The 144179-nt window shown below is 39.8% G+C and overlaps 2 long non-coding RNA genes and 1 pseudogene across 2 annotated transcripts, besides 1 other annotated feature; all 3 read left to right on the top strand.

Moving 5' to 3' along the window:
- Window positions 29551–30098: an enhancer, noted in NCBI's record as "NANOG hESC enhancer chr12:30483396-30483943 (GRCh37/hg19 assembly coordinates)". NCBI's record gives its function as "activates a minimal SCP1, AML or CMV promoter by ChIP-STARR-seq in naive H9 embryonic stem cells {active_cell/tissue: H9 hESC(naive)}" and the evidence as "EXISTENCE:reporter gene assay evidence [ECO:0000049][PMID:30033119]".
- LOC105369718 (uncharacterized) lies at window positions 39763–45066 on the top strand. Its single transcript, XR_931482.2, has 3 exons — window positions 39763–39876; window positions 40007–40561; window positions 44295–45066. It is a non-coding gene; the product is annotated as an uncharacterized LOC105369718 (long non-coding RNA).
- RNA5SP356 (RNA, 5S ribosomal pseudogene 356) lies at window positions 54037–54130 on the top strand (annotated as a pseudogene).
- On the top strand, window positions 63854–129782 carry LINC02386 (long intergenic non-protein coding RNA 2386). The gene is made up of 5 exons (NR_183469.1): window positions 63854–63943; window positions 72098–72152; window positions 116156–116226; window positions 127709–127785; window positions 129496–129782. It is a non-coding gene; the product is annotated as a long intergenic non-protein coding RNA 2386 (long non-coding RNA).
- Window positions 129783–144179: the final 14397 nt, after the last annotated feature.

The raw sequence follows: 144179 nt of genomic DNA, 5'->3' as shown, positions 1-144179 counted from the left end.
GGAGATCCAGACCATCCTGGCTAACACGGTGAAACCCCATCTCTACTAAAAATACAAAAAATTAGCTGGGCGTGGTGGTGGGCGCCTGTAGTTTCGCTACTCGGGAGGCTGTGGCAGGAGAATGGCGTGAACTGGGGAGGCGGAACTTGCAGTGAGCCAAGATGATGCCACTGCACTCCAACCTGGGCGACAGAGTGAGACTCCGTCTCAAAAAAAAAAAAAAATTCACAGATCTCCCCTGTGTCCGCCCCCCGCCCCTCAAAAAAAGACAGAAAAATAAAACCTGGAAAAAAAAAAGACTAGATCATAGTTTTTTGATGCATGGTATAGATCCAGCAACTTTTTAGTAGGTTTTCTGTGTATTTTATTACCATGTGATCAACTAACCACAATTTGAGATCCCTATTGGCCAAAAGCAATCTGATTACCTGTATGTTGCTGCTGACCTTTGTGATAACTATTCCCACCTTGTCTTTATCAGTGACATGCTGCCTCTTGGCTGCCATTACTCCAGGACTTTATTAATTCCATTGAAATCAGGGTAGCCTCCCCTCTGGTCACATTTAGTCTGTGAATGGGAGCGACCACTGAGCTTTTAAAGGATACAGGTGTTCCCTCACTATTTATAAACATCTTAGTGAAGGGAGGGCCTTCTAAGCTTTCTCAGAAGATGTGATTGGGAGATGGGTATGCATGTTACACACCAATATTTCTGTCTCCCTAAGCCTTTGGATTCCTTCCTCCACACCATGCATAGACATACTGGCATCTCATCCTCATTAAATGGGGGCACTGCTGAGTTCAAGTTTCAGTTAACCAACTAAGTAAGATCTTAGAGCCACTTCCAGCAGCATAATTTAAAATATGACATTTAGAATCTCTAGTCAGTGAACTTATATAAATGAATTTAGTTTGACACGGTGTTATATTTTACTCTTTTTGGTCTAACTCTCCTAGAATCCACTTCCATACACATTCCCAGGTTTCAGTCAATATATATGTTAGAAAATCTTGCAACTATTTTATTTATAATATTGGCTGTTTTCTCCAGGGTCATACTGTATATCTAAGTCCCAGAAACATGCTGCGATTTGACTCAAGTTGTGGGTATAAGGACAATATGGGATAATTACAGTGGGTCTTGAGGATAATTAACATCCCTTTGAAAGCATCTGTTCCAGATGAAGTTATCATAGGGTGTTCCAGCAAAGGAAGGCTAGTCATGGTAGAAGTGATCTACTGCCACTGTCAAAGGTGCTCATAGTGAGTTGTGGATTTGAGATTTTCAATTTCCTTTGAATCCTACTAGATTTCCCAATTCCAAGTTTCAGGGCCTCATTATTTCTCAATCAGTTCCCTAATGGTTACATGGAAATCTTGTGAAGGCCATGAATTCAACTGTTATTGTAATCCAGCCACTTGCACAGTTAAATTTTGTATTTGATTTTCAGCAATAGTGGCTCTGTGGTTACAAGAAACGATATATATGACTGCCACGGAAATGCTCTGATTCTCTGACTATGACCTTGAGCTTGTCCTTTCCTTTCTGAAAGTGCAGCAATGCACTTGAGAAAACCAAGTCCACACCACAGTCCTTGTTGTCATTACTGCTTCTTTAACAATCACGTTCCGCAGTCACTTGGGCTCCCAAGGCATTTGCTTTAGTTAGCACTTCATCACAATCAACCACAGGTGATAATATAACTTATTGGAATACCACATTATGTCACAGATAATTAGCATCCAATTTCATTTTGGCAAGAAACTCAGTACTGCCCTCAAACCTAATTATGTGCAGAACCCATTTCCAAATCCCATTTTTGAAAGTCTGTCTCCTCAGATGACTCCAAATACTAATTCTATATCAGGATTCAATCTGGGAACAGAAACTACACCAGTAATTTGAACAAGAAATATTTAATATAAAAAATTATAACTTGTAAATTGATGATTAACTATCAAACTGGAAGCAGCAAACAAAAAAATGCAGCTACTACCTCTAGGGCTGAAGGAAGATGAATTAAGGAGGAACTGAGAAAAAAAAGCTGTCGTTACCACCCACTTCAACACGATTCAGACCTTCTTGGAGAGGTTTGGCTGCCCTAAGTGCACACATTCTTCCGGTGGTGAAGAAAATTTCCAGAGAGCATGGGCCAGGCTGGCCCCTAGGAGTGGCCTACTGGGTAGAGGAGAAACTTGCAAGAGGGTACCAGTTCCCTGAAGCTGATCTTCAAGAGCTATTGAGATAAGCACAACTAGGCCTTTCACACACCACTCTACTGGCTGCCACGGTGATAAATAGCACACCCAAATTGGAAAGGAAGTCCCTTTATCCTGCTGTGGCGTTACAGTGTCCTTTCAGTGCCTTCTATTAACAAAGCCTCTAGTAGCATTGAGCCAGCTGGCAAAGAAGAAATGTTTATAGGATCCAGCTCTAGTATCACAAAGCAGGGTAAAGGGGTAGATTTAGAGTTGAGAGGCAATAAATTAATACGTAGGAACTGAAGGCTCAGCTGAACTGTCAAGCCGATGCCTACATGTGGTCTCTCTGGCATGGCATTGTAGAATGGCCTAACTTCTTTTGTGGTGGCTGAAGACTCCAGGAACAAACTCTCTCAGTGAACAAGGCTGAGGCTGCTGCACAGACGTTGTGCAACCTCACCTCAGCTGTACTGCACTTAAGCAGCCACAAGCTCACTGAGATTGCATGAAAGGAGGCAGAGATCCCCGCTTTCAATAAAAGGAGCATGGAATAATTTACAGGTGGTTTATAACCTTCACACCACATCATATTAATTATCTTGATAAAATTAACCTCATGAATAATAGATGTCAAAAGAGTGGTTCACCAATTATTTGCTATTTTTCTTAACTCAGACTCCATTTCATGAAAGTGGATGTAATTTAATATTTTATTTTCAAGGTTATTTCCAACTTTTGTAAGAGCTCCTCTTCTTTTCTCAATACTTTCTTCAATTCTTTCTCATATGAGTTTTCTTTGTCTAATGATATGTTACAGCACATATTGTCATAGAATTATTCCTCTTCTTGGGTGGTAGAAACACTTTGGTCTTTTGTTATAGACCTCACGATGGCTATGTCATTGAAACTTGATTTTTTTTGGAGTCAGGAAGGTGATGATGGCAGGACCTGTGGGAACAGTAACTTTCAAGCAACATTTGATATTAAACCAACTATGGTAATTATTGTAAAACCACTTATTAAAACAAGCTTATGTCAGTTTATACCAATGATCCTATCATCTGAATACAGTTCAAATGTCTTCATACCCTTTTCTGATCTTTAGTTCCATATGCAATCAAAGCTTTACATCATTTACTATATATATTTTATATATATATAATAACATAATAAAATGGCGATGGCCTCTGCCAATGCTTAGTATTCTTTAGTGTTACTGGAATGCAAGCATATTTAGTTCATTTTAAGGTACTGCAGGAAGAGGTTGGGAATATTTTACTAGAAAAGGTGTCCAGGTCTCCTCATTTTATAATCGGAGAGATAGAAATGGTAAAGACTGTTGGAAAACTTTTAAAAGCTGTTTGTTTTAGTCTAGTATTGCTAGTCTCCTTAATTATGGTCTGTGTTCATTGGGGGAGTGCCTTTAGAGAACAGGGTTTTGTCCTACAGAGCTCTCCCGACTTTAACGTTATTTAGGTTAGTTGATTTATCCAAGATGGGTTCTTAATTTCATTATTGCGTATTTATAGAAATACAGAGATTTCCAGGAAATTATTCTTTATTGAGGCTAAAAAGAGGGTTTTAGTTTGTTTTGTTTTAAAATCATTACTAATATTTCCTAGCCACTAGCAGAAAATGTTGAGATTCTTTCTAAGTCAGACTCCGGCATATGTGGTAAAAGAGAAATTACCTTGATGTATTTTCTGAACCCTTATTGCTTTGATGTTTGACCTGAGCTCAACATTAAAATGGATCGTTATAATGAAGTGCTTCTGGGCTTATTTCAGAACTTAGCACTGAAAGCTTTTCCAAATAAATCACATGCTAAGGAAGCAAATTTCTTTCAATTTATGGATGGCAGTGGGTGGAGTCCCTAGCTGCTGATGTCCTTGGATTTTGCTTAGTGTGGATTGGGAACTGGTGTTGGCAAAATTCAGTCTCTTGTGTGAATTTCAGCTAAGGGTTGAAGAGTTCTTTCTTTTCTCGAAATAGGCCAGTGGCTCTCAAAGTGTGGTCCCTTGGAATGCTGGGGATTGCCAAGATCTTTTCAATGAGTCCACAGGGTCAAAACTATTTTTATTGTAATACTAAGATGTTATTTGACTTTTTCACTATGTTGACATTTGCAGTGGTGTACAGAAGCAATGGTGGGTAAAACTGCCTTTTGCCCAAATCAAAGCACTGGCACTCATTGTATTTCCTCACTATCAGGTACTTGCAATCCCTGATGAAGCAATAAAAATATTGATTTTACTAAATCTTCACCCTTTAGTAAATTTCTGTCTAATATTTTGTGTGGTGAAGTGAGATGTACACATAAACCACTTATGCTGCATACTGAAACAAGATGGTTGTAATGCACCTGTGTAATGCTTGGATTGCAAACTAGCTGCTTTCTTCAGGGAATACTCTTTTTACTTGAAAGAATGACTGGAAGACAAACTATTTTTTAGATTTAGTTTAGATTTGGGGATTTGGGAGACTTTTTCTTGAAAATGAGTGAAGTGTGCCATCACTTCAAAGAAAATAACTGATGGCATTTACTGCCAAAGGCAGAAATTGTACTTTCAAGTTGTGATGGTTAATTTAGGTATTAACTTGACTAGATTGAGGGATGCCTACATGGCTGGTGAAGCATTGTGATTGGGTGTGTCTAGGAGGGAGTATCTTGAGGAAGGAGATTGGCATGTGAGTCTACCTGAGAGAGGAAGACCTGCCCTCAGTGTGGGCAGGCACCTCCAAAGGGCTGGGGGACCAGCTGGGACAAATGGACAGAAAAAGTGGTATTCACATGCGTTCTCTTTGTCTCTCTCTCCTCTGTCTCTCCCTTCTGGAGGAAGACGCTTTTTCTCCTTCTCTCTTTGGACATCAGATTCCAGGTTCTTCGGCTTTTGGACTGTGGGACTTGCACCAGCAGCCTCTTGGGGGCTCTTGGGCCTGACTAGGGGGTTGTACCATTGACTTTCTTGGGTCTAAGGCTGCTGAACCTGGACTGAACCATGCTACTGGCTTGAGCCATGCTACCAGCTGCTTTGGTTCTTCAGCTAGCAGATGGCCTGTAGTGGGACTTTGTCTCTGTGACCCTGTGAGTAAATTCCCTCTAATAAATCCCCTACCAGGCATTCTACTGGTTCTGTCTCTCTGGAAAACCCTGAATAATACATAACTGAAAATCAGAATTTTGGAAAATCTGTACCTGCACCATAAATTTCCTAGTACTTAAAGTATTTTCTGATAACATAGGTTGAATGTTAATGAATATGATTTTTTATATCATATAGGGAAATGGCTCATCATTTGGAAGAGCTGCATAACTCAGTGAATGAATAATGTACAAATGACTAATGCATGATGTAACAACATCATGCATTAAAAAAGATCTAATGTTTTAATGTAACAGGACACTAAAAATTTATTTGATAAGGTTTAAGATTAAATTGCAACTAATCTTCAAGCAATGACCACTTATCCATTTTTGGTGTAGTATCAAAGAAAAATATTCCTTTGTCAGATGAGTAGTTTGCGAAAATTTTCTCCCATTTTGTAGGTTGCCTGTTCACTCTGATGGTAGTTTCTTTTGCTGTGCAGAAGCTGTTTAGTTGAATTAGATCCCATTTGTCAATTTTGTCTTTTGTTGCCATTGCTTTTGGTGTTTTAGACATGAAGTCCTTGCCCATGCCTATGTCCTGAATGGTAATGCCTAGGTTTTCTTCTAGGGTTTTTATGGTTTTAGGTCTAACGTTTAAGTCTTTAATCCATCTTGAATTGATTTTTGTATAAGGTGTAAGGAAGGGATCCAGTTTCAGCTTTCTACGTGTGGCTAGCCAGTTCTCCCAGCACCATTTATTAAATAGGGAATCCTTTCCCCATTGCTTGTTTTTCTCAGGTTTGTCAAAGATCAGATAGTTGTAGATATGCGGCATTATTTGGTGGGACTGTAAACTAGTTCAACCATTGTGGAAGTCAGTGTGGCGATTCCTCAGGGATCTAGAACTAGAAATACCATTTGACCTAGCCATCCCATTACTGGGTATATACCCAAAGGACTATAAATCATGCTGCTATAAAGACACATGCACACGTATGTTTATTGTGGCATTATTCACAATAGCAAAGACTTGGAACCAGCCCAAATGTCCAACAGTGATAGACTGGATTAAGAAAATGTGGCACATATACACCATGGAATACTATGCAGCCATAAAAAATGATGAGTTCATGTCCTTTGTAGGGACATGGATGAAATTGGAAATCATCATTCTCAGTAAACTATCGCAAGAACAAAAAACCAAACACCACATATTCCCACTCATAGGTGGGAATTGAACAATGAGATCACGTGGACACAGGAAGGGGAACATCACACTCTGGGGACTGTTGTGGGGTGGGGGGAGGGGGGAGGGATAGCATTGGGAGATATACCTAATGCTAGATGACGAGTTAGTGGGTGCAGCGCACCAGCATGGCACATGTATATATATGTAACTAACCTGCACAATGTGCACATGTACCCTAAAACTTAAAGTATAATAATAAAAAAAATAAAATAAAATAAAATAAAATAAGAGAAGGAAAAAAAAAGAAAAATATCTACAATTATCTAAAGAGCAATAAAATACTGCTCCCTTCTCTAACTACATCTCTGTGAAAGGATGGATTTTTTTTTCATGTATTTCAATTAAGACAACAAATCACAACAGAATGAATGTAGAAACAGATATGAGAATCTAGATGTCATCTATTAAGCCAGACATTAAAGAGACTAGCAAAAAAATGCTACTTGCTCACTGAAATTTTTGTTTTGTTTTGTACAGCATAAAGCATACACTTTTAATATATAAACATTTATGTTAACATGTAATGGTCATATTATTATTTTAATGAATTAAATATTTAAAAACCTCTTTAAATTTTCTGGTCAATAGTGATAGATAATGATACACAAAAATAAGCACATTTTGGGTTCTCAATAATTTTTAGTAGTGTAAAAATTACAGACAGAAAAATGTTTTAGAATTCTTGGTGTAGGCTAACCTGCTTTTCAGTTGGATGCACTGGGGCACATGTTAAAACAGAAAACTATCAACAGACAGATACTTCCCCTTGGCACGCAAATCGGTTACTGTCATAAATGGCTCTTGGGATCACATCCCAGGTCTCATGTTCTTCTATCTGCTAAACAGTCACTATATGGAATTCTCAACCTCTGGCTTGTGTGACAATAATCTCAAACTTTTCAATTTTTTTGCACAATACAAGTAGGGCTCTTAAGTCACATTCTGGAAATTTACTTTGTGGTTGTTTTGTTTTGTACTTAATGCTACTAATGTCTAGGTTTGGACATTGATGTGCAGGTCTTTTTCTTTTTTCTCTTCCCTCCTTTTCTTTATTTCTCTTCTCTCTCCTTTTCTTTCATGTCTTTATTTTTGTTTTTTTCTCTCTTTTTTTTAAATGGAGATCGCTGAGGGGTTGTAGAGATTATAATAGTAGACTCATCTTTATATTGTAAGGATAAAAGTGCTATATTAATATTTCCTTCCCAAGAACATCATTCTACACCAGACGGTAAACGTTGTGATCCCAAGTAACTTGGTGAGGACTCCAGTTTGTAGCTCTGAAAATTATATGGCATGTATTTTTAACACTGACTAGTACTATTCCTTACAGAACGCATGTGACCAAATCCATAACATATACATGCTTGAAAATTAAAAGTAAATCATTAAGAGTTTGGGAGACCATTTTGTTCAACAGACATAAAAGAAGATGGCACAAATATAATTTTGAAATTACATTCCAATAGCAAACATCATGGTCATAATTAGTATCATAATGACTATTTTGACCATCATTATGGCTACCATGTATAAAAGGAAATTTTCAACTCACAACAGCCCATGCGTGGAAAATAGCAAACTGAAATATCCGTTGCATCCCAAATGGTTCTAACAAGCTGAAGCTGATCAAGAAAGATTAACTTTGAGTGACTTAGGATGCCTTTAGTGCCTTCATCCAAAACTTCTCATGATTGATGAACACTGGGACTGGTTTTAGCCAATCACATTCAGACCTATGAACTTCTTCCCTCCTAATCAGACCACTAGTTTTCAATCTTTATTTAGAATAACACCATGAACACACACACACATATACCCTCCTCTGCTTTCTAGCACTTAAATATCCCAGATTCTGTCACCTCACTGAAACTAGTCAATAAATTGCTTCACTGGTATGTTTACCTTTCCCCGACAAGTTAATAAACTTGGATTAGGTCTCCTTTAATTTCAGCTGTCTTTGTTTTATTTTTTGATAGTTGCTCACTAAGTGGAGGAATAGTATTAAGTATTTTACATATATTTTGACATTTCAATTCTTAGTAAAAGCTCCATTGTAGTCAGGTCACATGCTGGTGAAGATCACAAATTCAAACCAGAGTGCTTGAGCTCTGATCTTGCTCCCCAACTTATATCAACATGATCTTCTGCAAGTTTTTTCACCTCTATGTGCCTGTGTTTACGAGTAAAATGGCAATAATAATAGAACCAAATCCATAGGCTTGTTGAACACAGCAGCAAGATAACACATAAAAATGATTAGAATGGTGCCCAGCACAGAGTAAAGCATTCAATATTAACTATGATGAATTCCATTTACAGATGAAGAAATTGAGCCTTCCAGCAACTGAGGAATTTGCTTCAGGTCACAGCTAGTAAGTGATAGAGCTAGGATTTCTCTCAAGATTTATTTTATGGCAAAATCTTGTGCTGAAAAATTCTTAGTTATAACTACTTTCTACAATGCTTCCCTTTGTTTTGTTGTATTAATTTGTTAAAACGATATAGTCTTGCCTTCTCTTGTTTATTTTATTTTATTCCTTTAAATATAGCATTTTAGAAGAAAAAAGCAGATCATAATGAAACAGAAAATGAAAAACATTCTAAAGCTATGTTGAAAAGTCCATCATTGTCTACATGATGAAAGAATTTCTATATTAACATTTCATTCTTCACCAAAGGGTTTAGCTATTAAATTGATAAATACCACCCTCATTACAAGTTATTTGCTTCTTGAAAAAATTATTTTCTTATAAACATTCTCCGGTTTCTGAAAGTAAAATTTGACTTATTTTAAAATACTCCATTTGATCTATGTAAAGTACCTACTATAAAGAGACATCTGTTAATAAACAGGTTGAAAACCAAAATATGAATATCAAAATAATTTCTAACCTTTAGATAGATAAACTTCATAACCAGTTAAGAAGACATGTTTCATGTGAGTTGACTTGAAAAAGTTTTAGTATTTTTACACCTATGCAAACCATGGTAATCATTATTCATACATAAGGTAAAAAAAGGTCAATCTTGAAGTCATCCTAAGAAGCAGTTTGCATGAGGGAACTGACATTGGAGATTTCTTCTTAAAGATTTAACCTCCAAATGCATTGGTGAAGTGTTGAAAGAGAATATACTTATGTACTTATGGATTTTTAAGGAATAGAAGCAATTACTATATCAAACATACATGCACATGAGAAGTACGTACACACTGCACACACAAATCTCCTGCTGTAATCAGATGAACAGAATGGTTAATGCTTGTCTTGCCTTTGGAGCTACATGAGCACTTTGTACCCAATGAATAACTAATGTATTTCAATTACTGATTGGTAGAGTGTTATGTTTCTGATAGTTCTGTCAATATCACAGTTTTTATTTTTATACTTTGCATTTCACTTTCTTATGATGAGAAACAAACACTTGGAAAAGCTTACTCAGCTTTTAAGCAAAAGATACAGTGTGATCAAGGCTGATGACTAAAATAATAGAATGTCTTGAAATTAAGACATGAACCAAATGTTTCTCATTTCTGTTTCTGAAAATCTGAACATTGTCAAGCCATGGATTTGTTTTGTTCTTTTGTTGAAAACTAGTAATATAAAGAATAGATAGTCCCAAGTGTACCAGATGCAAAGAAAGAGGGGCAACACAGGGTGGAGAAGAAAGCTATGGCCCCCCGCCGCCCCCCCCCCACCCACACAGACAGTGAGATAGAGAGAGATAGTATACACACATATATTTGTTTGTACTATCCGCCGAAAGGGCCTAGAAAAAATAAGACCCTATATCAGTGGGCACACTGGTGCCCAGATCTCAGTTTCTGATGCCATTCTTTGCAAAAAGAAATAAGAACTTCTTAGGGAAATGGCTAATTTCAGGACTGAGGCAGGGAATATGCAGTATCAACCTAGAGGATCTTATAGTGCCAAAAAGAAAGAAAATGCTCAAAACAATGATTGGAATATGTGAAAGGGATACAGGAAGCAAACTAAAAGGGCTCCTAATTGCCAATACTAAAAGTTGAACAACCAAATAGATAGCATAGTATCGGACTATAACCTGAAGTATAAAATAAATATATTTGGCTCCATAATGATATGGACAAGTAATTGAATAAAAAAATAAATGAATAAGAGACAAATATCCCATATAGAAGAATTCCAAATAATTTATATAGATAATGACTGGGCTGGATGTGGTGGCTCACACCTGTAATCCTAGAACTTTGGGAGGCTGAGGCAGGCAGATCACTTGAGATCAGGAGTTCAAGACCAGCCTGGCCAACATGGCGAAACCCTGTCTCTGCTAAATATACAAAAAATTAGTTGGATGTGGTGGTGCACACCTGTAATCCCAGCTACTCAGGAGGCTGAAGCAGGAGAATCACTTGAGCCCAGGAGGTAGAGGTAGCAGTGAGCCGAGATCGGGTCACTGCACTCCAGCCTGGATGACAGAGTGACACTCTGTCTCAAAAAATATATAATAATAATAGTAATGACTGAATATATACAGAAATACATACTTACATAAGTAAATGAATAGGAGAGAATAGACAAATCTCCAGTGAAGAAGAATTCTAAATAGTTTAAGCAGATACTTCCTGCTCAAGGAGCATCCACCACCTTTCAGTCCCTTAAGTGTGGGCTGTATGTAGTGATTTCCTTCATGATAGGGAAAGAAAAAGGGAAGAATACCTTTACCACTTTATCATGGAGAAACCTGACAAATACTATCCCAGCCAGATCATCAAGGTGAACATCAGCAGTGATGAGTGCCGTTGATTCCACGTACCCTTTGTGTGATATAACAAAAATGAGACTTTACCTCTTTGGTATTTATCTCCCAAATCCCATAAATCCAGCCTAGCAAAAAGCAAAATGTCATAAAAATTCCAAGTGAGGGACATTCTACATAATACCTGACCTGCACCCCTCAGCACTGTCAAGGTTATCAAAAACAAGCAAAGACTAAGGAATTACCACAGTCTAGAGAAGCCTAAGAAGACATGACAACTAATGTAGTGTGGTATCCTGAATGGTATCTGGAACAGAAAAATGATATAAGGGAAAAACTAAGACAATCTGAATAAAGTATGAACTTTGATAACAATGTGTCAATATTGGTTATTAGTTATGACAGATGTACCATGCTAATGTAAGCTACTACCAATAGGAAAAGCTGGGTGTGGGATATATGGAAAGTTCTAAATACCACTAAATACCTTAAGGCAGAAGGATCCTTGATTGGTATAAATATCTACTATAAAGGCTTTTGCTGTTTAAAAAAGCAAAACAAAATAAAAAATTACCAACTACTAAAATTAAAATACAAGTATAATGAAAAATTGAAATAATAAAAAATTGCTAGTGGCAGTTCAACATAAATAGCATGGGGAATGTGGTGTATTCTGAAAGATTAATTCATCAGATAATTCTATAACGTGTTCCATGATACAGGTTTTTTTTTCAGTTTGGTGTTTACAATCATCCAGAAAGCTTGTGTTCCTCCAGCCCCAATGGGTTACTGAGGCAGTCCAAAGAAAGGGTGTGACAAAAATGAGTGAAAGTTGAAAGGACTAATATCCTGGGAAGGGGTCAAGGGTTCATTCATAGAATAAATACTCTGCCTCTCCTAAAACCCAGGAGAAAAATCAGATCAGTCCACTCTTTAGGTCAGCAAAAGTGTGTGGCCTTAGAGAAAGACTGAGTTGGTGGTTGAGAAGAAACACATCATCCCCACGGGAATCACACTTCCTCTCTCCTGAAATACAGAAGTCACGTGGAAGAGTAAAAAGACAAAATGTCATCCTGGATCAGCAGAATGAATCCTGGTTTTAGCAGCTAGCTTCTGGCTTCCCTGTGAGGCGACAGATGTTTCAACATATACCTTAACACATGCTATGCACTTAAGTAGAGTAAGAGATTAGCAGGTCTTCACAGTATAAAAAGGCACAAAGACTGGATCCTGGCTCTCAAAGGAAGTTGAAAAATCTATTTTCCCTGGTTAGTGCTAAATGTATGTTAAAGGAAGTTGAAAAGTTTATTTTCCCTGGTTAGTGCTAAATGTATATCATCAAGGAAAAATAAATGAGCAACTTCAAGGACCTCAATGTTCTGTGGAAATAGCAATGGGAAAGAAAAATGTCTTGATTTGTCAAAGCAAAAACAACAACAACAAAAAGGGAGATTCCCAGGATAAACAAACAATAGAGCAAGCAAAGCAATATCAAAATAGGTGCAAGAAGGGAGGTGCTAAGGACAGAAAAATTACTGTTGGCACAGAAACTGAGGGAAGGACTGTTGTTAGGGAGGGAGGGGTTGACTAGGAAAGTAGCTCATCAGCAGCTCAGGCTCACACTAAGGCATGAAGCCAACCTGATTACAAGTGTTGTCAGGTCACAGCTAGGAGAGAGGGGACAGATATGCCCAACAATGGTAATTTTGACTAAAATATGTTCCTTTGGAAGGAAAAGAGTGAGGTGAACAGCCAGGATCTCAGCCTGACTCTTTTTTTTAAACTTCTAATTTAAGTTCAGGGGTCCAAGTGCAGTTTTATGCCATGTGGGTTTGTTGTATAGACTATTTTGTCACCCAGGTATTAAGGCTAGTAGCCATTAAATACTTTTCCTGATCTTCTCCCTCCTTCCACATTCCACCCTCTGAAGGACCCCAGTGTGTCTTTGTTCCTCTCTATGTGTCCATGTGTTCTCATCTTTTAGCCCCCACTTATAAGTGAGAACATGTGGTATTTGGTTTTCTGTCCCTGCATTAGTTTGCTAAGGATAATGGCCTCCAGCTCCATCCATGTCCCTGCAAAGGACATGATATCATTCTTTTTTGTGGCTGCATAGTATTCCATGGTGTATATGTACCACATTTTCTTCATCTGATCTATCATTAGTGGGCATTTGGGTTGATTCCATGTCTTTGCTATTGTGAATAGTGCTGCAATGACTCTTGAAGCCTCTCTGTACCACTAGCAATGGCTAGCAGCTTCTGACCTTAATGATAAAACACATTATAATGAGTAAATGGCTTCCTAGAAAACACAAGGGCTTTCCCTTTATTATGGCTTTTAAGTCAACCAAAGATATTTTCACGCTCCATCTGTGACTCGGCAAGTTACTTAACCCTTCTAGACCTCAGCTTCCTCATAGGGAAAATGGGACTATACAGCATCTCTCTCATAGGATCGTTATAATGATTAAAGCAGACAATACCTAGGACCCGGCATGAAGTGGGCTCTGAAGTGTTTGTAGTGTAGCCACTGTGTCTGATTCTCTTTTGGTAAGATACTTCTGCTTTAATTATCGCGTTTAAGCATCACAACAACATATACAAGGTTCGCTTTTTATTATTTATATTTTTACATATGAGAAATACAAGGCTAAAAGAATAATTTTTTAACTCCTATCTATTGTTTGAATCCAGGTCTTTCCTGACCCCCAAGTCTTTGTTCATTGTACTTAAAGTTCAGTATATGAAAAGGTGCTGGGGCATTATTGAGAGCCTGCCACTGACTACAGGGGTTGGGGGGCTTGGTCCAGAGTCCCTCAGGCATAATGGAATGATGTGGCTAGGTACGAGGAGACCAGTTCAAATTCATGTGGTTAAGCTGACTTTAAACTGTATGAAAAGCCTGCATAAACGGAATGGGGAAAGAGTGTCCTCCTCCCTTTATACAGGGCAATGGGTGTTGTTTCCAAATGAATGATTCATCATATCATTCCACACCAAGACCTTTTAATAGTGACACAACAAGACCCAGACTCCCCTGGTGAGGCTAATAATAGAAACAAACTTTTTTTTTTGTCCCTTGATATGTGTTAAGCACTGTGATAAGAGTTTTTCCATTTAATATTTACATATACACTCTGAGGTCTGTGCTATTATTATCTCCATTACAAAGATGAGAAATCCAGCGCTAATGGTGGCAGAAACAGGATTGGAAATAAGATCTGCCTGGTTTTAGTGCAAATTCTAACACCTCCCATTCCGTCTTTCTTTTGGAATACACAGACTCTGAGTGGCCTTGCACTCACTTTCTGGCCTTCTATCTCAGCACTTTCCTTGTTGAGCATTTTGCTCCAGTCAGATGTACTCCTCACTGCTACTGAAAACTGCCATGGATACCATGAACTTTCTGTTTGCTATGGTTTTCCTGAAATGTCAGACACCCATATTCTTTCTTCTAGTCCTCCCAAATAATTTCTTTCTCAAGACTGAATACTCTATCTGCCCACCCAAACCAACCAGTTGCTCCTTATCAGGAGGTTTATATCACTGATAATTAGCTGATTTATTTTCCAATTATCATTTAATTGCCACCTTGTACTCTTAACCATTTATGTAATGGCTTAGCTAAGCTTAGCAATGCTTAGCATTGTATATGCACTGATCCATGTTCAATAAATGTCAAGTGATTGACTAATTGCAAAAGAAGAATATTCTGATCAAAAGAGGTGATATTAAAACATGAAAGAAAACAATTCTATCACAAAATTCCAACACATAGCTTATGAACATCGGAAAAGAGTGGCATGGTCATCTTGATGATCCTACTTAAAATAAAGTGGATGAACAAAAAGAAACTGTAGCAAAAAGGACAGAAATTGAGGAAACATACTGGGGAATGGGGAAGTTGACATTTCAGTTTTGAAGAATTACATTGACTGTGTGACAAATACCTTCTAAAAATGCAGCGGCCAATTTGAATATATAATTCTACTATATGGAACTAGTAAATAGCATTTCATTTTCCTTAAATGACTTTTACTGAACTTGATACCAAGCATGATTTTTTTATATTGATATTTTATTATATGACTTTATTCCAATAAAAATGAAAATGGAACAGAATAGGTAACTCAGAAAGAATAAGAAACCTTACCAAATCCTAACAGTTTTTGGTTCCTCAAAAGCTGTTTTTAACAGGTACATGGACTGAATTGTTTTCCTAGGTTTTTTTCTTTGTTTCAAGAATTTAATGCTTATTCCTTATTCTTTTATTTTGCTGTTTTAAAAATTATCTTCGCTAGACTGTTAGGCTATTATCTGACTCTGTTTAGTCTTTATTGAGTTGAATTCTCTTTTAGTGGAAACCAGAGTTCACTGATAGAAAACTATAGAATGTAGGTTGCCGTTAGCTTGTCTGTTCTCCTTCCTCCAAGTGCCAATTTTGATATTCCTCAAGGACATGTAAAATCTGCTCCTATTTCACTTATTACTGACAGAGTTAGGCATTAAAAACTAGAAATATCCCAGAGGTTTTTCTTTCTTGAATATCTCTCTGTCTTGCTTCTGGATGTTTTTAGAAAGTAGATGTGGTGTAGATGTTACTCTACCCAGAATAAAGCTGGAAATTAAAAGAAAAGCATGCTAACAATACCAAAATGGGATGCTAAGTTATTTATAAATAATGCTAGTGCTAAATGGAATTTCTGATTACAATTCCTGAACTTTTTGATTCCCCAAGTGGATAAAGAAGAAGTTAACCTTGTCCAAAGACAGGTCTGGCCTTTGCCCTCAGCTCTTGGGAGGTAATTTCTAAGCCCTTCAAATATCCCGCCTAAAAAGAATGTCTTTGTTTCCCAGGGATCTTGGGCCAAGCCAGATAGTTTAACAGTGTGATTTATGAGGAGGGCTTTGGGTCACATGATATCAGCTTGATCTCTGGAAGGGCTGGATCTAGGTTAGCCACATGGATAGTCAACTTTGTCTATGATATGAGCCTGAATAAAAACTCTGGACACCAAGACTCAGGTCAGCTTCCTTGGTTGGCAATACTCCATGTGTACTGTCACAAACATTGCTGGGAAAGTTGCCACTGTCCATGGCTTCATTGGGAAGTATGTGTGTGTGGACATGTTTTGGACTCTGCCTCATGCACCTCTTCCCTTGGATGATTTTAAGCTGTATCTTTTCACTGTAATGAGCTGCAACCAAAAATTTAACTGTTTTCAGTGAGTTCTGAATCCTTGTAGAAAATTTTTAAAACTGAAAGTGATCTTGGCAATCCTTAGTTGCAGTTGGTATCAGAAGTGAGAGTGGTCTTTGATATCCCAGAATATGCACTAAGTGAATATATTCACATTTTATCATTAACATGGTAGAACTTAAGAATCATAATTATTATCACTCACTCTCATAATATGTGCAATTTATTCTAATTTTGAAGAGCTAGGGGAAAGCCAGTAAAAGCTTGTGTTGGCATTAAGACATAATTGGGGGAAAGCCAGTAAAAATTTGTGTTGGCATCAAGACATAATTAGATTACCTTGGTGCTGGTATTCACCATGCTCCATTGCAGATGGCAATGCCATCATCACCCTCTCGTGCTATTTCTTGGAGATGGCTTAAGTGTAGAATTTTTGCTTTTCTGCTTGCTTGGGGGTAAATCTGATGTTTTTTTTTAAAGGATGAGTAAAAGACAGGATATAATAGACTTTTCTGGTTTCTTGGCATGAATATTATTTGATGAAAATCTCAGACGGATGTAAAAAGATGCCTTTGCAAGGTACTAGGGCTTAGAACATTAAGTGACTCATATTACTAATAAGACATTTAGCTTAACACATCTGCCTCCTAAGAAGTGTCACTGTTTTCCATAAAATATCTTTTTTTCTAAAAGCTAGCCAGGATATTTATGTGTGGGATAGTTCTTGAGGAGAGGGTGGAAGTTATGATGTGTGCAGTGATATGATCTGGTGGAAAAGCCGAGAAAACCAACTTTCTATGTCTATTATTATTATTATTATTATTTTTGGAGACGGACTCTTGCTCTGTCGCTCAGGCTGGAGTGCAGTGGTGCGATGTCGGCTCACCACAAGCTCCGCCTCCTGGGTTCATGCCATTCTCCTGGTTCAGCCTCCCAAGCAACTGGGAGTATAGGTGCCTGACACCACGCCCGGCTAATTTTTTGTATTTTTTAGTAGAGACGAAGTTTCACCGTGTTAGCCAGGATGGTCTCAATCTCCTAACCTCATGATCTGACCACCTTGGCCTCCCAAAGTGGTGGGATTACAGGTGTGAGCCACCACGCCTGCCCCTGTGTGTTTATTATTAAGATCTCACTTATTCAGGAAAAATATTGTAGGTGTCTTTCAATTTATTCAATAAAAAGTGGACTTACAATGAAATAAATATTGCTCTTGTTGCTGTTTGATCTTCTATGAGGCCTGCAGTCACTGGTTTAAGAATCCTCTTTTGTATGGCTTATTGCCAGTCCTCTTCTTACTCCCATCAGTAATATCCTCTGTATGTTACCGGTAGACTTTTGCCCACTCACCTGGCAAACACTTTTAATATATCATTGAATAAGAAAGCTTAATGAAAAGATGAATATATTCACCCATTCAAAATAGCACCTGCTCAGCTCAGACACTGGACAAAGTCCAAAATGTTAAATGTCAATTTCACTAGCAGGAACTTTCTCTCTAAATCTCTCTCTCTTTCTCTTTCTCAAGAATCTAGAATGTGAATGTCTAGAATAGTGTCTGGAACATAATTTTTATTGAATGAATGGAGACAAAGGGTATGGATCAGAATCACAAGAAAGAAAAGGTACTCAGATTAGGTTTTGGAGGGTATATTCACAGATGAACTGTTTACGCACATGAATTGGAAGGGGTCATAGGTGTAATACAAGGAATACTGCAGTAACCTCATGCACAAAGGAGCTATTTTCTGTCCTAGGTACAAAGGGAAAAGGTGAGGGAATGGTTACTACAACCTGGAAGAAGTTTGTGTAGAGAATGTTGCTTTGGGAGAGACAATGAAGAATCCAGATAGCTGAGGTCCCTTTCAGGGAATGAGCAGAGAAATAAATGCAAATGCCTTGGCATCACATCCCTCTCTTGCTCTAATTTACTCTTAAGATTCCCACTTGGAATCTAACCAAATTCATGAGAACCCGTGGTGAACACCAGAATGGCCAGTCTCTGGGGAAGGGTGCAGAGTAACCTAGAGGAGAAAAGGAGAGATATCTAGGAGGGAGTTTCCAGTGTGGACAGGGAGATGGGGCATACATAGGCACTTCCATATACAGCTTAATTAGAGCTATTCTGGGGGCAAGGACAGGGTGCTCCCGGATTCAGCAGACAAGATACCTGCATCATCAGGGTCCAGTCAGAGAACAGACGCTACACAGTAATTTGAACAGAGACAGGTTAACGTAAAGAATTCTTAACTAATAACAGGCAGGTAGCTAGCTATAAGGTGTTAAGAGAACTCTAAAGAATACAGAAATCACAGGCACGGTGGCAAATAGACAGCAGTTTCTACCCCTAGGCTGAAGCAGAGCACCCAAGTCAGGAACGAATGTGGAAGAAAGCCCTCCATCCAAGGCTGAGATTCACATCTCATTGGAGAAGTACGGCTATAGGGCCACCGATGGCAGAGGAGTTCACTGAAGCACGTGTGGCTGGCTGAGGCTGGAAAGCAGGAAAACACCCATGGAGGTGCTGAGAAAACATGCCAGGAATCCACCCATTGGGTGCTGATGTAAAAGCTCCAGAATGAGCTCGGCTGAGTATCCTACTCACAGTCTAAGTGCAACAGGAGCAAGAAGAAAGGCAAGCACAGGGAAGCATAAAAAGAAGCCCCTTCCCTTTGGGAGGCTGACGCGGGTGGATCATGAGGTCAGGAGATCAAGACCATCCTGGCTAACACGGTGTAACCCTGTATCTACTAAAAAAAAAAAATACAAAAAATTAGCCTGGTGTGGTGGCGGGCGCCTGTAGTCCCAGCTACTTGGGAGGCTGAGGCAGGAGAATGGTGTGACCCCGGGAGGCAGAGCTTGCAGTGAGCAGAGATCACGCCACTGCACTCCAGACTGAGTGACAGAGCGAGACTCCATCTCAAAAAAAAAAAAAAGAATCCCCTTCCTCCTGCAATGTCCCTCCAGTGTCCTCCACTGACAAAGATGAACATCATGCCTGATGGCAAAAAATATTTACAGGGTCCAGATACAAAAATCACAGGGTGGTGAAGAGTACACTTTGAGTTGAGAAGCAACAGCTTGGTAACTGACACTCCATCTAACCCAAAATAAGTGGGGTTAGGGTAATTAAAGGAGGAATTTTAAATGAGTTGGAGTTTTTTAGGTAAAATGTTTAAGGAAGAACAATACGCTAAGGATGCTGCATATTAAACAAAAAAGTCAGAGTTGAGAAAACATTCCACTGGGGATCATAAGTAATTTAGAATGATTGGAGTCAGTTATGATCATGAGAAGCTCCAAGCATGCTCCCTTGCCATGTGTAATGCCAAATATCATTTTACTTTTCCCTAGCCAGTGATTTATTAGGTAAGAAAAAGAAATAAAAGGCATAAAGAATGGGAAATATTTTGTTTTTCAATACAATACAGTAACTACCTGAAAGCTAAAGTTAAAGTAGCTTTTCTAGATTTATCTGATTATAAGTTATGGATAGATTCACTGAGTTCAACTTTCTCATTTTGGAGGTGGGTTGGGGAGAATGCGGCTTGCATTGCTGGTGTCCTAAGCATGTGCTTAGTGGGCTTGGTAGGTAATCCCAAACCATCTGCATGGGAGATGAAGCTGGAGAGGTTGACAGGAGCTAGAAAGTAAAGGGAAGCAAGAAGTTTCTGTTCTCTGAGGACATGGGGAGACACTATATTGTCTGTACTGTCAAGCATAGGTACATATATGTAGTCATTTTTATAGTTGGTAGAAAGCAAGGGGATTAGGTCAAAGCCATTGATCTCTTCTTCTTTTATTTACAAGTTACTTATAGTTAACTTTTAATAGATGAATAGCTGCTTTAATATTAAATTTTAACAAAATATACCAAAAAATAAAAGCTTCACATTATGTTTAGTAGATTTTCATGAGCTCTAATACTTCACAGGGTTCTGACTCTTAATAGCATGAGGTATTCTGACAATAGTTTAGACCTGTTTGTAAAATTTTCTCACATCTAAATTTCCTTTCAAATATATATCTGTACTCGTTTTCTAACACAGCTGTTCCATCAGATAACCTCTTGAGTGACAATTGTCATATGATAATATATTTCAATTATGATAATTGTTCAAATGAAATGACAGATGACACCTGAACCTCTAAAGTAGCATACAAGATAATGTGATCAACACAACGCCTTCTTTCTTCCCGACCCCAGAATTATTAAGGTATAATGGACAAATAAAAGTTGTATATATTTAAGATGGACAACGCTGTGTTTTGATATATGTATACATTGTGAAGTGATTACCTCAATCAAGCTAATTAACATAGAAGAAAGTCATTGATTCTGGCAGCTTTCAAGGCCTCTACTGAAAGATGCCTCTCCTAGGAAATACCTTCATCATAAATATTTCAGTGAAAACCAGCACAATCCTTAACTTACCAATGATCTTTGTCGAAAGCCGGCGTATTCCAAAATTAAGTTTCCCAGTTGCCAACTTTGGTCTTACAGAACACTGCCAATTTGTTTCCTTTCCCTTTCCCCAACCCCTGATCTTGAATTTAAGAATGTTTTTAATAAATGTCAGTGGCTTTTTGGCAGGAAGAGAATAACTTCTGGTCTCCATGCAACTATAAAGAATTAAATTAAAGAGTGGTCACATTTTTATGCTTTGGTTTTATTGGTGAAGATGGCTCCTTTACCACTTTTAAAATGGAAAGCATTTTTGAAAAATTGTAATTTGCTTTTCTGTCATTTTCCTTATGTCCCCATAATTAATAATGACATTAAAGATAATAATTGCTAACCATATAAAGCATAACACTATATGCCCAGAACCATAAAGCATTTTTCCTACATTTGCTCATTTAATCCTCACAATAACTTTTTGAATTAGGTATTTTAATTAAGAGACAGAGAGTTTAACTTGACTCAAGGCTGACTACTAACAAGTCAAGGAGTCAGGACTTCAACCTTTGCAGTTTGCCTCCAGAGTCTGTGTTTGCTGGGTTGGAGTGGATTAAAAGTGGGTCTGAAGGATTTGGAGTAAGAACATCTATGTCAAAATCCTGGGGATTAGAAACTCAGTTAATCCCTTTGGTATTATTTATCCTGATTTATAAAATGAGGCATTGGATGATTTTTTTTTTTTTGACATGGAGCCTCACTCTTGTTGCCCAGGCTGGAGTGCAATGGCGCTATCCCATCTCACTGCAAACTCCGCCTCATGGGTTCAAGCAATTCTTCTGCCTCAGCCTCCCTAATAGCTGGGATTATAGGCACACACCACCATACTTGGCTAATTTTTTGTATTTTTTTAGTAGAGGCAGGGTTTCACCATGCTGGCCAGTCTGGACTTGAACTCCTGACTCAGGTGATCTGGCCGCCTTGGCCCCCCAGCATTGGACAATTTTTAAGGCTCCTTCTCACACTTCCCAATTTCAGACATGTGGAGTGGGCCTTTTGGCCATTATTGTTGAGGTTTTTTATCGTCTTAACCCTCTCCACCTCCACCTGGACTCACATGTCTGCTTATTATTGATTGCTTCCCCCCAAGCCTAAAGAGTCTTTGGGAATCTGCCTCCACCCCCTTTTCTCTGGTGGAGTCTTGTTCTCTGAACCAACTTAATAGGGTCTTGATATAAAAACACAATCTGACTTTTAAGGCACTATATTGTGTCATGTTCTTACTGTGTGCCCTGTAATTTCAACAAGATATTAATTTGTTTCTGCTATGAAGCCTCTAGAGTCTTTTTTTTATTATTATACTTTAAGTTTTAGGGTACATGTGCACAACGTGCAGGTTAGTTACATATGTACACATGTGCCATGTTGGTGTGCTGCACCCATTAACTTGTCATTTACATTAGGTATATTTCCAAATGCTATCCCTGCCCCCTCCCCCAACCCCACAACAGGCCCCAGTGTGTGATGTTCCCCTTCCTGTGTCCATGTGTTCTCATTATTCAATTCCCATCTATGAGTGAGAACACGCGGTGTTTGGTTTTTTGTCCTTGCGATACTTTGCTGAGAATGATGGTTTCCAGCTTCAGGCTATTCACAATATCTTCTAGACTCTTTTAAAAGGTTTTCTACTCTTGAACTAGAAGAAGATACTTAATGCAGTCTGTGTGGTCAGACAGTGCTCTGCTTGAAACTCACTACTTAAATGGAAAGCTTAACTTACAAGTTAAGCTTCAAATAAAGCTTTACTGTTACCCTCTGCAAATCCCCAACTTTTCTACCATCAGTTGAGACTCTTGTTTCAATGTAAACTAAATTGTATATACAATATGCAAACTCCCAGACTTTGTGTTTTAGGTGACTGGTCTGGGGTTACAGTACTGAAACTTTTTCCCCTTTGTCTTCTTTTTGCTTTGACCACGCACGCAGGGCTATAGTACACACAATAAATGAGGCAGCAAATTTCTTCAGATGCAGAGCTCCTGTGCCATTGTTGGTTATGAATTCCTACTATATTTTGATATTTTGTGCAATTTAATGGGATTTAGCAATAAAATCCTTGCCTATTGGGAGGAGTATAGCATTGCACCCCTGCTGTGCTCAGCAGTGTCTCCTGGAAGGTTGTAGAGAAGATGTTATGCTGACCTGTTACCATGTTTACGTAAGTTATTGTCTGCTTAATACATTTGGTAGTAGTTGCATGATAAGTAGATTTTTGGAAAGGGATAGTCTTTTAAGTCTACATTTAATTTCTCAGTAGAAACCAGTTTCTCCTCTTTAAATGTTTCCATATTGGGGATATTGCCTTAACTGACCTTATTTCTAGCTTTCTCTGACCTGTTCTGAGGGATATTTCCTTACATGCCACTGATGCCTCAGTGACTTTTCCAGAATAGCTTAGAACCACTATGTTTTGCTGTATGCCCAGCACTTAACCAGGCTGGGATTTTTAGGATTTAAGGGCTAAAAGATTCAACCCATTTCATAAATCCTTGTGACATTAGTCGTGTGTGCAGAGCAAAGAGACGGAGTTTTCCAAATATACCTGAGAGCAGCAAGTATTTGTTGTCATAATGGGGTAACGGCGTTGGTCCATAGCTCTGTTTTTATTCCTGTCTTGGCCATTAGGATCGGGATTAGGTGAAGAGGCTTCGTTACATATCTAGGGAGAGCATTCTGGACTTATATGAAGATAGGGGAGACAGTAGAATCCCTGTTACTAACAGTGAATAATGTATTTAAATGTCCTCTATGGTATGGTTTGGATGTTTGCCCCACCCAAATCTCATTTTGGAATGTAATCCCCAGTGTTGGAGGTGGGGCCTGGTGGGAGGTGTTTGGTTCATAGGGGAGGATCCCTCGTGGCTTGGTACTGTCCTCATGTTAGTGAGTTAGTTCTCACTAGATCTGGTTGTTTAAAAGTATGTTAGCACCTCCCCCAAGCCCTACTCCTGCTCTCACCATGTGACGTACCTGCTCCCACTTCACTTTCCACCATGAGTAAAAGCTCCCTGAGGCCTCCCCAGCATCTGAAGAGGTGCTGGCTCCATGCTTGTACAGCCTGCAGAACTGTGAGCCAATTAAATCTCTTTTCTTTATTATTTATCCAGTCTCAGGTATTCCTTTATAACAATGCAAGAATGGCCTAATACACCCTATATCTCTGAAAGTAGCTTTCACATTAATTGTTTTTATATCACAAAAAAAATTTATCAAAAGCATCTGTTGAACAGACAAAGATTAGGGCAAAAATGGGGCAATTTTACCAGAGAGGCTGCATCTCCTCTCCCAAGCCTCACATTCCGTAATTTATCCACCCTTGCCCAGCAGCCCAGAATGTGGGCAACCACTCTCCCAGGATTGCAGGGCTGAATGTGTTCCCTGAGACTGCACTGCATGTTTTTCCAGAGCACTGTTAGGTAAACCAGAACGCACTGTACAGTGTACATATGGTGTTTCTCTGTCCTTTGGGCCAATACTTGGCAACTCAGTCAGGATGTGGAATCCTGAATCTAGGCAGATCTCCACCTGGAGACTTTGGTTTTGCAAAAGGCTGCAAGGTCAGAATAGAATTTGTCTCCCTTCACAGGCAATCCATTATTCAGATTCAGATGCAGTTCCTCTAGATATCTCTTACGTGTTTACATACATGCATGCATTAAGCATATATCAGTATTCAGAAGGAAAGGAATAACACTTTGAATTTGAATATTAGGTGTTTCAAAATGGGATCTTATATGTCGCTTTTCCTCCCTCCAAAGTCATTCCCTGTTTACTTCTGATGACTTTGAAAGTTTATGCAGGGAAGATGAATTCTACTTCCACATAATCAAGCATTGTGAAATAGCAGAACAAATAAACATCTTTATAAAAATGACAAAAACCTTTACACTAGAGCGTCTTGCCTCCACAGGGCATTCAATTAATTATGGGCTGGGAATAAATAATACTTTTCATAATACCTTGACATTTATCTGGGTGCATTGTTTTATAAACAACATTATTCACTAACAGTCTTTCAGTTCTGTCTTCATTACATGGTGATCTTATAACTCTAAATGAGAAATTTCTACATTAAGAATTTGGCAGATTTATAATTGAGTTTTATAATGATTTTGATATTGATAATAAAAACTTACATATTCAGCATTTTATCTCACATTCCTTAGTCTACCCTTCTATATTCTTTTTGGTTCACTTTTTACCAAATTTTGTGTTAAATAAAGTGAGCAAGAAAGAATTTTAGTGAAACATATATAAAGTTTAAATAATACAATACAATGTATACTTTTGTATTGCATTTCCTTCCCCAGCTCTACTCCCTTCTCAAACTCTGTGTTTAGAATTGTGTTAATTATTCCCTTCTTGTCCTTATTGTTTTATCATGTGTTTGTACCTTTAAATATCATATGGTTTAGTTGTGCATGTTTTTGAGATACAAACAGATAGAAGCATACTGTAGGTACTCTTTGGAAATGTTTTTCCCATTTGACTTTACACCCCTGAGATTCATCTATGTATTCATGTAGCTGAAATTCATTAAATTCTACTTTTTTTTTTTTTTGACTGAGTCTTGTTCTGTCACCAAGGCTGGAGTGCAGTGGCGTGATCTTGGCTCACTGCAACCTCCACCTCATGGGTTCAAGTGATTCTCATGCCTCAGCTTCCAGAGTAGTTGGGATTACAGGCACCCGCCAACACGCCTGTCTAATTTTTGTATTTTTAGTAGAGATGGGGTTTCACCACACCGGCCAGACCTAGAACTCCTGACCTCTAGTGATCCGCCCGCTTTGGCCTCTGAAAGTGTTGGGATTACAGGCATGAGCCACCGTGCCTGGACTCTTTTTTTTAATTTTTATTTTTTCCAGACGGAGTCTCGCTCTGTTGCCTGGGCTGGAGTGCAGTGGCTCGATCTTGGGTCACTGTAACCTCCGCCTCCCAGGCTCAAGAGATTTTCCTGCCTCAGCCTCCTGGGTAGCTGGGATTACAGGCCTGTGCCACTGCACCCGGCTCATTTTTGTATTTTTAGTAGAGAAGAGGTTTCATCATGTTGGCCAGGCTGGTCTTGTACTCCTGACCTCAGGTGATCTTCCAGCCTTGACTTCCCAAAGTGCTAGGATTACAGGCATTAGCCACTGTGCCCGGCCTAATTCTACTTCTTTATGAATGTATTCAACCCATGTTTGACTATATTGCTATTTATAATTCTATAAGTAAATCTTCAGGTTTTCAGGTTTTTGTTATCACAAACCCCGTTGTTACGAACAAGATCCACAAATCTTTGACGCTCAATACTTTTTTTAAAAAGAAATATTTCTAAGAGTGGCATTTCAGGGCACAGAGAATGGATTTCTTCATTACTAAGTAAGCCAAAATGTTTCCCAAAGTGGTTGCTTCCATATATATTGCATCAGCAGAGTATGTGATGAAATGGTGTCAAATACTGTCAGATTTTAAAATATCATCAAGTTGATGGGTGCAAAATGGTATCTCACTGTGGTTCTAGTTTCTTTTTCAAGGAATCCTGATGACACTAAGCACAGTTTCATTTGTTTACTATCAACTATTTTATTTGCTTTTATACAAAGTACCTATTTTTCTATTGGATTGTTAAAATATTTTGAAAAAATTTTTATTGAATGAAATGGACAGTTTGTACAGTTTGATCAATTTTTACAATGCCTACATTCCTGAAACTCACATTCCTACCAATATTGAAACTATTTATTTACCCTAAAAGTTTCCTTGCATTATTTTTCAGTTGATTCCCCAATTCCAGAAACAACCACAGATATAATATCTAGTATCACAGAATAACTTCACCTGCTTGAGAATCTTAAATAAATGGGATCATATAATATGTTTTTTATGTTTGGCTTTCTTCGCTTAGCATGATGTTTTTGAGATTCATTAATGTTGTTGCATCTCTTAGAAAATCTTTTTTATCACCAAGTATTCTGCTTATTCAACTGTATAAACACCTAGATTGTTTTCAATTTTTTGCAATTACAAATCAAGCTGCTAGGAAGATTCTTCTACAAGCTTTTGGTAGAAAGGAACTCTTCCAATATCCTTCTCTGCTAATTCTAACACCTGGGTCAGTTCTACATGGATTTTAATTGACTCATTCTTCTCTGTTGAGGGTTGTATGTTCTTGCCTCTTCACATGCCTTATTGTCTTTGATTAGATGACATTGTTGAATGATTGAAATTTTTGTTATTTCTATAGATTTTCTTGAGCTTTGTTCCATGCAATTGAGTTACTTGAAACAGTTTGCTGTTTTCAGGTCTTACTCTTATGATGTTTAGGCACTTCTGAAACAGAACCTAGTCTAAGGTTAATTATTCCTCACTACTGAAGCAAAACCTTCCTAAGTACTTTGTCCAGTGCCCTAGGAATTAAGAGTTATTCCAGTCTGCTTGGTGGGAGCAGTCATTGTTTCCAGCCCAGCGTCAGCACAGTCTCTGTTCCCTCTTTTGATAATTCTTTCCTGGGTAGCTTCCTAACATGCATGTGCTGATTCCCATCAGAGTCCCTCTGCAGATCTCTGGAGTTGGCTGTCTGTGCAGCTGTCTCCTCTCTGGAACTCTCTGCTGTGAACTCTCGCTGCCCAGGTCTCCCAGGACCAAGCTTCATCTCCTCACGTCGGGGAACCCACCTCAGTTCTGCCTCCCTGCACCGCAGCCTAGGAATGCTCTCAAGGCTGTTAGGTGGAGCAGTTATAGGGCTCACATTGTTTGTTTCCCATCCCTCAGAGATCACCTGTTGATTAATGTATTTTACTTTTTAAGGTGTGGCGGTGGTGGTGTTTCAGGCAGAGGTTACATCTGGTCCCTGTTATTCCACTTTGACCAGAAAGCACCGATATTTCAAATTGGACATTTGTCTGGCACCCTGGGAAGTAATTTCCCTCCAGGTAGGGGGGTATTGTTACGTTCAGAATGTGTGAGAGGTGTGCCTTTCTTTAAAAGAAGAAGAAATAGCTAATGGAGGCAGGTAGTAGAAAGAGCCAGAATGACACCCGAACAGCCCCACTCCTCCTGGTGAGCAACATTTTGAGGGGTCTTTCTTCTCTCTGAGTGTGTCAGTCAGAAAAACATCCTGCTCAGGATCTGCTAGCATGAGCTTTTGTTGTGGTCTCAATTGAGGTTGGGGGCTTGGAGAAAGTGCATTGTAAACAGGAGGAAACAGAGTTGGAAAGAAAATATTTCTTATTAAAGTTGGACATGTGATAGGAGTTGAACTTTTGTCTTGAGGTGTTAACCTCTTTGGACACCTGAATATTTTTGCCAGTGTTTTTACATATGTGGTTTGCACATGCACCGCAATAGTATTGGTGGTGGATCCACCTGATGTAAGATGAATGATCTGAAAGGAATGAGCTGGTTAATTGGGGGGATTTTCTTCCAGGTTGAATTTGTTTGGAGGAAAGTCCGTGTTACATCAGAAAGTGGTATCCTCTCACAAAGAGCCTCTCATGAGCTGGCTGATGTGAAGCTGCATTTTTAAAGTGACTTTGAGATCATTTTTCTGAGTGTATTCAGAATTTCAACTGTTCTTTAAAGTTCTGCCTCTGAGCCCCAAATCTCTGAACACTTCTCACATCTGCTCCAACTATTCAGTCCTCCTCGTTTTGTTATAGCAATGTTAGAAATATAGTGCCATTTGTAGTCTGCAGCTTGAGTTAAACCAATGACACAAACATCCTAGAGCAGTACATTTCAATTTTTGGTATTACAACATGAAAGATAATGTAGAGCAGTTTCAGCAACTTTGAGAGAATAGAAACACATGGTGATAGCCTTTGCAACTCATAGAAAACTGGTTTTCTTTTAATAATCCTTTATAATTTCTCCTTCTAAATCACAGCATATGACTAGTTGCTTCCTTACCTTGTAAAATATTCACTTTTTTTTATTCACATTTCCTAACACCAAAATAATCTTCTAAGGGTTCAGGTAGATTATGCCAAGCACATCTGAGATCCAGGTTGATAACAAACATTGGGCATTTGCATCGTTTGGTTTCCCAGTCATGGGGTTCTTGAGAGATACCCCAAAGTGGACATGATTCCAATGATTGCAAATAAATAGCAGCCTGCAGACTAATTGGCATGTAGCTTGGAGCAAGAGCAGCCAATGTGACTTACAAGGGATCTACTGTGTCCTAATAGGCCTAGATATTTCCTGCAGACCCCGGCAAAGTGCTTCAGGCTGTGCCTAGAGTAGCTCAGTCTGAAAGCCTTTTAGATTGTGGCAGCTGCTGATTAAAGAACATTTTTCCCTAGAAAGGATGGGAAAAAAATGAGAAGAGTGGAAAATGACTATAAACTCTGTTTCACTGAAGATAGGAAAAAAGTATTGTTGAACTCGATGTCAGTGAAGGGCCTTTCCCATTTGTAGAAAACTTATCAAAATAACCTCCCTTGGGCTGATCATATCCTACTGTTGACCTTTCTTCTAGCAGCTTAAACTTTTCATGGCTGTTAAAGAGCATTATCTACTTTTTCATATCATTTTCTTCCTATACGTGATGATGGTGAGGCATTTTATACTTTACAAGTGTTTCATGCTTTATGTACATCATATGATTAGAATACCATAGCAACCTTAAGAAACCTATCTTGCAGGTAGGTGTACAGCAAATAATAACAATTAAATTATTAAAAGCATTATTCTTTAAAAAGAAGATCTAATAGAGTTTTTAAATTTTAAACAGTTTGGAAAGCAGATGAATAGCTACAAAAGTGTCATTCACTTGGCTCCATTACCTCCCAATTAAGTTTCTCTAAAGAAAGGACAGAGAAAAGATAAACAGGCTCAGGTGATTAGGGGAATCTCTTCCTCTGTTTATTATGTAAATAAAGTTTTATTGAAACACAAAACACACTCATCCATCTGTCTATGGCTGCTCTTCTGCTACAACAGGGAAGTTGAGTAGTTGTTAACAGAGACCAGTTGGGTTGCAAACCTTAAAGTATTTGCTATCTGGCCTTTACAGAAAAGATTTGCTTACTCCTGATCTAGGTAACTGAAAAACATCTGGTTTGAGTCACCACAATGGAGAACCATGGCCTCTAACCCAGTTGCCAGACCTAAGCCAATTTATAGCCCCAGAGTCCCTTGGTTGATAGAACTGGACTCTGTAGCATTGTCACAATATATACAGTAAATATACCTCTAAGATTTTCCACAGACAAGTCCTCTGTAGACATGTACAATGTCTACAGAGAAGACATCTGTAGTCATTGACTAGAGTGACCAAGCCCTGGAGAAAAAGAATCACCCAGACTTCTAAAGGATTATGAGACACTGGTTCTGAATGGTTCTGAATTGATGCTAATTCCTTAGGACCCAAGGTATCACTGCATCTCATCAGTCAAAGTGGGAGCTTATGGTGCTCCTGTGATAGATGGCCTTGGCCAAAGTTCCACTCGCAGTGGATCTGGTTGGTCCAAAGACTCACCCTGTGGCTCTTTTCCCAGATCCTAAATGTATAATCAGAATCAATGTACTCAGAAACTGGAAGAATCCCCACATTAGATCTCTGACCCATATGATGAGGGAGATTTGAATAGGAAGAGCTAAGTGGAAGCTCCTAGAACTTCCCTTCTCTATCAAGATACTAAGCGAGAAGGAACATCACATCCCAGGTGGAAATGCAGAAATCAGTGTCACCATCAAAAACTTGAAACAAGAATAGCGATATGTTTCTCATCTCCGTGCCTGTTGGGGCCATGCAAAAATTGGATGGATCTTTGGGAATGACTCTGGATTATTGTAACTTAATTAGATGGAAACTTTGATTGCAGCCACTGTCCCAGATGTGGTTGGTATATTTACTGGAGCAAATCAACACAGCCTCTGGCACTTGGTATGCAACTGTGGGCCTAGTTAGTGCTGTTTTTTTTTTTTCCCTCCACACCAATTTGCAAAAGATAGCTATAAGTAGATTGCTTTTTTAAAAAGACAGTATACTTTCACAGTCTTGTCTCAGGGCTACATCAACTTTCTTGCTCTCTATCATAATACAGCCCAGAGAAATCCCAATCATTTGGCAATCCACTAAACATAACAATGGTTTACTATATTTATAACATTACGCTGATTGAATCTGCTAAGCAGGAAGTAGCAAATAATTTAAATAACTTTGTACGATATACATGACTCACAAGGCAAAAGATAAATACCACATAAATACCACATAAATACCAGCTTAGTGAAGTTACTGGTAATCCAATGCTCTGGAGCATGTTGAGATATCACCTCCAAGGTGAAAGGCAAGATGCTGAGCCTTGCACCACTTACCACAAGAGAAAGAAGCAAAATTCTTGGTGGTCTTCTTTGTATTTTGGAAGCACTATGTGTCTTGATTTCAAACTAAGTCACCCATTAGGCTGACAGTTTTGAGGAAGGATCAAAGCAAGGGAAAGTTCTGAAGCAAGTTCAGACTGCAATGCAAGCTGCTCTTCCACTTACCTTATTATCCAGTGGATCCAATGATTTTCTAAGTGTCTGTGGAAAATAATGTGTTTACAGCCTCTGGCAAGCACCCATAGAATAATCACAATGCAGACATCTCAGATTTTTAAAATACATCTATGCCCTCTTCTGCAGATAATCATTCTCTTTTTTGAGAAATACTTTCTGGCTTGCTACTGGCTCTCGGAAAAGATTAAACATCTAATCATAGTGTTATGGGATCTTTGGGGTGTCGATTTTCTTCCCAGAAACCTCTGTGGCCAGTGGTGCCTTTGCATGAGTTCTTGTCCTGCATCCAGGAAGAATGAAGTAGCAGACAAGTGAAGGGTGAAGAAGATGAAGAGGAGCTTTATTTAGTGTTAGAACAGCTCGGAGGATACCTGTAGTGGGTATCTTTTTGCTGTAGGCAGGTTGTCCCATCAAGTGTTCAGCTCTCAGCAGAGAGGACGCCTTGGGGAGGGTGGCTGCTCTCTGCAGGTAGGTCATTCAGAGGTCTCTGCAGGTATCTGAAGCTCTCAGCAGAGACAGCAGCTCCTCTATACAGCTGGTCATCCCATCATCTCTCAGTCTTCTGCCCTCTGCCTCACTCTGGATGAGCCTGGGGCTTTTATGGACCTCAGAGGGGAGGAAGTGCACGGTCCATGGATGGCCATGGGCAGCCTGGAGTGGGCACCACAAGTCCGAACTCCAGTCCTTGGGACTGGCAGCCCAGCCCCCAGCCTTCAGGCCCTCCCTGGCATGAGGGAGGGGCCTTACCAGGGACCCACCCCCTTCTCTCCAGGAATCTGTCTGCCTCCCGCTGCCATTCATGGCCCCCAGGCTTGGCCTCAACCCCACTTGATATCAGAGCAAGGACTAGCAGAGGAGAGAGGCCAGGCAGCCCTGAGCCTGCAGGGATGGGGGACTTTCTCCGGCCCCTGAGGGTGCAAGCTGCAGAGATGCCCAGGTCCTGCACCTGGGAGAGCAGCTGCAGCTGCACCCAGGGAGCTCCTACCCAGCCAACTTAGAAGGGGTGGGGTTCCTGCTTGTCCCCAGTTCCTACCTGCTCCAGGGAGTGGGAGGTCCAGGTCTGCAGCCATGGGTTGGGAGGCTGCAGCTGCATTTGGGAGGGCAGATCCTGCCTGCTCCTGGGCACACCCAACAAGAGCACACCAACAATTGGATCCACAGCTGCAATTTGGGCAGCTATAGCCCTGCCCATGGGGGCAGGGCTCCTACCTGCTCCATAGACTTGGGGGCCTGGGTTGGCAGCCACAGCTTGGGCAGCTACAGCAGCACCTGAGGAGCTTCTGCCCCAGCTCAGAAGGGACGGGGCTCCCACCAGCTCCATGGAGTGTGCAGCCCCAGCCGTGCCTCCTGGCTGCAGCCTACAGCAGGGAAGATGGCAGCAGCTGCTGCCATCAATAGGATTTTAGGTGACCATGCAGGCTGAGCTTCTCATCATGAACTTTGTGTTATGTTAGTCATAAGGTTGGGTATACACTGCAGAAATCGATCATCAAGTGGAAATGCTATAAAAGCATCTGAGCTCAAGGAGATTTCAGATACAAGTAAGTTATATTCCTTTGATATAACACCTCCTACATTAACTCCTCTCCCTCAATTCAGGCCTGTGGCCTCATGGAGAGTTCCACTAGCCCAACTGCCTTAAGAATAAAGAACTAGAGACTGGTTTACAGATGGGTCTGCATCATATATTGACCACACAGAAGTAGAAAGCTGCAGCATAAGACTCCATTAAGGGATGATCTTTGGCAGGGTGGGAGGGGGAATAGTGAAGGAAAATTGTTCAAGTGGGCAAAATTTTGACCAGTATGTTTGGTTGCCCAGTTTGCCATACTAAGAGATAGCTAGAATTAAATATCTACATGACTCATGAGCAGTTGTTAACAGTTTGTCTGGATGGTGAGGGACTTAAAAGGAACCAGACCTAATGATTGGTGACAAAGAACTCTGAAGAAAAGGTATGTGGAAGGAACTCTCAGAGCCAGCACAGAGGGTGAAGATATTTTTGTCTTACATAAATGCTCACCAAATCAGACATCCACTACCAAAGAAGCTCCCAATAACCAAGTGGACAAAATGGTGTACCGTGTTGGTCAGTCAGCTATGTTCCTCAGCCACCCCATTGATTGCTCAATGGGACCCATGAATACAGTGGCCATGGTGGGAGAGATGGAGGCTATTCATGAGCTCAACAATATGGATATCCCCAATGAACTGGACACTGCTCCTGATGGGTTCCTAATCTACTCACAGAAGACACCAACACTGAGGCTCATAGGGAACCATTCCCCAGGGGACCAGCCAGCCACCTGATGGCAGGTTGATTACTCTGGACTTCTTCCACCATTGAGAGATAAGAGATTTTTCCTCACTAGAATAGACACATCTACTGGATAAGGATTTAGCTTTCCTGCCTTAAATGTTTCTGTCAGCACCACTCTCTGCAGACTCATGAAATGTCTCATTAACTGTGCCTGATCAAGGAGCAAATTTTACAGTAAAGGAAGTATAGCAATAGGCCCATGCCCAAGGAATCTTACCACAATACCTCATCACCCAGGAACAGCTGGCTTAATTGAAAGCTAGACTGGCTCACTGAAAAGTCAGCTATGCTGTCAATTGTGAGATAACACCCTGAAAGAATGTTGTCTGTCTTACAAGCTGCAGTATATGCTTTGAACCAGAGATCCCTATATGGTGCCATCTCCCATACAACCAAAACATACGTGTCTGGCAATCAAAGGTGAAAGTGAGAGAAACACACTATTATACGTAGTAAAACACTAGCAGAATTTTTTGCTTCCCATTCAGCAACCTAGAGTTCTTCTGGTTTGGAGGTCTTGGTTCCCAAGAGGGAATTAAAGGATATAACAATGGTTCCATTGATTTGGAAGATAGACTGCCGCTTGACCATTTGGGGTAGCTTACACCACTGAACCAATAAGAAGAAAGGGTTACTCTACTGGCTGAAGTGATTGATCACAATTGCCAATGAGAAATTTGGTTGCTGCTACACAGTGGGGGACAAGGAGAGCTATATCTAGAAGCCTGCATACTTTTCATGCCCAATAGTAAAGTTTAGTTGAAAACTACAGCAAAAAAAAGAAAAAGTCAAGACTCTTGGGGAGTCATACTCTTCAGAAATGATGGTTTGGGTCAGCCTACTAGGATAAGAACCCCATCTAGTTAAGCTTCTGGATGAGGACAAAAAAATGAATGGGAAGTAGAGAAGGAAGACAAAGATAGCTACTGTGACCTTATAACTAATTATAAAGATTGCAGTAGATTTGTATACTTTTTGTATATATACTTATTTGTATATAGTAACTATTTTCTTCTCTGTTCCTCTTTCCCTGATTTTATACACAAGTTGTTGAAGGTTAACTTTATAATTCAGTTATCAGGTAACAAATTTGCAGAATGACTGTGACTAAACTTGGAGGTACTGAATATAATCAGCAATGAATAATGTCTTTTGGGAGTGATTGTTTCCATTTTGGGGAAAGTGTGAGAACTTCTTCACTTGTACAAAGGACAGCTGGAGCTTGTTTCATTGTTGACTGTTCAAATGTGTGTAGAAGGACATATATGGAAGTTGAGTGACCAAAAATGTAGGCTGTGCCAGTTATCAACATATTGCTCAGCTCCAAATCTACCCTTTCTTGCCCTGTTTTGGATACTGGAGCTGGACCCTGTAAAAATTTCTCTTTTGTTAGATGGATTGATGTTAGAATTTGTCAATAGATAATACTGGAAGGACACTAAGAGGTAATAGTAGAAACAAGGGAATTCCTTCCAGTGTGCTATTTTTTTTTTTTTTTTTTTTTGGTGTAGCAGTTGGTTCTCTGGTGTGCAGGAGACTTGATAGCACTCATCTAAGTAGTTCTTGTGGACCACCTCCCACCTATACCCTCTGGCAAGTTGCTCAAACCCACACATTCTGGCAAGTTTCCTAATCGTCTGAATCCATGCCATTCTTAGCTCCTTCCTCAGCCCAAGACGTGGAAGCTGCTTCCTGCAGTTGCTACTTCTGGATGCCCTAAAGTCCTTTCTTTGCCACTTTCAGTCATTACTTTTTACTAGTTAAGTCTTTGTGTTACATTCTCCCTACTTGAATTACTGGTAAGGTTTCTTTTCTCACCAGATGATTTCTGTTCTGTAGGGCCATTGAACACTGATCAATACACCATCTCAAGGTCAGGGCCCTTGTTGTTCCCTCTGCCTGGAACAATCTTCAACTAGACAAGTAAATACTCAAATATAGCTGCTGACTGACTGCTTTTGCTATCCAAACTGTCCTTCCTTTGTGGTTCCTCTGAAGCATCTGAGGTAGCCTCCATCTATCCATTGAAACAAGATGATACAGGCTCAATGACTGGGAACCATTGCCTGCAACCAGGATAAACCCAGGGAGAGTGACCATGAAAGGTTTACTTGTGATGTAAGCAGACATTTGAGTTTTGACTCTTAGTGAACTTGCCTGAGAATAGCATTACCATGACCTACAAACCCTAGGAACAACATCAAGATTCTCTGAGAGCCTATGGTTACAGTCTGTGTGCCCCAAAAATATTTATTGAGCCCCTACTATGTACCAAAAATTAATTATAGGCATTAGGTATACAGCAATATTTGGCTCTGATTCACCCCTAAAGTGTCCCGCAGCTCTGAGAGGTAACCTGTCTTCTACAGAACTACAAACATTCATTGGGTAGAACTTCACCCACAGGGTATTGGCCTTCCCACAAACCCAACTGAGTTTCAAAAAGAGGCCTCCCAGGGCCCTTCAAATAGTTGTGCAGCTTACTCAGTGCACAAAGATGCCTAGCCTAGGATGAGCGTTGAAGTGGCAGCAAGCAACTCCAACTGTTGAGCCTTGTGCCTGCTGAGGTTGTGGAGTCCAGCAGGTCACTTACTTGTAATTGCATATACAATTGATGGTTCTGGGACTTCATGTCCCACCTTGCTGAGCCCAAATCCAAAACAGGATGGATCTATTCAGAACCATGAGCATTTTTTCCAGGGCTAAGAATGCAGGAGCTTTCTTATCTAGGGAGAAGGGGCAGAAGCCACAGCAGCAGTGGTCTCTGTCTCAAGCACTCTCTGCTAAAACATGCTCAGGCCTCCTAAAATATGGCTGGGCCAGATCTTGCAAGAAGCCAAGAATTGTCTCCACTTATGCCTAATGCTGAGGTTACTCAGCCCTTGACTCTTGTACCATTGTGGTGGCTCCAGAGTCAGTGCATTAATTTTCCAATGCTGTGTAACAAATTTCCAAAAACTTAGCATCTTGTAACAACTCATATATCATCTCACAGTTGATATGGAAGACAAAGCATGGGTCCTTTGTCCATGGTTTCACCAAGCAATAATGAAGGTATACACTAGGCTGTATACTCATCTGCAGGCTTGACTGGGGAAGAATTCACTTCAAAGTTCATTAAAGTTATTGGCTGAAGTCAATTCCTTTGCAGTTGTATGACCATGGTCCCCATTTTTCTCCTGGCTGTTAGCTGGTGATAACTCTCAGCTCTAAGAAGCTGCATGAAATTCCTTGCCATTGGCCTTCTCATGACATGGCAACTTACTTCTTCAAAGCCAGCGAGGGAGAGTCTTTTGCTCTAGTCTGCTTAAGTGGACTTCTACATAACATACTGAGAACACAGAAATGACATCCTTTGCCATATCCTATTGGTTAGAAGCAAGTCACAGTCTCTGCCTGCACTCAAAAGGAAAGGATTGGACAAAGGCATGGACACAGGAAGCATAAAATCGCTGGGTGTGATCCTGTGGTCTTTATGGCACAGTCAGCCTCAGGACCAAGACTACACTAGAGGAAAATCCCAAATACATTCAACTAGGTGATCTGGGAATATCATGTTCACTTCGGCAGCACAGAGAGTATCCAGCAAGGCAGGGTTCCTGGGTGCCCCCTGCTGTACATCTCACGCAGAATCCCTGGAAGGATCCCAACCCTCAGGCACAGGATAGGCACTTAAATTACTTTTGGAGTGAATATACATAGTACAGGATGAGGTGACTGATGATACTTTCTTTGCAATGTCATCATTCTAATCCCCATCTTTGCCCCTCTCCAAATGTGTGTTTTGAAAAAAAAAAAGGTTTTACGATTCTATAACAGGAACTTTGTACTTCTTTATCTTTATCTTCATAGGCCTCCTCTTCCTTATGGAATTCTTCATGGCTCAGCTTCACCAAAAACAGGTCAAGGGGAAGTCAGTGGAGTTGGGAGTAGGTGAAGAGGAGGGTGGCTCCGTGGTGGTGATGCAGGAACACATCACTTTTCCGAAGAAATCCATCCTGAACTTTCAGATGCTCTTGCTTTTGTACCTCCTTTACTTCCTCCTGCAGGATGGCAGCTGGTGGGTGTTTCTGTTCCTTCTGTTTCAGCGCCTGCTTATGGTGAGCCAACCCAGCATCCACTGCAGCACCCATGGCTTCCCTAGCCCCTATCTCTGCCTTATACAGGCAATCATGGGGAAGCAGATGTCCGTCTACACCCTCTTCACCTTGTCCTGTGTGACAATCCTCTTCTGCTCAGGTTTCTTCATGTACAGTATCTACCATTACCTGTTAACAGGCCTTTCAAGTTTCAAGTTTTGAACTGATTGAAGTTTGGGAGGAACAACACCCTTCTTAAAGTCTTTTCTCCCTCGCATTATGATGTTTGTATTCCTCTAAATATTGTCTCTGGGACAGGGCCTACTCCTGATTACCTTAGTTGGTTTTCTCGTTTAAAAAATAAACATTTGCAGCTGGGCGTAGTGGCTCACACCTGTAATCCCAGCACTTTGGGAGGCTGAGGTGGGCGGATCACAAGGTCAGGAGTTTGAGACCAGTCTGGCCAATATGGTGAAACCCCGTCTCTCCTAAAAAATACAAAAAATTGCTGGGCATGGTGGCGTGCGCGTGTAGTGCCAGCTACTCAGGAGGCTGAGGCAGGAGAATTGCTTGAACCCGAGAGGCAGAGGTTGCAGTGAGCCGAGATCGCGCCACTGCACTGCAGCCTGGGTGACAGAGTGAGACTCTGTCTCAAAATAAGTAAATAAACATTTGCTGTTCTAGTTTTCTCTATATATAGTGATGCTAAGAGTGTCTATGGGTGGATGGCATACAGTTGATAACATTGCAGAGCTCTTTCACACAGATTATGTAATTTGGTCATCACCAGAAGACTGTGACATTCAGCTTTCCTTCAGTATCTTCAAATCTGGAAGAGTTTTCAGAATCTTAGAACTAAGAGCTTGAGATTTATTTAATTGTACTCTGGCTTCTCCAGCACTAATCCTAAATATAGAGAAGATAATTCTTCTCGAAAGGAAAATTCTTTGCTAGACTTGCCGGGTAGGTTTACCTTGGTTCTGCCCTGTGGGATTCCCCAAGCTCCTAGGTGTGGGCTCAGTCTTAACACCTCACTTGAGTCTCCAGCGAGGACTAAATAAATCTGGATGAGTCCCAATGGGAAGAGGATGGTGTGGCCAGTCCCACTAGGAGAGGATGAGGTTCAGTGGAAACAAACCACTAAATTTCACTGTACTTAGAATCCTGCCTTACTCCCAGAACTGACCCATCTATCTTGAGGTATGCTGCAGCCAGCCCAGGTCTACCAGGTCTACCACTCTTTGGGGCTCCCTGCTGAGACCTGTTGTTTGGACTTGCAAACACAAGGGAGTTGGACCAGACATGGCTAAAGATCTTCAGATTTGGGGTGAATCGAAAATGGCTGAAGGTCTTCACGTTCAAAGCAGTAGGGGATGTTGCCATGGCACCAGAAATCTTCATGGATGTGAGTTGGGGGATGCTGACCACATGCACCACTGCCCCGCATATGGCAATTAAGGCAAATCACTGCCAAACCACTGCTACCGACTAAAGTAGCAGCAGATTTGTCAACGCCCAAGCACAGCACAGGGATGGGTCCAGCCACTGCTCCTGCAGCCATCTCCTCCGACTCTCAGGAGAGTCACACACTCAGACCAGAAGAACTGTGACAGCACCTAGGAGGGAAGGAAAGCCGGAAAATTTGGAGTCAGATAGGGAGAATGGCTGCCAAGAAGTCTGCTCAAGTTTAGACCCATCACTGCTCTCAGCTCCATATCCCTCCTTGTGTTCCCACGATGTGGTTCTTCCTCCCTCTAGGTTTCAGCCTCTGATGAAGGCTGTCCACCTTTGGACACCACACGGCCCTACTGTCCCTTTTCTCTGGGACTGGATCTTGCCTGGCCCGCTGAGTCTCCGGCCCACTGCCGCGGTTCTGAGCTTCGCAGGTTCCCTCCCATCCCATGAGGCCTCGCGCCCAATGGAAACGCACAACGGAAATCTTCGTCCCGCCCACTGCCTCTCCATCCCTCAGACTCTTCTGGAGCGGTGCCATTGGCTGTGCCCTCTGCCTGTCTCCAGGGTCTTCATGAATCACCAGTCTCAGAAAAGCAGGTGCTGGAGAACCTGCAGCCCAAGTCTACAGCAGTTTAGATGGCAGCTTTTCCTGGGGTTCAGGAGCCTGCTCTGAAGATTGGGCCAAGGCCCTGGGGATACTCATGGCCCAATCTATCTTTTCTTTCAGTCCGCTCCAGAATTCAGATTTCCAACCGTCTGAACTCGGCATAGATCATCAGCAGATCCAACAAAAGGAGCTTGGGAACATTTTCTATCCCTTTCAAACCTCCAACTGCTCTGTCCCGCACTCCCCTTCATCTCCTACTTTAAATGGAAAAAAATAGACATTGTCAGCCAGGAAACACCTTCGTTTTCCTTCCAAATCCACTAACCTATTTTCATCTGTGTTTATCTTTCTTCCCTCTTGTCACAAGGCAGAAGGGCAGCGACCCTTCGCATGGGGGGAGGCCAGTCTTCCCTTGTGAGTTCCCGATCCCATCCCCATGCCGTCTCAGAGACCCTGCCCCACTGCTTAGCCCCTCTGCTCCCTGAATCCTGTCACTGCCTCTCTAACGGGACCTTGCCATCAGCATCCGAACAGTGCCTCCTTTCTGACCGTCCCTATCCACAACACACTCTGTCCTCTTCACAGTCAAGCCCTTTGAAGAGCAGACACCTGCCCACACGCGCTGCCTCCACCTCCCCACCTTGGAGTCACCTTCCACTCCTCCCATTTGGTGAGGTCAGAATCTTCATTTCAATTAGGAGAATGATGTGCTTGCTTTAATCAAGCAATGAGAATAATTCACTGTATGTTTGTCTTGGCTGAAATCTCAGTGCTTCATATTTAGAGTAATTCTATTGGACTAGGTTAATAATATATTTCTTTTTATTTCCTGATACTTTACATTTTACGGTTTGATACTATAGATCATATTATAATCTACCATAAATTCTTTAGAGTTAAAATTTCTACAAAGACAAACACCTGGCTCAATTTGTGTTTAACTCAAAAAGCAATTTCAAGGAAATGATTATGTAAAGTATGGTAAAAAAAAATGTGAAAACATGGTATGTACTCATTTAGCTCTAAATCCTCAGTGACTAGCATAGAGTAGATCTCAATAAGTGTTTGTTGAGCGTGCAAATGAATGCTATAAAGCTGAGAGGAAAAGCTACAAAATGCTATGTACTTGATAACCACAGCGTTGCTTATCTATGTATGCCCACCACCACAGGCTAGAAACGAAAAAAGGAAAATAAGTGAATCATTGGGATGAGGGAGCTGTAGGTGGATTTCTTCCCTTTTTATTTAATAGTATTACAGTGAATATAAACTGGAGGGGGCACTGCACTAGAGCTCTCTATAATACAATTCTACACTCTTCATGCTTAATTTGGCAGAAGATATGGTTTTGGTTATATATTGCTGCAAATCAAGCCATTTCAAAACCTTATGACTTAGAACAACAATGATTATTATGACCCAATGATTCTCTGGGTCTGGGCAGGACCTGGTTGGCCTGCTCTGTCCCACGTGGCATCAGGCTGGGTGTCTCATGAAATCATGGTGGACGGCAGCTGGGCTGAACTGGAAGGCCATTCACACAGCAAGTGTTCAGCCTCCCACATGGCCTCCCTCACCGCATGTGCTGCCTCTTCATTCAGTCTTTTACCTTAAGCTTCTTCATCACATGCATCTGGCTCCCCTAGAGAGCATAAACATCGTCATGACATTGCCTTGGAAGCCTACACAACATCATTTCTGTAATCTCAGACTCAGGGGAAGAGAAAGAGATGCCACCACTTGATGGGAGGAAAGACAAGCTCTCCTTGCAAAAATCCTGCAAGGTGGGAGACAGAGATATTGTCATTTTTGGAAACAGTCTGCTGCTGGTGCTTTAATGATGTTTTATTCCTGAAGTTACAGAGAAACCTATTTCAATGCACTCCTGCTTAGCAGACAGCCTAGTGAGTATACTCTAAGGGTAGAGTTTTCTGTAAACCTGAGTGTTCATTTTAAATAGCTCAATTGAAATAAACTAAAAAATGAGCAGCAGTGTCTGGAGCAGGTGTGAGGGTTACCTGAGGCTGTCCAGAGGCAATGAGCCTAAGGCGGGAGCCTTTACCTGATCTGCCCACCACGGGTTCCTGAATCTTGATCACAGTCACCAGGAGACACCCCACTGATCCATTTCTCTCTCTCTACAGTACTACCTGGAGGTTTTATTTTTTTCACTTGGAATATCATAAGCAAGATTTTCAGTGTGGTCATTTTTATTGTGGTAAAATACACATAACATACAATTTACCATCTTACCCATTTTTAAGTTTACAGATCTATGGCATTCACCACCATATGCCTCTAGAACATTCTCACCTTCCCAAACTGAAACTCTCTACCTATTAAACATGAGCTCCCCATTCTCTCTTCCCCTTAGCCTTTGGCAAACATTGTTTAACTCTCTATCTCCATGAATTTGATGAGTCTAGGAAGCTCATATAAAAGGAATTATACAGTGTTTCTCCTTTAGTGCCTGGCTTAATTCACTTAGCATAATATCCTCAAGGTTCCTCTATGTTGCAGTGTGTGCTAGAGTTTCTTTCCTTTTTAAGGCTAAATAATTTTCACTTATATCCGTAGCACACTATGTTTATCCATTCATCCATCAGTGAGCTCTTGGGTTGTTTCCATCTTTTAGCTATTGTAAATAAGCCTGTTGTGAACATACATGCACAAATATTAAAAATGATTTTAAAACAATAATTAATTCAGCCAACATGTATTGAACATCTACCATGTGTCAGGTGCTGTGCTGGGTGCTGGGGATACAACAAGACTGCAGACACAGCCGCCCTGCCTCCCAGAGCTTAGTGTCTAATGTGGGAGACTACAGGCAACTTCAGCTTAGTGGAATAACTGTCAGCAGAGGGGGAACAGGCACCTGTGAGCACACGGGCTAGATCCCACCCAACCTCCAAAAAAAGGTTTCCAGATTGTGTGGCTTGGAACCTGAGCTCTGAAAAGTGAGTCTTGGACTAGGTTCATGATATATTTCTTTTTATTTCCTGATACTTTACATTTTATAGTTTGATACTGTAGATCATATTATAATCTACCATAAATTCTTTAGAGCTAAAATTTCTATGAAGACAAACACCTGGCTCAATTTGTGTTTAACTCAAAAAGCAATTTCAAGGAAATGATTATGTAAAGTATGGTAAAAAAATGTGAAAACATGGTATGTACTCATTTAGCTCTAAATCTTCAGTGACTAGCATAGAGTATATCTCAATAAGTGTTTGTTGTATACGTATAAGAGTGTGGGAGCAGACAGGAGCAGGCAGAGCAGCATGGGCAGAGACCCAGAGACATCTGGGTCAGAGGATAAAAAGGTGGGGTTGGCAAGCACTCAGGCAGAGCGAAATGCAGGAGCTAGAGCAGACAATGTTGGCCCTGTGAACCTGTTATCAAATTTGGGTTTGTCTTAATCATAGGTAGTCACTGAAACCCTTCAAGTAGGAAAGTGACAGGATCTAGTCTACATTTTACACAATCAGCCTGTCTGTAGTGTGAGAGTGGATTGGACTGGATAAAGCAGGAAGCTACTGTTCAAATCCAAGCCATCAAAGACGGAGGTCTGAACTAATCAGATAGTGGGGAAGGCAGGTAAGGCACATCTGGTGGCTGACTGAAAGTAGGAAGGGAGGGAGAAGGTGGCATCAAGGAAAGAAAACCAGAGATAATTATTAAACAGTGAATTCAAGTATAAATAGAAGTGCAGCAAAACATGGATGCTGCCAAGTAGGGGGTCTGGTGTTGACGTTCAGTCCTTCTCCAAAGATAGGGGTTTTACCTTTGTCCTCTTGTCTGTTCAGATTTTCCTTCATCAGCCTGATTTGCTACAACCTTCTTGACCTCCACTATGACCCACATCAAAAGTGCTACCATCTTCAGAGCATGATCTATGTTCCGCAGTCCTCAAAATACTGTGTTATGTATTTTGTTTTTTGTTTGTTTGTTTGTTTTTTGAGACAGAGTTTTGCTCTTATTGGCCAGGCTAGAGTGCAATAGCGCGATCTCGGCTCACTGCAACCTCCTCCTCCTGGGTTCAAGTGATTGTCTTACCTCCGCCTCCTGAGTAGCTGGGATTACAGGCATGCGCCACCATGCCCGGCTAATTTTTGTATTTTTATGGAGTTTCACCATATTGGTCAGGCTGGTCTTGAACTCCTGACCTCATGTGATCCACCCACCTTGGCCTTCCAAAGTGCTGGAATTACAGGTATGAGCCACTGCACCCAGCCTGTTATATATTTCAAATTCACATGTTGAAGCCCTAATCTCTAATATGACTATTTGAGATAGGGCCTATAAGGAGGTAATAAAGGTTAAATGAGGTCATAAGTATTGGCCCTTAACCTGATAGGGCCTCTTAATCTATTGGGTCTCAATATGATGTCCTTACAAGCAGGGGAAGAGGCACCAGATATCTCTTTTTCTGCCTGTGCACAGAGAAGAGGCCATGAGAAGACATAGCAAGAAGGCAACCATATGCAAGCCAGGAAGAGAGCCTTCACCAGAATCCAACCCTGACAGGACCTTGATCCTGGACCTCCAGGCTTCAGAACTGTTGTTTAAGCTACTAGTCTGTGATATTTTGTTCTGGCAGCCTGAACAACCTAATACACAGTCTTAAGAGGTAGATATCATCCCCATTTATAGATGAAGAAACTGAGGCTCAGAGGGTTTGACTTTACTAAGATTGAAGGGTAGTAAGCCACTCTGAGCATGTCCTGGATGTAGTGCCATGCCCTGTAATGTACCATCCAATGAGACCAGGAATCAACTGGGCCTTCACTTGACCAAAGGATGATATATAGGCCTATCATTGATACGTTAGTGTGAGCAACAAATGCCAGAACCAGATGATACCAGTTGCAAACACTAGACCACAGCCAGGAAAGACCATTTCATGTCATGACATCACCATCTTGTTTGAGTGAATGCTGCAGCTACCATTGTGGGGCATTGCTAGAGACCATGTCCTGGCATGTGGGAAACTACAACTACTGACCCAATCAAGGAACTCAATTCACCCTCCTCAATATACAGGATTGGCTGCGTTTCTGGACACAATCTGGACTTTCTACCCATTGTACCATCTGTAAGAGGCAGTGGGGTAAATAAAATATAGAAATTAAAGAGAAGGCCAAAGTATCACTTGACATTAGCATAAAGTAAGTCAAATCAATAAAAAGACAACTCAAAAATAGGCAAGTTACCTGAATCCATACTTTACTCCTTTGAGACAAGCACTTTATAAACATTACATTGCTCAGTTATCAAAATGGCTGTATAAACCTGGTATTGTTGTCATCCCTTTTTCCCAGAGAAAACTGAAGTAGAGGGAAATAAGTCTCTGAGGGCACATGGCCAACCAGAGAACCAGGATCTAGAAATGCAGGACACAGAAGTGCAGAGCCCATACTTCTAACCTTTAAGGACTATGAAGGAGCAGAGAGGAATTGGGATGAGGTGGTCACAGCAGTGGCTGAAGGAAGCTAAAAGAAGGAAAAATTTCTCCTCCAAAGGAGTAGAACAATGTTGCTTAGATCTTCGCCCTGACTACACTTTCCTCAAAACTCTGCACTCAACCTTCCTGCTTAGTTCCACATCTTATCTTGCCCTCGGACTGGTCCATTCCCAACGAGTTGACAAATTCATGTCCACTCAGAACCTCGAATGTGACCTTGTTTGCAAACAGGGTCTTTGTAGATGTAACCAAACTAAGGGAAGTTCATAGTGGATTAGAGTGGGCCCTCCCAAATCCAATATTTGCTGTTCTTAAGAAAACACAAACACACACACACACACACACACACACACACGGAAGAATGTGTCATGTAAAAGTGGAGGCAGAGATTGGAGTGGTGTATCTACAAGGTAAGGGACACCAAGGGTTGCCAAGAACCACCAGGATCCAGGAGAGAGCCATGGAACAGAATCTCTCTCAAAGCCTCCAGTAGAAACTAATCCTGCTAACATCTGGACTTTGTACTTCCAGAGTTCACATCTGTGAGAAAATAAATTTCTGTTGTATTAAGCTAGCCATTTGTGGCATGTTATTACAGGAGCCCTAGAAAACCAACCCAGTGATTTCAAGGGCTCCTTGAAAGTATGGCATTTTCACAATATTAATTCTTCCTATCCGTGGGCATGAAATAGTTTTTCATTTGTTTGTGTCCTCTCTGATTTCTTTGAGCAGTGGTTTGTAGTTCTCCTTGAAGTGGTCCTTCACATCCCTTGTTAGCTGTATTTTATTCTCTTTGTAGCAGTTGTGAATGGGAATTAGTTCATGATTTGGCTCTCTATTTGCCTATTACTGGTGTATAGGAATGCTAGTGGTTTTTGCACATTGATTTTGTATCCTGAGACTTTGCTAAAGTTGCTTATCAGTTCAAGAAGGTTTTGGGCTGAGATGATTGGGTTTTCTAGATATAAGGTCATGTCATCTGCAAACAAAGATAATTTGACTTCCTCCCTTCCTATATGAATACCCTTTCTTTCTTTCTTTTGCCCGATTGCCCTGGCCAGAACTTCAATACTATGTTGAATAGGAGTGGTGAGAGAAGGGATCCCTGTGTTGTGCCAGTTTTCAAGGGGAATGCTTCCAGGTTTTGCCCATTCTGTATAATATTAACTGTAGGTGTGTCATATATGGCTCTTATTATTTTGAGGTATGTTCTTTCAATACCTAGTTTATTGAGAGTTTTTAACATGAAGCGATGTTGAACTTTATCAAAGGCCTTTCCTTCACCTATTGAAATAGCTGTGTGGTTTTGTCTTTAGTTCTGTTTCATGTGATGAATCACACTTACTGATTTGGGTACGTTGAGCCAACCATGGGAAGAAAACCAAGTTGATCATGGTGGATAAGCTTTTTGATGTGCTGCTGGACTCGGTTTGCCAGTATTTTATTGAGGATTTTTGCATCGATATTCATCGGGGATATTGGCCTGAAGTTTTATTTGTTGTATCTCTGCCAGCGTTTGTTATCAGGATGATGCTGTCCTCATAAAATGAGTTAGGGAGGAATCCCTCCTTTTCAATGTTTTGGACTAGTTTCAGTAGAAATGGTACTAGCTCTTCTTTGTACCTGTGGTAGAATTCAGCTATAAATTTATCTGGTCCTGGGATTTTTGTAGTTGGTAGGTTATTTTTTACTGCCTCAATTTCAGAACATGTTATTGGTCTATGCAGGGATTCAATTTCTTCCTGGTTCAGTCTTGGCAGGGTATATGTGTCCAGGAATTTATCAATTTTTCTAGATTTTCTAGTTTATGTGCATAGAGGTGTTTATAGTATTCTCTAATGGTTGTTTGTATTTCTGTGGGGTTGGTGGTGATATCCCCCTTATCATTTCTGATTGTGTTTCTTTGATTCTTCTTTCTTTTCTTCTTTATTAGTCTAGCAAGCAATGTATCTATTTTTTTTTTCCCAAAAAAACAGCTCCTGGATTTGCTGATTTTTTTGAAGGGTTTTTTTGTGTCTTCATCTCCTTCAGTTCTGCTCTGACATTGACTATTTCTTGTCTTCTGCTAGCCTTGGGGTTTGTTTGCTCTTGGTTCTCTAATTCTTTTAGTTATAATGTTAGTATGTTAACTTGAGATATTTCTAGCTTTTTGATGTGGGCATTTAGTGTTATAAATTTCTCAACATTGCCCTAGCTGTGCCCCAGAAATCCTGGTATGCTATCTCTTTGTTCTCACTAGTTTCAAAGAACTTCTTGATTTCTGTCTTAATTTCATGATTTACCCAGGAGTCATTCATGAGCAGGTTGTTCAATTTCCATGTAGTTATGTGGTTTTGATTGAATTTCTTAATCTTGATTGTGCTGTAGTCTGAGAGACTGTTTGTTATGATTTTAGCTCTTTTGAATTTCCTGAGGAGTGTTTTACTTCCGATTATGTGATCAATTTTAGAGTAAGTGCCATGTGGTACTGAGAAGAATGTATATTCTGTTGTTTTTGGGTGGAGAGTTCTGTAGATATATATCATGTCCACTTGATCCAGAGCTGAGTTCAGGTCCTGAATATCATTGTTAATTTTCTGTCTTGATGATCTAATTTTGTAAATGGGATATTAATGTCTCCTACTATTGTTGTGTGGGAGTCTAACCCTCTTTGTAGATCTCTAAGAACTTGCTTTATGAATCTGGGTGTTCCTGTGTTGGGTACATTTATATTTAGGATAGTTTGCTCTTCTTGTTGAATTGAACCATTTACCATTATGTAATGCCCTTCTTTGACTTTTTTGATCTTTGTTGGTTTTAAATCTGTTTTGTCAGAAAATAGGATTGTGACCTCTGTTTTTTTCTGTTTTCCATTTGTTTGAATAAATTTTCCTTCACCTTTTTATTTTGAGCCTATGTGTCTCTTTGCATGTGAGATGGGTCTCTTGAGAGCAGCATACCAATCAGTCTTGGCTCTATCCAGCTTGCTATTCTATGTCTTTTATTTGGGGGCATTTAGTCCATTTACATTTAAGGTTACTATTGTCATGTGTGAATTTGATCGTGTCATCATGATGCTAGCTGGTTATTTTGCAGACTTGTTTATGTGGTTGCTTCATAGTGTCACTGGCCTGTGTAATTCAGTGTGTTTCTTTAGTGGCTGGTAATGGTTTTTCCTTTCTATATTTAGTGCTTCTTTCAGGAGTTCTTGCCAGACAGGCCTGGTGGTGACAAATTCCTTCAGCATTTTCTTGTCTGAAAAGCATCTTATTTCTCCTTCACTTATGAAGCTTAGTTTGGTCAGATATAATATTCTGGGTTGGAAATTATTTAAGAATGTTGACTATTGGCTTCCAATTTCTTCTGGCTTGTAGGGTTTCTGCTGAAAGGTCCATTGTTAGTCTGTTGGGCTTCCCTTTGTAGGTGACCTGGCCCTTCTCTCTGGCTGTCCTGAACATTTTTTCTTTCATTTTCATCTTGGAGAATCTGATGATTATGTGTCTTGGGGTTGATTTTCATGAAGTATCTTACTGGAGTTCTCTGGATTCCCTGAATTTGAATGTTGACCTGTCTTGCTAGCTGAGTAAGTTCTCTTGGATCACATCCTGAAGTATGTTTTCCAATTTGGTTCCATTTCCCACCCCACATCTCTTTCATATACCCTAATCAGTCACAGATTGGGTCTTTTTACATAATACCATAGTTCTTGGAGATTTTGTTCATTTCTTTTTATTCTTTTTTCTCTATCCTGTCTGCCTGGCTTATTTTAGATAGATAGTCTTTAAGCTCTGATATTCTTTCCTCTGCTTTGTCTATTCTGCTATTGATACTTGTGATTACACTTGAAGATCTCTAGTTGTGTTTTGTCAGCTCCATCAGGTGGGTTATATTCCTGTCTAAACTGGCTATTCTGGTTATCAGATCCGGTATTGTTTTATCATGATTCTTAGCTTCTTTGCATTGGGTTACAACATGCTTCTTTAGCTCATTGAAGTTCGTTATTACTCACCTTCTGAAGCCTACTTCTGTCAATTCAGCCATCTCAGCCTCAGACCAACTCTATGCTCTTGCTGGAGAGGTGTTGCAGTTATTTGGAGGAGAACTAGCACTCTGGCTCTTTCAGTGAGTTTTCAGGGTTTTTGTGTTGATTCTTTCTCATCTTTGTGAGCTTATCTACCTTTGATCTTTCAGGTTGCTGACCTTTGAATAGGGTTTTTGTAGGATCCTTTTGTTGATATTGTAGTAGTTGTTGTTTTCTGTTTGTTGTTTTTCTTTTAACAGGAAGGTCACTCTTCCTTAGGGCTGCTGTGGTTTTCTGGGGGTTTGCTCCAGACCTTTCTTGTACTTGGAGCTATCACCAGTGAAGGCTGCAAAATAGCAAAAATGGCAACCTGCACCTTTCTATGAAAGCTCTGTCACAGAGGGTATGACATGTTGCTGGCCCAAATGCTCTTGTATGAGGTGTCTGGAGAACCCTATTGAGAGGTCTAACCCAGTCAGGAGGAATGGGATCAGAGACCTGCTTAAAGAAGCAGTCTGGCTGCTTTTTGGTAGAGCAGGTGTGCTGCATTGGGGTTGGGCAGCACTTTTCCTCATCTTGACGGCCTAGACTCTCCAGAGCCAGCAGGATGTAATGGCTGAGTTGACCAAACCACAGATATGGCGGCTGCCCCTCCCCACAGGAACTTGGTCCCATCTTAGGTAGTCTCTGGCCTGTTGCCACTGGCTGGCTGGAATTCCAAGCCAGTGGGTTTTAACTTGTGAGGTGCCCTGGAAGTAGGGCCTGCAGAATGACACTGCTTGGCTCCCTGGATTCAGCCCCCTTCCTAGGGGAATGTCTGGACAGATCTCCCACCTTGCCAGGATTCCTGGGGCTGGAGTATATAAAGCTCCTGGATCTCTGTGTGTGCTTGTGCAGCTGCTTTGCTGAGCATCCACACAACTCTGTGTATCAGACCCAAGGCCCTGGTGACATGGTCTCACGAGGGGATCTCCTGATCCACAGGTTGCAAAGATCCATGGGAGAAGCATGGTTTCCTGGGTGGGGTTGCACAATCACTCACTGCTTCCCTTGGCTTGGGATGGAGGTTCCTTTGCCTCTGTGCTGCTCCTGGGTGGGCCGTCGCCCCACCCTGCTTTTCTTCGTTCTCTGTGGTTTGAGTTGTTTGCCTAGTCAGTCCCAATGTGAGAACTTGGATATTTCAGTTGAAGGTGCTGAATTCACTTGCTATTTTCATTCCTCTCCATGAGAGCCGTGGACTGCAGCTGCTTCTAATAGGCTATCTTGGCCCCTCCTCACCAGGCGTAGGAGTTTGATAACAGCATGGGCAACATAGTGAGACCCCATCTCTACAAAAACTAAAAAATTAGCTGGATGTGGTGGTGTGCCTGTAGTCCTAGCTACTCAGGGGGCTGAGGTGGGAGTATTTCTTGAGCCCAGTTGTTAAAAGCTGCAGTGAGCCATGATCATGACATTGTACTCCAGCCTGGGCAACAAAGTGAGACCCTGTCTCTAAAAAAAATAATAAAAACAAGAAAAGGCATTTCTTTCTTTCTGGGGCTTTGAGACCAGAGCTTTGAGGAATCTACTGATCATTTGGCTCAGCAAGGAAGTAGGGGCAAACTAGGTGCTAGTATCTATGTCAACCTTTTTTCAGGATGGTATTGACCAAACATGAGATAGGCTCTAGAGAATCATTCTTCACACCTTCAAGAGCTAAAACCAGGAGAGGGTCGACTCAGACTGCAGCCCCCTAAAGACTGACTACCCAACCCCATTCTTTAACACCCCACATATCAGGTCATTATTGTAGAATTCCATTTAGAACAATTTTTGACACTATAAAAGTAATACTTGTTTCATTGTATGAAATATTTAAAATACAAATTATTTTTTTAAGAAAAGGAAGAAAAATCATTCACTGCCAGAGACAACACTGATATTTTGGTACCTATTCTGGTAGTATATATTTTTTAAATACCTAATATAGGCAGAATTTATTTTGACAAAAATAAGGTTAACAATTTTTTTCTTCCCATAAAATATTCCTCTATACAGCATAATCACCAATCACAGGAGTCTATCACAGTTTTTTTCTTCTTCTTTTTTTTTTTTTTGTAAGAAACAGGGTCTCATTATGTCACCCAGGCTGGAGTGCAGTGGTGGGATTATAATTCATGGTAGCTTTAAATTCCTGGGCTCAAGTGATCCTCCCACCTCAGTGTCTAGAGTCACTGTAGTTCCAGGCCTGCACTACTGTTAATCAACCACTGTTTCTTAGGCTTGTATGCAATAAAAATTGATATGAGGCTCAGAAAGTTTCCCAGACAAGGCTTTATTAAGACTTATGCTCAAGCACAAGGGAGACAGCATAAGAGCAAGAGTTCTCTGGCTGGCTCTCTGAGGACAGGTCTTCGTGGTGTTTTAGGAAGGGTGACAGGAATAAACATGAGGTATGTGAGCATCATTACATTTGCAGGGCAGAGTGCAGGGTGCACAGATGCAGTGGGAAGTCATGTTAGTATGTACATCACAAGATCGAATAATGGCAGAAAAGCCCCTCCTAGGGTGAGGATTTTATTATAATGAGGCAAGAGATTAAGATCTATCATTTTCCTGGACTTATATACATGAGGGCAATAGGGTTAATTCCCTTGAGTAAGATTTATGGTGCAATGCTTCTTATCTTAGTTTTCTCACATAGTTTTTAAGGTCTTGTGATCAGCAGGTATGGTGACAATGGGGTAGTGCCAGGTCTGGTGGTTAGTGAGTATGTGTGGAAAAATACTCACTAAATACCAAAATACTAAATACAAAAATAGTAGGAGTGGAGCCCAGTCCCATCCCTGCTGTTTCACCGTAACGCCTGGCTAATTTTTTAATCTATATATTTTGTAGAGACAGTTAGTTGCTACATTGTCCAGGCTGGTCTCTGTAAACCAAATAAAACTCTAAGCCTTCCAACCAATGAATGGACTCCCCTCTTGGCCAAAGGGATCCCAAAGAAACCTGAGAAACCAGTTCAGGCTATGACAGGAAGTGTGGGTTTGTCATGACTCGTTATACCCTCTTCTTGTTGGAGTTTAGGCACAACTGACTTGCATTAACATTAAAATAGAGATAATAAGACTGACAAAATAGACTCTATGTAGCAATAAGATACCCAGCTCCAACATGACTCTGGTATAGCATCACATGACAGATAGCAGGCCCTGAAAAAATCAAGTATTTTACCCCCAAATATACTTTCTTTGGCATATTTTGAAATGACCCTGTAAAGCCATCTCTTGTGGTGGAAATTTGCATTCTTTATAAAATCTCCTTCCTTTACTAGTTCTTTACCAGACAGTCTGACACCACTTAAAGTTGACAAGAGACAAGATCTATTCTCTCTGAAGCCTGTTAATTAGAGGCTTCATCTAAATAACAAGAACCTTGGCTTCCACAACCCTTTTTATCTTAACTCAAACATTTCTTTCTGTTGCCTTCAACTCTTTAGGCAAAGCTTAACTCTTTCAACCAACTGCCAATCAGGAAATCTTGGAATCTGCCTATGACCTAGAAAACCAGATTCCCCAAATTCATGATGTCCCACCTTTCTGGGCTGAAGCAATGGATGGAAGTTCCCAGCAGTGATGTTGAGTTGCATAGAACATCACTTTATCATACAAAGCTGCCAGTAGCACCATCTTCACTACTTCCAGGGCACAACTGAAGGCCACCTCTATTGGGTTTGTGAAAAGGACAAAAAGATGGACCAGATGTTATGCCCTGGTTTGCACCCTTCTGCTGGCAAGCTAGGAGACAGTTCTCAGCCCTTTCATGATTGGGTTCTGCTGTCCTGCTGATAGAAAGTCATGGCTCTACGGGACCCATCTTCAATTACCCATCCACTCATCCTTTCACCCCGCCCCTCTTCCAGCCACTGAGTGGGCTAAAAGGGGCAATGGAGATATCCTAGTGCTGTGGTTTTCAAATTCTTCTCTCTGGGGGACAGAAAAAGGGTTGGAATCTCTCTTCACTTCCACAACCACCTAATCAGAATGTCTCTGATTTATTGGTTCCATTTGTTTTCATTTTTATACAAGGTTTTGTTTAAATTGAATGTTCTTAATTTTTTTTTTTTTTTTGAGACAGAGTTTCACTCTTGTTGCCCAGGCTGAAGTGCAATGGTGCAATCTTGGCTCACTGCAACCTCTGCCTTCTGGGTTCAAGTGATTCTTTTGCTTCAGCCTTCCCAAGTAGCTAGGATTACAGGCATGCACCACCATGCCTGCTTAATTTTTTTGTATTTTTAGTAGCGACGGGGTTTCTCCATGTTGGTCAGGCTGGTCTTGGAACTTCCGACCTCAAGTGTTCCTCCTGCCTACCAAAGTGCTGGGATTACAGGCGTGAGCCACCGCGCCTGGCCCGAATGTTCTGAATTTTAAAGAAGGAGTGATAACCACTTATTTAGGACTCCCATTTTACAGATAAGGAAACAGAATTCTAACAGTAACTCATATAAGAAGATGCAGCTAATGGCAAAACTAAGCCAGAGGCCATCAAGGTTGACTCAAATGCCCAAAACTGCATGGAGAAAATGACACAGCCTTGCCCCCGTCTAATCGAATCTCTTATGTGTAGAGTTATGAACATGGATAAAAACCATTGTGTGGGTCAGTAGAAGAGTGCATGTAATACAAGGATTCATGAAATTGGTCCACTGCCCATATCACCCTGAACGTGCCGGGTCTCATCTGATCTTGGAAGCTAAGCAGAGTCAGGCCTGGTTAGTCCTTGGATGGGAGAGTAATGGGATTCATGAAATTGGAACACCTGCGAGAGTACTCCAGTGTACGATGCTGCAGCACCCATGCTATAGTCCACTCTTCTCTTCCTTGCCTCCCTGAGGGACCCACATCTGGTTGTCCAGGGCCCTCAGGAAATTGCCTCATTTCCTTTCTCTATTCCCTGGTGGTTAGGCTTACCTAATGGGGTCAGAGTTGCTTTTGCTTCCCAGGGGCCCCTCCTTGCTGTGTTCTACCATCTTCTGGGGAGCATTTTGCTAAATCGCCCAGCAGTGATGACACAGCACAGCCAGCAGCAGCTGTAGGTAGAGCTCCTGGACTGCCTCCTGGCACAGGAATCCTGACAACATCTGACACAAGGCCCACAATACCTGGGAGGAGGGAAGCAGAGTTGAACAGACCTGGGCTGTGATCCCTCACACTGAAAGCCCAGGCAAGAATCCCACCCTGTCTTCCCAATGGGCACAGCTCACTCTAGCTCAGTCTAGTAAGAAACATCCAAAGACTGAAAACCCACACCTTATCCCTAGGGAAATGAGGAGGGCACACACGTAATCTGATTTCTCTTCTGCTTATTTGACATTCAAAAGGAAAAGGGAACCAGCTCTAAGTTTTCAGCAGATGATTTTTGGCATACTTTTGTCCACCCCAATTCCAGGCAACCAAACCTCCTCCTTTCTCATCCCTCATGTGACACCACCAGGCCTTCAGTAAAATGATTCCAGCCCCAGAATCAGGAGAGGAGATAGCTGATTATTCCTGCATGCCAGTTGCCTTGTTAAAAAAAATGGGATTGATCGCTGCCCTTTCTCCACCATGCAATTCTTAGATCAGTTCTTAGCTCTGGCCTGGGCTCCTGTTCAATCCCTCTCCCCCTACCAGCCTGTCACCCCCACCATGTGAAAAACCCAGCCCTTCCCGGTGCAGCCACCTTGTCTCCAGGGACAGGATAGAAAATTCCTACCTAGGCTGCAAGGTTAATGGGACACCGGGGCTGGGCCTGGAGGGGGTGTGGGGCTGGGGAGGCTGGCTGAGGCCAGCATTTGCATTTCCTGAACTAGGGGATTAGAGGCCATACTGTGGCCTTATTTGTACTTCTCTGTGTCTACATCTACGAAGAAAGATAATTTTTAAACAGTAAAATGACAGATTCTGAATCTGTCTGGAACTTTACAGGTCATAAAGGCCTCTACCAGTTGATTATTATAAAGATTGAAGGACATGCAGACTTTCCTTCTGGAACATACGTGTGTGTCTAAGGGAGGGATGAATGAGTGAGTGACCCAAGGACAAAGCCATTCTTTGCTGACCTTGAGGACAACATCTAACACTGTGGGTGCTGCATGTGGTTTTCCCAGTGGAGCTCAAAACCCCAGTGAAAAAGCCACAGTTCCTGGGAAGTGTTATGGATTCTATGATAGCATTACTTTTTATAAGCGATTAATACCCAAATTCACCATGTTCAAAAACAGAGTTCTGAATGATTCACTCCTCCACCCCAAACCAGCTTTGCCTCTCTTCTTCATCTAACTAAATGGCCCCACCATCCATCCAGAGTTGCTCAGCCCAAAACCCTAGAGGTCCATCTTCAATTCCCTTCTCCTGCCTAACTCACATCCAATCCACTGTAATGTCTTGTCAAGATGACCTCTGAAGCATTTCCCAAATGGATGCAGTTCCCTACCTCTCCACTGTTTCCAGCCTGGTCAAAGCTACCATCATTTCCTGCCTGGAGTACTACAGAAGCCTCTTGCTTGGCCTTCATGTTTGTACTCTCTTCCCCTTTGGGTGTTTTCCATAGACCATCTGGAGTTATCTTTTTTAATGCAAGTTGATCACATCACCCTCCTGGTTAAAACTTAACCAAGGGCTGTCCATCAGATTTGCAATGGAATCCAGACCCCTCTCCCTTGTGGTTGCGCAGGGCTTGAGTCCTGCCAACCTCATCAGCACCTGCTCTTGCTTCTGTCACCTTCCCCACTGGATGCTTCAGACATGGTTGCCAACTTCAGATATGGTGTCTGTCCCTCAAGTTTGTTCCTACCTTAGATACCTGCATTAGCTTTCTCACCTGCAATGCATGCCACCAAAGACAAAGGATTTCTTTTAATTGTCTGAGTTCCACGTAAACATCATCTCTTTACACCCAATCTAAGGGTCCTCCCACAATTCTATCACATCTCCCTGTTATGCTTTCCACATATTATGTAAAAGGCAATCTAAAAGTCTTCAAGCATTTCTGTGCATGTATAGAAATGGCCAGTGATGAAAGGTTCGTTGTCCTATTTCCTTTTAGACTGGAACCCAGGGAAGGATTTGGGTTAATTTCCTTTTTTTTTTTTTAAACAAATGTGCTATGGGGCTTTTTTTCCAGCTGTTCTGGATCAAGAAAAGTTGTATTTCCAGATGCTTAGTAAATGCCCCTGTCCTGCATGCAGTGCTGCCCTGGCCTTCATGCCTCTAAACCTGGCATTATCTCCCTCTGACTCTGTCATCTTGCTTTTTGTACAATTTTGGCCTGCAGACTTCTAAGGGTAGGGGGCCAGGGAGAAGGACACTTGGTGCAGGTGACATACTCTGTATGTCCCTGTGTACCATTGTTTAGCTCCCAACTGGAGTGCTGTAAGATGATATTTCACTGTGAATTTAGTTTGCATTTCTCTGATAATTGGTAGTGTTGAGCATTTTTTCATATGTTTTTTGGCCACTTGTATGTATTCTTGTGAAGTGTGTCTCTTTATATCCTTTGTCTTCTTTTTGACGGGTTTTTTTTTCTCATTGAGTTGTTTAAATTTTTTATAGATTCTGGATATCAGTCCCTTGTCAGATGCATAGCTTGCAAATATTGTCTCTCATTCTGCAAGTTGTTTACTCTGTTGATTTCTTTTGCTGTGCAGAAACTTTTTGGTTTAATGAAATCGCATTTGTCGATTTTTGTTTTTGTTGTGTTTGCTTTTGGGGTCTTAGTCATAAATTATTTGTCTAAACCAATGTTCAGTAGAGTTTTCCCCAGCTTTTCTTCTAGAAATTTTATAATTTCAAGTTTTACATGTAAGTGTTCAATCCATCTTCAGTTAATTGTTGTATATGGTGAGAGACAGGGATCCAGTTTCGCTCTTCTGCCTATGGTTATCCAATTTTCCCAGCACTGTTAATTGAATAGGGAGTCCTTTCCCCAGTGTATATTTTTGTCATCTTTGTTGAAGATCAGTTGGTTGTATGTATGTAACTTTATTTCTGAGTTATTTATTCTGTTCCATTGATAGAAGTGAGATCATTTATGTTAGGTTGCCGGTCCCTGAACCATTTAGCTTGTAAGGACAGGCTAATTTCCTCTCTCTGCATTCAGATCCTTACTTCTTTACTGATAGTCCCTACTCTGCTCTGAGAGGCCCATCTCAACCTTCTCCTGGGGCTTCTTGCTTCTCTTGATAGTTTTCTTCCCTGCTTGCCGAATCTCCCCCATCTGCAGGACAGTGTGAGCTGGCTCTCTTCCTGCACTGCCTCAGCCCCCAAGCCTGACTGCCGGCAGAGTCTCACTCTGGCTGCACTGCCTCAGCTGTCTGCTGTTCTGGGCAGACACCTGCCCAGGTTGCCGCCAGCCTGCCCTGGCCCTTGAGAGGTTCTGGGACCCTAGTCCACAGTCTGCAGAATTGTCTAACCCTCTTTAATTCCAGGGGTTTCAGTCAGGTTTCTACTGGAAGCAGAGTCCCAGCTGTGTGTCAAGGAGGCTTCTTCTGCCACCTACCAGTGCCTGTTGGAAAGGCCAGATTCCCCCCAGGGACACCTGGGTAAATGCCAGAGCATCTTTTGGGTCAGTTCAACCTTTGATGAAGGCTGTTCATGGGGATAGGTCGGCCATGAATTACTATCAGAAAATGTTCCCTTTCTCTCCTCTTTTATTTGATGTAACTAGCAGGGTATCCCCCTTCCTCTGTGTGATTTAAAACAGAATACTAGCTTTTGTTAAAAAAAAATTCAGCCAGATTAAATTCAAAGGGGTTTAATTGAGCAATGAACAATTTGTGAATTGGGCAGCCCCTAGAATCATAGCAGATTCAGAGACTTCAGCACAGCCACGTGGTGGAAGATGATTTATGGACGGCAAAAGGAAAGTGACGTACAGAAAACAGAAGTGAGGTAAGAAACATTGGATTGGTCACAGCTTGGCATTTGCCTTATTTGAACATGATTTGAACAGTTGGCTACATTTGATTGGCCAAAATACAGTGATTGGCACAGATGTGGGCTGCAGTCGGTTTACACTTCCACTTGTTATGGTTTCCAATGTACAGAAAAACCTTTAGGCCAAACTTAAATATGTAAGGAGGCAGCTTTAGGCTAACCTTGATTTAACTTTTAGAATGGCATTGATCCGCTGCTTCTGAAATAAACATTCAGCCATCCTGACTAGCTCCTTTGGTGAAAAAAACAATTTCACATGCATGGCATGACCTAGCCACACAACCCCTTTCTGAACCACGTGGGGTGAAGTCCTGGGATTCTTGCTGATGGGCCCTGACAGGGTGGAGTTTCCTCTTTCGTTGGCCCCCAGGGGCCACTATGGCCACTCTGGGCAGCCCTTGGGAGCCAGAGACAAGAAAGCACTCGGAAGGCAAAGGGGTGACCAGAGCATTTCACTTCGTATCAAGATATGAGAGCAGAGTCTCATTTTTGTTTTCCAAAACAGACACTTTGTTTCCATACACCTGAATTATGGACCAGTTTATTCTCTTCTAAAATAGAGTAGATATTTGTTATCAGAGCTGCTAAGTCTTGGTTTGTAAAACTTGTAATTTTATTGGGGGCATTACATTTATTTTGTTGGGGGACCACTCTAGTCTGTTTTTCATTTTCTGTACTCCCTTTTCATACCTTCTCCAAATACACCATGCTGATTCATACCTCTGGGCCTGGGCTCATGCTGCTCCCAGTGTTGGAGCACTCCCTCCTCCTGCAGTGCCTCTCCCACTCAGCAGCCAAATTCCCACTCATCCTCTAAGACTCAGCACAGACATATCTTTTCAGGAAGTCCCCCTTCTCCCCTTTCCTCATTCCACCCCTCATCCAAGGCCCCTCCCCGCTGACCTGTTATATTCCGTGCATGTATCTCCCTTCTTCCTAACTGCATTTCAACCAAAAATTCAGTTGTGTCTCTCCTAGAAAGTAAGCTTTTTGGGAATAGTGAATTTCAGACATGGCTACATTCCTCCCAGCCATCACAAAGTCTGACACGACACTGATGCTTAAATTGGAGTTGTTAGGCCAGGCGCGGTGGCTCACGCCTGCAATCCCAGCACTTTGGGTGGCCGAGGTGGGTGGAACTCAAGGTCAGGAGATCGAGACCATCCTGGCCAACATGGTGAAACCCCGTCTCTACTAAAAATACAAAAAAAAAAAAGAAAAAGAAAAAGAAAAAATTAGCCAGGTGTGGTGGCATGCGCCTGTAATCCCAGCTGAGGCAGGAGAATCACTTGAACCCAGGAAGCGGAGGTTGCAGTGAGCCGAGATCGTGCCACTGCACTCCAGTCTGGGCGACAGAGTGAGACTCTGTCTCAAAAAAAAAAAAAAAAGACATATATACATATATATATGCGCGTTGGTTACCCCTGCACTGACTCTTTTACATTATCTTATTCTAGGTACTTTCCTTTCTTGAGAAGAAAACTACATGTCCTTGGGCACACCTGCGTGATCTTTTCTTACTTTTATAGTGGCTAATGTGCAGGGTTGTTAAACGCATTATTTAGTTTTGAGCTCTTTGTGCCCTATTGTCTGTATCAGTAGTGAAACTTTTTGACCTCACACCCTTATGTAATATTTTTTCTTCTTTTTGGAGACAGGGTTTTGCTCTGTTGTCCAGGCTGGAGTGCAGTGGTATGATCATCATAATCATAGTTCACGGCAACTTCAAAGTTTTGAGCTCAAGTAATCTTCCCATCTCAGTCTCCTAAGTAGCCAGGACTACAGGCCTGCACCACCACACCTGGCTAATAAATTTTTTATAGAGGTGGGGTCTCACCATGTTGCCCAAGCTGGTCTTAAACTCCTGGCCTCAAGTGATCCTCCTACCTCCTACCATCCCAGAGGGTTAGGATTACAGATGTGAGCTACCTAAACTCACAGGTGTGAGCCTGGCCTAAACTCATCATTGCAATAACTACCACGACCTTGACTTCATCCTTGTTGTATCAAAATAAAAAGAAGAAGGTTTCAAAACCACACAGAGTAGAAAATTTGGAGAATATAGAACACCAATATAGAAAGCTAGAAAATAAAAACCACCTGCAATCGCACCACCCAGATTTAGACCCTATTAGTTTTTGGTTAGCTCTTTACAATTTGCCTTTTTCTCCCTATTCAGCAACATTTTAATCATGTAGCCTCCAACTTACTGGGGCTTGGGGCTCAGTGCCTCAGTTTTCCTGTTTAGAAAATAGCATATTAATAGTTATGTGCTAACAAAATTACCCATCTGCTTTCATGTGGTTATTTCATCCCTGTGGCCAGGAAAGCTGCATTTTTATCCATCCTAGGCAGTGAGGAGAAGAGAGCTGGGTGATAGGCACAGAGCCATGCTGCAGGCTGATGGGGGCTCAGGGCTCCTCATTCTTAACCAAAGTGGGTGCCAGAGAAAAATTTCACCTCGATGAGAGGAGGCACAGACACCAGGCTGCCAGGGCCATGCCCCACAGATCAGATCCATCCAGGACCTTTCGGAGAACTGTGCTTGTGCTTCTGTGACACAAAGTAGAATAGCAAACAATCCAAGAGAGTTTACTCTTGTTTTCGAGTCAATCACAAATTTTGACAAAACTTCCTCTTTCTCACAGTGTGTCTGTCCTGTTCACCTTCAATTCAGAGAACTGTCCTGACCTTTCTTAATGAAATGTGACCCTCCTCTTGTTCAGCAAATAATAAACTCAATCTCTGCTTTAGACTGTTTTTATCCTTTGTGTTATCCCTGGCATAGGTCTCATTTCAGTCATCCCTGTGGCCAGTGAGTAGTTACTACCTTTCCAGGTGCTATCACCGAACTCCGCCTTCATGTCTGTTCATCGGGAGAGGTTCTCCCAAACCTCCTGGGGGGAAGTTGAGCTCTGCTTTCTTCGCCAAGTTGCTCAGAGGGTGTCCACTCAAAAATGATGGGCCTCATTGGGTTGGTGCTCATCCACGTGCTTTTCTAGTTGGGACTTTTTCTTGGCTTAAATTGTTTGTGGATAGTTTGCATGGGCAGAGGAATTTGTTTCTGTTAATGTGATGCTGATGGTAGGGCAATGGTTCCAACTCTTGTCTTTCAGCCAGATACCTTCATTTCCCAAACTGTTCTGGATTTGGCCTTATTTTGGAAATCAGAGCCTGGTCTGACTAACTAGAAATATCAGAACTTCTGGGTAAGGTTGCCAAACATTCACTATTTGGAGGGAACAGCTCTGGACTTGGGCCCGCCACTGTCCTTCCATGCCCCAATCTGGATGGAATCGTTTGGCACTCTACCCCTCTCCATCCTTACCTCCTCATTCTTCCCTCATGGTTGAAAAAAGCTTTTTCCTGACTATTAGGCAGGATTTCAAGTCAACACTGAAAAGCCCTGATTTCCTTGATTGTGGGGAAGCTCCTTTCTGAGCATCTCAGTCTAACATAGTTAGAGTACCTCTCCCAGGACCCTTTAGCCAATCAATGTGCTCTCCTGAAAGCCTTCTGTGACAGCAAGTGCAGCCATTCCATTTTCTCTTACATAGTTGGAATCAGTGCCTACTGAATCCTATCTGCAAATGTATAGAAGCAATATGCAAAAATTTGTGACAAAAATTGGCAAAGGGAGACCTTTTGCAGGTGAAAGACAGCTAACACCTAGTGGCTAGCAGAGGGCTGTGTGGGGGTGGGGGCACAGGTAAGAGCTGAAGCAGAGGTGTGGAGGGATTGGGTGGTGTCTTCAGCACTGATGGAAGATGTTGGGGTCTTCCTCCTTCTCTGCTTTCCAAAGTAGGAGTAGCCATTGAAGCAGTAGAGAGACTCAGGGGCTCTTTGGTTTTTTTCTACCATGGAGGTTTCTTCAGAGCTGGAGTGAGGGTGGAATTTATTAGCCTCCCTACAGGCTGTTCCAGGTGCCCCCACATCTGGTGCTGAGAATGAGTGTGAGAGGGCACCCAGGACCTCCGACCTCCTTATGCCATTACATTCACATCAAACTGTGCCACGTTATCATTTACTTCCAATTAAAATATTTTAATTTTCCTCCTGGGAGGTTAAGTTTTGTGGGTTTTACTTTTCTACAATCCCTCCCTATCATAAAACCATTTAAACTTTAAGTCTTAACATTGGAAGGTTCTCTAGTGATCATCTGCTCCAATCTCTTCATTTTATGCATTGGAGACCAAGACATGAAGAAATGGCTCATCCCAGTTCAGAGACCTAGACTCTAAATCACTCATACCACCTCTCTGAGTGACACTACTCATTGGATAACAGAACTTCAGCAATCTAGGTGCCACTTGAGATATCATGGGAGCAGAAAATACTTGTGCTCTTTTAAAGGGTAAAGAGTTATTTTGTAAATACATACCCTGTCATTTCTAGGAAATTGTGTGGGCTTAGGGACCTCACTGGCTCCTAATTAGGTGTTTTTTAAAAAGCCAGGCCATTGGGCAGGACTCAGTGGTTGCTCTTAGACTTGTAAATAACTTTTAGGCTGTCCCAAACTTTCCAGTTTTGTGATTATTCTACCCTCTGTTCATAGGTAATGATGCTATTGGAAGTTATGGGGAAGAAGAGAAAGAAGGGAATTAGCAGGATGGGGTGTACGGGAATAGAGATAAACGTTTATTGAGCACTAACTCTATTCTTGACATTGTGGTTAGTGTGTTACCCAATATTATCCCCATTTTACCCATTGAGGAAATCAAGGTTTAGAAACATTGAGTAATTTGCTCAAAGTCTCACAGCTAGCAAGTAAGAAGTCTGAGATTTCAAACTTCGGGCTTTCTGATTTCAGGGCCCAAGCTTGTCACCATTATACTCATGGGGGCAATGGTAGAGCCAGATTTCCAGGAAACTCCTCTTACATCCCACTGTCTGGGTAACTGGACTTGATGGGATTTTTGGCATCACAGTGGAAGAAAGGCCAGGAAAGAAGGACGGCAGTTTCCTTTGTTGGTCAGAACTTGCCTCATCTTGCCTACATCTTCTTGGGGCTGACAGATAGGAAGCCTTCCAGCAGGTGTGGCCTAAGGGTGTTGGGGCTTTACTTTTGTGCTGGTGCAGGCAGTTTCCAGGCTCAGATAAACACTCAGCTGTTTATTTATCCATCCAGCAAGCATTTCTTAAGACACCTCCTCAGTCAGTTCTTGAGCCAATAAGCAAGCATGGTCCCTGACCCAATAAATCTAGCTCAGATTCAGAGATGCATAACCTGATTCCAGCAAAGCTTTTTGTGGATTATCTGGGGCAGTGTTTGTAACCTTTATCTTTCCCACTTCTCAGCTGTCGCTTTACCAACAGGAGCCTCTACCTTTGCGGAGTTGGGAAAAGACAAACAGGTGGGCTGCTGGGCGCTTGGGCTGAAGCTGTGGGGAAGGATATGGAAACCAAAGCCTAACAAGAGATCTTATGAAAATCTGCTCTTTCCTCTCTCCCTGCAGTTCTGTTTCCTTAAGCTAGGCTTACAATCGAAGGGCCAGCTGTTCACTTTACAATCTATCCCAGCATCCTCAGCTCCAATAACTGCCAGTTGATGCTTGCCTGTCCCAGTGGAATTAATGGAAGCTGTCAACAGCCCGCCCCCGACCTCACTGGATATAACTGTGTCCTCGGCAGACGTGAGTTCCTCCTGCTTCTGAGACAGCCTCCTTCCTCTCTTAGGAAACCCTCTCATGGGCCATTTATTCGCGTCAGTGTCAACTTAAAAGCAAGAGGCAAGGCACAAAATCTAACTTAATTTACTTAAGCCAGAGTGAGGACAGCTGCCTGGAAGACCCTTGAGAGGGGGTGATTCAGAGGATGTCAGACCTGGGCATCTGGGGCTCATTGCAATTGCACCAATTGTACTCACTTTTGTTATATTTCCAAAAGACTCAATGAGCTTCTTAGGGGGCTCAGCACTGATCTCAGGTGGAAGGAATGGGGATGGATGGGAGGGGCTGGGATGGGGGGAATAGGGAGCAGGGAGTGGGTCCCTGTTTCCTTTCCCTAGGCTCTCTGTCACTTTTTTTCTCAGTAAGTGGGAGATTCATGTGCTCTATACCTCCACAGTCTGCTGTGAACCTGTTGCTGGCATGAATCTGTCCGCTGGAGTTTGTTCGGTTGGGGGCCATGAGACAGTTGTAAAGGGAGCAACCATTGTGAAATGGCATCTTTCAGAATGCAGGAGTGAGGTGCCGTCACAAACCACGGCTTCTGTGGACAGGGTGTCTAGGGGTGGCTTGGGAAGAAGGCCCAGGGATAGAAGGAGAGAACTGAGGCCCTCTTTCAGCTCAACTTCAGCCTGGAGAATTTAGATCATTGCTTTAGCTCTAAATCACCACTTCCACACTTGGATGATTTCAAGGGACCTTAAGTTCCCACTTGCCACAGGCTTTGGGACATGGAGCCTGCTTTCTAAAATAAATATTTTTGAGTTTTTTAAGATGTAAGTTCAAACCTGCTACTGAAAAGGATTGGTTAAAAGAGACAACTCCCACTCCACTGCCGTGGCTTTCCATCAGGGCCATGCTTGGCAGAACCTGGGAGTTGAAAGGGAAGAGATGATGATCCATGTCTTGAGTTCCTGCAGACTGGAAGCAAGTGGAGCTGGGCTTGGGGAGCAGAAGGAACTGTTCTGCTTCATGGAGAAGCAAGTGGTAGTGACGGAAGTACCTGTTTCAGTGACTGCACTTTGAAATTGGATGGAGACCCAAATCCTTAATTCAGGGCTTCCTTCTGGGCTGGTGCAATCTGTAATTTTGGCAGGAATGAGAAGGGCAGGCTGGAGTGAAAAAAAGTCAAAAGTGGGAGTGTAGTGGCTCACCCTGCTTCCAGCCCTCCCTGACCTGTCGTTTGCAGACCCCTACACATTTAGAGCCTGTGTATCAGTCAGGATCTCTCAGGACCACAGAGACCCTCTCACAGCGTTACCTTCAGCAGTTGGGATTTATCGTAAGGATATTTCTGAAACTAGGAGACCAACAAACCTCAGGGTTCCATAAACACTGAGGGCAGATTGGCCTCCAGAGCCTGGAGTAGCACTCCGGGTGTCCAGTGGTTCTGGGGATCTGGTCATTTCGCCAGCTCCAAATATTCACAGTGACACACCACTGGTTTGTAGACAGACCCAGCTTCTTCAGGTAGATGTTGTGGTCCTTGTGCCTTTTATGGTTGACCTTGTTCATACCTTCCTTATTTTTCAGAAGGAGGAGCATTGTTCATGTTCACCCTCCTATTGTGCCAGTGGTGCAGTAAGTTTTGAAGGTCTCGTAGCCAATTCCAGATTTTTTTTTTCTTTTCGACAACCTTAAAAAGTGGTGCTTTTTCTTTCCAGGGCTTTGATCCAGAGGCTTTGACAAGGCTACTGCTCATCCAACTCAGCCAGAAAGTAGGGTAAACTGAGCGCTAATATCTGAGACAACTTTTTCAGGGTGGTATCGAATGAAGACTGGATAGGTTCCAGAGAATCATTCTTCACATACTAAAGAGCTGAAAACAGAAGGAGCTCAACAACTCAGACTCCAGATCTTTCAGACAATGGCTCACAAGATTTCCCTTGCTTCTTGGGTTCCTCTCTAGCTCGCCATCCACTGGTGATCTTGTTGATGTATCTGTTTGGTTACTTCCTGACTCCCCACCGCCCCATATCCGTGGCCAGAAGAAAGCTCAGGAGCAAAGCTCAGGAGTACTGTCTGCCTTGTTTGTCACCAGTGTGACTAGCACAGTGTGTGACACAGCAGGCGAACAAAATGAACCAGTTGTGGAATAAATCTCTCACCTGCTTTCAACTCACCCCTAAGATCCCTGTCTATGAGCACTTTACCCTACTCTAGCAGGTGGTTTGGTGCCCTGTCCAGACCTGAGGTTTCAGATTCCTTCCCTTTGTTTATTTTTTTGTTTTTGTTTTTGTTTTTTTTTACATTGGTGTTTCTTTCTTTCTGGGTTTTTGTTTTCTTTCTTCTGTATACTTTAAGTTCTAGGGTACATGTGCACAACGTGCAGGTTTTTTACATAGGTATACGTGTGCCATGTTGGTGTGCTGCACCCATTAACTCATCATTTACATTAGGTATTTCTCCTAAGGCTATTCGTCCCTCCTTCTCCTACCCACATGACAGGCCCTGGAGTGTGATGTTCCCCACCCCGTGTCCAAGTGTTCTCATTGCTCAACTCCCACCTATGAGTAAGAACATGCCATGTTTGGTTTTCTGTCCTTGCGATAGTTTGCTCAGAATGATGGTTTCCAGCTTCATCCATGTACCTACAAACGACATGAACTCATCCTTTTTTATGGCTGCATAGTATTCTGTGGTGTATATGTGCCACATTTTCTTAATCCAGTCTATCACTGATGGACATTTGGGTTGGTTCCAAGTCTTTGCTATTGTGAATAGGGCTGCAATAAACATACATATGCATGTGTCTTTATAGTAGCATGATTTATAATCTTTTGGGTATATACTCAGTAATGAGATTGCTGGGTCAAATGGTATTTCTAGTTCTAGATCCCTGAGGAATCGGCACACTGACTTCCACAATGGTTGAACTAGTTTACAGTCCCACCAACAGTGTAAAAGTGTGCCTATTTCTCCACATTGTCTCCAGCACCTGTTGTTTCCTGACTTTTTAATAATCACCATTCTAACTGGTGTGAGATGGTATCTCATTGTGGTTTTGATTTGCATTTCTCTGATGACCAGTGATGATGAGCATTTTTTCATGTGTCTGTTGGCTGCATAAATGTCTTCTTTTGAGAAGTGTCTGTTCATATTCTTTTCCCACTTTCTGATGGGGTTGTTTTATTTTTTCTTGTAAATTGTTTAAGTTCTTTGTAGATTCTGGATATTAGCCCTTTGTCAGATGGGTAGATTGCAAAAATTTTCTCCCATTCTGTAGGTTGCCTGTTCACTCTGATGGTAGTTTCTTTTGCTGTGCAGAAGCTCTTTAGTTTAATTAGATCCCATTTGTCAATGTTGGCTTTTGTTGCCATTGCTTTTGGTGTTTTAGACATGAAGTCCTTGCCCGTGCCTATGTCCTGAATGGTATAGCTTAGGTTTTCTTGTAGGGTTTTTATGGTTTTAGGTCTAACATTTAAGCCTTTAATCCATCTTGAATTAGTTTTTGTATGAGGTGTAAGGAAGGGATCCAGTTTTAGCTTTCTACATATGGCTAGCCAGTTTTCCCAGCACCATTTATTAAACAGGGAATCCTTTCCCCATTTCTTGTTTTTGTCAGGTTTGTCAAAGATCAGATGGTTGTAGATGTGTCGTATTATTTCTGAGGGCTCTGTTCTGTTCCATTGGTCTATATCTCTGTTTTGGTACCAGTACCATGCTGTTTTGGTTACTGTAGCCTTGTAGTATAGTTTGAAGTCAGGTAGCGTGATGCCTCCAGCTTTGTTCTTTTTGCTTAGGATTGTCTTGGCAACGCGGGCTCTTTTTTGGTTCCATATGAACTTTAAAGTAGTTTCTTCCAATTCTGTGAAGAAAGTAATTGGTCGCTTGATGGGGATGGCATTGAATTTATGAATTACCTTGGGCAGTATGGCCATTTTCATGATATTGATTCTTCCTATCCATAAGCATGGAATGTTCTTCCATTTGCTTGTGTCCTCTTTTATTTCATTGAGCAGTGGTTTGTAGTTCTCCTTGAAGAGGTCCTTCACATCCCTTGTAAGTTGGATTTCTAGGTATTTTATTCTCTTTGAAGCAATTGTGAATGGGAGTTCACTCATGATTTGGCTCTCTCTTTGCCTGTTATTGGTGTGTAGGAATGTTTGTGATTTTTGCACATTGATTTTGTATCCTGAGACTTTGCTGAAGTTGCTTATCAGCTTAAGGAGATTTCGGGCTGAGACGATGGGGTTTTCTAAATATACAATCATGTCATCTGCAAACAGGGACAATTTGACTTCCTCTTTTCCTAATTGAATACCCTTTATTTCCTTCTCCTGCATGATTGCCCTGGCCAGAACTTCCAACACTATGTTGAATAGGAGTGGTGAGAGAGGGCATCCCTGTCTTGTGCCAGTTTTCAAAGGGAATGCTTCCAGTTTTTGCCCATTCAGTATGATATTGGCTGTGGGTTTGTCATAGATAGCTCTTATTATTTTGAGATATGTCCCATCAATACCTAATTTATTGAGAGTTTTTAGCATGAAGCGTTGTTGAATTTTGTCAAAGGCCTTTTCTGCATCTATTGAGATAATCATGTGGTTTTTGTCTTTGGTTCTGTTTATATGCTGGATTATGTTTATTGATTTGCATATGTTGACCCAGCCTTGCATCTCAGGGATGAAGCCCACTTGATCATGGTGGATAAGCTTCTTGATGTGCTGCTGGATTCGGTTTGCCAGTATTTCATTGAGGATTTTTGCATCGATATTCATCAGGGATATTGGTCTAAAATTCTCTTTTTTGGTTATGTCTCTGCCAGACTTTGGTATCAGGATGATGCTAGCCTCATAAAATGAGTTAGGGAGGATTCCCTCTTTTTCTATTGATTGGAATAGTTTCAGAAGGAATGGTACCAGCTCCTCCCTGTACCTCTGGTAGAATTCGGTGCGAATCTGTCTGGTCCTGGACTTTTTTTGGTTAGTAGGCGATTAGTTATTGCCTCAATTTCAGAGCCTATTATTGGTCTATTCAGGAATTCAACTACTTCCTGGTTTAGTCTTGGGAGTGTGTATGTGTCTAGGAATTTATCCATTTCTTCTAGATTTTCTTTCTTTTATTTATTTATTTTTTATTATTTGCGTAGAGGTGTTTATAGTATTCTCTGATGGTAGTTTGTATTTCTGTGGGATTGGTCGTGATATCCCCTTTATCATTTTTTATTGTGTCTATTTGATTCTTCTCTCTTTCCTTCTTTATTAATCTTGCTAGAGGTCTATCAATTTTGTTGATCTTTTCAAAAAACCAGCTCCTGGATTCATTGATTTTTTGTGTCTCTATCTTCTTCAGTTCTGCTCTAATCTTAGTTATTTCTTGCCTTCTGCTAGCTTTTGAATGTGTTTGCTCTTGCCTCTATAGTTCTTTTAATTGTGATGTTAGGGTGTCGATTTTAGATCTTTCCTGGTTTCTCTTGTGGGCATTTAGTGCTATAAATTTCCCTCTACACACTGCTTTAAATGTGTCCCAGAGATTCTGGTATGTTGTGTCTTTGTTCTCATTGGTTTCAAAGAACATCTTTATTTCTGCCTTCATTTCGTTATGTACCCAGTAGTCATTCAGGAGCAGGTTGTTCAGTTTCCATGTAGTTGAGCGGTTTTGAGTGAGTTTCTTAATCCTGAGTTCTAGTTTGATTGCACTGTGGTCTGAGAGATAGTTTGTTATGATTTCTGTTCTTTTACATTTGCTGAGGAGTGCTTTACTTCCAACTATGTGGTCAATTTTGGAATAAGTGCGATGTGGTGCTGAGAAGAATGTATATTCTGTTTATTTGGGGTGGAGAGTTCTATAGATGTCTATTAGGTCTGTTTGGTGCAGAGCTGGGTTCAAGTCCTTGATATCCTTGTTAACTTTCTGTCTCAGTGATCTGTCTAATGTTGACAGTGGGGTGTTAAAGTCTCCCATTATTATTGTGCGGGAGTCTAAGTCTCTTTGTAGTCTCTAAGGACTTGCTTTATGAATCTGGGTGCTCCTGTACTGGGTGCATATATATTTAGGACAGTTAGTTCTTCTTGTTTAATTGATTCCTTCACCATTATGTAATGGCCTTCTTTGTCTCTTTTGATCTTTGTTGGTTTAAAGTCTGCTTTATCAGAGACTAGGATTGCAACCCCTGATTTTTTTTGTTTTCTATTTGCTTGGTAGATCTTCCTCCATCCCTTTATTTGGAGCCTATGTATGTCTCTGAACATGAGATGCATCTCCTGAATACAGCACACTGATGGGTCTTGACTCTACCCAAGTTGCCAGTCCGTGTCTTTTAATTGGGGCATTTAGCCCATTTACATTTAAGGTTAATATTGTTATGTGTAAATTTGATCTTGTCATTATGATATTAGCTGGTTATTTTGCTTGTTAGTTGATGCAGTTTCTTCCCAGCATCGATGGTCTTTACAATTTGTCATGTTTTTGCAGTGGCTGGTACTGATTGTTCCTTTTCATGTTAGTGCTTCCTTCAGGAGCTCTTGTAAGGCAGGTCTGGTGGTGACAAAATCTCTCAGCATTTGCTTGTCTGTAAAGGATTTTATTTCTCCTTCACTTATGAAGCTTAGTTTGGCTGGATATTAAATTCTGGGTTGAAAATTCTTTTCTTTAAGAATGTTTAATATATTCCTTCCCTTTGGCTGCACCCTTCTCAGGAGCATTTCCCTGAGCTATTTGGGGCCTCCTTGCCTGGTGGGGCCTGAAAGTTGCATTTCTCCCTCTCCACTTTGTGCCTCATGCCAATCATGGAAGCCAACAATGGACAGATGTGTGAGGGTGGTTAGGTACAAGAGCCCCCATTGCTTGTCTCAAGGCAGGAGAGGTTCTGTAGTGCAATTTCCCTCCAGAGCTCCCCATGGGATCAGACCAAATCTTTGCTTAGTTTCTCCCCTTTCCTATCCTGCTCCCTTCACTGTAGTCCAGTTTCTTCTGAGCATGCTCCTTTGGAAAATCACTTGCACAGGAATACTCACCTCAAGCTTATGTATTCCATGCAATCTAAAATAAACATATGTTACTTTGTAATTTTCAAAATATTATTTCTTAAGTATGTTCTCTTAAAAATGCATTTAAATTTTGACAAATTAGAAAATGATCTATTAAAAGCAAGGAAGTTTATAGACAAAGCCAAATTTAGGAGAGTTCAACAAAAATTTTTTGAGTATTTTCTATATGCTGGATATTGTGGGAGTACTCTATATAAATCTAGTTTAAATGCTGTACTCAAACTTAGAGTGAGAGTAAAAAAATGACCAACAATTATAATACAGGATAATACATGAAATATTATAGGCTTCTGCAATATTCTGAAAAGAATACAGAGGAAGGCATAATTAGCTCTGAAAGAGTTAGGGGAAGGTTTCAAAAAGGAGGGTCTAGTCGGTCAGGCTTTTCAGGGTGTAAAGGAATAGAGCAGATGGTGTTGAAGGAGAAAGAACCTCTCAAAACAACAGAATAAACAAAAAGCACTGAGGCATGAGTCAACATGACAGGCAAAGGAAAGTAGAAATAGTTCTGGTGACATAATTTATAATATCTCCAAATGATGGAAGTATCATGCAGCTATTAAAATTGATATCTTAATGTGCATTTAATGACTTTAATATTTGGTGGAAGATCCTAGTGTACAAAATGGAACTTCTGAAGAAAGGCCTTGCTTGCTGTGCTGTGGGAATAGGAAATCTCTGAAGAATTTAAGTGTCAGAGTAGCTGTAATTCAGAGAAATCATTCTGTTGGTAATGTGGGGGGTGAATTTAAGGGGGAACAAGACTGGAAGCAGGAGCAAGATAGTAGCAGTGGAGGTGAAGAGAAAAGAATGGACTGCAAAAACCACCGGACTGCTCTGGTGGTTAAAATAGGCAGAACTTGGCAATTGATTAGAAAAAGTGAGAAGAGGGACCAAGGACCGGGAAGCTTATAGGATCACACCAGGTTTCAGGCTGGAAAGTGGAGCCCAGTTGAGTAGAGTGGGGGTAATGGAGCACTTTAGGACATGATGGATTGGGAAGTTCTTTACATATCTAAGTGGAAAAGTCTTGGAAGCTTTAAGATGTACTAGAGCTCTGTGAGGGTAGGAGATACAGATTTTGTAGTCATCAGCTTACAAATGAATGATTGAAGCCATACTCTCACTTCAGGAGAGAATAACCAGAGGAAGGGCTGAAAATCCTGGAGAACACCAACATTAACAAGGTGAGCTAAACGAATTCAGAGATGGGGTAGAGTGAAAATTAAATGGAAGAGTGTGCTATAGAGATAGCACAATGATTAAGAACTTGGTCTTTGAAGTCAGGTCACCTGAATACTAGTTTCCTTATAGGTAAATAAGAATAAAAACAATATCTATCCACTCATGAAAAGAAAATCCTCAACAAATAAGAAACAGGAGGGAACTTCACCAACATGATAAAAAAAATCTGTGAAAACCCTACAGCTAACATATTTCACATGGTGAAAGACTGAATATTATCCCCCTTAGATTGAGAACAAGATAAAGATGATAATGTTTATCAGTCTATTCAGCACCTACTAAGGTTCTAGTCAGGGCAATTAGGCAATGAATCTATAAAAGGATTCAGATTAGAAAGGAGGAAGTAAAGTTATCTTATTCACAAATGACATGATCTTATACATAGAAAATCTGAAGGAATCCACTTAAGAAAACCCCTAGAATTAATAAATGAGTTCAGAAAGTTCACAAAATAAACATACAAAAATCAATTGTATTTATATACACCGGCAATGAAGACTCGAAAATAAAATTAAGAAAATTATTTCATTCACAACAGCATCAAAAAGAATAAACTATTAGGAACAAATATAACAAAAGCAAGGTGTGTATACTAAGAACTTCAAAACATTGCTGAAAGAAATTAAAGACAAGTAAATGGAAAGGCATCCCACATTTATGGATTAGAAGACTAAATATTATTAACGTGGCAATACTCCCCAAATTCTTACAGGTTCAATCCAATGCCTGTCTAAATCCCAGCTGGCTTTTCTGCAGAAATTGATGAGCTGATCCTAAAATTTATATGGAAATGCAAAAGACAGAGTAACCAAAGCCATCCTGAAAAAGAACAGGATTGAAAGACTTATGCTAATTTCAAAACTTACTACAAAGATAAGGTAATACAGAGAGTATGGTACTAGCATAAGGACAGATGTATTGGTCAATGGAATATAATTGAAAGCCCAGAAATAACCCCTTTCATTTTCAGTCAATTGATTTTTGATGAAGGTGTCAAGAAAATTAAATGGGAAAGAAAATCTATTTTCAACAGATGGTGCTGGGGCAATTGAATATCCATCTGCAAAAAATTAATTTGGGTCCCTACCTAACACCATACACAAAAATTAGCTAAAACAGATCGCAGACCTGAATGTAAGGACTAAAACTATAAACCTCTTAGAAGAAAACATACTAGTAAATCTTTGTGATCTTGGGTTAGGCAAAGATTTCTTAGACACAGCATCCAAAACACAAGTGAGAAAAGAAAAACAACCCAGCAAATTAAACGTAAGCCAAATTACAAATTTTACACATCAAAAGACACGGTCAGGAAAGTGAAAGACAACCTACAAAAGGGAAGAAATAAGTCAGATATCTAATAAGTGACATATCCAGAAGGACTCTTCCAATCCAATATTAAAAGATAATCCAATTTAAAAATGGGCAAAATACTTTGAATAGACACTTCTCTAAAGAAGATATGACCAATAAGCACATTTAAAAATGCTCAACACTATTGTTACTAGCAAAATGCAAATCAAAACCACAATATCACTTCACACCCACTAGATTGACTATAAACAATAAGACAACAATAAGATAACAAGTGTTGGAGAGGATGTGAAAAAATCAAAACTCTCATACATTGCTGGTGGGAATGTAAAATGGTGTAGCCAATTTTTTGGAAAATAGTATGATAATTTCTCAAAATGTTAAATATAGAATTGCCTTAAACCCAGCAATTTCACTTCTAGGTATCTACACCCAAGGGAAATGAAAACATATGTCCAACCAAAATCTTTTAGGTAAATGTCCATAGTAGCACTATTCTCAAGAACCAACAGATGGAGACAAACCCAACGCCTACCAACTGGTGAATGGAGAAAGACATGTAGTATACCTATACAATAAAATACTGTTTACAATAAAAAGGAAGTTCTGATACATGCTCCACAGCATTGATATACCTCAAAAACATAATGCTTCTTGAAAGAGGTCAGACACAAAAGAACACATATTGAAACAGAATCACCTAATACATATACAGAGAAAAATAGATTAGTGGTTGCCTAGGGCTGAGTTGAGAATGATAAGTGACTCAATGGGCACAGGTTTTCTTTCTGGGATGAGGAGAATGTTCTAAAAGTAGATTTTGGTGATGGTTGCACACTTCTATAAACACACTAAATATACTAAAAATAATTGAATTGCACACTTAAAATGGGTGAATTTTATGGTATATAAATTATACCTTAATAAAGCCGTTAATTTTTTAAAAGTTTTAAAATTATAATATTTATCCCTAGCACCAAGATTGTGGTCTCCAAATACCACCTACCACTAAAAAATCCCCAAAACTTCTTGGAGAAATTGCTGATTTCAGGTCTGAGCCAGAAATGCATAAGATAAGCCTAGAACACATTGTCACTCTAGATGGCAAGGACTCTATCAAAGATTGTTAGAATGATATCAACAAGTCTCAAGAGGAAATTTAAAGGGACTCATTCTGACCAAATATAGGATATTTTATACATTGATAAGGATAATAATTGGAATGGATAGAAATACGTCAAATATGCTTAAATTTCTGCATTCATAATAATTATTTTTTAAAAATAAAAGTCATCGCAATCGTAGGATATAAATGAGACAAGACATCATTTTGAAAAAAATATTGAAAAGAAAAATTCAACTATCTGGTCTTTTCTATATAAATTGTACAACTGGGTAAAACAATAATTTATAAAAAGCAGTATCTACAGTATGACAGCCAATAAATAAAGAAGGAATGATATAATAATGCCATTATTTTTCAATTCATAATTGATCAATGGATGCTAACATCACCAAAAGAAGACAGTTAGACATTACATTTCTCCTGATGGAAGAGCCTAGCACAGTTTTTTTTGCCCTGCTCTTCAAATCCAACCTGAATTTGATCAAATCTTTGGATCAAACTATTAATTTATAGTAAATACAGAGAACAGAAGAAAGTGAGGGAAAAGTTAAAGAACTTCATGAGCATACAGTCAGGAAAATCCAAACTCTGAGACATGGCATAGTGAGGATGTATTTAGCGAAATCCAAAATATAGGAAAACAACCTGGTTTCTTCAATAAACAAATTGCAAGGGAGAAAAAGAAGAGATGAAAGGAGAAGCCTGTAGATCAAAAAAAGTTCAAAGACAAGCAATCATAAAGTGGGATTTTATTTGGATCCTGATTCAAGCAAGCAAAAATATATAAAATTAATGGATATTTAGAGATAACAGGATCCAATAACAGGATATTTGATATTAAAGAATAGTTATGCTGAGTGGTTGGCTTAATGATGGTATTATGATTATGTTTTTTTTTTTAGTTTTTTTTTCCCTGGGTGTGGTGCCTCATGCCTGAAATTCCAGCACTTTGGGAGGCCAAGTTGCGGCGGGAGGATTGCTTGAGGCCAGGAGTTTGAGACCAGCCTGAGCACAACAGCAAGACCCCATCTTTACAAAAATAAAAATAAAAAGTTAGTCAGGTGTGGTGTAGTCCTAGCTAGTCGGGAGGCTGAGAAAGGAGAACTGCTTGACCCTGGCAGGAGATTGATGCTGCAGTGACCTATGATCACGCCATTGCACTCCAACCTGGGTGACAGAGTTAGACCCTGTCTTAAAAAGAAAAAAGTAGAGTTCTTTCTATTACATATGCATATCAAAATATTTAAAGATGAAATTATATGATGTCTGAGATTTGCTTCAAAATAACAAGGGAGGAGGAGAAGTGGGTGGAAGCATACATTAAACAAGATTGGCCATGAATCAATAAATGTTGAATCTGGTGATGAGTATGTGAAAACTTATCACACTAGTGTCTTGTTTAAAGTGCTCCATAGCAGAAAGTTTTTCTAAAAATCAACTTCATGCATTTGTAGTTAGTAGTAAATAAGACCATGTATATAGAGTGCTTTATCACTATGGCTGACAGATAGCACTCAAACATTGTTTTTAGCTTTTTATAGTCCCTTTCAATTAATCACACCCCAAGGAGGTATATTATTTAGATGAAGGGCCCTGTCCCATGTACCTTTGTCTTCCTCATAGTAATGTATTGAAATTCCAAGTTTAGAAGGAGGAAATGCCAGTCTTCGGAGTCCCAAACCTATCATGCAGCAGCAGAGCCGACGATCCCAAATGCTTCCCTAACACTCCTAGTAAATAGGACCACTTTCTTCTCACCTCGTAGGAATACTTGGGATCATTCCTTCTTTTATTCATTATTTTTCATTCACTTACTATGTGCCAGATATTCGATGCTGGGATACAAATATTAATACACTAGACTCTAAATTAACTGAAAGCATCCAAAGGTGAATATTCCTGAGGGTCAAACAAATTCAAGAAACAGTGCTAACGATCAATGGCCTCAATCATCACTAAGTCCCTCCTAACAGCCAGCTTTACTGAGCATATAAAAATGAGTGGAGATATGGAACTTGTTCGCACAAAGTTTAAAACCCGGTAGGGTACATGAGACAAGAACCCAAATAAACAACAACAGGAAGCTGAATGTGATTAAATGGTCCCAAAATGATTTGGTTACCAAGGTGGAGAAAGTATGTTTGACAGGTGTTAAGTAGTCAGGTTTGGCTGAAGCATTTAACAGGTATTTGGTGAGAGGTGGAAACTAAGGCTGGGAAGGTGCAGTAGGTCCACATGTGGAGAAGGTCAGGTTAAGGCATGTGAATGTCATCAGGTAGCAACAGAGAGCTGCTTAACGTTGCAGAGCAAGGAATAACATTCTTAGGACTGACTGTGGAAGGGGTCTCTAGCAGCAAGTGGCAGAGCCCATAGACCACTCATGGAAGACCAATCCAAGCCTGGCACCACAACGTCAAGTTCATAGCATATAACCATATACATGTTAACAAGTTTAGTGACTAATAGATTTACAAGACCTGAGATGGAATTGAGTTTTTGGAGATCCAGCTTCAGAGGTTAGCCTAACCTATTCCGCACATATAGACTGGGCCTGAACTATTTCCAAGAAAGCTGCCTGCTATTTTAGAGTGGGGCTCAGCAAACCTTTTCCATAAAGAACCAGAGAGTAAATGTTTTAGGTTTTGCAGACCATATATTCTTTTGCAACTACTCAACTTGCTGAAGCAACAATAGACAATACATAAATGGAGCATGGCTGTATTCTAATAAAACAGGACTTGGCTGTAGTTCGCTAACCCCAAGTGTAGAGTTGGTAGTCTATTCCCAGAACCAAAGTGACCCATCCAGATACAAGTCAGCTCCAACTTCTGCCAGAGACCCAAGCCTCATCTGTCAAAGAGTAAGAAGGCTCCTTTAGATGTATGCCCTGAGGATCCACCCACCCACTGGAAGCCTGGTGAGACTAATTCTCCATCAAGCTTTGTGAAAGCTAAACCCTGGTGTTAACCTGCTCATAACTGCAAAGTTTGATGCATGTTATAGCAGAAAGGTATGGATGCCATAGTGATGTACAATGAAGTGACCTGGTTTAGTCTGAGAGGACATGGTTTATTGCTTTGGCACAGTGCCTAGCAGAGTAAGGATTTACATGTAATTGAGTAAGGAGTAAGGACAAAATTTCAAGAAAATTCTCACAAATTTAATGCAATTTATTTACTGAATAGAGGAATGTGAAATGTACAGGGAGTATTAGTAAGCAATGACAGTTTAGAAGCAAATGATTTGATTGGAAGTGATTTTAGAAGAAATCCAAAGCCCTTGCTCATAACCTTTCAGGTACCTCTTTGGAATTCTGATAACAAAAAATGTTGCAGACAGTCAAAATGGGACCCATGAAAAGCCGTGTAGCCCCAGTCAATGATCAATGTCCCCAGAACTGAGGGCCTTTACCTCTAATGCCTGCGTAGAGTTAGATTGTTTTGAGCCCTTAAACTAGTATCTGTTTTCCAGGAGATGCCTAATAGGAGAAATATCTAAAGCAAGACAAATCCAAGATGTTTGAATATTTGAAAATCAAATCAACACTGTAAATCAGCAATAATATCCCAGCAAAAATTTATCTTGATTTTCCTATGAGTGAGTAAGCTAAGATTCTTTTTGTTATAAACAGAAACATGGGAATGGAGACAAATAACTGTTTTTGCAAAAAGCATATTCTTTCCATCTAGTTCTGCAACTGAGAGAAAAAGTAATAAGAAAGCATATGGAACAAGTGTTGAAACCCAGAAGAAGAAAAATATTTTTAAAATAGCATTTATTTTTTTTTCACTAACAGAGAATAAAAATAATCTCTGTACCATCTATAACAAAGAGAAATTGTGAGTATAAAGGTAAAAAAAAAGACGTTTCAATATTTGCAGAGAAATTTCAGACTTTAGTATGCCATTTTAAGGATATAGGCTTTGGAGTCGAGTAAAATAAAGTACATTGGATGAAAAGTTTTGGGAAAAATTTTCACAGATACACCCCCACACTCATTAACAAAAAGGAGAAAAATAAAACCTGGAAAAAAGCAAAGAAATTCCCCCAAATGTCTGAGACTGTCTATCTTTTTTCTGTTCTTTCTTTTAGAGAAATTCAAATGTTGGATGGTAATGGAGCCAATCACAAATGGGAGACATTTTTTGTAGCTATTCACCTGCTTTCCAAAATGTGCTTAAAATTTAAAGACTTTTTCAGATCTACTTTTCAATACATGCTTTTAATAACTTAATTTTTAGTTCTTTACTGTACACTTACCTGCAAGATAGATTACTTAGTGTTGCTATGTGTATTCGTTCATTTTTACACTGCTGATAAAGACATACCTGAGACTGGAAAAAAAGAAGGTTTAATTTGACTTACAGTTCCACATGGCTGGGGAGGTCTCATAATCATGGTGGAGGGCAAAAGGCACTTCTTACATGGCGGCAGCAAGAAAGAATGAGGAAGAAGCAAAAGCAGAAACCCAGATAAACCCATCAGATCTCATGAGAATTAGTCACTGGACTAGCAAGAGAAAGACCAGCCCCCATGATTCAATTACCTCCCCCTGGGTCCCACGTGTTGTGGGAATTCTGGGAGATACAATTCAAGTGGAAATGTGGGCAGGGACACAGGCAAACCATATCATCCTGCCCCTGGCCCCTCCAAACCCATGTCCTCACATTTCAAAACCAATCATGCCTTCCCCACAGTTCCTCAAAGTCTTAACTCATTTCAGCATTAACCCAAAAGTCCACAGTCCAAAGTTTCATCTGAGAAAAGGCAAGTCTCTTCTGCCTATGAGCCTGTAAAATCAAAAGCAAGCTCTACTTCCTAGATACAATGGGGGTACAGGTATTTGGTAAATACAGATGTTCCAAATGGAAGTAATTGGCCAAAACAAAGGGATAACAGGACCCAGGCAAGTCTGAAATCCAGCTGGGCAGTCAAATTTTAAAGCTCTAAAATGATCTCCTTTGACTCCAGGTCTCACACCCAGGTCACACTGATGCAAGAGGTGAGTTCCCATGGCCTTGGGCAGCTCCACTCCTGCGGTTTCACAGGGTACAGCCTCCCTTCTGGCTGCTTTCATGAGCTGGCGTTGAGTGTCTGTGACTTTTCCAGGTGCATGGTACAAGCTGTTGGTGGATCTACCATTCTAGGGTCTGGAGGATGGTGACCCTCTTCTCACAGCTCCACTAGATGGTGCCCCAGTAGGGACTCTATGTGGAGGCTCCAACCCCATATTTCTCTTCTGCACTGCCCTAGCAGAGGTTCTTCATGAGGGCCCCATACCTGCAGCAAACTTTTGCCTGGGCATCCAGGCATTGCCATACATTTTCTGAAATCTAGGCAGAGGTTCCCAAACCTCAGTTCTTAACTTCTGTGTACCCGCAGGCTCAACACGACATGGAAGCTGCCAAGGCTTGGGGCTTCCACCCTCTGAAGCCACAGCCTGAGCTTTATGTTGGCCCCTTTCAGCCACGGCTGGAGCAGCTGAAACACCGGGCACCAAATCTCTAGGCTGCACACACCACAGGGACCCTGTGCCTAGCCCGGGAAACCATATTTTCCTCCTAGGCCTCTGGGTCTGTGATGGGAGGGCCTGCCATGAAGGTCTCTGACATGGCATGGAGACATTTTCCCCATGGTCTTGGGGATTAACATTAGGCTCCTTGCTACTTATGTAAATTTCTGCAGCTGGCTTGAATTTCACTTCAAAAAAATGGGTTTTTCTTTTCTACTGAATCGTCAGGCTGCAAATCTTCTGAACTATTATGCTCTGTTTCCCTTTTAAAATGGAATGCTTTGTTCGTTTGTTTGTTTTGTTTGAGATGCAGTGTCGCTCTGTCGCCCAGGCTGGAATACAGTGGCTCAATCTGGGCTCACTGCAACCTCTGCCTCATGGGTTCAAGCGATTCTCTTGCCTCAGCCTCCTGAGTAGCTGGGACTACAGGTGCACCCCACCACACCTGGCTAAATTTTTTTGTATTTTTAGTAGAACCGGGGTTTCACCATGTTGGTCAGGCTGGTCTCGATCTCCTGACCTGATGATCCTCCCGCCTTGGCCTCCCAAAGTGCTGGGATTACAGGTGTAAGCCACAGCGCCTGGCCAGAATGCTTTTAACAGCACCTATGTCACATTTAAATGCTTTGCTGCTTAGAAATTTCTTCCTCCAGTTACCCTAAATAGTATCTCTCAAGTTCAAAGTTCCGCAAATCTCTAGGGCAGGGGCAAAATGTCACCAGTCTCTTCGCTAAAATATAACCAGAGTCACCTTTACTCCAGTTCCCAATGAGTTCCTCATCTCCATCTAAGACCAGCTCAACCTGGATCTTATTGTTCATATCATCAGTGTTTTGGTGAAAGCCATTCAACAAGTCTCCAGGAAATTCCAAACTTTCCTACATTTTCCTTTCTTCTTCTGAGCCCTCCAAACTGTTTCAACTTCTGGCTGTTACCAAGTTCCAAAGTCGCTTCCACATTTTCAGGTATCTTTTCAGCAATGTCCCACTCTACTGGTACCAATTTGCTGTATTAGTCTGTTTTCAAGCTGTTGATAGAGACATACCCTAGACTGGGAAGAAAAAGAGGTTTAATTGGACTTACAGTTCCACATGGTTGGGGGAGGCATCAGAATCATGGCAGGAGGTGTAAGGCATTTCATACATGGTGGCAGTAGGAGAGAATGAGGAAGAAGCAAAAGTGGAAACCCTTGATAAACCCATCAGATCTCATGAGACTTATTCACTGTCACAAGAATAGCATGGAAAGACCAGGCCCGGTGATTCAATTACCTACCCCTGGGTCCCTCCCACAACACGTGGGACTTCTGGGAGATACAATTCCAGTTGAAATTTGTGCAGGGACACAGCCAAACCATATCACTGTGATATTTTAATGATATGATGTACATAAAGCATGAAATATGTGTAAAGTATAAAATGCCTCACCATCATCATGTATAGGAATAAAATGATATGAAAAGAGAGATAATCCTCTTTAACAGACATGAAAAGTTTAAGCTGCTAGAAGAAGGGTCAACAGTAGGATGTGATAAGCCCAAGAGAGGTTATTTTGATAAGTTTTCTGCAAACGGGAAAGATCCTTCACTGACATAAAGTTCAATGATACTCTTTTCCCTCTTTTGTGAAGCAGTTTATAGCAGATTTCCACCCTTCTCATTTTTCCACACCCTTTCTAGGGAGCAATGTTCTTTAATCAGCAGCTGCCACAATCTAACTGGTTTTCATATTGAGCTCCAGACACAGCCTGTACCACCTTGCCAGAATCTGCAGGAAATTTCCAGGCCTGTCAGGACACAGCAGATCCTTTCTAGGTCATTTTGGCAGTTCTTGGCCCAAGCTGCATGCCAGTTAGTCTGCAGGCTGCTCTTTCTTTTCAGTCATTGGAACCATGCTCCCATTTCAGGGATCTCTCAGAAACCCTGTGACTGGAAAACCAAATGAGGAAAATGCTCAATGTTTGTTATCAATCTGGATCTCAAATGTGCTTGGCATAATCTACCTGAATCCTTAGAATATTATTTTCAGGGTAGGAAATACAAATGTGAATATTTTACAAGATAGAGAAGTAACTAGTTTCATGCTGTGATTTAGAAGGGGAAATTATAAGGGATTACTGAAATAAAACCAGGTTTATTGATTCCAGAGGCTGCATTAGCACTATACATTTCTATTCTCTCAAACTTGCTGAAACTGGTCTGCATATTTCATCTTGTAATACCAAAAATTTAAATGCATTGTTCTAGGATGTTTGTATTATTGGTTTAATTCAAGTTGCAAACTGCAAATGGGACTATATTTCTAACACTGCTATAATGAAGTGAAGAGGACTGAATTGTTGGAGCAGATGTGGGAGATATTCAAAGATTTGGGTCCCTGAGGCAGGACTTTAAAGAGATGCTGAAATTTCTAATGCACTGGGGAAAATGTTCCTAGAGTCACTTTACAGGGCAGCCTTGCATCAGCAGTTCATCCCTGGGAGGCTCTTTATGAGAGGACACCTCTGTCCAACATAATGTGGATTTCCCCTCAAGCAAATTTGATCTGGAGGAAAATCCCCCAGATTAGCGAGCACATTCATTTCAGATCATTCATCTTACACCAGGTGAAACCACTACCAATACTATTGTGCTGTGTGTGCAAACTACTTCTTAGGTAAAAATGCTGGCAAAAATATTAAGGTGTGCAAAGAGGTTGACACCTCAAGACAAATGTTTCACTCTATCATGCGCCCAACTTTAAAGAGAAACACTCTTTTTCCAACTCCATTTCCTCCTACTAAGAATGAACTTTCTCAGCCGGGCACGGTGGCTCACACCTGTAATCCCAGAACTTTGGGAGGCTGAGGCGGGCGGATCACGAGGTCAAGAGATCGAGACCATCCTGGTCAACATGGTGAAACCCCGTCTCTACTAAAAAAATACAAAAATTAGCTGGGTGTGGTGGCAAGCAACTGTAGTCCCAGCTGCTCAGGAGGCTGAGGCAGGAGAATCACTTGAATCCAGGAGGCAGAGGTTGCAGTGAGCAGAGATCACACCACTGCACTCCAGCCTGGTGACAGAGTGAGACTCTGTCAAAAAACAACAAAAAACAGAACTTTCTCCAGGCCCTCAACCCTCAGCAGGGACCACAACAAAAGCTCATGCCAGCAGATGCTGAGCAGGATGACTTCCTGATTCTGACACTCAGGGAGAAGAGAGAACCCCTGGAAATGTCCCTCACCCTGAAGAGTGGTGCTGTCACGGTGTCGTTCTGGCTCTTTCCACTACCTACCTCCATTAGCAATTTCTTCTTTTAAAGAAGGGCATATGTCTCTTACATCCTGAAGTTAACAATGACCCCCTTCCCTGGAGGGAAATAACCTCCCAGGGTGGCAAACCTGAGAGGTTATGATTCAAAATATGAATATATGATTCAAAATATTCGTGGATCTGGTCAAAGTAATAGGGACCAGATATATTCTCTGCCTGAAACAACAGCAAAATACATTAATCAACAGGTGATCTCTGAGGGATGGGAAACAAACAAGATAAGCCCTACAACTGCCCCAGCTAACAGCCTTGAGAGAGTTTCTAGGCTGCGGTGCCGGGAGGCAGAACTGAGGTGGGTTCCCTAACATGAGGAGATGAAGCTTGGTCCTGGAAGACCTGGGCAGTGAGAGTTCACAGGGGAGAGTTCCAGAGAGGAGAGAGCTGCACAGACAGCCAACTCCAGAGATCTGCAGAGGGACTCTGATGGGAATCAGCACATGAGTGAGGAAGCTACCCAGGAAAGAATCATCAAAAGAGGGAACAGAGACGGTGCTGATGCTGGCCTGGAAAAAATGCCTGCTCCCACCAAGCAGACAGGAAAAACATAATGCTCAAGGCAGTGGGCAAAGTTCTCAGGAATATTTTGCCTCACAAGTGAAGAATAATTAACCTTAGACTGGGCTCTGTTTCAGAAATGCCTAAAAATCACAAGAGTAAGACCTGAAAACAGCGAAATGTTTCAAGTAACTTAACTGTATAGTAAAACAAAGCTCAAGAAAATCTATGGAAATACAAAAATTTTCATTGCCCAACAATATCTGTCATGTAATAAAAGACTACCAGGCAGGCAAAGAGGCAAGAACACATAACTCATAATGCAGAGAAGAATCACTCAATTAAAATCCACCTAGAACTGACGCAGATGTTAGAATTAGCAGAGAAGGATATTGAAAGAGTTCTTATTTACCAAAAACTTGTAGAAAAATGTTCCTTGCAGCTTTATTCATGATTGCTAAAAACCAAAAACAATCTATGTGTTTATACATTTGAACAAAGAGAACTACTTAGTGATAAAAAAAGATTTTCAAAGAAGCACGTCAACATTCATGAATCTCAAAAACATCATGCTAAGTGAAGAAAGCAAAACATAAAAAATTACATATCATATGATTCCACTTATTTGAGATTCTTGAGCAGATAAAACTGTTTTGTGATGGTAGAAATCAGATCAGTGGTTACTTTTGGAGTGAAGGAATCTGTTGAGAAATAATGCAAGGAAACTTTTAGGTAAGGAAATAGTTTCTAAATTGGTAGATGTGTGAGTTACAGGGAAGTAGGCATGGTAAAAATTGATCATACTATACAAACTGGGCATTTCATTCGATAAAAATTTTAAATTTTCACAGTTCAATAGAAAAATAGGCACTTTATGTAGTGCAAATTAAATAACCAATAATAAAGAAAAATATGTTCAGCATCATTAGAATTCAGGAAAATAATTAACTAGAACCACAGTGAGACTCCATTTTGCACCCACCAACTTGGTGATATTTTAAAATTTGACACCATTTGATCGCACACTCTGCTGATCCAATATATATTGGAGCAACTGCTTTGGGAAACATTTGGCTTACTTAGTAATAAAGAAATCCATTCCCTGTTCCCTGAAATGTCACTCCTTGAAATATTTCTTAAAAAAAGTCTTAAGCCTTAAAGACTTGTAGATCTTGTTCATAACAGCAGTGTTTGTGACAACAAAAATTTGAAAACCTGAAGATTTACTTATAGAATTGTAAGCCAAGTGTAAAATTCTAAGCCTCCCAATAAGCTGAATGGACCCTTCTTCCTGGGCAAGGGCATTCTAAAGTAAACCTGAAATACTAGCTCAGGCCATGATGGGAATGGGTGGTTGGACATGCTTCATTATACCTTTCTCTCTTTGAAATTCAGGCACAGCTGACTAATATTAATATTAGTCATTAACATTAACATGAACATTAACACAGAGACCTTAAAACTGACAAAACAGACTCCCTGTAGCAATAAGATACCAGCATGACAGACAGCAGGCCCTAAAAAAATCAAGCATCTTTTCACGCAAAATGTATTTCTTTGACATATTTTGAAATGGCCCTGCAAAGCTTTCTCTTGTGGGGAAGATCTACATTCTGTAGGGTATTCTCTTCCCTTTCCAGGTTTTTTTTTTCCGTTTCAGGAGAGAATTAACTAAGAGTCTGACACCCTTTAAGCCTGATAAGAAACATTTACAATCTATTCTTTCTATGTCCTGCTACCGAAGGCTTCATCTGCATAAGAACCTTGGTTTCCACAGCTCCTTATCTCAACCCAGCCACTCTCTTCAACTGATTCCAGGTCTTTAGTGAAACTCTTTCAACCAATTGCCAATCAGAACATCTTTGAATCCACCTATGACCTGGAGGCCCCACCCCCCACCCAGCTTCAAGGTGTCCTGCCTTTCTGGCCAAACGAATGCACATCTTAATGTATTGATTGATATCTTAGGTCTCCCTAAAATGTATAAAATCAAGCTCAAGCTACAGCCTGACCAACTTGGGCACATGTTCTCAGGATCTCCTGGGGCTGTGTCACTCATGGGTCATGGTTCTTGTATTTGGCTCTTCAATATTTTACAGAGTTTGACCCTTTTAGTCAGCAATAATTATGGATAAATAGTGATATAGTCAAACATGGGTTGAATACATTCATAAGGAAGTAGGATTTAACAAATTTCAGCTACATAAATACATACATGAATCTCAAGGGTATAAAGCTGAGTGGGAAAACTAAGTTTCCAAAGTGTGATTTCATCTGTATGTGTCTCAAAAACATGCATAAAAAAACTGTATAATGTTTAGAGGCACAAATACGTGTAAACAATAAAGACAAGAAAGAAAATAACACAATCATAAACATGGAGTTTGAGAAGGGAATAGAATTGGGGAAGGACATAATACAAAGGTGTCCACTCTATTGTATTCTTTAATGTAGTCTAATAGGTGTCCACTCAATTGTATTCTTTAATATAGTCTTTAATATTTATATATAGTCTACTGAAGTTATTTTTTGTCCACTTAATATTTTATATGGTTTGGCTGGGTCCTCACCCAAATCTCACGTTGAATTGTAGTTCCCATAATCCTCATGTGTTATAGGAGCGCCCTGGTGGGAGGTAATTGAATCATGGGGATGGTTACCCTCATGCTGTCTTTGTAATAGTGAGTTCTCACAAGATGTGATGGTTTCATAAGGGCTTTTTCCCCGTTTGCACAGCACTTCTCTCTCCTGTGAAGAAGAATGTGTTTACTTCCCCTTCTGCCATGCTTGTAAGTTTCCTGAGGCTTTCTCAGCCAAGTGGAACTATGAGTCAATTAAAACTCTTGCCTGTTTAAATTACCTAGTGTCAGGTATTTCTTCATAGTAGCATGAGAAGGAAATAGTACAATAAATTGGTACCACATAGAGTGGGGCACTGCTGTAAAGATACCTGAAAATGTGGAAGTGACTTTGGAACTGGGTAACAGGAGAGGTTGGAACAGTTTAGAGGGCTCAGAAGAAGATAGAAAAATGTGGGATGATTTGGAAGTTCCTAGAGACTTGGAGGGCTCAGAAGACAGAAAGATGTGGGGAAGTTTGGAACTTCCTAGAGACATGTCGAATGATTTTGGCCAAAATGCTGATAGTAATATGGGCAATGAAGTCCAGGCTAAGGTGGTGTGAAGTAAAGAACTTGTTGGGAAGTGGACTAAAGGTCACTCTTGCTATGCAAGAATGAAGGCCTTGTTTGGAACTGGAGTAAAGGCTACTCTTGCTATGCAAAGAGACTGGCAGCAGTTTGCCCCTGTTCTAGAGATCTGTAGAACTTTGAACTTGAGAGAGATGATTTAGAATATCTGGCAGAAGAAATTTCTAAGCAGCAAAGCATTCAAGAGGAAGTGGAACATAAAAGGCTGGAAAATTTACAGCCTGATGATGCAGTAGAAAAGAAAAACCCATTTTCTAGGGAGAAATTGAAGCCAGCTGTAGAAATTTGCATAAGTAATGAGGAATCAAATGTTAATCACGAAGACAATGGGGGAAATGCCTCCAGGGCATGTTAGAGAACTTCATGGCAGCCCCTCCAATCCTGGAGGCCTAGGAGGGAAAAGTGATTTTGTGGGCCAGGCACAGGGCCCCCCTGCTCTATGTAGCCTCAGGACATGGTGCCCTTTGTCCCAGCTGTTTCAGCTCAAGATATAGCTGAAAGGGAGCAACATACAGTTTAGGACATTGCTTGAGAGGGTGCAAACTCCAAGCCTTGGTGGCTTACATGTGGTCTTGGGGCTGTGGGTGCACAGAAGTTGATAATTGATGTTTGGAAACCTCCACCTGTATTTCAGAGGATGTATGCAAATGCCTGGATGTCCAGGCAGAAGTCTGCTGCAGGGGTGGAGCCCTCACGCTGAACCTCTGCCAGGGTAGTGTGGAAGGGAAATGCAGGGTTGGAGCCCCCACACAGAGTCACCACTGGAGCACTGCCTAGTGGAGCTGTGAGAAGAGGGCCACCATCCTCCAGACCCCAGAATGGTAGATCCACTGACAGCTTGCACAGTGTGCCTGGAAAAGCCACAGACACCCAATGCCAACATGTGAAAGCAGCCAGGAGGGGGCTGCACCCTGCAAAATCACAGGGTTGGAGCTGGCCAAGGCCATTGGAACCCACCTCTTGCATCAGCATGCCATGGATGTGAGACCTGGCATCAAAGGAGATCATTTTGGAACTTCAAGTTTTAATGACTGCCCTATTGGATTTTGGGCTTGCATGTGGCCTATAGCCACTTTGTTTCGGCCAGTTTCTCCCATTTGGAATGATTATATTTACCCAATGCCTGTATCCCCACTATATCTAGGAAGTAACTAACTTGCTTTTGATTTTACAGGCTCATAGGTAGAAGGGACTTGCCTTGTCTCAGATGAGACTTTGGACTTGGGTTAATTCTGGAATGAGCTAAGACTTTGGGGGACTGTTGGAAAGGCATGACTGGTTTTCAAATGTGAGGACATGAGATTTGGGAGGGACCAGCTGTGGGATGATATTGTTTGTGTCCTTAGTCAAATCTCACCCTGACTTTTAGTTCCCATAATCCACATGTGTCATAGGAGAGATCCAGTGAAAGGTGATTGAATCATGGGAGCAGTTACTATAATGCTATTCTCATGATAGTGAGTAAGTTCTCTGAGATCTGAAGGTTTTATAAAGGGTTTTTCCCCCTTTGCTCAGCACTTCTCTCTCCTGCCACCTTGTGAAGAAGGATGTTTTTGCTTCCCCTTCTGCCATGATTGTAAGTTTCCTGAGGTCTCCTCAGCCATGCAGTGCTGTGAGTCAATTAAACGAATTTCCTTTATTAATTATCCAGTCTCTGGTACTTCTTTGTAGAAGCATGAGAAGGAACTAACAATATTTAACACAAAATTTACTAAAAATGTGTACCAAAAGGAATATAGAAGCGTTGACCAAAGAATGTGAGATAGAATGCTGCATATGTAACTTTTTATTATCAATGACAACCTCAAAATCTTTATAAAACTTAATTACAAATCTGCCAAATTCTTAATGTAGAAATTTCCCATTTAGAATTATAAGATCACCTTGTAATAAAGGCAGAACTGGAGGGCTGTTAGTGAATAATATTGTTTATAAAACAATGCACCCAGATAAATGTCAAGGTATTATAAAAAGTATTGTTTATTATCAGCTCATAATTAATTGAATGCCCTGTGGAGGCAAGCCAATGTAGTATAAAGGTTTTTTGACATTTCTATAAAGATGTTCATTTGATCTGCTGTTTCACAACATTCTGCTATTCTACTGGGTTATGTGCAAGTAGAATTCATCTTTCCTGCATAACCTTTCAAAGTCATCAGAATTAAATAGGGAATGACTTCGGAGGGACAGAAAGCAGCATATAAAGTCCCATTTTAAAACACTTACTATTCAAATTCAAAACCTTATTCCTTTCTTTCTGAGTACTAATGTATGCTCAGTTCATTCATGTATACAAACATGCAAGAGATATCTGGAACTGTATCTGAATCTGAATAATAGGTTGCTTGTGAAGGGAAACAAGTTCTATTCTGACCTTTTAGCCTTGCCCAATACCAAAATCTTCATGTGGAGAGCTACCTAGATTCAGGATCCCACAGCCTGACTGACTTGCCAAGTATTGGCCCAAAAGAAAGAGAAAAACTGTACAGTGTGGTCTGGTTTGCCTAACACTGCTCCAGGGACACCCCTAGCCCTGCAAGCCTGGGAGAATAGCTGCCTGCACTCTGAGCTGCTGAGCAAGGGTGGGTAGATTTTGGGAGGAGAAATGTGACCTGTCTTATGAAATTAGTTCACATTTCTGCCCTAAATTTTGCCTGTTCAATAGATTTTTTATTTTTTTTCTATAATTCAAAAGCAATTAACATGAAGGCTGCGTTCAGAGACATAGAGGCTATTTAAATACATTATTTACTCTGTTACTAACAGGGATTCTACTGCCTCCCCTATCTTCACATAAGTCCAGAGATGTTCTCCCTAGATGTGTAATGAAGCCCCTTCACTTCCTTCTGATCCTGTCATCTCAAGAAGGAAACAAATCAGATGGCCAAGACAGGAATTAAAAACAGAGCTATGGGCCAAGGCTGTTCCCCCATGAGAACAATAAATGCTTGCTGCTCTCAGGTACATTTGGAAACCTCCTTCTCTTTGCTCTGCACACACTACTAATATCCCAAAGATTTTTGAAACCATTGAAGCTTTAACTCCTAAATCCTAAAAATCGCAGCCTGGTTAAGTGCTGGGCATACAACATATAATGGTTCCAAGCTATTCTGAAAAAATCTCTGAGCATAGGCAGCATGTAAGGAACGATCCCTCAGAACAGGTCAGAAAGGTCTAGAAACCAAGTCACTTAAGACAATATCACCAACATAGAAACATTTAAAGAGGGGAAACTTGTTTCTACTGAGAAATTAAATGTAAAATTAAAGGATTATCCCTTTCCAAAAATCTACTTTTGTATAATTACTATCAAATGTATTAAGGAGACAATAACTTAGGTAAACATAAAACAGGCCAACAGGCAATCTTCTGTATAACCTTCCAGGAGACACTGTTAAACACCACAGGGGTGCAATGCTGTATTCCTCCCAGTAAGCAAGGATTATTGCTAAGTGCCATTAAATTGCACAAAATATCAAAATACAGTGAGGAACCCATAACCCATAATGTCCCAGGATCTCTGTATCTGAAGAAATTTGCTGCTTCATTTATTGTTTGTGTTATGAGCAAAACAAAAGGCCCTGCATGATCAAAACAAAAAGATGACAAAGAGGAAAACAGTTCAGTGTTATGCCTGACCAACTGGCCCCAGACCAATTGCCTGAAATGCAAAGTCTGAAAGTTTACATATTGCATGTACAGCTGTGGCTTACAGTGAAACAAAACTCCCAACTCTTGGCACAAAGTTTAGCTATTTGTGGAGTGTAGAGTAAAGCTTTATTTGAAGCTTATCTTATGAGTGCATTTATCAGTTTCCATTGAAATAGTGAGTTGCAAGCAGAGTATTGTCTGACCACACAGTCAGCATTAAGTATGTTTGTCCTAGTTTAAGAGTAGAAAATCTTTTAAATGATTCTAGAAGCTTCATCACAGAAACAAAAATAATTTTTCATTGAAATTCTAGGGCACACAGTAAGAAAATGACACAATATAGTGACTTAAAAGTCAGGCTGCATTTTTACATATAGCCCCTAAGACTTTTTAGCCTTGGAAGGAAAGAATTGATAATAGAGCAGACATTGTGAGTTCAGGTGGAGGTGGAGAGGGTTAAGACAATGAAAACCTCAACAATAACGGCCAAAAGACCCACCCTGCATGTCTGAAATTGGGAAGAGTGGGAAGGAGCCTTAAAATTCATCCAACGCACTCATTTTATAAATCAGGATAAAAAAATACCGAAGGGATTAACTGACTTTCTAATCCCTAGGATTTTGACACAGATTTTCTTACTCCAAATCCTTCAGACCCACTTTTAATCCATCCCGGCCCAACAAAACACAGATGCTGGAGGCAAACTGCAAAGGTTGAAGGCCTGACTCCTTGACTTGTTAGTTATAGGCCTTAAGTTGCTTAGCTCTCTGTCTTTTAGTTAAATAATAATACCTAGCACATAGAATTCTTGTGAGGATTAAATGAGCAAAGGTAAGGAAAATGCTTTTATGGTACTGTGCACATAGTGTTATAGTTTATATGGTTAGCAATGATTACCTTTAATATCATTATTAATTATAGGGACATAAGGAAAATGGCAGAAAGGCAAATTATGATTTTAAACACTGCTTTCAATTTTAAAAGTGGTAGAGAAGCTGTCTTCACCAGTAAGGCCGAAGCATAAAAATGTGACGACTCAGCTGGGCCCGGTGGCTCACGCCTGTAATCCCTGCACTTTGGGAGGCCTGAAGCGGAAGGATCACCTGAGGTCAGGAATTCGAGATCAGCCTGGCCAACATGATGAAACCCCGTCTCTACTAAAAATAAAAAAAATTAGCTGGGTGTGGTGGTGGGCGCCTGTAATCCCAGCTACTTAGGGGGCTGAAGCAGGAGAATCACCTGAACCTGGGAGGCAGAGGTAGCAGTGAGCCAAGATTGTGCCACCCACTCTCCAGCCTGGGCAACAAGAGCAAAACTCGGTCTCAAAAAAAAAAAAAAGAAAAAGAAAAAAGAAAAAAAATGTGACCGCTCTTCAATTCTTTACAGTTGCTTGGAGACAATAAGTTATTCTCTTCCTGCCAGAAAGCCACAGGCATTTATTAAAAACATTCTTAAATTCAAGACCAAGGGTTGGGGAAAGAGAAGGGAAACAAATTGGCAGTGTTCTGTAAGACCAAAGATGACAGTCATATGAAGCAGTGAGGAAACTTGATTTTAGAATATGCTGGCTTTCCACAAAGATCATTGGTAGGTTAAGGATTGTGCTGGGTTTCCTTCAGAGATTCATGATGAAGGTATTTCCTAGGAGAGAGGCACCTTTCAGTAGAGGTCCATAAAAGCTGCCAGAGTCAATAGCCTTCTATGTTCATTTGCTTGATTGTGGTAATCACATCATAGTGTATACATACATCAAACCATCACATTATACAGCTTAAATATATACAATTTTTGTTTGTCTATTATACTTCAATAAATTTAGGGGGAAAAAGATGGTATTGTGCCAATCACATTACTTCATATGCACTTTATAGATTCATTTTGGTGTCATCTGTTCTTTTACTTGAACAATTATTATAATCTAAATATTTTGCCATATGATAATTATTATTCCAGAGTTTGTTATCTGATGGAACTGCAGTGTTAGAAAACTAGAGTACAAATCAATAATTTAAAAAGAAATTTAAAAGTGAGAAAATTTTACAAGCAGCTCTAAACTATTGTTACGATATGCCATACTGTTTTTATTTTTATTTTTGTGGGCACATAATTGGTATATATATTTATGAGGTAAATGAGATATATTAATACAAGCATCCAATGTGTAATAATCACATCAGGGTAAATAGAGTATCCATCACCAGAAGTATTTATCCCTTTGTTATAAATAATCCAATATACTCTTTTAGTTATTTTTACATGTACAATTTAATTATTATTGACTATAGTCACCCTGTGGTGCTATCAAATACTAGGTCTTATTCATTCTTTCTAATTTTTTTGGACCTATTAATCATCTCTACTTCTTTCCCAACCTCCCACTACCCTTCCCAGTACCTGGTAATCATCTTTCTATTCGCTATCTCCATAAGTTCAATTGTTTTGATATTTAGCTCCCACAAATAAGTGAAAGCATACAAAGTTTGCCCTGCTGTGCCTGGCTTATTTCACTTAATATAATGACCTTCAGTTCCAACCATGTTGTTGCAAATGACCGAATCTCATTCTTTTTTATGGCTGAGTAGTACTCCATTGTGTATATGTACCACTTTTTTTTTTTTATCCATTCATCTGTTGAGGGACACTAAAATTGCTTCCAAATCTTGGCCATTCTAAATAATGCTTCAATAAACGTGGAAGTGCAGATATCTCTTCGATACACTGATTTCCTTTATTTTGGGTATATACCTAGCAGTGGCATTGATGGATTATATGGTAGCTCTATTTTTAGTTTTTTGAGGAACCTCCAAACTGTTGTACATAGCAGTTGTGTTAATTTACAGTCCCACCAACAGTGTAACGAGGCTTCCCTTTCTCCACATCCCTGCCAGTATTTGTTATTATATGGGTAAAAGCCATTTATTAATTAATTAACTAAGTTCCGGGGTACATGTGCAGGATGTGCAGGTTTGTTACATAGGTAAACGTGTGCTTGGACAAAAGCCATCTTAACTGGGGTGAGTTGACATTGTAGGTTTGATTTGAATTTCTCTGATGATTAGTGATGTTGAGCACCTTTTCATATGCCTGTCTGTCATTTGTATGTCTTTTGAGAAATGTGTATTCTGATCTTTTGTCCATTTTTTAATTGGATTACTAGATTTTTTTTCCCTCAGAAATTTTTTGAGCTCCTTATATATTCTGATGTAAATACCTTTTCAGATTGGTAGTGTGCCAATATTTTCTCCCATTCTGTGGGATGTCTCTTCACATTGTTGTTTCATTTGTTATGCAGAAGCTTTTTAACTTGATGTGATCATATTTGTCCATTTTTGCTTTGGTTGCCTGTGCTTGTGGGATATTACTCAGGAAATTTTTGCCTAGACCAACATCCTGAAGATTTTCCCCAATGTTTTCTTTTAGTAGTTTCATAGTTTGAGGCCTTAGATTTAAGTCTTTAAATCCATTTTGATTTGATTTTTGTATGTGGCAGGAGATAGGGGTCTAGTTACATTCTTCTGCATATGTATATCCAGTTTTCCCAGTATAATTTATTGAAAAGACTGTCCTTTCCCCAATGTATGTTCTTGGCATATTCATCAAAAATGAGTTCACTGTAGATGTATGAATTCGTTTATGGTTTCTCTATTCTGTTTTGCTGGTCTATGGGTCTGTTTTTATGCCAACACCATGCTGTTTTGGTTGCTATAGCTCTGCAGTATAATTTGAAGTCAGAAAATGTGATTCCTCTAGTGTTGTTCCTTTTGCTCAGGAAAGCTTTGGCTATTCTTGGCCTTTGTGGTTTTATATAAATTTCTGGAATTTTTTTTCTATTTCCTTTTTTTTCTTTCTTTATTTTTTTTGAGATGGAGGCTTGCTCTGTTGCCCAGGCTGGAGTGCAGTGGTATGATCCTGGCTCACTGCAATCTCCACCTCCTGGGTTCAAGCAATTCTCATGACTCTGCCTCCTAGTAGCTAGGATTACAGGCGTGCACCACCACACCCGGCTAATGTTTGTATTTTTAGTAGAGACGGGGTTTCACCATGTTGGCCAGGCTGGTCTTCAACTCCTGACCTCAGGTGATCTGTCCGCCTCTGCTTCCCAAAGTGCTGGGATTGCAGGCATGAGCCATCATGCCCAGCTGTTTTTTCTATTTCTATGAAGAAAGTTACTGGTATTTTGATAGGGATTACATTGAATTTATAGTTTGCTTTGGATAATATGGACATTCTAACAACATTAGTTCTTCCAGTCCATAAACATGAACTATCTTTCTATATTTTGGTGCCCTCTTTAATTTCTTTCATGAGTGTTTTATACTTTTCTTTATAGAGGGGCTTTTGCTTCCTTGGTCAAGTTAATTCTTATATACTTAGTTTTATTTGTGGCTATAGTAAACAGGATTACTTTCTTGATTCTTTTTTCAGATTGTTCACTGTTGGCATAAAGAAATGCTAATGATTTTTGTATGCTGATTTTGTATCCTGCACCTTTACTGAGGAATTTATTAGTTCCAATAGAGTTTTGGTGGAGTCTTCAGGTTTTTCTAAATATAAGATTATATCATCTCCAAACAAGGATAATTTGACTTTTTCCTTTCCAATTTGGATGCCCATTATTTCTGTCTCTTGTCTGATTGCTCTAGCTAGGACTTCCAATACTATGTTGAATAACAGTGGTGACAGTGAACATGCTTATCTTTTTCTAGGTCTTAGAGGAAAGGCTTTCAGTTTTTTCCCATTTGGTATGATACTAGCTACAGGTCTGTCATACATAACTTTTATAATGTTGAAGTGTTCCTCCTATATCCAGTTTTTTGATGATTTTTGTAATGAAAGGTATTTAATTTTATCAAATGCTTTTTCAGCATCAATTGAAATAAGCATATGATTTTTGACCTTCATTCTGTTGATATGATGTACCACATCAATTAATTTGAAATTGTATTAGTCCTTTTTCATGCTGCTGATAAAGACGTACCTGAGACTGGGAAGAAAAAGAGGTTGGACTTACAGTTCCACCTGGCTGGGGATGCCTCAGAATCATGGAAGGAGGTGAAAGGCACTTCTTACATGGTGGCAGCAAGAGAAAATGAGAGCGAAGCAAAAGCAGAAACCCCGATAAACCCATCAGATCTCATGAGAATTATTCACGAGAATAGCCTGGGAAAGACTGGCCCCCATGAGTCAATTATCTTGCCGTGGGTCCACTCCCCAACACCTGGAATTCTGGGAGATATAATTTAAGTTGAGATCTGGGTGGGGACACAGCCAAACCATAGCATTTCACCCCTGGCCCCTCCAAATCTCATGTCCTCACATTTCAAAACCAATCATGCATTCCCAGCAGTCCCCCAAAGTCTTAACTCATTTCAACATTAACCAAAAAGTCCACAGTCCAAAGTTTTGTCTGAGAAAAGGCAAGTCCCTTCCACCTATGAGCCTGTAAAATCCAAAGCAAGATAGTTACTTCCTAGATACAATGGGGGTACAGGTATTGGGTAAATACAGCCATTCAAAATGGGAGAAATTGGCCAAAACAAAAGGTTTACAGGGCCCAAGCAAGTCCAAAATCCAGTGGGTCAATCAAATTTTAAAGCTCCAAAATGATCTCCTTTGACTCCAGATCTCACATCCAGGTCATGCTGATGTAAGGGGTGGGTTCACATGGTCTTGGGCAGCTCTGCCTCCGTGGCTCTGCAGGGTACAGCCTCCCTCCTGGCTGCTTTCACGGGCTGGCATTGAGTGTCTGCGGCTTTTCCACGTGCACGGTGCAAGCTGTCGGTGAATCTACCATTCTGGGGTCTGGAAGATGGTAGCCCTCTTCTCACAGCTCCACTAGGCAGTGCTTCAATAGGAATTCTGTGTGGGGGATCTGACCCCACATTTCCCTTCTGCACTGTCCTAGTAGAGGTTCTCCATGAGGGCACTGCCCCTGTAGCAAACTTTTGCCTGGGTATCTAGGCATTTCCATACATTTTCTGAAATCTAGGTGGAGGTTCCCAAGCCTCAGTTATTGACTTCCGTGCAGCTGCAGGCTCAACACAACACTGGAGTGGCTGGGCCACAGGACATCAAATCCCTAGGCTGCACACAGCATGGAGAGGCCGGACCCAGCCCATGAAACAACATTTTCCTCCTGGGCCTATGGGCCTGTGATGGGAGGGCCTGCTGTGAAGGTCTCTGACATGGCCTGGAGACATTTTTCTCATGGTGTTGGGGATTAACACTAGGCTCCTTGCTACTTATGCAAATTTCCACAGCCAGCTTGAATTTCTTCTCAGAAAAATGGGTTTTTCTTTTCGATCACATATTCAGGCTGCAAATTTTCCAAACTTTATGATTTGCTTCCCTTATAAAACCGAATACCTTTAACAGCACCCAAGTCACCTTGTGAATGCTTTGCTGCTTAGAATTTTTTTTCTTCCAGATACCCAAAATCATCTCTCTTAAGTTCAAAGTTCCACAAATCTTTAGGGCAGGGGCAAAATGTAACCAGTCTTTTTGCTAAAACATAACTAGTGTCACCTTTGCTCTAGTTCCCAACAAGTTTCTCATCTCCATCTGAGACCACCTCAGCCTGGACCTTATTGTTCATATCACTATCAGCGTTTTGGTCAAAGCCATTCAACAAGTCTCTAGGAAGTTCCAAACTTTCCCACATTTTCCTGTCTCCTTCTGAGCCCTCCAAACTGTTACAGCCTCTGCCTGTTACCCAGTTCCAAAGTCACTTCCACACTTTCAGGTGTCTTTTCAGCAATGCCCTATTCTACTGGTACCAATTTACTGTATTAGTCCATTTTCACACTGCTGATAAAGACATACCCAAGACTGGGAAGTAAAAGAAGTTTAATTGGACTTACAGTTCCACGTGGCTGGGGAGGCCTCAGAATCATGGCAGGAGGTGAAAGGCACTACTTCCATGATGGTGGCAAGAGAAAAATGAGGAAAAAGCCAAAGTGATAAGCCTATCAGATCTCATGAGACTTATTCACTATCACAAGAATAGCATGGAAAGACCAGCCCCCGTGATTCAATCACCTCCCTTTGGGTCCCTCTCACACCCCATGGGGATTCTGGGAGATGCAATTCAAGTTGAGATTTGGGTGAGGACACAACTAAACCATGTCAGAAATGTAGCACAGTTATTGATTTGCCTATTCTTGCATCTCAGGGATAAATTTCACTTCATCATAATGAATGATCTTTTCAATGTGTTGTTGAATTCAGTGTGATAGTATTTTGTTGAAGATTTTTGCATGATTATTCATCAGATATATTGGCCTGTAGTTTTCTTTCTTTCTTTTTTTTTTTTTTTTTGCTGTATCCTTGTCTGGTTTCAATATCAGAAAATTAATGGCCTCATAGAATGAGTTGCAGAAATATTCTTTATTCCTCTATTTTTCAGAAGAGTTTGAGTAGGATTGGTATTAGTTCTTCATTAAATGTCTGGTAAAACTCAGCAGTAAAGTCATTGGGACCTAGGCTTTTTTTTGTTTGTTTGTTTGCTGGGAGACATTTTATTATGGCTTTGTTCTCATTATTTGTTACTGGTCTGTTCAGGTTTTGGATTTCTTCCTGGTTCAATCTGGTAGGTCATATGTATCTAGCAAGTGATCCATTTCTTCTAGATTTTCCATTTTATTGGCATATAGTTGCTCATAGTAGCCTCAAATGATCCTTTGATTTGTGTGACATTGGTTTTAATGTCTCCTTTCTCATCTCTGATTTTTTTGTTTTTTTTTTCTTAACTAGTCTGACTAAAGATTTGTCAATGTTGTTTACATTTCAAAAAAAAGCTTTTCTGTTTCGTTGATCTTTGTATCATTTTGTTTCAATTTTATTCATTTCTGTTCTGATCTTTATTATTTCTTTCCTTCTACCGATTATTGGTTTGGTATGCTCTTGCTTTCCTAGTTCTTTAGGATGCTTTGTTAGGTTGTTTACTTGAAGTTTTTCTTCTTTTTTTGATGTAGGCACTTATAGCTATAAAGTTCCCTCTTGGTACTGTTTTTGCTGTATCCCATAGGTTTTGGTATGTTGTGTTTCCATTATCATTTGTTTTAATACATTTTTCAATTCCCTTCTTAATTTCTTCATTGACCTACTAGTCATTCAGGAGCATATTATTTAATTTCCATGCATTTGTGTAGTTTCCAAAATTCTTCTCGTTATTGATTTCTAGTTTTATTACACTGTCATCAGATAATATGCTTGATATTATTTCAGTTTTTGAATGTTTTAACACTTTTTTATGATATAATATGTGGTCTATTTTTGAGAATGATCCATGTGCTGCGGAAAAGAAAATGTAATCTGTAGCTGTTTGATGAAATGTTTTGTAAATATATATTAGGCCCATTTGTTCTATAGTGCAGATTAAGTCCAGTATTTCTTTTTTGATTTTCTGTCTGGGAGACATGTCCAGTGCTGATGGTTGGGAGTTGAAGTCTCTCTCTAGCTATTATTTTACTGGGGTCTCTCTCTCTCTTTAGCTCAACCAATATCTGCTTTATATATCTGGATGCTCCAGTTGGGTGCATATGTGTTTACAATTGTTATATCCTCTTGCTGAGTTGACCCCTTTATCATTATATAGTGACTTTCTTTGCCTCTTCATGTAGTTTTTGTCTTGAAATCTATTTTGTCTTATATAGGTATAGCTACTCCTACTCTTTTTTGGTTTAATTGGCATGAAATACCTTTTTCCATCTCATTATTTTCAGTCTATGTGTATCTTTACAGGTGAAGTGTTTTTCTTGTAGGCAACATATTGTTGGGTCTTTTTTTTAATCCATTCAGCCACTTTATGTATTTTATTGAAGAGTTTAGTCCATTTACATCCAATGTTATTATTGATAAGTAAGGACCTACTCTTGTCATTCATTATGCTATTTGTTTTCTGTTTTGTGTGTGTGTGTGTGTGTGTGTGTGTGTGTGTGTGTGTAATCTTTTCTTCCTCCTTTCCTTCCTTCCTGTCTTCCTTTTAGTGAAGGTAATTTTCTGTGGTGGTATGTTTTAATTTCTTCCTTTTTATTATTTTTTATCTGTTGTTTTTTGATTTGAGGTTACCATGAGGCTTGCAAATACTCTTTTATAACTCATTATTTTAAACTGATGACAAGTTAACACTGATTTCATAAACAGACAAGCAAAAAGAAAACAAAATGCTTCACTTTAACTTCATCCTCTGCTTTTTAACTTATTGTTGTTTCTTTTCATATATTTGAAATTTTGTTTTTAATTTTTTACTTTTTTTTGATGAGGTTTCACTATGTTGCCCATGCTGGTCTCCAACTCCTGAACTCAAGCAATTCTCCTGTCTCAGCCTCTCAAAATGCTGGGATTACAGGTGTGAGCCACTGTGCATGGTTATATTTATATGCTATTTTATTATGTCTTGAAAAGTTGTCGTAGTTATTATTTTTATTGGTTCATCATTTAGTCTTTCTACTTAAGAGTAGCTTATACACAACAATTACAGTGTTATAATATTCTGTGTTTTTCTGTGTACTTACTATTATCAGTGAGTTTTGAATCTTCAGGTGATTTCTTGTTGCTTACTAATGTCCTTTTCTTTCAGATTGACAAACTCCCTTTAATATTTTTTGTAAGTCAGGATTGGTGTTGAGGAAATCCCTCAGCTTTTCTTTGTCTGGGAAAGTCATTATTTCTCCTTTATGTTTGAAGGATATTTTCACTGGATATGGTATTCTAGAGTAAAAGTGTTTTATCTTCAGCACTTTAAATATTCAATGCCACTCTCTTCTGGCCTGCAAGGTTTTCACTGAAAAATTTTCTGCCAGATGTGTTGAAGCTCCATTGTATGTTATTTATGTTATTTGTTTATTTTCTCTTCCTGCTTTTGGAATCCTTTCTTTATCCTTGATCTTTGGGAGTTTGATTATTGAATGCCTAGAGGTAGTCTTTGGGTTAAATCTGCTTGGTGTTTTATAGCCTTCTTGTACTGGGTTTGGGAAGTTCTCTGTTATTATCTCTTTGAATAAACTGTCTACCCTTATCTCTTTCTCTACCTCTTCTTTAAGGTCAATAACTCTTGGATTTGCCTCCCTTGCCTCCCTTGAGGCTATTTTTTACATCTTGTAGGTGTGCATCATTCCTTTTTATTCCTTTTTCGTTTGTCTCCTCTAACTGTATTTTCAAATAGACTGCCATCGAGCTCACCAATTCTTTCTTCTGCTTGATCAATTCTGCCATTAAGAGACTCTGATGCATTCTTCAGTATGTCAATTGCATTTTTCCACTCCATAATTTCTGCTTTATTCTTTTTTATTATTTCAATCTCTTTGTTAAAATTATCTGATAGGATTCTGAATTCCTTTTCTGTGTTATCTTGAATTTCTTTGAGTTTCCTCAAAACAGCTATTTCGAATTGTCTGAGAGGTTACATGTCTCTGTTTCTCCAGGATTTGTCTCTGGTGCCTTATTGAATTCATTTGGTAAGGCTGTGTTTTCTTTGGTCATGTTGATGTTTGTGGATATGTGTCAGTGTCTGGGCATTAAAGAGTTATGTATTTATTATAGTCTTTGCAATCTGGGCTTCTTTGTACTCATCCTTCTTGGGAAGGCTTTTCAGATATTCAAATGGATTTGGGTGCTGTGATCTCAGCTATATCTGCATTAGGAGGTATCTCAAGTCTAGTGTTGCCGTGCTTCTTGCAGACTCCTAGAGGTGTGGCCTTGGTGGACTTGGATAAGAGCCAGAAGAATTCTCTGGATTACCAGGCAGAGACTCTTGTTCTCTTCCCTTACTTTCTCCCAAACAAATGGAGTCTCTCTCTCTCTCTCTTTGTACTGAGCCACCTAGAGCTGGAGGAGAGGTGACACAAGCTCCCCTGTGGTCACCACAACTGGGACTGTTCTTGGTCAGACCCAAAACCAGCATAGCACTGAGTCTCACCCAAGGCCCACAGTAACCACTGCCTGGCTACCACTTATGTTTGATCAAGGCCCCAGGGCTCTACAATCAACAGATGGTGATTCCAGCCAGGTTTGTGTACTTCACTTCAGACCAGCAAGTTCCTCAGGGCCCCAGGTAAGTCCAGAGATGCCATCTAGAAGCCAGGGACTGGAGTAAAAATCTTAGAAATCTACCTGGTTCTCTATTCTACTTCTGCTAAGCTGGCACTCAAACCACAAGACAAAGGTCTTTTCCCTTTCCACAGGCAAAGGAGCCTCTTGCCACAGGCCACCACTAACAAAGAGCCACTGGGAGTACTGCCCAGCTACTGCTGATGTTCACTTAAGGCCCAAGGGCTCATTAGTCAGCTGGTGGTGAATGCTGCCAGATCTGGGACTAACCTTTCAAGACATTGGGCTCCCCTCTGGCCCAAGGCATGTCCAGAAATAACATCCGAGGCCCAAAGCCTGTAATCAGGGACCCAAGATCCTGCTTGGTGCTGTACCCTACTGTGGCCAACCTGACACCTAAGGTGTGAGACAAAGTCCCTTTTACTTTCCCTGTTTTCTCAACAGAATAAGTCTCTCACCATAGCCACCACAGCTGGAAATGTGTTGGGTCGCACCTGAAGCCAGCATGTCTTAGAGTCTTATGCAAAGCCTGCAGTATACTACCTGGGCATCACTGCGAATTATTTAGAGCCCCCAGGCTCTTTTGTCAGCAGATGATGAATTCTGCTAGGACTGGGTCCTTCCATTCAAGGCACTGGTTTCCTTTCTGGCCCAGTGTTTGTCTAGAAATGTCTGGGAGGTAGTGCCTGAACTGGGGGCCTCATGACTCTGACAGGTCCCTATCATCCTGTAGCTGAGTTGGTATCTAAGATGCAAGACTAAGTCCTCTTTACTCTTCCTTCTCCTCTTCTCAAGCAGATGCAGTGAGTCACTTTCATTGCTGTGAGCTGTGCTGCCTGAGGTTGGAGGGGGGAGTGGCACAAGCACTCCCTTGACTGTCCCGCTGGTGTTTCACTAGGTCATGTGTCCTCTAAGCCCACTGGCTGCAAGCCCAGCACAGCACTAGGATTTGCCTAAGACTTGAAGTCCTTGTGGCCTAGACTAGACTGTCTTTCAAGTTTATTTAGGAACCCAGAGTACTTCAGCTTAGAGTGGTGAGGCTTGTAGACCCTCAAGTTCTGAATGCTGGAATGGGTGATTCCATCTGGCTAAGGCTGGTTTAAATGCACCCTCAGTGGGCATTGGCTGAATTGAGTCCAGTTTTACTTTCCCCTGTGACAGGGTAGCAATGAGCTCCAATGCAAAGTCCTATAGTTACTGTGCTCTCCCTCCACGAAGCATGCAGATTCTCTCTCCGCACCATGCAGCCACTGTCAGGGGATGGGGGAGGGGTGGTGTCAGTGATTCAAGACTGTCTTTCCTATACTCTTCAGTGCCTCTTTCAGTAATATGAAGTTAAAACCAGGTACTGTGATCACCTCACCTGGATTTTTGCTTCCTAGGAAGGTGCATTTTTGTGTAGATAGTTGTGACATTTGATGTTCCTATGGGGAGGATGATTAGTGGAAGCTTCTATTTGGCCATCTTGCTCCACCTCCTCTTTGCCATGCTGTTAATTTAAGAGTCAGCACTCTGAAATATTAGAGCTCATGAAAACCTGTTAAAAATAATGGTGAAGCTTTTATCTTTTAATATATTTTGTTAGAATTTATAAGAACTACTTATCTGTTGAAAGTTAATTTCAACAGATATATATATATATACCTGTCCTCGGGGGTATAGATTTTGCAATGCTTTTAGGGCATGATATAGTGTCTCCAGAAAACAACAGAAACTTCCTAGCCCCTATCAATCTCTGCAGTCTCATCTTCTCCCTCGCAGACAGTTCTGGATCACCTATTAAGCCCACTAAGCACACATTTGAAACACCAGGAATGCAAGCCCCATCCTGCCCCATCCTTCCCCAGCCCACCTCACAAAATGAGAGACCTCAACGAAATGAATCTATCCATAACTTTATAATTGGATAAGTCTAGAAAAAGCTATTTTAATTTCCACTTTCAGGTAGGTATTGTGTTGTTTTGAAAAATAAGATTTTTCTTCTCTTAATGTCTTTTATTTCTTTTCCTTTTCTAAGAAATTGCTAGCTAGGTAAAAGTAAAATGTCATTTATAATTGCACATGGTGGGGCTCATACTTGGGGCTTCTAATGGTCATAGATAACTACAATCTTTCAGAATTATTTATAATCCCTTCAATGTAACGTTCTCGCAACTCTACAACTTGTTTTTACATGCGGCATAAATGTCCCTCTTCAAATTATCCACCTAGAAAACTCCAACTCATCCAAAATTTAGGAATTCCTCATTTAATTCCATAAACCCATTTACTCTTGTGTTAGATAGTGTGTCAGTTATCAATTTGATGCTTCTCAACTTGAAGTGTGCTCTTCATCACCCTGTGATTTTTATATCTGGGCCCTGTAAATATTTTTTGCCACCTGGCATGATGTTCGTCTTTGTCAATGGAGGACACTGGAGGGAGATTGCAGGAGGAAGGGGCTTCTTTTTATGCTTCCCTGTGCTTGCCTTTCTTCTTGCTCCTGTTGCACTTAGACCATAAGCAAGATACTTAGCCAAGCTCATTCTGGAGCTTTTACATCAGCACCCAATGGGTGCATTCCTGGCATGTTTTGTCAGCACCTCCATGGGTGCTTTCCTGTTTTCCAGCCTCAGCCAGCCACACGTGCTTCAGTGAACTCCTCTGCCATCGGTGGCCCTATAGCCTTACTTCTCCAATGAAGTGTGAATCTCAGCCTTGGATGGAGGGCTTTCTTCCACATTCGTTCCTGACTTGGGTGCTCTGCTTCAGCCTAGGGGTAGAAACTGCTGTCTATTTGCCACCGTGTCTGTGATTTCTGTATTCTTTAGAGTTCTCTTAACACCTTATAGCTAGCTACCTGCCTGTTATTAGTTAAGAATTCTTTACATTAACCTTTCTCTATTCAAAATAATGTGTAGTGTCTGTTCTCTGACTGGACCCTGATGATGCAGGTATCTTGTCTGCTGAATCCAGGAGCACCCTGTCCTTGCCCCCAGAATAGCTCTAATTAAGCTGTATATGGAAGTGCCTATGTATGCCCCATCTCCCTGTCCACACTGGAAACTCCTTCCTGGATATCTCTCCTTTTCTCCTCTAGGTTACTCTGCACCCTTCCCCAGAGACTGGCCATTCTGGTGTTCACCACGGGTTCTCATGAATTTGGTTAGATTCCAAGTGGGAATCTTAAGAGTAAATTAGAGCAAGAGAGGGATGTGATGCCAAGGCATTTGCATTTATTTCTCTGCTGATTCCCTGAAAGGGACCTCAGCTATCTGGATTCTTCATTGTCTCTCCCAAAGCAATATTCTCAACAAATATTTCTTCCAGCTTGCGGTAACCATTCCCTCACCTTTTCCCTTTGTACCTAGGACAGAAAATAGCTCCTCTGTGCATGAGGTTACCGCAGTATCCCTTGGGTTACATCTATGACCCCTTCCAATTCATGTGCGTGAACAGTTCATCTGTAAATAGACCCCTCCAATAACCTAATTTGAGTACTTTTTCCTTCTTTTTTTTTTTTTGAGACAGGGTTTTACCCACGCCAGAGTGCAGTGGTGCAATCTGAGCTAACTGCAACCTCTGCCTCCTGGGTTCAAGCAATCCTCCCACCTCAGCCTCCCAAGTAGGTGGGACTACAGGTACGCCCCACCATGCGAATTTTTTGTATTTTTTGTACAGACAGGGTTTTGCCATGTTGGCCAGGCAGTCTCAAACTCCTAAGCACAAATGACACACCCGCCTTGGCCTCCCAAAGTGCTGGGATTACAGACATGAGCCACCGCACTTGGCCACTTTTTCCTTCTTATTGTGATTCTAATCCAGACTCTTTGTCTCTGTTCACTCATTCAATAACAATTTTTGTTGTCTATTATATTCCAGAAACTATGTTAATCACTCACAATTTTAGGTTCCTAAAAGAGGGAGACTGAGAGAGAAAATCCCTGTATGATTGGAATTGACATTTGACATTTTAGACCCAGGTTCTAGGCAGAATAGGTGCTATTCTGAAGGGATAAATGAATTCATCTTTGCACTAAACTTTCTTATTCAGTGATACATTAGAAGTGCTGCCAGGTGAGTGGGCAAAAGCCTACTGATAACATACAGAACATATTACTGAAGGGAGTAGGAAGAGGGTGGGCAATAAGCCATACAAGAGAGGATTCCTAAAACCAGTGCCTGCAGGCCTTATAGAAGGGTGCAGCAGCAACAAGAGCTATATTTATTTCATTGTAAGTCTACTTTTTTATTGAATAAATTGAAAGACACCCACAATATTTTCCCTGGAAACTTGGGATCTTAAAAATAGACACAGAAATTTGGGTTTTTCAGCTTTTCCATCAGATCAAGTTATTGCAAAGAGTATAACTTCCACCCCCTGCCTAAGAACTACACAAATATCCTAGCTGGTTTTTAGGAAAAAAGGGATATTTTATGGAAAATAGTCACATTTCTTAGAAGGCAGATGGGTTAAGCTAAATGTCTTATCAGTAGTATGTGTCAGTTAATGTTCTGATCCCCAGTACCATGCAAACTCATCTTTTTACATCTGTCTGAAATTTTCATCAAATAATACTCATGCCAAGAGACCAAAAGAGTCTACGTCCCATCTTTGACTCATGCTTTAGAAAAATTATTCAGATTTATCACAAGCAAGCAGAGATTCTACACTTAGACCATCTCTGAGAAATATCAACAGAGGATCATGACAACATTGCCATCTGCAGCAAAGCATGATGGATATCCATACCAAGGTAATTTAATTATTTTTTGTGGCTAACACAGATTTTTACCTGCTCTTTCTCTAACTGTTCAAATTAGAATACATTTCACATATTTATAAGAGCCAGTAGTAATAACAGTGGTTCTTAGGCTCCAACATGTTAAAGATAAAATATGAATAGGTTTACTGTGTATTCTGGGACATTCAAGACCACTCTCACTTCTGATACCAACTTCAAGTTAGGGTTCCCAAGATCACCTTCAGTTTTAATAATTCTCTAGAAGGATTCACAGAACCCACAGAAAACAGTTAATCTTGGTTGCAGCTTATTACAGTGAAAAGATACAGCTTAAAATCAGCCAAGGGAAGAGGTGCATAGGGCAGAGTTCAAGAAACATCCACACACACACTTCCCAGTGGAGTTATGGACAGTGCTAACTTTTCGGGTAATATTTGTTATGATACACATGGAGTACTGCCAATGAAGGAAGCTGACCTGAGTCTTGGTGTCCAGAGTTTTGTTGGGGCTCATCACATAGACATGGTTGGCTTTCCATGTGGCTAACCCAAGTCTCCAGCCCCTCCAGAGGTCAAGCTGGTACCATGGGCCCCAAATCCCTCACCATAAATCACACTGTTAAACTATCTGGCTGGGCCCAAGCCCCTAATAAACAAAAACACTGTTATCAGGCATGATATTCCAAGAGTTTAGAGATTACCTCAACAGCTGAGGGCAGAGGCCAGACCTGTCTTTGGGCAAGGTTAAGTAAATACTTCACTACTCACTTGGGGGATTAAAAAGAGCAGGATCATAATCAGATTTGATTTAGTATTATTTCTAAATAAATTAACTTTCCATTTTCTTATTATTAATATGATTTCCTTTTAATTTCCAGCTTTATTCTTGGTAGAGTAGCATTTACATCCACATCTACTTTCTAAAAACATCTGGAAGCAAGACAGAGAGATACTGATGAAAGAAAAAAGTTCTGGGATATTTCTAGACCTTAAGGCCCATCTCTGTTAGTAATAAATGAAAGAGTAGATTTTACATGTCCTTGAGGAATATCAGAATTGGCACTTGGAGAAAGGAGGAAGGAATACAGAGAAACTAATAGCAACCTACTTTCTATAGTTTTCTGTGATTAACCTCTAAGTTTGCACTAAGAGAGCATTTAATTCAATAAAGACTGAAAGGGGTCAGATAATAGCCTAACAGTCTAACAAAAGGATTTTTTTTTTTTTTTTTTTTTTGAGACAGGATCTCACTTTGTTACCCAGGCTGGAGTGCAGTGGTGTGATCTTGGCTCAATGCAGCCTTGAACTCCCAGGCTTAAGTGATCCTCCTGCCTCAACCTCCCAAGTAGCTGGGACTACAGGCATGTGCTATCATGCCACGCTAATTTTTTTGTATTTTGAGTAGAGATGAGGTTTCACCATGTTGGCCAGGCTGGTCTTGAATTCCTGGCCTCAAGTAATCCTCCTGCCTCGGCCTACCAAAGTGCTAGGTTTAGAGGCATGAGCCACCACACCTGGCCAAGAGGATTTTTTAAAATAAGAAAATAACAAAAGAATAGGAAATAGCATTAAATTCTTGAAACCGCAACAACGAAAACCTAGGAAAAGATTTAAGTCCATGTAACTGTTCAAAAATACCTGTTCCCTGTGCAACCAAATCTGTTAAAAAGATATGGTAATGTTTCTTATTCTTATCTGTTGGAATAAAGTCAGATAAATATCAATATAAATTATATGCTGCTTGGTAACAAATCCACAAAGGTCACACAAAGGAAATAAAATGCTAATTACTAGCTCTACATAGTAGAATTATATATTCACATTAGCTGAACTGCTTATGAGCTACTTTTCTAGCCGACCCCTCACTCCTTATTCGCACTCTCCTGCTTTGGTGCCAAAAGTAATTGCTCTGTCTTCAACACCTCCTGATTTTTTTTTTTTTTTTTTTTTTTTTACTTATTTCAGTATATCTCTGCTTGCTCCATTGTTTGTCTTGGGGAATGTCCTCCCTCACTGCCTTTTTTTTTCTTTGACAAATCCAGGCATTTTCTTTTATATTGCCATTTCCTCAGAACATTGAGGTCCTTGAAGATGCTCATTTATTTTTATTTGATGACATCTATTTAGCACTTAACCAGGGAAAATGGATTTCCTTTTCAACTTTCTTTTGAGAGCCAGGCTCCAGTCTTCGTGCCTTTTTTATACCATGAAGACCTGCTGTTCTTTTATTCTGCTTAAGTGCATAAGCGTTACTGTGTATGGTGAAAACCGTGTTGCCTCACAGAGCAGCCAAAAGCTAGCTGCTAAAACCAGGATTCATTCTGTAACAGGATGACATTTTGTCTTTTTTTTTGAGACGGAGTCTCACTCTATCTTTTTACTCTTCCACGTGACTTCTGTATTTCAGGGGAGAGGAAGTGCGATTCCTAAGGGGATGATTTGATTCTTCTCAAATACCAGCTCAGCCTCTCTTTAAGGCCACACACCGATGCTGAGCTGAAGAGTGGCCTGATCTGAATTTTCCCCTAGGTTTTAGGAGATGCAGAGTATTTTTCGTATGAACGAACTCTGGACCCCTTCCCAGGATATTAGTCCTTCCAACTTTCACTGATTTTTGTCACGCTTTTCCTTTGGATTGCCTCAGTAACCCGATGGGTGACCTGCACCAGTGGGCAGGAGAAACACGAGCTTCCTTGGTGACTGTAAATATTCAACTGAAAAAAACTGTATCATGGAACACATTATAGAATTACCTGATGAATTAATCTTTCAAAATATACCTCATTCCCCATGCTATTTGTGTTGAACTACCACTAGCAACTTTTTATGATTTCAATTTTTCATTATAATTTTTCACCTGGGACCCCCAGGTTATTTCAGTTCTGAGATTATTTCAATTCTGTGTAAACAGAGAACATAAGGTGGTAGATCGGTTTGTTTGAACTCAATATTTGGCTCCTGTCACAAACATTCATTTATCCAAAGCAATTAAAAATGATGAATAATAAATCACCAATTATATCACAACTGTGGTCCCATTATATTCCAGAATTAAGTGCCTGAATTTGGTAAGCAGAAGTAAAGCCCATGACAGTAGAAAAGAAGGCTACTCAGAAGGCTAGACGCTCTCAAATGGGGACGAGCCCTTAATGTTCTACGAGGAGGTACCATTTTAGATGAAGATTCTGATGTTTGCACATTTCTCTGCATAGGGCTATACAACAAACTGATTAAAGGCGAGGTCTCTGGAGCCAGGTTTGATTTTTCAGTTTCATAATTTACTCATAGTCTCAACTCCAAAGAGTGAGTGTGAGGATTAAGTGAGTTAATATGAGAAAAACACTTAGAACAATGTTTGAACATTATAATTACTCAATAAATTTATCTATTATTTATTATTACTAATTGTGTACAGCATCCCTAAATATCCCTGGGGTCTTTTAAGAATTGAGGTATAATTTACATACAAGAAATGTGTATCTAAGTGTACCATTCAATCAGTTTTGATAAATGTGTATTAAGACACAGAACATTTCCATCACTCCTCTCTCTATTCAGATAGCACCTCCCAAGCAGCAGCAAATGATGTAATTTTTATTGCAATAGATTACTTTTCATATCTTGTAGAGTTTCATATAAATGGGAGTGCATGGTATGAACTTTTTTGTTCTTGACTTCTTTCCCTTGGCAGAAAATTTTTGAGATTTACCCATTCTGTTTTAGCAGTAGTTTGCTCCTTTTTATGAGTGAACAGTATTTCATGTATGAATATACAAGGTTATAGACATGTTTGTTGTTTCCAGTTTGGGGCTATGATAAATAAAGCTGCCATAATCATTCATTTACAAAAATTGTATAGACATGTTTTCTGTTATCTTGGATAAATTACCTAAGTGGGAAAATGTTGAGTCATAGGGTAGGTGCATGTCTAACTTTTAAAGTAACTGACAAATGGTTTTACAAACTGGTTGTGCCATTTTATATGTATAAAAATTCCACTAAATTCAAATTCTCTTGACATTTGTAATTGTCAGTCTTTTAAATTTTAGCCAGTTTGGTGTTTATATAATGGTTTATCATTATGGTGTTAATTTCAGTTCCCCTAATGACTAATGATATTTAGCATCTTGTTATGTGTTTATTGGCCATTTATTATATTTTTTGTATAGTGTATGTTCTAGTCTTTTGCCCATTTTTTAAATTGGGTTTTTGTCTTTTTTATCATGGAGTTGAAGGAGTTCTCCACACATGTTAACAAGTCCTTTGTCCTATATATGTGTTGCCCATAATTTCTCAAAATCTATGACTTGTCTATTTATTTGGTGGCATATTTCAAAGAGCCAAAGTTTTAAATTCTGATGAAGTCTTATTTGTCGGGTTTTTATTTTATGATTCAACTATGGGTTTTCTAAGAAATATTTGCCTGACACAAATCTGCAAAGATATATTTTTCTAAGTTTTTGTTCATTAGCTATATTTTTTAGGTTATTACCTTTAGGAATATTGTTCAATTAGAATTGACTTTTTTGTGTATGATGTGAGGTAGGGGCAGAGTTTGTTTGTTTGTTTGTTTTCAATCCAGTATTCCAGCATATTTGTTGAAGAGATTTTCCTTTCCCCATTAGGCTGCTTTGGTGCTCTTGTTGAAAATCACTTGACTATATAAGTTTGGCCTCTTTGTTGACTCCTCATTCTATCTAATTGATCTATTTGTCCTTTTGCCAATATTATACTGTTTTAGGTATAGTAGCTTTATGATAAATGCCGAAGCCAGGTAGCATAAATCCTTCCATTTTTGTTTTTCTTTTTGAAGATTGCCTTCATTATTCTTGATCTTTTGTTTTTCCGGATAGTTTAAAATACGTTTATGTTAGAAAATATTTTGATTTACAAAGGTTGCAAAGAGAGTAAAAAGATTTCCCACGTAGTCCACACTTGGTTTCTTCTATTGCTAATATATTACATTAGTGTGGTGCATCTGTCACAACTAATAAATCAATATTGACACATTATTATTAAAGCTCATACTTTATTCAGAGTTCCCTTTTCTGCACCATGTCATTTTTCTCCTTCGAATACCATTCAGGATACCACATTGCATTGAGTTGTCCTGCCTTTTTAGGCTTCTCTAGACTGTGGTAATTCATTAGTCTTTCCTTATTTTTGATGACCTTGACTGTTTTGAGGGGTGCAGGTCAGCTATTATGTGCAATGTCCCTCAACTGGGAGTTGTCTGATATTTTTCTCAGTAGTAGACTGGATTTACGGTTTTGGGGGGAGAAAGATCACAGAGGTAAAGTGCCATTTTTATTGTATTACATGAAGGGTACATGCAATCAATATGCTTATCACTGTTGATTCTCATCTTAGTCATCTGACTAGGGTAGTATTTGTCAAGTTTCTCCACAATAAATAATCAAGTTACTCTTCCCTTTACCTTACTCCATACTGAAGAAAATCACTATGAATAGCCCATGCTTAAATGGTAGAGAGGTGGTGGATACTTCCTGAAAAGGGAGTATCTATGTAAACTATTTAGAATTTTTCTGCACTGGAGATATTCCATTATTTCCTACTTATTTACTTATGTATGTATGTATACAATTGTGTATGTGTTCAGTCGTTAACTACAGAAATTGATTGAAATTCTTCTCTATGGAATATTTGTCTCTCTTTCTCCATTTATTTATTTATTCAAACATTTATTTATATCAATATGGAGCCAACCATAATTATTTTATATTTCATGTTATAATTCAATGGCATACTACTAATTGCTCAGAATTTTTTAGCATTGGCTATTAGGAGGCCTTTCATATTGGTCCTGTATCCCTTTGGAAAGTTCCCATAATTGTTTTTGAGCATTTTCTTTCTTTTTGGTAATAGAAGATGCTCTAGATGGATATTGCATATTTCCTGCATCAGTCCTAAAATTAGTCATTTATCTAAGAAGTTCTGGCTCCTTTTATTGGAGAATGGCACTGGAAACTGAGATCTGGGCACCAATGTGCTCATTGATTTAGGGTGTTACTGTTTCTAGGCCCTTTCAGCTCATAGTACAAGCAAATATATGTGTGTACACTTATCTGTGTGTGTGTGTGTGTGTGTGTGTATGTCTTCAACCTTTTTGTGCTGCTATAACAGTGATTGGGTAATTTATAATGAAAAAAATTTTATTAGCTCACAGCTATGGAGTCTGAGAAGTCCAACATGAAGGTGACAGCATCTGGCAAAGACCTTTTTGCCATATCATAATAGGGCAGAAGCCATCACATGATAGAGGGGTAAAGAGAGAGCAAGAGAAAGCAAGAGAGGATGAGCTCACTATTGTGATAAAGAACCCATTCTTATAATAACAGCGTTAGTCCATTCATGAGGGCAGAGCTCTCATGACCTAAACACCTCTTAAAGGTTATACTTTATACTATTAGAATGGCAGCTAAGTTTCAACATGAGTTTTGAAGGGGACAAACATTTAAACTATAGCATTATACATATTCAATGAACATGCCATTCAAACAGGAGTGTGTAAAAAAGAAAAAAAAAATGGCAGTTCAACTGTACAGAATTTTGGGAATACAATAGATTTTCAAAAGTATTCAATGACATTGATCCACTCGCATTTTATAGGCAAAAAAATGGAGATCAAGTAATGTAAAATAACTCGCCTAAAGTCACATAGCAAGTCAGGATCAGGGTGGAACTGAGTGGAACCCGGGTTTCCTGACCTCATGGCACAGCTCTTTTCTCCACCCTGTGTTTCCTCTCTTTCTTTGCCTCTAGCACAACTTGGGACTATATTCTCTATGTCCTAGCTTTCAACAAAAGAGCAAAACAAATCCATGGCTTGACAATGTTCAGATTTATAAAAAGAGAAACGAGGAACATTGGTATATGTTTAAATTTCAAGACATTCTATTATTTTAGCCATCAAGCTTGATCCCACCTGTATCTTTTGTTTAAATAAAGCCTCAGTTTCCCAGTGTGTTTGCCTGTGATCTAGAGCTATAAATCACACGATTTATGAAATATCATTGGACAGAAACAATTTTAATTGTGTAAAATACCTAATATCTCATTAACTTTACTAAAACCCAAAATTACTGTTGTCCAGTTAAGTAAACAACTTTTTTCAATGAAAATGTTTTCTCCATTGTAATTGCCATATAGCTCATAATTCCTTTTATAAGCAGTCATGAAGAAAAATTTCTTATGAAAGTAAAACGCAAAGTATAAAAATAAAAATCTGTGATACTGACATAACAGTCAGAAACCAAACAATTTACTAATCAATAATTGAAATATATTAGTTGTTCATTGGGTAAAAAGTGTACATGTAGCTCTTAATAGAAGATATACACATTAATTCTTTCCTTAATCTGACTAAGACAGGAGGTATGTGTGTATGTGTGGTATATGTATTGTGTATGTGTCGTTGATATAATAGTTGCTTCCATTCCTTAAAAATCCGTACTTATATTCCCTTTAAACACTTCGCCAGTGCATTCGGAGATTAGATCTTTAAGAAGGAATCTCTAATGTCAGTCTCCTCATGGAAATTGCTTCTTAGCATGATTTCAAAATTGATATTTTTAAACTTATGTTTAAATAATGATAGGTCAGGCATGGTGGCTGACGCCTGTAATCCCAGCACTTTGGGAGGCTGAGGTGGGAGAATCTCTCAAGGCTAGGAGTTCAAGACCAGCCTGGGCAACATAGTGAAACCCCATCTCTACAAAAAATAAAAAAATTAGCAGGGCATGTTTGTGTACTCCTGTAGTGCCAGTTACATTGGAGGCTGAGGTGAGAGGATAACATGAGCCCAGATGATCGAGGGTACAGTGAGCTATGATTGCACCACTGCATACCAGCCTGGGTGACAGAGGAAGACTCTGTCTCAAATAATAATAATAATAAATTTTCAAAAATAATGACCATGGTTTGTGTAGATGTAAAAAAAATCCTAAAAATTTGTAAAGTTTTATCACAAGAAACATATCTTCCTAACTGATTACAAAGTTCATCTACCTTAACATCAGCAATTATAGTGATGTTCATTTTTTGGTTTTCAACATAACTGCTTATTTATTAATAATAGATGCTTATTAGTAGAAACTACATACATCAAAAGGAATATTTTGAAAGAGGTGAAATTTTAGTTTCAGAAAAATAAGAATGTTCATTAGAAAAAAATTTCTTCAAGGCACAAACAATGTGTAAGGAGGGTGGTATTTGTCACTTAAATAATTGAACCCTTTGGTGAAGAATGATGTGTTAATACAGGAATTATATTGTCATCTAGATTATTAAAAAGGACTGAAATAACATAAACAAGAGAAGGCAAGACTACACCACTTAAAAAATAATACAACAAAGCAAAAGGAAACATTGTAGAAAGTGGTTATAAACAAAATTTTTTTTTAGCACAGGCTTTGCCATAAAATAAATCTTGGAAGAAACCCAAGATCTACCATTTACTAGCTATGACCTTAAACAAATTCCTCAATTGCTGGAAGTCTCAGATTTTTCATCTGTAAATGGAGTTCATAATAGTTAGTACTGAATGCTTTACTATGTGCTAGGCACCACTGTAATAATTTTTTCATTTTTATTTTCTTTAAGACGGAGTCTCACTGTGTCACCTAGGCTGGAGTGCAGTGGTGCGATCTTGGCTCACTGCAACGTCTGCCTCCCGGGTTCACGCGATTCTCCTGACTCAGCCTCCCGAGTGGCTGGGATTACAGCCACCAAGCCTGGCTAATTTTTTTGTGTTTTTAATAGAGACGGGGTTTCACCATGTTAGCCAGGATGGTCTCAATCTCCTGACCTTGTGATCCACCCGCCTCAGCCTCCCGAAGTGCTGGGATTACAGGCGTGAGCCACCACACCCAGCCCATTCTAATTGTCTTTATGTGTTGTCTTCCTTGCTGTGTTCAAGAAGCCAAGAATTTGGTTCCATTATTGTTGCCATTTTACACATAAATATAGGCACAGAGATGTGAAAACATTTGCAGAAGATCATGCAGTTGCAGGTAGGGGAGCAAGATCAGAACTCAAACACTCTGGTTTGAATTCGTGATTTTCACCACCATGTGACCTGACTACATCAGAGGCTTTTGTGAGAATTAAAATTTCAAACTATATGTAAAATACTAAGAACAAGTCCTGCCCTTAGTGAGCAGCTATCAAAGAATAAAACAAAGAAAACTGAAATTAAAGGAGACCCAATCCAAGTTTATTAACCTGTCGGGGAAAGGAAAACACACCATGAAGCCATTTATTGACTAGTTGCACTGAGGGACAAAACGCTGATTAAGCGCTAGAAAACAGAGGAGGGTGTGTGTGTGTATGTGTGTGTGTGTGTGTGTGAGCTCATGGTGTTATCTTAAATAAAGATTGAATACTAGTGGCCTGAAAAGGAGGAGACAAGTTTGTAAGTCTGAATGTGATTGGATAAAACAAGTTTCCATGTTCATTAATCAGGAGAATTTTTGGATGGAATTAGTAGCAGCATGGCATCTTAAGTCACTCAAAATTCATGGCTTTTTTTTTTTCAGCTTCAGTTTGTCAGAACCAGTTGGGATGCAACAGGATTTTCAGTTTTGCTGCCTTCCATGCATGAATGGCTGTGAGTTGAAAATTTCCTTTTATCCATGGTAGCTATGATGATGATCACAATAGTGATCATGATACTAATTATGACCATGAATTTGCTACTGGATTGTAAAGTAATTTTTAAATTATACTTGTGCAATCTCATTTTCACTCTGTTGGACATGGGCTTCCAAATTGTTAGTGATTTATTTTCAAGCATGTGTATTTTGTGGATTTGGTCCTCATGCATTCTGCAAAGAATAGTACCAGTCAATGTTCAAAATATATGTCTTATAATTGTCAGAGTTGGAGACTTCACTAAGTTACTTGGGATCACAGGGTTTACTGTCTGGTGTAGAGTGATGTTCTCAGGAAAGAAATATTAATATATTAACCTTATGCTTACAATATAAAGGTATTTCTTCTATTATAACTCTACAACCACTCTGAGAGCCTCATTTTTTATAAAGAAGAGAAAAATAAAAATAAAGACATGAAGGAAAAATGAAAAGAAGAGAAAGAAAGAAAAGAAAGGAAGAAAGAGAAAACAGAAAAAGAAACCTAAACATGGACATTAGCAGCATTAAGTACAAAGCAAAGGAACTACAAAGTAAACTTCCACACTTTGGCGTAAGAGCCCTAGCTGTACTCTGCAGAGGAAATGAAAGAAGTTTGAGAGACTGCCACAGGAGCCAGAAGTTGAGAATTCAATTCTGACCACATGGGAATTCCATACAGTGACTGCTAAGTGGATGGAAGAGCTCAAGACCTGGGATCTTATCTGAAGAACCATTTATGACAGTAATTGACTTGCATGCCGGGGGGAAGTATCTATCTGTTGTTAGTTTTCTGTTTCAAAATATGCCCCAGTGCCTCCAATTGAAAAGCAGATTAGCCACCAGCAGAAGTTCCAAAACTTTTTCTCTCAGTTTCCTTTATACTCCCAAAAATTATTGAGAACCTCTAAATTGTGTCATATCTAGCAACGTTTACCATACTAGAGATTTAATAGAAAATTTAAAAATATTTAATTCATTAAAAATAATAATACAACCATTACATATTAACACAAATATCTATATTTTAAAAATTATGGTTTCCAAGACCAAACCAAAAATATAGAGAGCAATGAGCATTGTTCTGCAAATTTCTTTAATGTCTGGCTTAATTGATGACAACCAGATTCTCATATCTGTTCTGCATTCATTCTATTGTAATTTGTTGTCTTGGTTGAGATACACGAAGAAAATCCAGCCTCACACAGATATGTAGTTGGAAATGGGAGGGGTATTTTCTTGCTCTTTCAGATAATTGTGGATATTTTTCTTTGATGTTACACCAAAAATGGATAGATGATCATTGCTTGAAGATTAGTTGCAATTTGGGCTCTAAAACCTTATCAAATAAGCTTTTGGTGTCTGTTTACATTAAAACATTGGATCCTTTTCTAAAGCCTGATTTTCTTACATCATGCATTGATTATCTCTAAGTTATTGATTCACTTAGTTTATTGAGATCTTCCAAATGATGAGCCATTTCCCTATATGACATCAAAAAATTGTATTCATTAATATCTAACTTATATTGTCAGAAAAGACTTTAAGTACTAGGAAGTTCATGGTTTGGGTGCAGATTTTTCAAAATTCTCATTTTCAGTTGTGTATCAGTCAGGGTTCTCCAGAGATACATAAGCAGTAGAATACATGGAAGGGGATTTATTAGGGGGAATTTGCTCACAGGATCACAGAAGGAAAGTCCCTTCATAGGCCATCTGCAAGCTGGAGAAGCACAGAAGCTGGTAGCATGGCTCAAGCTAGTAAGTAGTATGGTTTAGTCCAAGTCCAGGAGCCTCAGCACCAGGAAAGTAAACAGTGCAGCCCCTACTCAGGTCCTAGAGCCCCCAGGAGGCTGCTCGAGTAAGTCCCAGAGTTCAAAAGCCAAAGAACCTGAAGTCTTATGTCCAAAGGCAGAAGGAGAAAAAGTGTCCTCCTCTGGAAGGGAGAGAGAGAGTAAAGAGAGCATGAGAATCCCACTTTTTCTGCCTACTTTTTCTGCTCCTAGCCCTTTGGAGGTGCCAGTCGGCACTGATGACAGGTCTTCCTCTCAGTGCACTGACTCACATGCCAATCTCCTCTGCATACACACTCTCAAATGCCCAATCATGATGCTTCATCTAGGCATCCCTCAATCCAGTCAAATTGACACCTATATTAACCATCACAACTCAAAAGCACATTTTTTTACCTCTGATAGTAAATACCATTAGTTGTTTTCCTTAAAGTGCTGGCTAACTTTATTCATTTTCAAGAGAAGTCTCTGAAATCCCCATATCGAAAACAAACATAGTTTGTTTTCCAGTCATTCTTTCAAGTAAAAAGGGTATTCGCTGAAGAAAGCAGGTAGTTTGCAACCCAAGCCATCAAACAAGTGCTTTTGTTTGCAACAACCATCTTGCTTTAGTATGCAGCATAAGTGGTTTATGTGCACATCTCACTTCACTACATAAAATTCTAAGAAGGAATTTACTCAAAAAGTGAAGTTTCAATAAAATCAATACTTATTACTGCTTCATCAAGACTTCAAGTACCTGACTCTGAAGAAATACAATGAGTGCCAGTGCCTTGATTTGGGCAAAAGGCAGTTTTACCCACCATTGCTTCTGCACAACCACTGCAAATGTTAACACGGTGAAAAAATAACATCTTAATATTACAATAAAAATAGTTTTGACCCTATGGACCCATTGAAAGGATCTTGGAGACCTCCAGGATTCCGATGGACTACACTTTGAGAACCGATGCTCTATTTTGAGAAAGAAAAAAACTCATTCACTAACTGAAATTCACACAGAGGACCGAATATTGCCAATGCCAGTTTCCAATCCACACTAGACAAACTCCAAGGACATCAGCAGCTAGGGACTCCACCCACTGCCATTCATAAATTAAAAGGAATTTTCTTCCTCGGCATGTGATTCATCTGGAAAAAGCTTTTAGTGCAAAGTTCTGAAAGAAGCCAAGAAGCATTTTATTATAACAATCTATTTTAATGTTGAGCTCAGTTCCAACACCAAAGCAGTTTTCAATAAAGGTTTAGAAAATGCATCAAGATAATTTCTCATTTACCACATATGCTGGAGTCTGGCTTAGAAGGGATCCCAACATTCCTAATAGCTGGGAAATATTAATAATGATTTGAAAACAAAAAAGCCAACAGTATTTCTTTTTAGATTCAGTAAATAATAAATTTCTGGCAATCTTTGTATTTCTAGGAATCCGCAAAAAAAGGAAACTGAGGATCCATCTTGGACAAATTAATTAACTTTTTAACATTAAAGTCAGAAGAGGTCTGTAGGACAAAACCCTGTTCTCTAAAGAAGCTCCCCCAAGGAATGCAGATCATAAAGAAACTAGCAACATCAGACTAAAACAGTTTTTTAAAAGTTTTACAAGAGTCCCATCATTTCTGTCTCTCCTATCACAAAATAAGGCCATTTGGCCATGCTTCCTAGTAAAATATTGCCACCTTATTTTTCAGTACCTTAACATGTACTAAGTATGTCTGAATTCCAGTAATACCAAAGAACACTAAGCATTGGCAGAGGCCATTGTCATTTTACTATATTAAAAAATACATACAAAAATGCAATTTACTATATTAAACATACATAAATGATATGTAGCTTTAAATGCATATGGAATTAAAGATCAGAAATGGCCATAAAGTAATCCGAATTGTATTCAGATGATGGGATCATTGGTGTAAACTGACATAACATTGTTTTAATAATAAGTGGTTTTACAATAATTACCATAGTCTGTTTGATATTAAATGCTGCTTAAAAGTTACTATTCCTCAATTCCTGACATCATCACCTTCTTGGCTCCAAAGAATCAAGTTGCAATGGTCTTGTAGCCAAAGTGAGGTGTGCAACAAAAGACCAAAGTATTTCTATCACCCAAGAAGAGGAAGAATTCTATGACAAATATGTGGCCTACCACATCGTTAGACAAAGAAAATTCATATGAGAAAGAATTAAAGGAAGTGTGGAGACAGGAAGAGGAGCTCTTACAAAGGTTGGAAGTAAACTTGAAAATAAAATACTAAGTTACATCAACTTTCATGAAGTGTAGTATGGAGTTAAAAGTAGCAAATAATTGGTCAACCTGTCCTTTGACATCTATTCATTCTTGAGATTACTTTACATGAGGATATTTAAAATGATGGTTTGTGGAGGCTTTCACAAAGCTGTGAATTATTTGATGCACCTTCCCTTGAGAGGCAGAGTCTCTGTCTCCTTACCTGGAATCTCAGTGAGCTTGTGGCTGCTTCAGTGCAGTATAGCTGAGATGAGGCTGTGTGACCTCTGAGGCTGCAGCATCCACCTTGTTCTCTGGGAGCATTTGTTCTTGAAGCTTTGAGCCACATATAGGCATTCTGCTTGGCAGTCCAACTGGGCCAGTCCTTTAGCATCCTAGCCCGCTGAACATGGGAGGGAGCGAAGAAGCCATCTTGGAAGTGAATCCTACAGTCTCAGCTTCTCTGGTTGGTCCTGGCCGTACAAGTCACACTAGCTAGGCTCAGTCACACAGTGGTGCCCCAGTGAACTTTCTTCTTTGGGCCCTTTCTGAGTTCTTTGCCCACAGAAACCATGAGTATAACAAAATGATTGTTGCTTTACACCACTAAGTTCTGGGATGGTTTGTTGGTTAGCAATAGATGACTGAAATGGTGGAGATGAATGGATGGGTGGGTGTCTATTAAACAAATATGAACCCACAAACTCCTCTTGTAACTCATCGTTCCATTTTTTCTACACTCAGTTCATTTGATCACTTCATCAAAGGCAGCAGTTAAATGAGGCTCAGAAGGGCTTAAGGGCCAGTCAACAGGGAAGATGTGTAAAGGCTCAGCAAGTTTCTCTCAAACCCAATCCATTGTTGTTGACATAGACATAACTGTTGCCCACTCATGGCTCTATGTGTGTGCAACACAAACCCAGAAAAGTCCATCTTAGGAGTTTAAATAAGCCTGGGAAGATTTTGCAGTGATTCTTTGCAAGATTACAGTGCAGTGCAAGGATCTGAGAAAATGAAACATTAAAACGACCCTGAAAAAGAGTAGCTATCCATTCTAGCAGCAAAGGTCATAGTATTGATATGCTTCCTTAAGTTCCCTGAATTTTAAATACTCTGTGGTTTTAATTCAGGGAGCAATATGAAACTGTTCTCTACTCCCAAACCTGCCTTAACTTCTTGATTTACTTGGCTGTGTAGAAGCAATTAGAACAAAGACTTCTAAGATCCAGGGAGTGAGTGAAAGTCTAACTTGTGTCTCATCCACAAAACGTAGAACAAGTAAGCAAAAACGTGATCACCAGCTAAGTTCCATGAGCGTAGGGCTTTATTTTGTAGTCTGCTGAGTCCCCCAGCACCTAAGGTAGTACTCAGCATGTAGAAAGTGCTCAGTAAATATTTATTGAATAAATGTCTGAACATGAGAGGCCCTGCAGGGGGTGCTGCCACAGAAAAGAGAGAAAATGTCCATGAATTCCTTAGATCAAAAATTTTTCTTAGTACGTATTTTGGTCACTATCTGATGAAAGTGAAATCAGTTGAGACCATATATATGATAATATTTCATATAGAATTCACTGAGCTTTCTAATATGAAAGAGAAAAGCTTCGGGTATAAACAATGTTTTGGGTTAGATGAGTAAGAGTATATAACATGGAATAATGCCATGAGAAAGGCAAAATCAACTTAAATTTTATCTGATTGCAGGACAGAACTGCATATCCTCAATCCAATGTTTCCATCATGTAGTAGACTTTTTTCCTTTAAAGAAATGACTAAGTGGCATATAAATCTGGGCAACTAAAGAAATGGTATTCAGAGGAAACTACTTTTTTCTTATGTTTGGTGACATATGTAAGGAACATTTTACCTGGTCAGAATTTAAGCCAGATTTATTTCAGCCTGGTATCAATGCCCCCATAAAAAGTCACATGAGGTTCTTGTTACAAACAGCTCTCAAAGTTGAACAGTAACAAAATCCTCACGCAATCTTCTTCCCAACTTGTAAAATGTGGATCCACCATTATTTACCATTATTACCATATTACCATTATTTACCCCTATGCACCACTAATGTTGATGAAGATGGTAGCTACCATCCTGTTAAAGGTTTATTACATGTGCAATCTCATTTAGTCCTCCAACCTACTCTGTAGGGATTATATTATTATTATTATCATCATCATCCCAATTTTTGAGAACAGGAAACTCAAGGTTCTGCCCCTCTGGCTGCAGAGTCAGAGTTCTTGCATCATAGACTATACCGCCTCTTAGGAGTTAGGGTAAGCTTACCTCACCCACGTCCTGCCAAAGGGACAAGCATAGTTCACACAGATAATTTTAATATTGAGTTCATTTTTATATAAAAAAATAGATTCCTTCTCAAAAGAAATAAAGCTGTCCTCTTCATTCACAAGCATTAATTTGGTAAATATCTAGTTGATTTCAGCAGTGCGGTGTGTGCTGTCTGGCCAGCCTCCCTCATTAAATTAGCCCAGTGGCTGGAGATTTAAACAGAAAGTGACTTTCAAAAGTTTGTCATTCATCTTAATATGTTAGCAAAAATGTCCCACCTCGAAGTACATCAAGAATCATGTAGTAAATGGCTCTTTTAATGGACACAAAAATGATCCCAAGAAGTTCCTCACCCCTGGGAGTTTAACAGGGAGACCAGGCACGCATACAATTGGGACAAGAGCCTTCTCACTGAACTTAGTCCCTGCCAGAGACTCTGGACTGCAATCTCCCATGACATCACAAGTGAGAAAAGTGGGGTTCAGAAGTCAAAAAGACTGGGTTTCAATCTTGATGTTCTCACTTTTAACTTCGTGAATGAGGACAATGTTATTGAATATCTCAGATGTTCAGTTTCCTTCAGGTAAAACAGCAATTATATTATTTACCCCAAAGTGGAGTTGCCAGATGAAAATATAGGGGATCCAATTAAATTTGAGTTTTGTATAAACATTAAATATTTTTAAAAATATAAGTAAGTCCCAAATACTGCATGGGGAATACTTACACCAAAATTACTACATGAGGCCATAATGTTAAAATAAATATTTTGTTATCTAAAATTAAAATTTAATTGAGTATCCTGTGTTTTGTCTCCACCTCAAGGGCTATTGTGATGTTGAGATAACAACTATAAAGCCTAGCCCACTTCTTGGTACATAATAGATAGATAACAGATGTTAGTCTCCTTCCTCCTGTCTAAGAACCTTTGTCATCAATTATTCCTTCTTGGGCCAGCTTCTTCAGCTCTCCTCTCTAGAGTTATCTCTTCTGTGACTACAAATATTCAAGTCTCTCATATCCATTAAATTTAACACACACACACAAAATAAAATCTGACATGTCTGCCATTTAGCATTCTTTTTCTCTTAATGCTTTCACTCCCAAATTTACTAAAAGTGTTCCTCACTGAGTTCCAATACCTCTTTGCCTTCCGCTCTGTCATTGTTCACTTCACAAATGATTAAGGAGCACCTGCTGTTTGCCACACACAGTGACTGGAACTGGGGACACACTGTGAGTGAAAACTGACTCTGCCCCTCCTTCCTGGTGTTCACCATCTTCTTGAGAATGTGACTTCTGACTCATCCTTCTACTGATATCTTTCCTTCGAAAGTCACCACGGCTCACCTAACTCCTCATTTTTCTCTTTACTGCCCTTCCACAGAAACACATAAATCTCTTTTCTCTCTCCCTTGGGATGTCATACCTTCCTGAGTCTTTATCCTTCCCTAACCCCCTATCCCAAGCCAATTCTTCTCTAATCTTTCTCTCTCAACAAAGAGCTTGTTCAAGCTAAAAACCCAGAGACTCTTGATTCCCTCTCTCCTCTTTCATCTCATCTACCAGCAGGTCCTGTTGACTCTACCTCTAAAATATATCCCCAAACTGCCCATGTCCCTTCATTGCCGTGGTTACTGCTTTGCCTCAAGAGCCATCCACCTCCAACAGAACACTGTACAGCCTCCTAACAGGGCTCTTTTCTTCACACAGCCACCAGCTTGAACTTTTAAAAAAGCAAATCTGATCATATCACTCCCACACCACAATAAAACAAAACAAATTAACAAACCAGAAGACTCCAGTGTCTTTCCATTGCACTCAGAATAAGATCCATATTGGCTTCCCAGCCAACACTGCCCTTCATTATCTGTATCCCGCCTGCTCTCTGCCCTCACCCTGTCTCTCTCCACTTGTTCATCACCTTCAAACCTGGAACCCTCTGCCAGATCCTCGCAGCAAGGGCTCCCACCATCAATCAGGTCTCAGCTCAGACATCCCTGGCACAGGGAGGCTGTCCCCCACTCTCTTCACAGCACTCACGTCATTCACTCAGTTGTTGATGGTTCATCATCTGTCTTCCTCATTGGAAGGGAAGCTACCGAGGAGTGAAGGCCTTGTCTTTCTTATTCACCAGGAGATCCCTGGTGCCTGGAACAGTGGCTGGAAAATGGTAGATGTTCAATAGATATTTGCTGATGAATGAATGAGTCAGTGAATGAAAGAAAGACGCAGATGAAGAGCAGGAGGAAGTGATTAGGAACAAAGCCCCTGTGTTGGTAAATCTATGTTAAGCTTCATAGCTGAGTCAAAGAAGACAAAAACAAAATTATAAAGGCATTGGAAAATCTCTTGCTTTAAAAGCATTTTCTTGCCTCTTTCTAAACATTTCAGATAAAAGTGTCCCCTGAGCTCCCTCCCGTACCTGTTATGTGTTTATATCAAATGCAAAGATTAAGGAGGGAGAAGGTGGGGAGAACGCTCTCCTCCTCAGCAAACCTAAGGTGCCTCTTCTCTGTGCACAGGACTCTTCCCCCAGGGAAGGGGAACGTGATTGTTCTTCTTAAGGCTTCCCAGACCCACAGCTCATCACCTTCCTTCCAAGTGATGGCATCCAGCAGAGTTTCAGCTTGGTTCCTAGCTACTCTTTTCTTGTCTATTCTAACATAAGGCAGAAATAGAGGGAAGGAAGAAAAAAAGGAAGGAGAGATGAAGAGAGGGAGAGAGAGGGAGGTCATAAGAAGCTGAGCTCGCTTCTCCAGGCATCACAGGCTGCACTAGGTGATGCTGGACATTGAAAACACACAGGGACAAGGACACACACACACACACACACACACACACACACACACACGACTCATGGGGACCCGGGAATCTGTGACCATGGTCCCCATGGCAATAAGGAGTGGAAGATGTTTCAAGTGTTTGTGCAGCAACTGCTACTTCTGATTTTCTCAGTGAGGGTGGCTGGCAGTGAGGAGGTCCAGGAGCTCCTAGGCTTCTATGGACTATGCTGATGGAGGGCCTCACTGGCTCCTAATACACATGGAATTGAGAGAAAACAAAGTTAAGTAGAACATAAGGATTCCAAAAAAGAATAGCCGTACCCTGCCCCACCACTGGTCCTGATCCCAGGAAGCAACCATTGTTATATTTTAGCTCTTTTTTTTCCTTCAGATATTGGCCTCCGTGTTTCTAGATAATGTGATTATATTAAAATTTCCTGATTTTTCAATTATAGACATTATTAACTTCCTACTAAAAAGCATAAGACTTAATCTTTTTTAAGTGAGTATTATCCCCATCACCATACAACTACTGTTACCCTATGCACACACATAAATGCACACAGCTACTCTTTCCATACTTTGAGTTCTCTTACAATTTTTGGTTAAATCAGTATTTAGTATTCAATTATTATGACCTGGTAACTACGGGTTACAGGCGAGCCACACACTGAACTATGAGTACATTTTCTTTCTTGAACCCATCTGAGAATCAACTTTATCCACATCAGACTAGCAACAGTTAAACAATCTGATGCTATTGAATTTTGGTGAGGATGTAGAATAGTGGGGCCTAATTGCTGGTATGACTATGAATTGCCACACCCATTCTGAAGAGCAGTTTCTCTGCACATGGTACCTCAGCAACTCCAATTATAGCTATGCACCTTAGAGAAATTCTCATCTCCATGCACATAGACACTATACACTCATGTAGCATAGTTTGTGACAGCAAAAATGTGGAAATAACCAAAATGACTCATAGGAGAATGGATGAACAAATTCAGGAGATGAAACCTTGCACAGGACTTAAGCTTAATGAACTTTAGCTACATATATCAACATAGGTAAATCTCAAAAACCTAATGTTGACTAGGAAAGAAAGCTACACAATAATAAATGGAATGATAATATTTATTCAAAGTTTGAAAATAAGTCAAATAATATCATTTATTATTTATAGTATTATACTTTCAAAGTAATAAGTATACAATATACATAGGATAGGAATGATAAACTCCAAATTCAGGATCATGGTTACTTCTAAGGAGGGAGGAGAAATAGAAAGTGGTAAAAGAATTCAAATGTGCCTGTAATTTGTGTTTTTTTTTTTTTTTTTTTTTGAGTTGGAGTCTCACTCTGTTGCCCAGGCTGGAGTGCAGTGGAGCAATCTCAGCTCACTACAAGCTCCATCTCCTGAATTCAAGTGATTCTCCTGCCTCAGTCACTCGAGTAGCTGGGATTACAGGTGTGCATAACCATGTCTGGCTATTTTGTAATTTTTTTTTTTAAGTAGAGATGGGGTTTCACCATGTTGGCCAGGCTGGTCTCAAACTCCTGACCTTAGGTGATCTGCCCACCTCAGCCTCCCAAAGTGCTGGGATTACAGGTGTGAGCCACCACTCCTGGCCTATAATTTGTTTTAAGGAGGTGAATATGGTACAGTGTCAAGGTTTGATAGAGCCGGGTGGTGGAAACAGGCATTCATTATGGTTTCTCTATACTTTATGTTATGGGTTATATGTATAAAAAAATTTTAAAGTAAAAAAAAGAAAAGCTTCCATTACAAATGTTTTCTCTTGAGAGGAGTCTGGTAAGGAAATTCCATTCCAATCTTGCAGCCTGAATTTAACATAGGAATAAAGTTATCTTCACTTGTGGACGTGCATCTAGCATTTGTTTTGTTGTTATTTTTCTTTGGCCTGAATTATAAAACTAAAGGCCTAAAATTGTTCGGTGGCCAGATGCTTTGTCTAGAATCAGCAGATTAATTTAAGGGGAGTGGTGAACACTAAGATTTGGTATAAACTTGTGTGTGTGTGCACACACGTATGTGTATGTGTGTATGTGTGTCTGTGTGCATTGCTCTGAGAAGAGGATCCATTGCTCCCATCCAATTTTCAAAGGATCTGCTGTGGAACAAAGTAATCCAAAATCTAGTAGAATAAAACAACAAGCATTTAATTAGGCTCACAACACTGAGTCTGGAATTCAAGCAGGGCACAGAGGGAATGACTTGTGTCTGCCCAGTGATGATTGGGATCTCAGCTTGTGTGGCTCAAATAGCTGCATATGCCTGGGGCCTTGATTTTGGCTGTTGACTTGTTTCTTCAACTTTTCTCCTTGTTGAGTCTGTTAGGTTGGAATGACCAAGATGATTTTTCCACCCATTCTTGGGACCTGGACTATGATGGCCACAGCAGCTAAAGATGCCAGGTATCTATCTCAACATAGCCTCTCCAAGTGGCTAGCTTGAGCTTCCTCGCAGTATGGCAGTCTCAGGGTGGTTGGACTTCTTACACAGTGGTTGGCTTCCCTCAGAATGAGTGTTCTAAGTGACTGGAGTTGCAAGTTCCTTAAGGCATGGGTCTAGAAACTAATCCAATGAAACTCCTGTCAGGTTCTGTCGGTCAAAGCAGTCACAGAGGCTGTCTGAATTCAGTGGATGGAAACATAGACCCCACCTCTCTATTAGGGGAATATCTAAGTGTTTGCGGCCACAGGGTATCTGCCACCGGGCCCATGATCCTTCAGACATTAAGAACCCTTGATCTAACAAATGTCAACTCTAAATAATGAGATTTAGAAAACATGATTAAGTATAGAGTTTATCTGAGGGCAAAGCTTGAGGACAGCCACCTGGAAAACACAGACTCCTAAGGAATGGAGTCAGTGATCCAAAGTGGAGAAGTTAACTGTTTTTTTTTTTTCTTTTTCTTTTTTTTTTTTTTTGAGACAGAGTCTCACTCTGCTGCCCAGGCTGGAGAGCAGTGGTGCAATCTTGGCTCACTGCAACCTCTGCCTCCCAGGTTCAAGCAATCCTCCCCCTTCAGTCTCCCAAGTAGCTGGGATTACAGACATGTGCCACCATGCCTGGCTAATTTTTGTATTATTAGTAGAGACGAGGTTTCACCATTCTGGCCAGGATGGTCTTGAACTCCTGACCTCAAGTGATCCATGCGCCTTGGCCTCCCAAAGTGCTGCGATTACACATGTGAGCCATCATGCCCAGCCGAAGTTAAGATTTTATATGGCAGAGACAGATAACTTTAGCAGGGTTACAACATTTGCCATATAAGGTTAATACATACATTACAGTGAATTGATGGGTTAGCACTTGCTATAGTCCAAGGAAGATTGCTTTAACATTTTATCAGGAGGGATAATGATCTTGAGGGGTCCTATCTCTGGCAACATCTTTCAGTCGGTTCTCATTATTATGTCAAAAAACAAAGCTTCAGCTGCATGCTACATGACTTGGGCCACATAGCCACATTCCTCTCAAGGCTCAAAATAGCTTTAAGTTCCAACACCTTTATTTAATTTCACATAATACAACTGGTTCATGGTACGAAGGGGAGCCAGGCCTTGGCAGCAGATGTGCTAGGAGTTCTCCTAGCACTTGTTCTTTGTTCCTCTGTTGTAGGTGGGGGTGCACACAGGTTAATGATATAGTCTCTGGAGTCATACAAACTTGGGTCCAAATTCCAACTTCATCCCTTATTAGCTGTTTCACTTTGGGCTGGTTATTCTTTAGACCTCAGTTTCTTCTTGTATAAAATGAAAATAGTAATGGCCCCTTTCTCATAGGGTTGTTGTGAGGCTTGGCAGGTGCACAGTTAGTGCTTAAGAAACATTAATTGTCATTGGCCTGAAACTCCCCATATAAACTTTAAAAAATTAATCAAAATTAATCAGGAAACAGGGAGAGGGAGAAACCAACATAAACCCAGCCTGTAGCACATTCAGCATTAATCATGAAGTTAGCTCACTCTCTGACCTGTTTCCTCATAGTTGTTTGTTATCTGTTGTCCTAGAATCATGTAGACCATGTTATAAGATTACACTTTCCCTTAACTGCTCTGTAGAGAACAACTTGAACATTATGAAACATTAAGAAGTTTTTTCTTTGAGATACTCCTTCAGGTTCTGCATACTATGAAACTACTACATCAGCAGGTCCAAAGGACTCCACTGACTCAACTGATCTGAGGGACCCCATGAGAAGCCTACTCATCAAAGAATGCAGTTTCTAAATCCTGATGAGTTCACCCCCCTTGCCCTGACCAATCAACAATCCTAATTCTCCAGTCCCTTGCCCTCCATGATCCTCTTAAAAACCCTAGCCCAGAATTCCTCAGGAAGATGGATTTGAGGGTCTCCTTCCAACTCCTCACTCAGCGCCCTGTGGTCATTAAACTTTCTCTGCTGCATCCCTGCTGTCTCAGTGTAATGATTCTGTTATTGTGCCGTGGGCATACAAACCTGTTTGTCCTGTATCAGGCAAGTCTCCCTGTTATATATTTTCATGGCATTCTGAACTTGCCATTTGTAGCATTATCACAATTGTAACCAATTATACTCTAACCACTGTGTGGTATCTGCCTCCTTCATCAGACTGTAAGCACTTTGAGGGCAGGAATCATATCTATCTCGTTCTTGGCTTTATATCTAAGGCCCAGTAGAATGCCACACACAGGATACATATTGAATAAATAAATGAATGAATGCTTTCATGTATGGAGATTTTCTGGGTGTAAGAGCTAAATGTTTTCAAAAGCACAGAATTTGAAACTATTAATTATGGGGTTTCTATGCTACATGTCAGCAGCATCAGTCCTCCTATAGAACTTCTGCTGGTTTATTATGAAGAAGGTTAAGTAGAATTATTCCGATAATAAGAGACAATTACCCTCTTTGAGAAAAGCCTGGCTCAACAGTGACAGGATAAAGTGGAAAGAAATGAATGTAGGCATCTGTGGGTTGGAAAGTCATGAGGCCAGAGGAGACATGACTACAATGATGACATAAAAATATTTTTGGACTGAACCAAAGGGAAGAGTCCACAGTCAGTTGTCACATCCTTCTGTTGTCAATAAGGTAAAGCACCATAAGTTAGGAGTCACGTGCAAAGAGGATGCAAGAAGAAAGTGGGAAGCAAGAGGGATTTATAGATGGTTTTCTAGAAAGTAAAATGGGAAAAGCAGTTATTCCAATTGGTTGAGAAGAAGGAGAGGAGAGACATCCTCATCGTCATGTAAGCCAAGAGTAGGTCCTCTGGCTCATGGGTTTTAGGGCACTATTGTTTCTTTGTGGTAAAACATGTGTCTGACTTGAGCTTGGGTCAAATTGATGGTGAACTCCTTGTCTTTGTTTCACACACTGGGATTTACAAAGAGCAAGTTGAGCACCAGGCTATTAGACAATCTGCAAGGATCACACACCCAGACAGGAAGGTGATCAGGATGTCATGACTTGTCCCAGCTTGTTACCACTCAATAGTCTACCCATCATCTTCACATCAAGGAGAAAAAAGGCATAGGGAATTTTTTAAAATACAAAAAATCCCTCATGTTTTTTATGTTAAAGTTTTTTCATCTGACAAGGCAGAGAATAAATCAATCACAGACAAGTAAAGTTCAAAAGAGATAGGGCCTTGTAATTACTGCCATTAAAAGCTTAAGAGTCTGCATGTCAAATGGCTGCTATTTATGGATTTAATAGAGGAAAAAATATCAGTATGTGCTTGAATTTCTAATATGCTTCAGTTATTCTTACCATTAATAATCTATAGGCAAAAATGCATATGCTCAACTTATTTCATGAAAATAGGTGACTAAAGTAGCTCTTTGAATATAACATGTGACTGATCATCATCAACTGATCTTCCTGTGTGGTTTGTGGAATTCTAATAGACTTAATTACTGGTGTCATTAATTCTGATAGGCTTAATGACTGGTGTCTGTAACATTAACAACAAAGTGCCTCATTGCTTCGCAGTCAGACCAGAAGCACCTGCCAAGGGGCTCCACACTGGGAGGAACTAGGAGGGTTTGAGAAAGCTGTAAAGAAAATATAGGTCATTGCTGGATTATATAGCAATTTTATTTTTAGTTTTTTAAGGAAACTCCATGCTGTTTTTTAAAATGGCTGTACTAATTTATGATATCATCTACAGTGTACAAGTGTTTCCTTTTCTGCACATCCTCACCAACACCACCGTTCATCTTTTTGATAATAGCCATCCTAACAGATGTGAGATGATATCTCATTGTGGTTTAAATTTGCATTTCTTTTAGAGATTTTGAGCAGTTTTTTTCATGTATCTGTTGCTTTCTTTGGGGAAATAGCTATGATCTCATTTATATCCAGAATCTAAAAATTTCAAACTCATAGAAGCAGAGAGTAGAATGGTGGTTACCAGAGGCTACTGGAGGGGGGTTGTGGATGGGAAAGGGGAGGTGTTGATGAATGGGTCTGTATTAGTTTATTTTCACACTGCTGATAAAGACATACCTCAGACTGGGCAATTTACAAAAGAAAGAGGCTTATTGGACTTACAGTTCCATATGGCTGGAGAGGCCTCACAATCATGGCGGAAGACAAAAAGCATGTCCCACATGGCGGCAGACAAGGAAAGATAGTTTGTGCAGGAAAACTCCCATTTTTAAAACCATCATATATCATAACACCCATTCACTATCATGAAAACAGCACAGGAAAGACTGACCCCCAGGGTTAAATCATCTCCCTTGTGTCCTTCTCATAACACATGGGAATTACGGGAGCTACAAGATGAGACTTGGGTGGGAACACAGAGCCAAACCATATCAGGGTCCAAAGTTTCAGTTAGATAGGAGAAATATGTTCTGGTGTTCTATTGCACAGCATGATGACTACTGTTAATAATAGTATATTGTATATTTCAAAATAGCTAAAAGAGAGGATTTTTAATGTTCTTACCCCAAGAAAATGATAAGCATTTGAGGTGATAGGTATGCTAATTAACCTGATTTGATCATTCCTAAATGTATACGTCTATCAAAACACCACACTGTTTTCCAGAAATATATACAATTATTATTTGTCAACTAAAATATAACTTTATAAAATAAATAAAAAGATAAAATTTAATTTAATTTAAAAAAGAAAATGTAGGTAAGATTATGGGAAAATCCAAAGGCCTAGGAGTGGGGAAAAAGAGCCTAGGGTAAGCGTTGTGTGATATCTTTTCATTGCTATATCTTCAGCTATAAAATTTATGGATGTGATTATGGCATGTGACGAACACAAGAATTTTCGTTCTGTGGTCATTTGCCTAAAACCAAATCACACAGGATACAAGATGGGTCTCTGAAAGATATGATTACACTTAATCCTTATGATTAATTACCACCAAAACAGACCTTGGGACAATATCCACCTGTTGGGAGCCAGCATCACCAGTCTGAGTCTGGGTAGTCTTGGGGTATCATCGTTACCCACCTCACATGATCTCAGATCACTGCTCCTGTCAATGGGACCAGCTCTAAATGCTCTTTTCCACTGCTTCACTCTTTCTTCTCTCTCCTTAGTCTGTGTGTGACCCAGCTTTTACCAACATATGTAGACCCAGACAAGGCTCACTGGCAACCACACGGAGGAGATTGTACACTCTAGAGCTAACAGGTTTTTTTAAAATATATTTTTTAATTTCAAGAATTTTGTGGGCACAAGTAGTTTTTGATTATGTGGGTGAATTTTATAGTGGTGAAGTCTGAGATTTTAATGCTCTCGTCACTCAAATAGTGTACACTGCACTCAGTATGCAGTTTTTTTTTCTTTTTCTCCCTCCCGCCTCCCCCTTTTGAGTTACCATAGTCCGTTATAACACTCTGTATCCCTTTGTGTACCCACAACTTAGCTCCCACTTGTAAGTGAGAGCATGGTATTTGGTTTTCCATTCCTGAGTTACTTCACTTAGAATCATAGCCTACAGCTCCATCCAAGTTGCTGCAAAGGACATTATTTCATTCTTTTTTATGGCTGAGTAGTGTATATGTACTGACTAGTGTATACATAGTAGTGTATATTCCATGGTGTATATATACCATATTTTCTTTATCTACTTACAGGTTGATGGGCACTTAGGTTGGTTTTATAGCTTGGCAATTGTGAATTGTGCTGCAATAATTATACACGTGCAGGTATCTTTTTGATATAATTACTTATTTTCCTTTGGGTAGATACCCAGTAGTGGGATTTCTGGATTAAATGGTAGATCTACTTTTAGTTCTTTAAGAAATCTCTTTTTTCACAGAGCTTGCATTAATTTCCTTCCATTCCCACCAGGAGTGTATAAGTGTTCCTTTTTCACCATGTCCATGCCAACATCTATTGTTTTTTTGACTTTTTAATTATGGCCATTCTTGCAGGAGTAAGATGGTATCTCATTGTGGTTTTAATTTGCATTTCCCTCATGATTAGTAATGTGCATTTTTTCATGTTTGTTGGTCATTTGTGTATCTTCTTTTGAGAAATGTCTGTTCATGTCATTTGCCCAGTTTTTGATGGGATTATTTGTTTTTTTCTTGCTGATTTGTTTGAGTTCCTTGTAGATTCTGGATATTACTCCTTTGTTGGATATCTCATTTGAAAATATTTTCTACCAATCTGTGGGTTGTCTGTTTACTCTGATGACTATTTCTTTAGAGCTAACAGTTTTAGGGGGAGCTCATAATAGGGTCAAACAGTCACTGAGTCTGTCACGAAAAACAACCAATCAACAAGCAGCAGGATTAACATGAGGAAACCATGGAGAGGCAAAATTAACCTAGGACTCAAAGTCCAATGACAGACATTCACTCATACACGGCCACTGTCTAACTTAAGTGACTTAACCTCAAAGACTCTCAGTGTCCTCATGTAAACTGTAAATGAGAATGTGTCATTGGTGAGAGAGGTGGAAGTCTGGCTGTGTTTTTCTTTTTTTCATAGCTCAAGCCTATCCATGTCAGTATGTATAAAATTGTTCAGGCAAGTGTATTACTACAGCATACACGTGCTGGATGCCAATGGATGACAGGCAAAAACTAGACACATCTACTCCATGAGTGTTTGCATTGCAGGAACCCTATTTAGTTTTTCAATAACCAAAATAATTGGCATGATGCACTTCAATAGTATTCTGTTATAAATACTTGTAGTATTTATGTTTACTTATGTTTACAGTTGTTGTTTATTTTTAAGTACACAACTCTGAACCTAAAATTTTTTATTTAATACTTTTACAAACTTTGAATCTATTTAATTGAAAAATGTTCAGAAATTCATAAGCTATAAAAACACTATTATTATTTGGCAAGTACTTTTCTGTGCAGATCAAGAATTTTCTCAAAACTGTACAACTGAAACAAAAAACTGAAATAAACTGGATGTAGATATAAATTTGCAGCCAACAGGTGCTTTCCAGTTCCACATTTTTTGTTGATTTTATAATAAGTAAATGTTAAAAGCTTTAGTTTATAAAATAAATTTATACTAATAAAGTAAATGTTATTTATTATGATGGAGTGCCATATGAGATGACCTCAGAAAAAGTCCTATTACTACTTTTTTAAGTGACAGTTTGAAGACCAGTGTTTTAAGAAAATTTCTCTGAATAGTCTTTCTGCTATTTGATATTGAAACTTTAAAAATGACTATGACTTTGACTTATCTTGCTTGTGGAAAAGGTAAAAGAGGCCATAAACCAAGCACACTCCGAACACCGTGATGCCTGTCTGTTTCACCAGCATCACACAGGTCCCCAGAAACAAATTGAGCAGCAATAAGAAGAGAGAAACCCTGGGAGAAAAACATTCCTCAACATAGCCCTGATCCAGGCTCCTGAAAAACAAATTAGAGATCTTTTTAATCTAAGGAGGAATGATTGCCATGAGAAGTCAGAGAAAGGGAATGATTTTGATTGTAGGGTCCGGGAAGGCTGCACAGAAGAGCCAGCCTGTGAATGAAGATTTGAGGACAGATGAGGAGGATTTCAGGAAGCAAAAGTGAAGGAAAAATGTGTTCAAAGCCAGAGAGAAAAAGTGTATTTGAGGCAGGGGAACCAACAAGAGTGAAAGAACAGGTGTCTAAAACAATATGGAATGTTTTCAGAGGAGGCATAAAATCACAAGAGTGGAGAACACATAAAAGTATGGAAGGGCTGGGGAGGGTGATGGCAAGACGAAGCTGGAGGTTAAATTGGGACGAGAATATGAAAAGCCTTGACCATCACACTAAGGCGGGCAGACTTATTTCTGTTATAATGAAATGCAAAACTATGAGATACTGAGAAATTCAAAAAGGACTTGGTCAACTCATGGTCAATGAAACGTGCATGCAAATAGGCAACATGTATTTTGGCTTCAAACTGAAGGCTGCCATGCCAGGAAGGTGAATGGAGCTGGAACTTCAGATACCATCAACACTTTCAGGAGTTCCCTGGAAACATCACCAAGCATTCTATGCTGTCACAAAATATGCACGTGAATGTTTGTAGAAAGAATGAGTAAATGCACAAATTATTTTCTGCCTAACCAAGTTAAAATTAATTTTCCTCCTAGCTAAGGTTCTTGTTTGGATCTCAACACACCACTAGTTCTTGTACTTATTTTTATGTTCTTTTACTTCCCATGAGATCTAAACAACTCATGGGCAGGGACCAAGCTGTGTCTGTGTGTACCAACAGAGTGCCTTAGGCCCAGTAGATGCTTATTAAATATTTATTGTGTAATCAATATGGTAGATGAAATACTCTAAGTCAATTAATGCCAAAAATAAAGTAGTTTCAAAATGTTTTCCTTGCTTTCTTTGATCAGTTATGGTCTATATTTTGTTCCTAATTCAATGAACGTGTGCTAATTCTCATTACCCTTTTGTCTGCATGTATTAGTCTGTTCTCACATTGCTGATAAAGGCATACCAGGGACTGGGTAATTTATAAAGTAAAAGGGGTTTAATGGATTCACAGTTCCATGTGGCTGGGGAGGTCTCACAATCATGGTGGAAGACAAAAGGCTTGTCTTATATGGCGGCAGGCAAGAGGGAATGAGAGCCAAATGAAAGGAGAAACCCCTTACAAAACCATCGGATCTCGTGAGACTTATTCACTACCACAAGAACAGTATGGGGGAAACTGCCCCCATGATTCAATTATCTCCCACCAGGTCCCCTCCCACAACATGTGGTAATTATGGGAGCTACAATTCAAGATGAGATTTCTGTGGGTATGCAGCAAAACCATGTCACTGCATAATCTTAATTTTTTTAAAATATAATTTATCTTTATGTTTTGCACAAAGCACATCTATTTCTTTTTCTCTCTCTTACTTTGTAGAAAGCTGAACTGGGGTCTTCTTTTTAAAATTAATCTTTTCGTTTTTCATTTTCTATGGTAATTTGCTTTACCAAATAATTTTCTCGACTTCTTCCTATACATCTCCTAGCTTCCTGTGAATGCAAATGGCCTTTTTTAACATCCTTTCCTCAAAGAATATCTGCTTTCAAACTCCTTTGCCCCTTTAATCTTGTTTCCATGGCTTTTTTGCATTTAGTATCAAAGCCTGCTGAAACTTTTTTAAAAGTCATTTTACTAATAGAACTTTCCTTTTTCCTTAGAATTCAACCTAAACTTTACAGCTTGTGATCACTGTGCCCAAGGTCACCTGCAGTTTCATGTACTCCCTCTCTGCAAGCATTGAATTAAGATGGTTACCTGCCTTTCTCATTTGTTCCTTCTTCTGATCATTGTCTCCAAGGTACTTTAAGTACAGATTTTCAACTAGACTCAGAAAAATCACTTACCAGAACTATAATGCTGACATTTAAAGCAATGTAACACACTGCCAGTGACCTATTGTCAGAGTTCTATAGAGTTCACAGTAGAGGCATTTTACCCTTTTGCCTCATAAAAGAATTTTTAAAAATTGTGTCCTCTCTCATCTTTTAGGTTAATATTTAAATTTGCATCATAATTTTAAATAAAAAGATTTTCAGTTCATTGTATATACTGACATTTTAAAATAAAACCTTAATATCACTGCTTTAAAAGTGCCCAGTAGAGTCTAAATGCCATAGCAATGTGAAACTCCATCATTTTTCATTTATAAAAAACATGAAGAAACTCTTCCTTAAAAGCTAAGATATTTTACATCCTTTATCGGGGAACCTGCCCCTGATAGTCATGTAGGTTCTTTTCTATTTTCCCTAAGAGTTGGCTGGTTTGAGAAATAAAGGGACAGAGTACAAAAGAGAGAAATTTTAAAGCTGGGCATCCGGGGGAGACATCACATGTCGGTAGGTTCTGTGATGCCCCACAAGCCACAAAACCAGCAAGTTTTTATTAGGGATTTTCAAAAGGGGAGGGAGTGTACCAATAGGGTGTGGTTCACAGAGATCATGTACTTCACAAGGTAATAGAATATCACAAGGCAAATGGAGACAGGGCGAGATCACAGGACCACAGGACTGGGGTGAAATTAAAATTGCTAATGAAGTTTTGGGCACCATTGTCATGGATAACATCTTACCAGTAGACAGGGTTTGAGAGCAACCAGTCTGACCAAAATTTATTAGGTGGGAATTTCCTCATCCTAATAAGCCTGGGAACACTATGGGAGACTGGGGCTTATTTCATCCCTACAGTTTTGACCATAGAAGACAGCCACACCCAAGGGGGCCATTTTAGAGGCTCACCCTCGGGGCACATTCTCTTTCTCAGTGATGTTCCTTGCTGAGAAAAAGAATTCAGCAATATTTCTCCCATTTGCTTTTGAAAGAAGAGAAATATGGCTCTGTTCCACCCGGCTCACTGGCGGTCAGAGTTTAAGGTTATCTCTCTTCTTCCCTGAATATTGCTGTTATCTTGTTCTTTTTTCAAGGTGCCCAGATTTCATACTGTTCAAACACACATGCTCTACAATTTGTGCAGTTAATGCAATCATCACAGGGTCCTGAGGCGACATACATCCTCCTCAGTTTATGAGATGACAGGATTAAGAGATTCAAGTAAAGACAGGCATAGGAAATCACAAGGGTATTGATTGGGGAAGTGGTAATTGTCCATGAAATCTTCACAATTTATGTTTAGAGATTGCAGAAAAGGCAGGCATAAGAAATTATAAAAGTATTAATTTGGGGAACTAATAAATGGCCATGAAATCTTCACAATCCACGTTCTTCTGCTATGGCTTCAGCTGGTCCCTCCGTTTGGGGTCCCTGACTTCCCACAACACCCCTTCCTTTCTTCCTGAAAGAGATATTTCTGTTCTATTTTACCCACAGCATTTTAACTTTCTGTAATATATATTTATGCTTCAAAATCTCTTGTTAATTGCTTGATCCTTCAACATCACAAATATGTGTATAAATTTAAAATTTTTTTTTTTTTTTGAGATGGAGTCTTGCTCTGTCACCCAGGTTGGAGTACAGTGGCCAGATCTCAGCTCACTGCAAGCTCCACCTCCCGGGTTCAAGTGATTCTCCTGCCTCAGCCTCCTGAGTAGCTGGGACTATAGGCACCTGCCACCATGCCCAGCTAATTTTTTGTATTTTTAGTAGAGATGGGGTTTCACTGTGTTAGCCAGGATGGTCTCAATCTCCTGACCTTGTGATCCGCCTGCCTCAGCCTCCCAAAGTGTTGGGATTACAGGCTTGAGCCACCGTGTCAGGGCAAATTTAAATTTTTAAATGCATTGTAATCATATGGTTTTACATGCCAAAAATTAAATTTGCATTATTACCTTTATTATTAATTCAGACTTGGTCAAACCACACAAATATGTATATATAGATATACATACATACATTTATATGCACACATATATATAACACATTTTGACAATTAAATGTTAAATGTAAAAATGCATTTTTGGGGGCTACTGTTCTTGTATCTGAATATTACCTATTGCTAGAACAAAGCATTGAGCAACATCAATAGTATTCCCAGCTTTTTCTTTATGGATAGTTCATATGATAATTGGAAGAGTTGTCTCATAGGAATGATTCAGTTCTATAAATTCCTTTCAGAATGCCAAAATTCACATAGTGATTTATCATCAAAAATTATCTTTAATGTCGTAGCAACTGAAAACTCAATTCCTTTGTGAAAGCAAATAACTGGAACCCTCCTGATGCAAAGTGATTTGTAATTCTGTCATTAGAGTCATTTATTTACTCCTCTACTTTCTGAAAAATGCACCAAAAGGCTGGCCCTTTATTAAAGGAGTTTTTATTTATATTTGTTACTCTTTCAGCTAGAGACACCTTGCTTAATCCAATAAAGTTAGAACTGGGTTATGAAGTGAACACTCTGTTAATTTTAATACACATTTGCAAAAAAAAATTTTTAAATATATCAAATTTTAAAAATAGAATACATGTATTATATATTTGTATACAATATGTTTTAAATATTTTCATTAAAATGGGGAGATTTAACTCATTCCATTTATGAAAGATGTCTACCATTTAGCTTAATTGGCAAAATTGGTTTTCATTATCAAACCAACTGCAAATCAGACTAACTTTCTATCAGAAACTATCATTTCATGTTTTTAAATCAAATAAACTGATGGCACCTATTTTGATGGGAACCCTTCTGAATTCAGAACATTGCAACAGAGATCTAAATATGCTATTTCTAATGCCATGCTTTACTCTTTAGAGAAAGAGACTGGGGGAAATTAGGAAGTGGACTTTGGCTTTATGGAGCCTTAATTAAAGGAGATTTTTCTTGACCCCAGCACTTCAATCGTCCATTTGCACTACCTCAGGTTTCTACACCAGAGGTGTAAGGAAGGCATTAGTAAGATTCTGGAGCAGTGAGAATCATGACTTGTAAAGACAAGTTCACTGTGAACAGGAAAGAGAGGCGAGGAGAATCATCATGGTTCCATGGCCACAGCACATTCTCAAGCACATCTGTTTTAGGAAAGTAAACAGGTGGAAGTTAAGCCTCTAGGAACTGGGCTTTTGAGAAAATGTTGTGCCCATGTGTCCCTTGAAGGCCTTTGTCTGGCCTGAGAGAAACAGGTGCCTACTCCAGGTAGACTGCCTGTGGTTAACTGTGATGGGGCACAGGGGACCGGATAATTCCAACTCTGTGCATCATGAAAAGAAGACTGCAAAGCCTGGATATCTCTGCCTTATAAATTAATAACTTTAATTTTGTTCCCATGGAGATACTAGACTCTTATGAAATAACTTGGAATATAATTTATACATATATATGTGTGTATATATATATAAATATCTATAAATATCCATATGTAAATATATAAATATATATGTTTTTCACATAGCCTGTCATTCTAACTTGAAGAATGTTACACTAACTTTCATACAGTCCTTTCAAAGCATTCATAGTTCTGTATCATAAATACTATGCACAAAAAGCAAGATGTGGAAACGGTAAACTATACATTTAAAGTAAGAATAAAGAGTCAGCATGATAATAGACACCTCATGATGCTTGCTGCTTGAAAAACCTTAGGTATCAATTTACTGCAATAAAAGACTGTGGGCCTTTATTTGTATTTATAGTGATAATGATATTTAATAATTTAAAAAAAACTGTTCACTGGGATGCTCAATAAAGTCCATTGTGATTATGCACAAAGGGAAATTGTCATGCAGATAGTTGGTATACACTTTATAAAAATGAAGACAATATGTTAATGGCTTTTTAAGTCCTGCTCACCAGCTATTATTTGAATTCAAGTAGAGAGAAGAAAATTTAGCTTATACAGTCATGCATCGCTTAATAACAAGGATGTGTTCTGAGGAATGTGTCATTAGGTGATTTAGTTATGTTGTGCTAACATCATAGAGTATACTTACACACACCTAGATTGTATAGGCTATTATACACCTAGCCTACAGGGAATAGCCTATTGCTCGTAGGCACCTGCACAGTGTGTTACTATACTGAATACCATAGGCAATTGTAACACAATGGTAAGTATATGAATGGAGCTTGCAGTACGAGAAGTTGCTCTGGGTGAGTCAGTGAGTGGGTGGTGAGTGAATGTGAAGGCCTAAGACATTACTATGCACTACTGTAGACTTTAAATTAACGTTATCTATTGTAATTTACTTATTTCATAGACTTTAAAATTTTTAACAAACCTTTTACTTTTTTGTAATAACTACTTAAAACATAAACACACTGTACAACTGTACAAAAACATTTTCGTTCTTTATAATCATTCTATAATGATTTTTTATTTTGAAAATAATTTTTAATTTTTTACATTCCAAACATTTTTGTTAAAAACCAAGACACAAACCCACACATTAGCCTAGGCCTACGTGGGGTGAGGATCATTAATATCCATGTCTTTCACCTTCACATCTTTTCCCGCTGGAAGGTCTTCAGGGGCAATAACATGTATGGAGCTGTCTCCTCCTGTAACAATGCTTTCTTCTAGAACATCTCCTGAAAGACCTACCTGCAGCTGTTTTATACTTAGCTTTACTTTTTTTAATAACTAGAAGGAGTACACTGTAAAATAACAATAAAAAGTATAGTAAGTACGTAAACACTAACATAGTCATTTATTATCATTATCAAGTCTCGTGTACCATATATTATTACATGTGCTCTATTTTGCAAGACTGGCAGTGTAGTAGGTTTGTTTACACCAGCATCACCACAAACCCATGCATAATGCATTGCGCCTTGATAACGTTAAAACAACTATGACATACTAGGCATTAGAAATTTTTCATCTCCAATATAATCTTACAAATCTACCCCTGTATATGCAGTTTACAGTACATGACTGTACTTAATTTTCAGTCCATTACTTCATCTAGGTCCTCAGCATGAACAGGATGCACAGCAAAAAGTAGCTCATAACAAAAGCAAGTCTGTGATTCCCAAAGACAGCTTTGTCACAGGTGTACGTCAGCTTAAGAGTCACTTGTCAGTATACAATTATATTTACTGCATGGAAGCAGAACGAGTTCATGCCTGTCAAAAATATGGTCCGCCAGGAGGAAAAAAACCAAAGTAATGTGTCCGCATTAGTTGCAAAGAGATTACAGATACCATTAAAATAGCATGAGGAAAAGAAGAGAAAAATCTGTCATTTATAAAGACAAGCTATTTGATTACTTAGTTAAAAATGTGTCCCAACATGCAGTTATTCTATAAATTTGAGTCTGCATCATTTTTCTTTCTTCCAGAATTATGATTAAATAACCATAAATATAGTAAAATTATATTTTTAAAAATTTTGGTGTCATGGATAAGACAAGAAGATAGGTGCTAAGCCCATCTGTCTCCTCACTCCACATAGAAGGCAATCCGAGCCCAAAATACATCATTCTGGCTGCTGGGCTCTTTCCTGAACAAATGGTGATCCAGAGGCAAGTCCCAGAGGGCTGGAGGCAAGAGTCCCCGCCGCTAGAGATGATCTCCCTTATGATCATATCCACAGTTGGGAAAAACCAGGAATGAATGTTTTTTCTCCACCATGGTGCCACCACGAACCAACCTCCCAAACTGGGCATCTGGAAGCACCATTGGTTACCACCTCACAAGGGACTCTTCAGGGCATCAGAGAGCTTATTCACAGCTGCTGCTGAAATAAATAGAATGAGGAAAAGCATAATTTTTAGAATGTTTACTAAAAGCCCTCTTACAGAAATTCCCATTCAACCAATACTCTGTGTTATAGGACTATCATGGTTAAACTAAAAAAAATCCCCCCAAAAAGAAAGAAAAGAAACATACTGTTCAATCTCTTTAAATATTTCCTGAGATAGAAATGCAGAAAAAAACAGCCTTCTAAACTTTATCTTAAAATGACTAAGAAGTTATAACAATCCCAATTGAGTTAATATTGTTATAGGGAAAAATAGAGTAGAGAGCATGGTTGTGGGGGCATACATCCTAACAGATATTGCCTGCAGATGTCTACACAACTAAAGTATTTTACCAAAACACTTGTCCAGTCTTTATCCTTTGCCTTAACTTGCTTTTGTTATGCAAACGCTTCCTCTTTGGTAAGTCAGTTGAGAAAATTAAGGTCTAGACCAGCACTATACAACAGAAAGATAATGCATGCCACATATGTAATTTTAGATATTTTTGTAGCCATGTTTAAAAAAAAAGGTGAAACTATTTTTAATAATATATTTTAATTATGCCAATATATCCAAAATATTATCTTCTCAACTGGTAATCAATATTCAAAAATCATCAGAGATATTTTATATTCTTTTGCTTTTGTTTTTAAAATTTTTATTTATAAATTACACTTACTACATATTTCAGTGTGGACTAGCCACATTTAAAGTGCTCAAAAAATCACATGTGGTTATTAGCCACCATTTTGGTATAGATGTTATGGAATTCCCAATACCTGATTACATGCAGAATTTATAAACCACAGAATTTTAAACAGTTCTAGCTATATTCTGACAGATCAATCTAAGGAACAGAGAGCAGACCTTGCTGATCATTCCTTTTTTTGTTCCCACTGGAATATTCAGAAATAATTATGGCAGATTTCTAAGTTGGTGATGACAGGCTAATTCTAAATACCTGATATATACACAACTTACAACCTATGGAATTCTGAATATCTCAGACTATAGTATGACAAATCAAATTGGAACAGGAAAGAGATGTTGTTCACTTCATTTACATTCCTGCTGGAAAAAAAAATTGAAGTAATCTTTTTCCCACCAAAGACCAGAAAAATGAAATGTTGGGTGGATCTGACTCCAGTGCTCTGAGGTGAGACTTGACCTTGTGAAACAGTCCAATTGCTATATGCCCCACCCAGAGGAAATGGGGA

This window comes from Homo sapiens, chromosome 12 (assembly GCF_000001405.40).
Source record: "Homo sapiens chromosome 12, GRCh38.p14 Primary Assembly".
Taxonomy (NCBI): Eukaryota; Metazoa; Chordata; class Mammalia; order Primates; family Hominidae; genus Homo; species Homo sapiens.
Note: the sequence above shows the minus strand (reverse complement) of the source record. Positions and strands in the feature narration are given on the sequence as shown.